Source organism: Callionymus lyra, chromosome 18 (genome assembly GCF_982586985.1).
Source record: "Callionymus lyra chromosome 18, fCalLyr1.hap1.1, whole genome shotgun sequence".
Classification (NCBI taxonomy): domain Eukaryota; kingdom Metazoa; phylum Chordata; class Actinopteri; order Syngnathiformes; family Callionymidae; genus Callionymus; species Callionymus lyra.
The window spans coordinates 14,311,031-14,416,781 of record NC_141835.1 but is presented as its reverse complement, the minus strand read 5'-3'; the positions used below and the strand labels follow the sequence as shown (position 1 = coordinate 14,416,781).

General features: G+C 41.5%; 2 protein-coding genes across 4 annotated transcripts; one reads left to right on the top strand and one right to left on the bottom strand.

Annotated features, from left to right (window-relative positions):
- Positions 1 to 7,284: 7,284 nt before the first annotated feature.
- Positions 7,285 to 71,253, top strand: LOC148060597 (cysteine-rich motor neuron 1 protein). 2 transcript variants are annotated; one of them, XM_087779885.1, is made up of 15 exons: positions 7,285 to 7,301; positions 39,356 to 39,517; positions 40,425 to 40,598; positions 50,633 to 50,875; positions 52,679 to 52,858; positions 55,617 to 55,820; positions 57,036 to 57,164; positions 58,233 to 58,386; positions 63,312 to 63,433; positions 65,949 to 66,167; positions 66,756 to 66,971; positions 67,652 to 67,873; positions 68,225 to 68,338; positions 69,098 to 69,276; positions 69,374 to 71,253. In XM_087779885.1, exons 2-15 carry the CDS (start codon positions 39,406 to 39,408, stop codon positions 69,560 to 69,562), a joined length of 2,457 nt encoding a protein of 818 aa, XP_087636011.1. In that variant the 5' UTR covers positions 7,285 to 7,301; positions 39,356 to 39,405; the 3' UTR covers positions 69,563 to 71,253. The 2 variants fall into 2 exon arrangements, with proteins under 2 accessions (XP_087636011.1, XP_087636010.1); XM_087779884.1 differs by lacking the exon at positions 7,285 to 7,301 and adding an exon at positions 33,280 to 33,707.
- Positions 71,254 to 73,786: 2,533 nt separating this feature from the next.
- Positions 73,787 to 100,071, bottom strand: eif2ak4 (eukaryotic translation initiation factor 2 alpha kinase 4). 2 transcript variants are annotated; one of them, XM_087779308.1, is made up of 40 exons: positions 100,022 to 100,071; positions 99,751 to 99,953; positions 99,570 to 99,685; positions 98,065 to 98,167; positions 97,831 to 98,004; positions 96,507 to 96,587; positions 96,287 to 96,438; positions 96,132 to 96,232; positions 95,915 to 96,072; positions 94,538 to 95,076; positions 94,346 to 94,461; positions 94,115 to 94,269; positions 93,091 to 93,530; positions 92,951 to 93,023; positions 92,804 to 92,890; positions 92,601 to 92,723; positions 92,429 to 92,533; positions 91,909 to 91,972; positions 91,121 to 91,200; positions 90,953 to 91,054; positions 90,836 to 90,886; positions 90,526 to 90,762; positions 90,292 to 90,367; positions 89,945 to 90,066; positions 89,714 to 89,763; positions 88,214 to 88,382; positions 87,710 to 87,826; positions 86,774 to 86,839; positions 86,531 to 86,701; positions 84,826 to 84,960; positions 84,637 to 84,744; positions 84,374 to 84,502; positions 80,926 to 81,012; positions 79,832 to 79,944; positions 79,709 to 79,767; positions 79,329 to 79,432; positions 78,352 to 78,420; positions 76,814 to 76,858; positions 76,180 to 76,295; positions 73,787 to 74,030 (listed from the first exon to the last, which is right to left on the bottom strand). In XM_087779308.1, the coding sequence occupies exons 2-40, from the start codon at positions 99,877 to 99,879 to the stop codon at positions 73,973 to 73,975; spliced, it is 4,980 nt and encodes a 1,659-aa protein (XP_087635434.1). In that variant the 5' UTR covers positions 99,880 to 99,953; positions 100,022 to 100,071; the 3' UTR covers positions 73,787 to 73,972. The 2 variants fall into 2 exon arrangements, with proteins under 2 accessions (XP_087635434.1, XP_087635433.1); XM_087779307.1 differs by lacking the exons at positions 73,787 to 74,030; positions 76,180 to 76,295 and having other exon boundaries at positions 76,311 to 76,858.
- Between the last annotated feature and the right edge of the window lie 5,680 nt (positions 100,072 to 105,751).

Here is a 105,751-nt window from a genome sequence, read left to right as displayed (position 1 = left end):
CGTTGAAATCCCGAGATTCAAACGCCGGTTCACGGAGGTCATGTGATCGTGTGGAAGCCTACAACATATATCACTCCCTGTCGATCCCGCTCTCCCCTGGCAAGTGCAAGTCTCCTTTTCACTCGCACTGCCTGTTTTTGGAATCGTAACTCGAGGGGGGGAATCTGCCAGCGTTGGAACCCGCAACCCAACATCTGTCTTATTTCTATTGTGAGAAGTGCTTGGCACCGCCGCGCGTTTGGAAAAGCTTTCATTCAAAAACGAAGAGAAAAAAAAAGTGTCTTCTCAGGATTCATAAACCAGATGCAGGCGCCGACAGCTGTTTCGTGTTGCCCTCCATTTACTCAGAGTCTTATTAATCAGCTCTCGGTTTCCCCCGGTGATTTATGATACGGCAACATTCGTGCGTCGCAGAAGAGTCGGCGTACAAACTGCAGACACAGCTGAGCGGCGCAGGGATGGGAGGAGGGGCGAAGCCTCTGCACTGAGTAATGTTTAACAGGCTGTGATTTAGCTGAAGGCGATGCGTTGCTTCACTAAAAAAAAGTGGCTACTTTCACTGGCGGGATGTCGATTTTAGTTTGTTTCGTCCTCCTCCTTGCGAGGGGGGTGCGATCGTTGCTCCGTTACGACGCCTGCACTTCCAACCTGGTGCTGATTAAAACTTCCCGGCTGTGCTGAAAGTGGACTTCATTAGTGAAAACAACAGACACAGTGGGGTGGAGGTTTGTGTGGGAATGACATTTTTTTTATCCAGAGTTAATTTCCAGAGGAAACGTTAATTCTGCAGGTTTTAAAGTGTTTATTAAGTGAGTCCGACACGGATTTTGTTTATCATTTTTTGACAGTTCAGATCTTAAAGGGGAGGACAAGGTTCCAGGGGTGGGTCCAAAGTTAGTGGAAAGTGAAAATGTCTTTTTCTTAAAGGGAAACTAATGTGAAAAGCCAACTCTCCTGACTCACTCTCAGTCCCTCATCATGACGATGTTTTCAAGTTATTCCCTTGTAAAGTTCTCCCCCGTTTGAAATCTTAGCGAACAAGAGGTTATGAGAGCGAACTCCATTATGTAAAAATGGCGTCACTCCTCCTCCAGTTAGCTGTAATCACACCCTGCTTTGTTTATACAGTGAGTCCTTTGGAGGTGAAGACTTCAGGATTGATGACGTGCGGTGACCAACATCGATGCTTGACCAATCACAGCAGAGTGGGCGTGGTTATGGTAAACTAGTCTTCATCTCCAAAAAAAAAATGTTTTCAGTGGGCGGGGCTAAAGCACATTTTCTTATGTAAATATTTCAATTAAAAGCTAGTTGGGGTGAGAAGCAAGGGACACCCTGGTCAGATGTCCAATGCATCAAAGCGCACTAACACACACAGTGACAATTTCTTGTCATCCTTGAACATCTCCGTGTCGGCTCAAAACCCAGAGTTGCCTCAAGCAATATATAAAGCTATTTAACTGACGCAATTTAGAGTCTAAAAGGGGAAGTCAATCTTCCAGGGGCGGGTCTATAGTTAGTGGAAAGTCATGTCGCTGTTTCAAAGTCAGTCATATCCTTCAGATTATTGATTGATATTATTGAACTTTGGCCTATTCTCTTGCTTGATGGATCAGATTTGTCAATAAAATATCAAAATAAACCACAGTAATGATTTATTTTGATGCATGCATACATCTATGTGAAAGCATCTTTATTTTCAGTTCAGGAAATGTCTAATGTCCTACTGGACATTTAACTTCTCAATTCGCAGCAAGAAAAGTGAAATTTAAAGTCTAGTAGTGAATGTAAGTTGTTGTAAATATGCTGAATTGTTTAAATCCATCTATCAGTTTGAATATTGACGTCTGACGGGAGTTTTTACTTTATAATTAAGATGAAAAATACTTTATTTCAAAATGGTATTTGTCTATCAGAACCTCAAGGCAACACAGAATGTTGGAAAACTGGATGAAATCACTCAGTGGTAGGATATTTGTTGAGAAATATAAGTTAAGATAACATCATTTCTCCTAAAGTGTGGAAAATAACATGTTATAGCAGCATAAGAAAGAAAGACAAACACAAAAATTGAGCTCACGGTGCAGCATTTCGTATTGATCCAACCCACCTGCAGGTAATTGTAGTCTTGGACGGATTAACTGGGGCTTTTTTTGAATCACCTCACATCCAAAATGATCTGCGTCACATCAGCTAAAGATTTCTTCGGAGGGTAAGTCGACACCCCAATGATTTTTCCAAACAGTCAGCCACAACAAACAATCGAATCACGAGGTCCAAGAGGTTAGTCACAACACGGATGATGGACGATCAGCTCCACCATGTTTGACAAAGTAACACACAAAGTAAGCCCCGTAGAAATGTGTAGGGTTTGTTCCGAGTTCAACCCGAAACATATGGGGAGCTATAACTTTTTTTTCGGCACAAAGTGTTTGACCTCTTCCTGTGGTTCTTTTGTTCAAGCGGAGGCTGCAGAGTACCAGGGGATCGCTTATCACTGACACAGGACGCCGGCAGAGGTCGATGGTGCAAGAGGGGAAGTGACTGTGGCACCGACTTGTTTTCATTAGGATCGAGACGCTGTTGTGACACATGACTGTGCACCTCAAAACTTCGCGCTCGATCTCTCTGTGCACGAGACAAACCCGGCGGGGAGTCGCAGACATGGGCGGGCCGACTGTGTTGTACGTGGGTTTGTGGTGGGCGCGACGTGCGACTGGAGCTGATAATGTCACTTTGACGCAGGTGCCTTTTCTGCGTCTGTGGTGTTGACAGAAGAGTCGTACATCTGTGTGGGTTGGTGGTAAAAGTTTTTTTTTTTTTCTTAAGGAGCTGCAGCAGCTGCAAATGTTTTTTTGATAAATAGATGGTTCACCTCAGGTGATGCTTTTGATGACCAAGTCCACGTTTGTGCTTTTAATATTTTCTTTTTATTGTTATAGATTCAATACTTAAGGAATATTTGGGTTTTTTTTTCCATCATATTTTTAATTGTGAGATAATAAATGAATATTGTGTATTTATAAAAAAGATATATATATATATATATATAATAAAAAGGAATTTATTGATTTGTAAATAGAAAAATAAATCATTCAGAAAATGTGTTTTTTAAAGATTGATGATGCAAGTAATCTCATGATTGAGCAATAAAATTATTAAAATAAAAAATAAATAGCTGACTTATTTTTTCAATATCAATCAATTTATTGACACATTTCTTTTGTCACAACTGTTGACCAAAATAACAAATATCATTTAATTTCTTTTACATTTTCTTTACACCTGTTTTTAAGGGGTCTTAAATAAAAAATAAAATAAAACAATGAAAGCTACTAATCTCGCATTGTAGAAGTTAAATTAAATACATGTTTTAGTAAGCTGTCTTTCTACACCCGGCTCCACAATTTGACCTCATAAGGGCCACAAAAATAAATTTAAAGGGCCAAATTTGTCCCTCTTGCCGGACCTAGCTCAAGGCCGCCTGATGTTTTTTCAACCCGGATTCAAACCCTCACGCGTTGAGACTGCAACACACGTTTAAAAACCGAATAAATGAGCGACTTTTTTCACGAACACAAAAGAGGGTTAAAGTCATAAATGTGCATCAGCTCATAAATCATAGTTGAACGTGTTTGTTTTCTGCACAGAGGGGCAAAGGTCAGGGCTGGTCCCCACCCTGCTGACCCGGCGAACCCAGACCACTTCAGGCTTTCGTAGGTCAGAGGTCTCGGGGGGTGGGGGTGGGGGGGGGTCGCTCGCTTTGGCAGAGCGGCCTAATGGTCTGTCGCTGTCGCCGCCTGCCACTGTTTGACAGCGTCATCACAGCGCAGTTGAGAGGGCGGGGGGGCGGATGAATTTGTCAGTGTTCTGCAGCGCGACATAAAGCTGCTGCCTGTTAGCCCGCCATGAAGCCGCGGCTTCTGACGTGAACACTGACATTTTTGTCTCCACAATCGGGGGAAGCATGTAAACAGTGAAAATTAAAAACAAGAGTTGACTCTGGTGGTTACAAGAATGCCAGTGTGTGTGTGTGTGTGTAAGTGTGTGTGTGAGGTCCTATGATTCTCGACAATGGTTCCTCTTCATCTCGTCATGTGCTGCGAGCGTGTGCACGTGTGATTGTGCGAGTCCCTTGCGGTGCAGCTTGGTCACATGAAAATAGTGCTAATGAGTGGCTTCTGTTCACAGCTGGCAGCCCACACACTGATCCAGAGATTAGAAAGTTGCTCAAAAACTGTTGAGGCCTTCAGTCATGTGACGGAGCTCACAGGTTCGTAGTAAGGGATGATTATGGGCCTCGATGAAGGCCAATGCAGAAGTGCAACAACCGGCAGTGGCTGCTTGAGGCTGGCTACAGAAAGACTGGCCAAATAAACAGACTTTTCCAAGGGTTAAAAACGTATTTACAAGTGAGTACTTAACAGTTGCTGTAGCCTCAACTAAAGGGATCAACCATTATTCAGCACGCACTAAGTCTGCATCTTGACCAATGCTGTGTCTCAAATCGCATACTAGCGTACTCAAAGTTAGTATTTTTAGTGCGTAAGTGCGTCTCAATTCTTAGTATGCAAAATTTAGTGTGCCATGCACACTAAATTGGCGTACTAAAATGCCCACAAAACTGAGTATGGTTCGATGGACACTATATACCCTAAACAGCTGCCATCTTAATGACGTTGTAAATGGAAGTTACATCATATATATATGCATATATATTCATATACTTACAGGTTCATTTTTCAGCAGCAGTAGAAGGATGACACGTCTTCGGTGCTGATACCAGCTTAAATATCTCGCGAACATTTGGATTCTCATATTTTTTCTTTATTTCTTTTTCCAAACTTGCAAAACGTGCTGCCAGCAAGTGTCGATAGCGTTCGAATGGCTGTTTGAAATCATCATTAAATAGAAGTAGAAGAAGAAGCTGTCGCGTCATTTCCTGTTAGTGTGTAGCAGCAGTGTTTGATTGAGACATACTATCTGTTGAGAATTTGCGTACTAGTTAGTATGTACACTATCCTGATGTATACTAACTTCTAGTATACCAAGAGAAGTATGCAATTGAAGTCACATCACAAGACTGCCTAAACCAGAAGACTGCATTTTCAAGATGGCGGCGACCTCAGATCAACTAAAAAACTGTTTTCGGTGACAGACATGTCTGAGATACTGCTACCAAAATATATACAGTCAATGGCAGGGGTCACCAACAAAGTATCTGCGGGCACCAAGTGGTCCGCAGACACTAACGAGGTAGCCCTTGGGCCTGTTCAAAAGAATGATTTAACTAACTTTAACTAACAGAACCAACTCACTTGCTAGATTTGTGTTATAAGATATTGGAAAAGTGTGAAACGTATCGCAACCCTCCTGACATGGTGCAATTGAGGTAGCTTGCATTTGCAAAAAGTTTGGTGACCCCTGGTCTATGGTTTGATACAGAAAAGTCTTTGTCTTAACTTCGTCCATCTTGGTCCTGGTCTGGGTCCTGGTCTGAGTCCTGGTCTTAGTCCTGGTCTTAGTCCTGGTCTTGCTCCTGGTCTGGGTCCTGGTCTTAAGCACTCTTGACTTAAAGTCTTGCACGATATAAATATGGGCAAAAGAAAATCATTCTTCTTTTCGTCATACTTGAGAAAAACATAACCACCACAGTAAGTTCGTGTTTTTGGACATCCATCTTAATGCTGTAGACTTCTCCCCAATACAATCTTCACAAAATGTTCAATGTCAAAATCTTTTTTATTTCTTACAAAAAAAACTGTCATGGAGCTCCAGCTGACGTTGCGTAAGGTGTTGTCATTCACGTGTCCAACTTTTCAGCCGGTACTGTTTCTGGGCTCAGTTGTAAAGTTGGTGGTGCGGTGACTCCAGGATTGCATCAGCACTTTTTGAAGATGTGAATGAAATCCATGCTTTTCGATGCACGGTCGGTATCCTTCCCCCGAAGGAGGTGCATAAAAAAAACCTTTTTGTGAATATCTAGCAGACGACTGTTTTCACTGAGGCAGATTGTTCTTTGTCTAGAATTGTTCTTGTCTCTGAGTTCAAAGCGGCAACTGGAGTTCACAAAACCAAAGGCTCCTGCTTACTGAATGTACTAGTCACCCTAAGAAACAAAAGCACTCTAAAGAGGGGTACACGCCAAACGCTTCCCGTTACTGGTTTACATGTAAAAGTAAATGTAGAGGAACGAGAGTTTAGGGAGGCACTAAATGATGCGTTTAAGAGTCCTTGATTCTCTAAGACCCCTGTGTTTGTCTCGGTGGTGTCTTGACCTTTTTAAGTATATATTTTATCGGGTATTGTTTTAATTGTTAAAGCGCTTTGTGACCCTGGTCTAGAAAAGCACTCTACAAATATGACTTACTTACTTGCTCGCGCTAGCCAAAGACGACATGCAGGATATTAAACATGATAGATAAACTCATTATTGCTGGTATCCTAGTGTTTTATAATCCTAAATATCCGTTATATCGGGACAGAAAAGGTGTCGGCGCTGAGAAGTCAGACATTTATATATTGTTTTCCTGGTACATTAGCTCTTACATTGGCTTTTATACTGAATTGTACAATATTTAGCTACAGTGGTGGATCAAAAAAAAGCTTGTGAATACAAAGTACCGCCACAAACAACAAGTGGATGCCACAAGGAAGATCAAAACAAACAAATGAATACTAGGGGCGGCGCGTCTAGACGTAGAACTTTGCACAGTAAGAACATGCTGTTCTGTCGCTAGTCTTTTACATTTCTTCACTATTTCCCAGTTATCAGATCAAACCGTAGACGCCATCAGACAAGGTCTCCAGAAGGAACACTGCCTACTACTTGCTCTGAGCTGAATAGATCTGATCGGAGACCTTTGACTGGTTTTAACCGAGTCCTTCGGCTAATTCGAGTGGCTTCGCGCGTTTCTTGGCAGACTTCACAGGCTTGAGGCGAGCAGCTCAAGAGATCTGATAACTGTGAAGAGCACATGTAGAGCTGCCTCTTCCCGAAAACCAAAACATGCAGCTTGTATCACCCAAGTTCCTAATGAGGTAAAACTGTAGTAGGACTTTTGGAATAAGCGCAGAAACTTTCTTGGACTGCTCCGTGACAATAGGGCAAAAGGCGTGATAACTTTAAAGGCCTGGGCACTGTCGGGCGTCAGACTGAACAGGTGGACCCACCTTTTTTGTCTTTCGACTAGGACGCCGACTCCAGACTGGGGGAGACACACCACCGGGACTTGGGGCGCCGACCACACAGGACTGCCCGACGATGACGGATGTGTCAAGGCCTTAAAAAACATCTCCAGGTATTTAACAAAGGAGTAAAAACATCTTGATTATCCAACTTTAAAGGTTCTTTGCCCGTTGACCAGTCAGTGTCCAGGTGTTTGTAGCCTGCGTGGTTGGCTTGACATTTTTTCTTTTGATGATGGTTTGTGATTTGGCGATGCACTTTCAGTGGTGCCTTACATGGCATCTGACGCCCTGAACTTCGGCATGTTAACCAATCACGGCAGAGTTTCTACATTGATTTGAGAGAGTTGCCTTGATTCCAAATGTCCTTCCTGCTGAGTCAGGGTAGTGAAGTGGCTATCGTACAACCCCACAGCAAAAAATAAGTTGCAAGGTTCAAATCCCCCAATGTTCCACTTCAACATCTGCCAAACCGTTGATAAAACTAAATTGTGTTCGTTTTAATAGTTGTTCATCGATATTTGTACCTAGTTATGTGCTAGCAACCCGTTTAGGGTGACCTTTGCTTTTCGCTAAAAAGAGATGGGATAGGAGCCGGCGATCAGTTTAGCAGAAGAAAATGGATGATTATAAGCTTTTCGTTAAAGGGATAGATCACCCAACTCTTACTGTCTACTGTCTACACTGGGAGCTCTCGTGACATTTACCTGGAATGCTTTCTGTCTGAATAGTACTTTATGTTGGCCTTTAAGAGTTTAAAATATAGACTTGTTGTTTTGTTTTTTTCGGAATAATTTCTAAAGGCTTCAATACAAGATGGACATTACAGAGGAGTAGTATGGAAGCTAAGAAACACACTACGCTAGACGGGTGTTGTGAACCTCGAGTACAAAAAAGAGAGTCGCTGCCAGACCTGCTTCAGACTTGTTAGACTAGTGACAAGAGTTTGTCTCTAGGCCTGATCCCTAGAAAACTTTGACTGGTGATTTCATGGAATACACAATTAGCATGTCGTGCCGAGAGCGAACAGATCAATCTTCCTGTCCGGACCACGAACGGCTTGTTGCGACATCCATTATCGCAACGTTACGACATGTTTGCAACACATCCATCTCAAAAACCCTGGACCTCGATGTCCCCCGCAGGTGTCCAGTTACCAGCGTCCGTCCAAAAGTTTTTCCTGATTTATTTGAATATGAATCAGCGTTCTGGCTCACCGTCGCCAGCTGGAGGCCTGCCAGCTGACTGCAGCTCGCGGCGACTCTGTGTGAGAATCCAGCCAGAGAAACCAAACACGCCGGCAGCGCTGCACTGAGACGAAACTCTCTCTGCCTCTCTTTTTTGGAAAACAGAATCCCTTTTTTTTTCCACCTCAGTTGGTTTTTCGTGCCTAATTACAGAGTTGGATTAAAGCAGCAGGCATGACTCAAGAGCAGCCCCGGCTCCTGGAGATGAAGAGGAGCATAAATGACCCGTCCTTATTGATAATTACTGCAGTCACACGAGGATAAGCTTCTTATAATGATCTAGATGTTTGATCATCAGGCGTCGACTTGATTTCTATGATGGTAAACAAACTGTCAGAGTCAATTAATCATGGAGAGATTTCGGAACATGGAAATTTGCCTGGTGTCCGGAAGGTCCCGGTAAAAAAAAAAACTTGATTATTGATTTATTTTAAACAAAGGTACACTTATTTAGTAAGGTTTTTTTTTGTTCCGGTGATTCTCCACACCTACATGTTTTGGCTATTAATCTTTGCAGGAGCCAAGGTCTTAAGCATGCAATGTTTTATACACACTTTTTGGTAGTAAAACATGGTCCGTCAAGCTTAACATTACCAACTCATAACACATTATTAATACAAGTTGTTTTTTTATACTGTACAGTTAAATAAAGTGGATTTTTAATGGAAAGCTATTCTTGCTAACTTAGCAGTGCTAGCTGCAATATGAGGTAATAAATCTACCAAATAACTTTTTTATGAGGTAGAACTTCAAATGCACAAATATAATTGAAATGTTATAGTAAAAAGTGAAACAATAATTGAGATAATATTGATAAGAATTTAGGTGTAAGTTGGACTTCTTTTTTTTTTTTTCAAATGCTTTTAATGTAAATTTCTTACAGTAACTTATTTATATACAATAGTAGGTTTGAAAGGAGCAGTGGGAAGAACATATATTTAAACTTATTTTAAAAACAAAATACTTTTAAACAATACTTTTCTAAACAATTAACTGATGTTTTTGTAACTATCTTGTTTGATGTGTTTATGTCTTATTATTTAGGCCTTTGTGCTTCTTGTTAGTAATCTTGTTTTCGTCGTCGGGTTCCGAACAACACCTACACCATTAAGTCAGCGTTAAAATCCTACACTTTACCTAATCGCAGTCGTTGCGAAACACGTTCACGATTCGTAAATCAGCGACAAGTTCTCGATCACCGAAGTTTAATCTCCGCATCGACGTGTTTGCTGCTTTTATTGCCGTGTCTTTACAACACCGGCTCCTGCCGTGAAACACATGCGTCCATCCTCACACCAGTGAATACTCAAATATCCAACGAGAGGGATCGTTCCTTGGCAGCCTTTTTTTTCCCCGCTAATGAAAGCCATTCCCTCTCCTTTCTTTTCCGAAAGGGGAAGATGTGCCGTGGAAACACTAGATGAGCCGGAGGCCGCGAGGAGCTCTACATTACCGCCTCAACCTTGGTGGAGCAGAATTGAGCAATCAATGCCACATGCTTTTACACGGCGAACACATGCCGAGCGACGATCTATCACGAGCGACTGACAAGCCTTCGCTCCGTCCGGCAGTACCGGAGTTACTGCGTGTGAAACTGGAAAAGGGCGAAGAAACGAAAACCGGACGATCAAAAGCATGTGCTTGGAGATGTGCCACGCCGCCCGACGGTGCCAGGAAGGCGCGAGAGATGGCAGGGAAGTTTAAGACGAAGGGACGAGGAATTAAGAGTCGTAGGGACGTAAAAGTTTTAACGCCTCCAGCTGTTTTACAGCGTAATTTACTGGGGAGCAGGTGCAAGGCTCTTAAAGTCTCTCCTTACTAGTTAAATCACGGCAGAATGAACGCCCGAACAACGAGGCGCGCAGCAAGGCAGGATGCTTGGCCATCCTTGAATCACGGAGAAGGATGAGCCATCTTTAGTAAGCTGAAGCACAAACCCAGATTGAGTCAGGGCTGCCTGCGAGAGAGGGGTGGAGTGGAACCCCGGGTGTTGGGGGGAGGGTTTCACAGGTGCGGAGGCATAGCCTCGAGGGGATAGAATGGAGGGGGAGGAGGAGAGAGGGAACTGTTGCGCTGCTCAAACAAGTGTCGTGTCAAATAATCTTTCTGCACGCCTGCTGAGATGGTTTTTGTGACCGAATATTCAAATATTGCATCACTCTCACATGCAGAGTATGAGTTGGTGCCTGTAGAAGTAGGGATTTGTACCAACGCTTTTTACCAGACCCTCGGTGTCATTGTAAAGTTCTGAAGGAACTTGGGTAGGAATCCCAGAATGATGAAAAGGTGTCGCTCTTTGTCCCTTACTCTGATTTCCATTAATATTCCACTCACAGTCAGTCACTCGTCCTCCTCTTTGTCACTCCTGTACTTATCTTCATCACTCTTCTTTTTCTCAGTCCCTAATCCTGCCTTCTTTCACTTGCTCGTCTTCTTCTTATTCACCTACTTTTTCTGTTGCTTGTCTTCTCCTCATCTGTAGCCCTTCTCTCAGTTGTTTCTTTCTTTCTGTTGCTCGTCTTATTTTCAGTCACTTGTCCTCCTTTTTGTCGCTTGTCCTCTTCATTGTTTGTCCTTCTTTCAATCGCGTGTCTTTCTTTTTGTAAACTTTCCCTTTTTCCTGTCACTCGTCTTCTCCTCTTCTTACTTGTCCTCCTCTCCGTTGCCGCTCATCTCTTGTCCTTCTTTCCGTTCATACTTGTCCTTCTTTTTGTCGCTTGTCCTCTTCATTTCTTGTCCTTCTTTCCAATGCTTGTTTTTCTTTCTCTAGTGAACTGTCCTCCCTTCTTTCGCCTGTCTCCTTTCCTGTAACTTGTCCTCCTTTTTGTCGCTTGTCCTTCTTTCCGTTCATTCTTTTTATTTTTTCAGTAAACTGTCCTCCTTCTGTCGCCTGTCTCCTTTTCTGTAACTTATCCTCCTTTTTGTCGCTTGTCCTCTTCCTTTCTTGTCCTTTTATTCCAATCCTTATTTTTCTTTCTTCAGTAAACCGTCCTCCCTTCTGTCGCCTGTCTCCTTTCCTGTAAATTGTCCTCCTTTTGTCGCATGTCCTCTTCATATCTTATCATTCTTTCCAATGCTTGTTTTTCTTTCTTCAGTAAACTGTCCTCCCTTCTGTCGCTTATCTCCTTTCCTGTAAATTGTCCTCCTTCTGTCGCCTGTCTCTTTTCCTGTAAATTTCTTGTCCTTCTTTCAATCGCCTTTCTTTCTTTAGTCCACTGTCCTCTTCTTCTCAGTTACTTGTCGTCCTCTCTCTCACCCCTCATCTCTTGTCCTTCTTTCCGTTCTTTTTTCTGTAAACTGTCCTCCTTCTGTCGCCTGTCTCCTTTTTTGTAACTTTTCCTTCTTTTTGTCTCTTGTCCCCTTCATTTCTTGTCCTTTTTTTTTCCAATCCTTGTTTTTCTTTCTCTAGTGAACTGTCCTCCCTTCTGTCGCCTGTCCCCTTTTCCTTGAACTTGTCCTCCTTTTTGTCGCTTGTCCCCTTCATTTCTTGTCCTTTTTTTTCCAATCCTTGTTTTTCTTTCTCTAGTGAACTGTCCTCCCTTCTGTCGCCTGTCTCATTTCCTTGAACTTGTCCTCCTTTTTGTCGCTTGTCCTCTTCATTTCTTGTCCTTCTTTGTATCTCCTTTCTTTCTCAGTCCACTCACCTCTTCTTCTCAGTTACTTGTCCTCCTCTCCGTCACGATTCCTTCTCTCTGTTGCTCGTCAATCATCCAAGTCGTCTCCATCACTTGCTCCTCCTCACTCACTTCTCCAGCAAATCCCTGCCGAGGTTCTGATCAAGCAAATCCTCCGACTGTCCACCTGGCTTCACTCAGAGGTTCCTCTCGTAGGTGCGGAGAAGAAATGGACTGCAAGCAAGTAATTGAGATGAGAAAAGGTTGTGGTTATGGATATTTGTTCTACAGGTTAAATCTCTTGATATATGTGGCAGGACGTTTGGATGAAATATACCATCATAAATTCTTCTTTTTTTTTGCATCAACCGAGTCTGCCAAGACCCATAACAAAATACAATCTCGACGTTTCAACAAAAGCGAGGGACGGGCTCTCTCTCCGACTGCCCTCCTCCCTCCTCCAATCACGTCGGCCCCCTCGAGCACACATGTTAAATTAGCTCCTTTCAAAAGAAGAGAGAAGAAAACACGTCGGGGATATTGTATTTGCTCAGCAGAATTTAATATGAGTGAGCTGGAGGTGCTTTTCTTCGGGGCCGATTCCCTGGAGACGCATCCATCTCTGGTTGGGAGGACAAAAGAGGACACCCCCTCTCTCCGAAAAGTTCAGCCCATGTGTGCTTAAACACACAACCACGCACACACACACACCATCATGCACGCACATATCAACAGTTGCAAACACTCACACAGATGCACATATTCACACAAGAGCAATCCTCAGACAGAGACCGCCTTGTCTGACAACCAAAACAGACCTAGTCAAACAGAAGAAGGAGGCAGGGGAAGGGGGCTCGGGGGGTGGGGTGGTGTATTGAGAGGGACACTAAGAGGTGGAGATGGAGAGTAAATGGATTGTCTAAAGGAGAAGGGTGTTTTTTTGAAAGTAACAGGTTGGATAAACGGGTTCGAAAGGAGAGTGAGGAGCGGCGTCAACAACGTGACGAGTTTAGTCGCGAGATCGTCCTGTCAATCATCCGCGATCTAAGGGCTCCTTCAGCTCGACGACTCCAGCCTGTTAAACAAGTGTAGGAAGCGGTTCAGGGAATTGGGTAATTGCGTGTTGGTATAAAAACCCCGGCGTAATCGCTGAAGCAAAGCCCCTTTTTTTCGAGAGTCGCTGCCCGGCCCCGATGAGTTCATTTCCTCTTCCTGGTTGAAGGCAATGAGGGATAATAAGCTCTCGGCTCACTGGTCTCTGTGATGTGGTCGCAGCGACTAATATGGCGAATGGAAGGAGCGTCAACGAGACAGAGACCTGTCTGGCACCATCCTGATGGAGAAGAAGTGCATTGGAAACACGTGTCATGGTTGAAGGGGCCTCAAGACAGGACTCAATCCGGACCAAGAGAAGTGATTTATTTGGAACACGATCAGCCCTTGTTTGACCTCTCCTGCCTCCCGAATTAAATCATAAACAGATCCCCAGATATTCCTTCGAATGGTGCCGCTGCCCGGGTCACACTCTCCCCAGCCGGGGCGGCAGATACCCGTGACCAACCCGATTATACACTTACCCAATTACCCGCTGAGTCGGGGCAGGTGGGGCAAAGGACACAAACATGTACAGTAGATATTTTCGGGGGTCGTGGAGTGCACTTCGGGGAGAGTGAATGGATATTGGCAAGTTCAGACTTTCCAGCTGGCCCGGGCCCACGATTACAGGTGCCACTGTGGATCGGATCCCACCCCCACGTATCACTCCCTGGCTCCATGAGGCTTCACAACAGGTGCAGTAGGTTAGGCTGCAGGCCTGGACATGCGAGGAAACAGACTGTTATTGTGGGCCTTCCTTTCCATCATCTCCTCTCTTTTTCTTTTTTTTTCTTCAGCCCCAGGGAGCAATCGAGAGGTCCAACCTGAACGTGTAACCCGAGCGCAAACTCTGCTGTATTGTGCAAGCATGTCGTGGCGAGGGGGGGAGAAGTGGGGGGGGGGATATGTTGCACACAGAAATTATTAGAGTGTGGAAGCATGTGTGTGCGCATGGGCTTAATGTTGACAGTCGGGTTCTCGCTTGCACACACTTGATAGTTGTTCTGACTCACACTAATTCAGATATTTAAGGACACAATTAATGTGTCATGAACTAGAACTGGATAATTTATGGGGTTGTCTTCACTGATGTCCTAGATAAGTGTCAGTATTGATATTTAATGACATTGAAATCGAAAAAAAACAAAAAACTTTGTTCCGGGTCCAATTCCGATATTGCAGATTTTTTGGCCAATACGAATTCTTTGTGGCCAGAATATTAAACCCAAATGCAAATCCATTTTTTAATAAGTTGGGGGAAATGGACAGATGAGGCTTTTTTTAAAATATAAAATCTATCGGTATAATCGGGCTATTTGTCCACAGCTGATCTGAGGTTGCGTCGCCTGGGCAGCAGTTAAAGTAAAGAGGCCCAGACTTCTCTCTTCCCTTAAACATTCTGAAGTATTTCCAGGGCAACTATCGCGAGCATTGGGGTCTGTCTAGGCAAGTTCTTCTTGAGAAATCCTCAAGTACTATCGCGCTCATTGGGGTCTTCCCATAGGCTAACTCCTGATCGGACATTACCTCACCAGGAGGGGGCGTCCATGAGACATCCTGACAAGATCCCTCTTATACTGACCAGTGTCTCTTGATAGCAAGAGATGAGGTTTATTAGGTATAAACGGATATTAATCTTAGAAGAATCTGTAGTTTCCACCTCTATTGTGTTCATGAACTGGTCCACCTCTTGTGTTTCAATTTAAAGAGCAACCGGTCTCTCTCTCCACCGCTTTTTTTTTCTTCTTCTTCTTCTTCACGAAACTGTGCTTTTTTTTTTGGTTTTTTTTTTTCACAATGACAAATCCAGATGTGAGTCTTGGCCCAAACTTGAACGTCTTCAGCTGACACTGTTTTGGTCTCGGACCGAAACGCTGCCTCGGGGCGAGAGTTTTTTTTTTTCCCTCCCCCCCTTCTCTTCACCCGTTTACTCATCCCTCTTTTTTTTCTTTTGTGACTCTTGATACCGACTCGCTGCACCGTGTCACACCTCTCATCCGTGCTGAGATCTGGCCCCGGACCAGCTCTCGCTCTCCACCGTCCGGTCTCTCTGGCTTTTTTTTTTTTGGAACAAAACTTTTATTGGCCTGGTCTTAAATGTTCAGAGGGCATGTGGGAACTGGCTCCAGAGAGTCTGCCCCTATACCTACTTAGACTCTGGCTTTGGTGCTAATTCATCTTCTGTCTCTCACACGCAGCACCAGTCTGGGTAGAGTCACGAGACTCCTGTTTGGAGTTAGACGCCCCGAGTCGGAGCCAATAAAAGCACCCTTAGGTACAAGTGCTAATTTAGTGTTGTATAACCACACGACAGGATGGTCTGCAACGTATCACAACCTGAGTTGTACCTGCAGCTCACATCCTCGTCGTGATTCTTACATCATCTGCTTGAGAGGAAGTTTGTTCGGAGCGCCCCCTACAGCAGGGTTGTCCAGGGTGAAACACAGGGTTAGGGATGAAATAGCATTGATATGTAATGAATGGTCAAAAGCTTAAAATATGGCTTTCTTTCCTTGAGGTTAAACTAGCATTCGTATCTCCATACTTGATGTGTAAATAAAAGCTCTACGACTTCACTTCTCCTAAACACATAAAGTTGTTCTCCCATTTTTCATCCAATTGCCTTCCTGTCAATTTTCTCTACTGGGACATTTTGAGATAATTGTTGCCATCTAGTGGTAAGTTGTCATCGTTTAGCATCAAACGTGACCTATCAAAGCTAGTTGTGGTCAATTTACGATTTAAATTCAGTCACGACTTTAGGCAAGGGGACACCCTGGAAAGGTCTGCAATCTTGTCACACATCCAGAACACAAAGTCCCCACAGGAAAGATCCCGGATGAATCAAACTGTTATCCTCACAAATATGGTTGGAACGAGCAACAAAAGATGCGTTTACACCAAATGTTACATGTGGCATTTAAAGCGACTGGAAAGTAGGACTTCCATATTGTAGCACAGGGGCTGCCACTTTTTTGCAACTGCGAGCTACTCCAAGGGTTGCCATCAGTTTGGTACACATTTGTGAAATGACTTAATGTATATTATTATGGCTCATAAATTATATTTCTATGATAGTCATAGTATTGGTCATCCAATAAATACCAATGGGGCGACAAGAAAAGGAACAAAGAAAAAAAGGGCCCAAGGGCTACCCAGTGCCCGCCACCACTTTGGTGACCCCTGTTGAAACACAACTAGATTGTTTCTAGCAACATGATTCAGGAAGCATCTTGAGTGTCAAACACAAGTTGAAATATCTGAAATTTGATAACAAGTTGTACATTTTTAAAGTGATAGTTCTAAAATTTAGGGTTTGGGATCATTTTCAAAGTATTCTGTTCATTTTTCTGTTATAGGCAAAAATGTATGTCTTTGCTAATGTATCGACTAGCACTCATTTGTTGTCCAAAATGACACTTAAAAAGTTAAAATCATCCCTCCACACTGCACGTCTGTAACGCCCCTTTTGTTTTGAAGACTTAACATGTGAAATTGTTCTGCAAATCTTTCAACAAGTCTGTATATTTTAAGTTTTTTTTTTAACTATCGAAGCCCAGATTTTATGGCCCAATTCATCATTGAGATAAATTGAACTAAATATAAGTTAATAAAGTTCAAGTTCAAGTTAATCTGTTTGACACAGTTACTGCAGTTTAAATTTTGTATTTTTTTTTTCTCCATACTTTCACAATTGATGAAAATACAAGTCTGACCCAATGGTTTGCCATTTTTACTTCAGATAAACAACTGTTCTACCTGAGAGACCACAGTAACTCGTTTTATTGCAGGAAACAAAACACTTTTTAGTGGGTAACTTCAGTAGTTGGTTGATTCCAAACCCATAACACCCTTCTGTTTGATTTTTTTTTTCATGAATTGTGTCTAAATATTTAAGAAATAAAGTCAATATCCTTCTTTTTATCAATGTTGGGGAAAGAAGAAAAGTTGGCTACATGTAACATTTCATCATCAACTCCTTCACACCTCTCACCCATTGTTTGGAAGAGGTGTCATGTGACTCGATTCTAGTTAAATCTTGTTATCAAAAAAAAACCTCCGTAGAGCAGTAAATTAAGTGAAAACATCTTCTAAAGGAGTGAAACAGTAACTGTGTTTTCATGTCAAGTTTCATTATATCCAGTAACTTGAGGCTCGGCCCGTTGTTGCAGAGGGAGGTGAAGGTAAAGACGTTATATATCGGGTGTCAGACGATAAAAAAAAAACGACTTCTATTGCACTCGCATGATGAAAATCATTTCACTTAGGAGGCTTGAGTTTCACCTCAAGTAGGTTGTGACCTGAAAGAAACCCTGCTTCAGCTTCTCACAACTGTGCACTTCCTCCCTCTATCGGCGGAAGGTGTCATTGCAACCTGAAGCTTTTTAAAAGTATTTATTATTTAAGGTTAAAGTGAGATGGGGCTCGCAGGTGAGATGATGAAGACACGTCTGGAGGAGAACCTCATGTGACCCCGCTTCACGGAAAGGTCACCTGGTGTGTCGCATGTGTCCAGTCCTGTCTAGACTGAGAGCGAACCCCTTCCTCCTATTGTTTGTCAGGGGCTTGTGGTGAGAGAAAAACAGGAAGAGGAAGGAAAGCTGCGGAAGGAGAAACAATGTGTTTACCTCTCCAGCGCGTTTGTCTTCTCCCCCCATCTGATCTGGATCTCTATTGAGCTGCAGTTGTAATGCAAGTTTATTACTCACCGCCTGCAGTACCTGGTGGCTAACGCATGATGGCAGCAGCACATTGACGCAGACTCAAGACTGGTGGGAAACTTAACCCGAGTTCGAGCCAGATTTAGACTTTAGACTTTTTATTTGGAACTATTTAAAATAATAAAACAATAAAATCAATAGATATTAAAGCAGAGCTGAGGAGAAGCAAGACAAACCCACATGGAGTTAACATAAGAATTGAGTACAAACGAAAACTAAATAAAATAACAGAAAATACAAGTGTATTACTATGTCATGAGATAAAAGAAGAATGATGACAATGTAAAGCAATACAAATGCTTACATTGATAATACATGAAAATATCAGCAGTTAAATTATCTTTTAAGTTGTTGTTTTTTTACGTTTAAAAAAAGAATAACACTTTGCTAAATTTGAGAAACTGTTCCACAACTTGGTACCTCTAAATCTTATTTAGAATTCACTGTCAGGATTATTAATGTTGTTTAATTAAATTGAATGTATTAATTTTAATAATTGTATTATATTTCATTCATCTCTTTGTAGGTCATTAATATTGTTTCAGTTGTTATATTCTGTACTGCCACCACAACAAGTTCCTGAGCTGTGTTTACAACACTTTAACTGCTAATTCTGAGACAAATAATATTAAATGTACAAAAATAATGAAGAAAAAACCCCTGATATAAATGAACAGAAAATACAGAAAAATGTGACTGTATCTCATGAGCAATAAGGAAATAATGGGAATAAAAAGCAAGACAAATGCTTACATAGACAATCATTTCAGAGCAGCAAATAAATGATGTTTTAAGCTTTAAAAATAAAATTTCAAAGAAGTTTATGGAGATTAATGGTTTATAATAATTCCACATAACTGCAAATCTTAAGTGGTCTTATCTTTTAATGAAAAACACATATTAATGTCATAAAAACTTAGCCGGAGAATGGCTGTCTTCGTGGTAGTTCTGTTTTCTAGTGCTTATTCTGTGTGTTATCTTATTTGAACTAATGATTCTGTACTGACACCAGAAAAAAATATTATGTTGTGTTAACAACACTGGCAGTAAGTACAAAGCGGTTCTGGAGGACCAAACGTTAGTAAAGAGTGGAAGGTTCAGTCCAAGTGCAGATGTTAAGGGGCCCCTAAAAATCACACATTTTCCAGTCCTCACTCTGCCCAGATGGGGGCAGGACATTTAGGATCATTGTCTGTTGTCCACTTTTGCACATCGTAGACTTTCTCTGGTCTAATTTTGGGTTAAAGAGACAATAGACGGATTAAAATCGTTTGTCACGTGCAAGATTTCTCATTTTTATAGAGAGTCCTGGAGCAAAACCCTTTCATATGTTGTCAAATGAGTCCTTGGTCTTCCCCGTGGCCTCCTTCCCGTTGAATCCCTTATCTCTAAAGCATCCTGAGAAGGTGCACAGATAGTGGAAGACCTTCAATCAACCTTGACTGAAGCACTCCTCGCCTCACTCTTTCCAAAACACTTCAACTTTCTCACACTTTGTCTTACACAGAGAAAACGGCTAATAGCCCGACTGAAGTATTTTTACAGACAATACCCAGCACTCCCCTTCCACATTTGACCTCGGCCTACTCTCCGCCTGCCCGTGTGGAGGCGAGTAGGTACACGCCAGCGATGGTGATGATGTCAGCTCCTCGCTCACCTTCGCGAAGGTCAGAACGCTGGAGCATTTCTGGCATTCCAGCCTCCGACGCCCCGTCCTTCCTCCGGCAAAGACAGGGCCAAATCTCCGTCCCAGACATAACATTAAGCAGTGATCATTTTCCTCCGGCAAGGTGGTTGTTTCACCTCCGAGTTTGAGTAAGTGGCACTGTAATTATGTCAGAATTTACTGCTGAAACACCGGTTGTGACATTCCTCCGCCAGCTGGAGGTCTGCCTGTAAATCTGGCCACTTTACCTGGAGATCCAGAAGACGATGGCGGCGACGGCGGCGGCTGCACGCGGCCAAGTTTGCGAGGAGGAAGGGTGCAAGGTCTCATTAAGGTATTAGGAGTTGATGTGTTTTTATCTTGGGGTGTAATTTAGGCTAAAAGCGGCAACAACAAGCTAGAGAAGAGTTGAGCGTCAATTTCAGATGAACGACGAGCTGCTCGCAACTCTACGACCACTGAGGAAATGGTTCCCAACTGTACATGACAGTCGATCCCAGAGGGTTCCAAAAGAGAAAGTGCAGGACCCCCGTTTGAGGTAACCCAGGCGTTCCCCAATGATAGCATTGTCCTTAACATCTCTGTGAATCCACTTCACTGCTGTAGCCTTCAATTTAAAGGTTACTTACAGTGTTGGCAAGAACCTTACATTTATCGTAAACTGAGGAGCAATGTTGGAAAAAAGACCTACCAAAACATGCTTTCGGAATCTGAAGCTGCTTGGCTCGTTCATAATTGGGGCAAAGGATCATGGGTAGGCGATGAGATAACCTTGATAAATAGGCTACCGTATTTGCCGCACTATTAGGCGCACCTTCAATGAATGGCCTATTTAAGGAACTGTTTTCATAGATAGGACGCACCAGATTATAAGGCGCATAGAATAAAAGATACAGTCAAATGTTTGACTAGGGTTGCGTTATGCATCCACTAGCCAAAGCTGTGCTAAAGGGAATGTCAACAAAACAGTCAGATAAGGTCAAACTTCATTAAGCGTTCTGAAACTCTGTTCACTCCCAAGGTAACAATGTTAATAATAATAATGTCTATTTATATAGCGCCCTTCTAGACCAGGGTCACAAAGCGCTTTGACAGCCATTCACACATACTGATGGGAGTAGACCAAGTCTGCCATCAAGAGAAATCAGGGACACAATGACACAAGCTTGTCTGGAGCTGGGATTGAACCTGCAACCTTTTGGATTGCAGGCAACCTTCTGAGCTATGACGCCCCATGTTCAATTGACTGAGTGCGCAGCAGAGAAGTTGAGCGCGTGTATGACAGCTAGAGCGTGTGTATGACATGTTGAACGCACGTTTATGACTGGTTGAGCGCGCAGCAGAGTGATTTTGCCCCAACATTTTTGTGGGGTGTACAACAAGACACACTCGCTCAAAACGGTGGCAGTAATCTTACTCTGCATAGGCGTTCGCCATGAAGTGACGTGCGTCGTTAATCCCATCCCGTGATGACGCAATGACGTAATCCCGCCCAAGGCTTGTCGGCTCAGTCGGCGCAGAGTCATGAAAGTTTTTGTAAACAAGTCACCCACCAGGTAATGTTCATATTTAAGGCGCACTGACGTTTTAGAGAAATTTAAAGGCCTTATAGTGCGGAAAATACAGTATATGGAAAAATATCTCAACTGAATTTAGGTTTTTGTGCACATTCAGCCAATTTTGTAGACATTATCTCAAGGCTGTTCTACCTACTATTTTCAGTCAGGCCGACGTATTTGTACTTTTTAAATAAATGTAAAAACATTGTTAATTGGATGCCAAGATTCGCGTGTGAGATTCCCTCCCAACATTTAAAATTGGTTATTAGAGCTTCAAAGATTATCATTAATGACACCTTATAGAAAACACCAAATACTTTGTGGGTCACCCGTCCATCCCGCATGGATGAGTCCGATGGTAGGAACTCGTAATTGCTGCTGGCATCATCCATGGAAGCTGAGGATTAACAGCATGAACTTTAATTAAAATCTAATAAACCTGACCCACAGCAGGACCACTCAGGGAATCTCGACACAACCCCGGCCGGCTTCCCTGGTGAGTGTGAGGGAGGATTACAGCGAGCAGGTGTTGTGGAAATGAGAGGCTTCTTTATGGCTCCAATCCCCACTGAGGAATTTGTCATCATGGCGTAGATCTGCAGATTAAAAACTTCTGAGAGGTCCACTTAAGGTCCCGCCGGGGCTCGACGTGGGGTGAGCGGGTGTGCCACTTATGGTTGTCAAACAGGCTGGTGGCTGCTCGTCCTCTGGCCGGCGTGGAGAGCAGCCACCGGGTGGATGTTTTAGTGGTGACTGTTGCGAGGGTCTGTTCGCTGAGTCACGATGACTCAAAGTCAGTCACCAAATTAAAACAAGTGTTTGTTTCCTACATCTGAAAGAAGGCGGTTAGAGAAAGTGACCAAAAAAAGCAGAAAAAAACATAATTTGATTTTATTAACTTTATGAAACCAATGTCAAGTTTTGTAATATGTTGATAGTTAAGTATTCTGTACATCAGTCAATCAATCTTCAGTTATTATACTGATTCGTGGTCGGGGAGTATAGAGTATATATCCCTGAAGTTTCCTGGGTCTGCCTCAGGGCTTCCTCCCAGTAGAGACATTTCCCTGGTGAGCCATCTAAGCAGGCATAACTTGATCTAAAGGTCTCAGAGATGACCGAGCCCCCCCTTCATTTTCAGCTGCCCCTTGGTAAAACAAATTCCACCCGCTTTTATCCTAAAATCGAATTATTTAGATTTAGCTTTATAAAAAGTTTATTTTTCTTAGTTTTTAATGCAAAAATATCGTGTTTATTCTTTGTTGTATTTTAAAGTGGTGCTCCTCAACCATCATGGTGGGTCCCAGTACTGGTCCATAATTTTGGAAAAAAGCATTAGCATTAGCTTGGGATTTTGTCAAGTTAAAATTGACCTGTAATCTTGTGAAATTGTGCAAAAGACAAACTCTGTATCGAATCTTATTGCGATTAGTGACTCAGCGTACCAGTGAAATGTTTTTTTTCCCGATCACGCTATTTCATTTGACATATTTTGATCTGAAGGTTGGTCCGTGATATTTATGTTGACATTAAACCAGTGTATAGTGCAAAAAGCATTTGGGGACCCCTGAAGGTTGGATCTTTAAATGATCTTCCATCTTGTGATTTACTATTGATCCGTCGGCAAGTTATCTTACTACACTACAAAAAAAATCAATGATTGCCTTGAGTTTCGCTCCACTGGGAGTCTTTTTACAATACAATATTTGATACGAAGTTTAAAACACGACTCAAAGATGATCCAATCTAGCCATCAAGCTATGTTTCTCTTTTGTGTTAGCATGTTGGCTATAATTGGTGTATAAAGGTGATTTTAAGCAAACAATTCTCTACAATTAAGAGCCACAATTTGTACATTTTATGACAGAGGCTGTGGGCTGTTTGACATTCAATCAGGGGCTGGAAGCTGTTTTTTTTAGAAGACTCTGAGTTGAAGATACTTAGTACCACGAATGTGACATGAAGACGTGTGAGAGGAGATGATAGCACTTTGACAGGAAACGGAGAAGATATATAGCTAAAGTGCCTCAAAGAAAGAAGTAACAAACCGCCTTCCTTCATGTGGGTCACAGAAGCAGACCCCAGCTGTCATCGTAACAGCTGTATCTGCCATGATCTAAAGTCTTCTAACCAGGATCGTCCCTCTCAATCCTCTCAAATTCACCATAAACACAATAGTTGGCTTTTTTTTAACCCCGATCTTTTCGTGTCGTGTTTCGTTGTAAAAACGTCAGAATAAAAGACATCTGTCCTACTGCGTGAACGACAAACACTTCCACATTGAGGACTGGGAGGTCGTTCAAGGTCATTCGAATGCCTCACGCGATCATCTTTCTCCGGTTGTGACTCAAGACAACACGCACGGTTTCGCTCGCCCATTATTTATGACTCAGCCGTGACCGTGTCGTTTGATTTACGCGCCGACAAAGACGCGCCTCCCTCGGGCCCGGTTAAACCCACTGAACCCTGGTCCGGCTTCGACACTTCACTTGTGCGCCGCGATGTTGCTACTGCGGAGCCGGCCGAGGCCCCCCGAGCATGTCAAAACACATTATTACAGCCCCCGTGAGGAGAACGGCAACAGGTCTGGACCTCACAGAGTGAAAGAGAAAACAAAGAGTCGAGGGGAGGAGCCGAAGCTCGTACCTGTCACAGGATGTTGTTTACCGAAAACAGACCAGATTCAGATGCACATGTTTCAATAGTCATGTAAACAATAATATATCCCAGATTATGGTTGCGATTCATACTATTCCAGCAGTTTCTGAAAACAGATGACGGTCAACATTCGCTAAATGGAAGCAGCTGCTGTGCTGAGTTCACTCTGGGGGAGTGAGTTTAAGACAAGGACCTTTTGAGCAAGCTGTGAAGTTGCTTATAGAGTTATAAAGTGAGTCAAAAAACAATTATATTCTTTTAAGAATGCTGGGTAAATCATTCAGTTCAGGAATGTTTCTAGTCCTACTACTGCAGCTTAAAAAAAACACCAATGCTGTGTCTCAAATCACATACTAGCATACTAAAAGTTAGTATTTTTAGTGCGTAAGTGCGTCTCAATTCTTAGTATGCCGCCATCTTAGTGACGTTTTAAACGGATACCAGCTTAAATATCTCGCGATTATTTAGATTATCATATTTTTTCTTTATTTCTTTTTCCAAAGTTGCAATACGTGCTGCCAGCAGGTGTCGGCGTTCAAAAAGCTGGTTGAAACATCGTTAAATAGAAGTAGAAGAAGAAGCTGACATGTGATTTCCGGGTAGTGTGTAGCAGCAGTGTTTGATTTGAGACATACTATCTGTGGAGAATTTGCGTACTAGTTAGTACGTACACTAAACTGATGCATACTAACTTCTAGCATACTAAGAGTAGTATGCGATTTGAGACACAGCACAGGACAAATATGTCGAATAATTCAAATTAATCATATTTCAGACTGAAGTACTCTGGGTCCATATGGCGAATACTGCCAGGAAAGTAGTGGAGAAAGTAGTGGAAGTACTTGTGATATTTACCCAGAGTATTTCCTGTTTGTGTAGCATGTTAGCCTCTAAAATGGATTTTACAGAAGAGCACCACGGAGGTATTTGACAAATATGTGGAATAGTTCAAATTAATCATATTTCAGACTGAAGTACTCTGGGTAAATATGGCGAACGCTTCCAGTAAATTAGTGGAGAAAGTAGTGGAAGTGCTTGTGATATTTACCCGGAGTATTTCCTGTTTGTGTAGCATGTTAGCCCTTAAGATGTTTGTTACAGAAGAGCACCACGGAGGTATTTGGATGTTTTTAAATGTGTAATTTTGGAAGGAAACTTAGCGCCAGTCGCAACATTTTTACCTATAACTTTAAAAACATTATAATCCCAACCCTTAGTCGACATAAGGGTGAGTAGAAAGTGAGTGAAGTTGGGTGAACTTTCCTTTTTAAACTTGACTCTGAAGAGTGTCAACAGGTCCAAGCTACATGACCGACACGTGCCGATGCTTGAGGATCACATCTTGAGCACGTTCTTAAGATTGTTAATCAGGTGTTTTACTCCCTGTCCACTCGACAGACCCTCCGTCGTCGCACGCGACACTCCACATGTAGCCGAGCCACTCGTGCTGCCGCCTTCCAGCCGTCACTCATCGCGAGAGACACCTTCTCCACTGCGTTCTGACACCTCCACACCAGCCGGGTGTAAATTATCTCCACGGTCGCGGCGACATTGAACGACGGGTTCGTGCATTTCACGTTAAGGTCGTACCGCGTTCATCGCTTGAGTCAGTCCGACTGAATCTCACACCGTTTATTGACCGAGGAGCGGCTCATCATTACCGTGCACACGCTAGAATTGTCCAGGCCCTGCGAATGACCTTCAGTGCCCGACCTCTTACCTTTTCGTGTTCTGGTCTTAAAAACTCCCATGCTGAGGCAGAGCACCCACCAGTGGAGAACAATGACGTCGAACTTCGTTGTGTGGTGACATTTGCTGCGGACACAGACACTTTTATAAAGCTTCTGTAGAGTGAAAAAACGGCAACTCTCTGAGTCCGACTCTTGTGGTTGTGGGACACAATTTGCTCCCCTTGTCACGCATAAATAAAGCTTTAGGACTCAATGTGTTTTCCTGATTCCACATGGTAAGTATGTAAGTAATTTATATTTTTAGAGCGCTTTTCCAGACCAGGGTCACAAAGCGCTAAAACAATCAAAACAATACTCAAAGAAAATATGCTAAAAGGTCAAGATAACACCGAGACAAACGCAGGAGTCTCAGAAAATCAAGTAAAATCCTGCATGAAAGTGTCTCAAGATGTTTCTTGAAGGAGTCAGTAGATCCATCAAGAGGAAAATTGTTCCAAATCTTAGGAGCAACAGCCTGGAAGGATTTCTCTCCTCTGGTCCTGAACCGTGTGCGAGGAACCATCAGTAGATTCTGATCCACAGACCTCAGAGCCCGAGCTGGGGTGTAAGGCTGGATCAGATCACTGATGTAAGGAGGAGCCTGGCCATGATTAGCTCTGAAAGTAAGAACCAGAATTTTAAAGTTGATCCTGAAAGAAACTGGAAGCCAGTGAAGAGTTTTAAGGATCGGAAAAATGTGAGTTCTTCTACTTGAGCGGGTCAGAATTCTCGCTGCAGAGTTCTGAATCAACTACAGTAGTCAATAGTCCAAACAAGAAGACACAAACGCAAGGATTAGAAGCTCCAGATGCTGTGACAACATTTTCCTAATGGTCAAAGACCTTCGTTATCAGAGGGGACCGGCTTACTCTCGGCATAAATATTCACAGGCCGACTTTAAGATTAAAAACAGTTTAAAAGAAATGTTAAGGAGTTTTTTTTTACTTATTTCCAGTAGTAAACAGGTTTCTTTTTTTAGTTAACTTGACCGTAACAAGCGTCCTGATGGCTCAACAGTAACAAGGGTACTTCAGAGAAAATACCATCTTCCAGAGAGAGTAATAATCCATGGAACATAAATTATATGAGTTATAGTTAAAACTTCAAACTTCACTCATTTTCTACTCACCCTCATGTTGACTAAGGGTTGGGATTATTTTCAGAGTATTCTGTTCCTTTGTAGAGTCATAGAAAAAAAAAGTATTTTAATTTTAACGTAGCGACCGGAGCTCAGTGTTATTCATTCTTATCTTCGTCCAAAAACACATTTAAAAACATCCAAATATATCTCTGGTGCTCGTCTGTAACGTCCCTTTTGAATTGAAACCTCGACATAAGGAAGTTTTGTTGGCACCACAATGCCTTTAAAAAAAGGCTGGAAACAGTCTAATTTTGGTTACAATGGAAAAGGTTAATTTGTCTTCCGCTCCACCTGGGAATGTTTTGGTGTCGTCCCAGTAGACAAAGAAGACATCTCTAGAAAAACGTCTGGTCCTCTTTGCTCCGGCTGCATATGTGAATCTACTATTTTTGGTCTTTCTTGCTAGTTAAACAGCTGTTTGTGTGAACCTCTGAAGCGACTCAGAAGGGGAACTTTCCAAACTTCTGGTTAACAAATGCTAATAAAAAATGTTGTTTACTCAAATGCTTAATTGGGTCTGTTTACTAGCACATAAATTCTGTTGATTGATCTGTTGACGCTGTTTTGGGCCACACACAGCATAATTGGCACATCTAAAAGTCCATCGAAGTACTGTTCAGCGACTGAAACTGTCATCACACACATCCACAAACCCACAGCTAATGTTTCACAATCATTTTCCACCTCGTCATTGGTCTGTTGTTGTGGAGATGGGGAGCTTTATTTATTTGCTCATTTTTAATATAGAACAGGTCACGACATTAAAAGGAGACTTTTTTACTATGGCATTCTGGTAAATGTCAGGCAACAGGAAAGAGGGAGGGTGTCAACAGGGCATCAAAGAAAAGAAAGGAAAACCATGACGTTGACGAGCGTCACTGACATTTAGATCTGGTCCGTCTTCAGCCAGAAACTATGAATGAATACAAACAAATCCAAAAATCCTGTTGCAAATCCAACATATCTTTTGTTAGCGAAAGTGACTCCAATATTAGCAACCTCTGGGTCAACTTGAATACGCCTTGTCTGCATGAAAACGCATAATTTCCCCTGCCATTTTCCAAAAAGTAATTACGTCGTGATTTTGGTAGAAAATCTGAGCTCAGACTATGACATCAATGTAGTACTCATGCCGACGTGTGCTCACAAAAACATAGTAGAAGACACATATGCTAAGAAGGTGGCGGACTGTTTACAAACCACAGATGACAAAAGAAAAAACTCTAATTTCGTGACTTCATAATACACTAAACAACCAGTTCAATAAAGTCAAGTGTTAGCATTATGGTCACACATGAAGTTGTTGTTGGCTCATGGCAAAGTCGAACCCAAGCTGCGGTGGTATGGAATTCTATATAGCTAAGGATTTAGGAAGATCCAGGTTACCTAGTTCTGAGGGCTATAGTACTAGCAAAAACAACGTGAAATTGTACCAAAAATTGATCATCCGTTCATTGGTCCGTTATCAGCATTTTGGGAAAATATGTTTTGCTAACAGACCAACTGAAAAAATGTGACCACTTTTTTTAACGGAGGTAAACCACGCAAAGGTAGACGAAAAATCGACATTTGAGATTTGGAATCATGTCAGTGAAAATACTCCGATATTGGAGAGGCCATTTTTCAAATATATCCTCTCTTCAGTTATTGTAAAAACCCACGACAGTGTCTTGGTCTGACCCACAAATAGTAGTCCTAGGTAATGAAACTGCATGAAAACAAGGACAAGAAACGAGAAAACGCACTTCTTTAGTTGTGACCAAATGCCTTCTCAACGTCTGTTGATCTTCATGCTGACAAGTAGGTCAATCTCCAGGGGGTTCTAAAGGTAGTGAAAAAGTCAAAGGGTCAGAGGAAGCACCTTAATCTTATAGGAGTATAAAATAGTTTGGGCGTCTCTTGTTTTCCTTCAGACCTTTCAGAGTATCTTCTTTTTTCTTCTCCCTCTTTGCAGGATTCTTCAAATGATCTTTGTCGGCCCCTTTAATTTACATGTCACGACCAAAGATTAACACGTTTTCACCTCCTCCACGTGTGGAACGTTACGAGCCGTACATGCATTAGCAGAACTAACTGCCGAGCAACACCTTCTATGGAAAAAAAAACGTACGACCTGATTGAGTCCCGTGTCCAGGTAAATAGGTCAGCGCTGTCGTAGTTCATGACAGCTGAGGCCCTTTTTTTTTTTTTTAAGGCCCTGGCCTGATGTGTCGAGGGCCGGCGGTTGCCAGCGAAGGGGAGGGCTCGGGTCGGACCGGAGCACAATCGGCGAGTTGTGTTCGGAGCTTTGATTATGCGAGCAGTGGGCCTGATGTTGTGTTTGTGTTGGAGCGCGGGGATCCTGGCAGATGGTGCAAATGAAGGAGATTGTGTTGTTGACATTGAAACTAAAGGCGTCCAGAAAAGACATCTGAGCGTTGTTTTCACCGGGAAAACAGCGAGTTCCTCGGGAGCAGGTGGAGAAGAAGTCCTGGAGAAGATGAGGCGTGTAATTTTAAGGACAGACGTGCAAACAAAGAGTCTAAACACGGCCACATCTGAAGCAGATGGGTGTAAATGGATATCTCTGCGTGTCTGGCAAAACTAACAAAAATCAAAGCGCTCCAGTAGAAACCATCAATTAGACAAAGGTAAACAGGAAAGATGAGTAACGCCGCACCTTTACTTTTGGTTTGAAGCTGAAATAGCCTTCATATAAACCAGTGTTATATTACTATCTTAGTTTGATATCACCACGACAGCATCCTGAAAAGATTCACAGTACACTGAGAAAACAGTGAGATGAACAAGGGTGTATGAAGCGAAAACTCAATCTGTAATCTTCTTTTGATTTCCACTTGTGATCACAAGATCACAGATCTGCTGAATAGAGTGACTAAACTAGACGTAGGTAAAGTGCAGAACAAGGGCCACATGTGGCCATTTATTTTGTGGGGTATGGCGTCGAAAGTAAAGCGACAACACTGGTGAGGTAACATTTTTTTTTGGAAAAGTATTACAGCCATTTTAAAATAAATATATATATATTGTTTTTACATGAAATATGTTTAAATTTTGCTACCTTTGGTCACTCTAAATGAAAAATAAAAATAAATGACATTTGTGTCTTTTCCACTCATTTTCCCTGTAGTTATTTAAAATATTGAGATTAATAATCTGTCAATTAAACTCATGAAATGAGATATGTTAATAAACTACTTTATTAAAATTGTATTTATAATGTCAGGATTACATTTCCTGTTTAATTTTTGCCAAGTTACTTGACAATGTAGGATGGAAGAATTATTTTCCTCCCAGAATTCCCCTTTATTACACTGCTGGGAAAACTCTGTCAATGAGTTACAAAAGATTGTTTCAAACTTTTAAAAAAAATGTATAATCTGAAACAGATTTACAAACTCCTGAAAGTTCATGAAAGTGATTCACACAGTTTCGAAACAAATTTCTAAACGTACAAAAAGATTTGTAGAAACTTTCATTTTTTTATTTTATTTTTCCATTTTTTTCTCCATGGGTTTATATTTGATTCCCAAACCACTGTAGCAAAGAGTTTGAACAACTTCTTCTTCTCTGTGTTTTGTGAAAGAAGTTCATCACTTCTTAAAGGAATGATATATTTCAGTGACTCATTTGGAGGCAGATTTCCTTTAAAACGACTTAAAACGCCGCTTTTAAAACGGCTTAAAAAGGGTGGAATAGGAAAAGATGAGTGTGGGAAAAATAAGAGAGCATTGTTGTCTAGGAGGGACTGGAGTTGAACCCATGGTCCTCCATATAGTGAGAAACCAGTGACTGGAGAAGTTTGTCTCCTGATGACCTCAATGTGACAGAAAACAATGATAGCTTACTGATGTGAAACAGAAGTCAAAAGAAAAGTTTAGTTTCGCTTGTTCTCTCTCTGCCTCCCGGGTGTGTGTGTGCGCGAGTGTGAGACCACACACAAACACACACACATAAACACACCATCAATCCATCCACCGACCAACAACATAAGCATATAAACACGGCGTCGAACAAACATCAGGTGACCTTTCACCGTGCCAGCGCCACCTGCGCACACAATCCCACGCCTACGAACACAAGCTCGCAGGGCTGGTCGGATGTGATTGCGAGACCCCCGCAGCTGTTGTTGTTGTTGTTTACTCTGCGGCGAAAAACAATGCTCTTGTTGAGACAATAATTCAGTGAAATGAAGACAACTTCTGGCAGCAGCTGTGGTGATGCATCTTCTTGCAATTAGTTTGTTTTCTTGCTCCGTTTTTTGATTTGAGACGTTTGGGAATCAGCCAGTGTTGCAACTGTGGCTGTTTTTGTTGATGTGACTCCGACAGAGCAGGTTAAAACGCAGATGATGTTTTTCGACCGAAACGATCCTGTCTTTCTTTTCCGAGGAAGTGAAAGTGAAGGTGAGTGCGAGCGGCAACAACAACATGTTTAATCAAATGTTTTGACCCCACGAGTCACACTTGAGAGGGTTTGGATGGATGGATTAATAGATGGCCTAAGGGAGGTAAGGAGGGAATGATGGATGGGTTGAAGGTACGTATGGATTGATGTTCTTAAAGGAAGGAAGAAGCTACCAAGACATGACGTGCAGGGGTTGCACGTGCCGGCCAGATGTCCGAGAGTTTTGAGGCGAGGACAGGAGTGCGACAGGGGTGTCGACGTTTCTGTTCCTCCTGTTCATCGACCGGATCATGAAGACCACCACAACAGGCAGGGACGACGGGATACAGTGGACCCGGCTCCTCTCAGAACAACCACAGCCAGATGCAGAACAAGACCTCACTCTGCAGGTGCAGGACTCAAGATCAACCTGAAGAAGACAGATTTGATGACGGTAAACACCACTGCCCAAACTCCAGTCACAGTTGGTGGAGAGTCCATCAGAGAAGTCGAGTATCTTCATCTACATGGGAAGTAGTGATGGACAGGCAGGGGGGCATGGACCAAGACGACAAGTCAAGGACTGGCAAACCATATCTGCATGGTCACTAAGCTGCAGATCTCCAACTCAAACGTCAAGTCTGTGTTGCTGTACGGAGCCGAGAAGGTCCAGAAGTTCCTAAACACCCGCCTCAGGCGTATCTTCAACATCAGATGGCCTTGAGAAGATCAGCGATGAAAAGCTGTGGAGGAAAGCGGGACAGGAGCCAGTCGACCAACGGATCCGACGGAGGTAGTGCTGCTGGATCGGACACACCCTCAGAAGAACCAGCATCACACGCCAGGAACCTGCAGGGGAACCTAAGAGAGGAACACCAAAGAACAGCTGGAGGTGCGACACGGAGGTAGAACTAAGAGAATGACACCACCGGGCCAGAAGCCACAGTAAGTAAGTAAGAAAGTTAAAGGAGGTAAGGAAGAAAGGGTGGGTGTTTGGGTTAAAGGATTAGAAAGATGGAAAGATGGGTTAAAGGAAAAATGGATGACAGGGTTAAAGAACAATGATTGATGGTTTGAAGGAAAGAAAACAATTATGAATGGATGGGTCAAAGGAGAGAAAATGATGGATGGGTTAAAGTAAAGAATGGAGGACGAGTAGATGGTTTAAGAAAAAAAGATGGATGGGTTAATGGAAAGAAGTGTGGATCGTTGGGTGGATGGAAAGATGGTTTAAGGCAGAGAATGATAGATGGGTTAAAGGAAAACATATATTGTTGGTTGAGGTAAAGGAAGTATAGACGGATTTGTTAATAAGCAAACGGGTTGAATAAGGAACGATAGATCGTTGAAAGTAAAGGATAGTTTGAAGGATGGATGAAAGGATTGTCAGCTTAAAGAGAGCAAAGGAAGATTGATAGATGGTAAGATTGAAGAAAGGTGGATGGATAGATGGGTTAAAAGAAAAAAGAATTATAGATGGATGGAAGGAGGGATGGATAAATAAATAGATGGATGGATGAAGGGATGTGTGGCTTAAAAGAGAGGAAGGTGGAGAGATGGAAAGAACAAAGAAGGTGGATGATAGATCGGATGGAAGGAGGGATGGATAAATAAATAAATGGATTAAATAAGGATGGATGAAGGGATGTGTGGCTTAAAATAGAGGAAGGAAGATGGATAGATGGAAAGAACAAAGATGGGTGGATGATAGATGGGTTAAAGGAAAGAAGAATAATAGATGGATGGGTTGAAGGATGGAAGGAGGGATGGATAAATAAATAGATGGATGAATGAAAGGATGTGTGGCTTGAAAGAGAGGAAGGAAGATGGAGAGATGGAAAGAACTTATTAGAAGGGATGGATTTAAAGAAAAGAAAAAGGGATGCATGGATCGAATGATTTATTGGAAGAAAGGATGGATGGATGGATAGTTAAATAAAAAGATTGCTTAAAGGAAGAAGAATGTATATAAATTGATGGATGGACGTTTGGCTTCAACGAAGAAAGGATGGAGAGATGTTTTGTAAAATGAAAAGATGGACAAACAAAAGTCTTAATGAAAGAATGAAGACAATAATAACAAGATTCATCAACAATAATCATTTAAAAATGACTGTATTTACTCTTCATTGCGCAACACATGGAGCTGCTGCGGGTTGAACCCGCCCTTCCTCTCCTCGCCCTGTGATTGGTCAGCCGTCTGCAGGGGTGTGGGGGGGCGACGCTACTTTCTATATGACTGCGAGTCAATGTGGTCCTTCAGTGAGTCGCTGACAGCAGCGCAGCTGGACCTCAACCCCCCTGTCACTCAAAAACCCCTTTTGGATCTAAAAACCCGGGACAGAAGTTCTGATCAACTTTCTAACGGATCCATGAGGCTCGTGCGCTGACAGGAAACATGTTCTCCAAGTGTTCCTTGATCCTGCTCGGCGTCTGGTTCCTGCTCAGGACCCTCTCCGCCCACGACTGCTCGCCCTGCGCCCAGAGGACCTGCCCGGGCGAGACCCCGCTCGGACGACCCTGCGAGGGCGGCCGGACTCTGGCCCGCGACCCGTGCGGGTGCTGCCCCCGGTGCACGCGGCTGGAGTGGGAGACGTGCGGGGGGCGGCAGTGGACGCACGGGTACTGCGCCCTGGGGCTCACCTGCGCGGCCGTCAACGCGACCGCGGCCGCGATCGTGCCCGAGATCGGGGTGTGTAAAGGTGGGTCACATGCTGGAGACTTTGACCGAGAGTTTTGTTTTGAGAACACGTGTCTCCAGGAGATGCTCTGCTCCGAGTCTCACTAGAGATGTCATCACTTTGATTGAATTTATTATCTGAAAAGCAATTTTCATTTAAAATGTTATTAAATGAGTATTTATTAAGCATTTGATGCTCCAACCAATATTTGTGCTTCAATGATCATAACATTTATTATGAATTTAATTAAAAACCAGTACATTTATGTTAAAAAATAGAAGAGTTGACAACATTAAATACATTCTGAAGGGTTTCAAACTCCAGGCTTGAGGTGCCAGATGTGGCCAGAAGTTCAAACTTGATGCTGTTTTTAAACCACTCAAAAAAAAATTTAAACTTATATAAATATAAGTGCGGCCCTTCCATCGAGCAAATATTTCGAAATTTCAATTAGTCTGGAAATAAAGTTATTATATGTACGTGTGTACGCTCTTCTTCTGTTAATTCAACCAGGGAAATACATTTTTTTTTTAATATAAAATGACCTTCAACATTACCTTAAAGGTCCAAAAGAATTCCAGTGATAGACTTGCTTGATGAATGTACAGTTTGTTCAGCAATGGATTATGATTTTGTTTAAAAAAAAAAAATGGTGGCCCCTGCAAGTTATCATTGAAATAACTGTTGTGAAACATAATGCGAATGAATGACGTAATTCATCTTACAAGTGGTTCTGAGACGCTGTTTGCATTCATTTCTATATGGTTAAATTAATGGGCTTTCCAAGGTTTGATAAGAAGATGAAATTGGAAAACCGAGCCAACAAGATCACTTTTCTTGTTTGTTAACATGTGGTGGTTTTTGATGTTTTCACGTCATTGCAGTTACACTGTTCCATCTATAGGTGGGAGCCAGAAACGAGTAGAAATTGGGGTTAATGGTGTTAAACTGTATTCTATCTATCAAGTAGTCAAGGCCAAACAAGTTATTATGAAATGTAAAAAAAAGCTCTAGTTTGATCAAGAACGCTATAGAAAACGTCTTTATCGACTCCTAAATGACGCTGTTATTTGTTCTTCTTATCTTATGTAATGTCAATTGTCGGTCCATCTTGTTCCCGCCTCTATTCTATCTGCCAGATGATTACAGCACCTGAACACCTGTTCCCCCAAAACACATGAGACTTGTGAAGTATCTGACTTTTACATTTTTATCTCTTAGATTCATGAGGCTTCAATTTTCTCCCACATTAGACCCCCTACTGACCGTAATCATATTGGACCATCGCTACTTTTTTCTGACAACTGAAGAGCGATCTGAATTCTCTTGGCAGGGGGCGACACTTCCTCAGTCAGTATCGGTATCTCTGGCATTTGTCAGGTCGTCGGAGTCGTTTCCTGTTAAAGGTGGTTCTGGCCTGTATTCATCTCGTCCTCTAGAGGTGTCTCGTGGATTTGTAAAACCAGGTGTTGAGTTTGCGTCTTAATTCTGGCCTGTCAGGGCGGCCATTAGTCAGGGAAAGCAAAAAGAAAACCAGCAAATGATGGGGATGAGTCAGGAGAGTTTAGGGATGAGGGTGTACACTGATGGACCCTGTGTGGCCAGTTTCTTTGTCTCCCTGGCTCTGGACTACCAGCAGAGGAGTCATGCTTAAGTCCTCTTTCTCCTCCTTAGAAGCTTCTTTCAGCTGCGAAGCATGACAAAAACCTTTTGGCTCTTGGTCACACTTTGGTCCCGATTGGGTCCAACAACGCTCGGCCCCTTCCCAGTGACAATCGGGGGGACGATATGACAAAAACAATACGGGATGACGAAACGGTTATGATTGGAATAAGCTGTCTTTTAATAAATGGATGTCTCTCCCTGGTCTGGATTGTTTACACCAGCAGCTCCACTGTGGGTCTCATGAGCTGTAATGATTTGGCGGCACGATTGCAGAACTCCCCGGCAGATTTCCATCCACAATGCTGCACTGTTCCTCTGCCAAGTGGAGCGGGACTGTTTTTTAAAAAAAAGTGGATGTGCTCATTTTACGCACTATTTAAGTCGCCTTCTGAGCTTTAAAAGACATGTGGCAAGTGTCGGGTTCCTCACGCCGGCCCTGGATGTAGGTAGCAAAAGGTTCAATTCCCAGAAGGAGGACCACCTCTAAACCTGTCGACCTGGGTTGTTTAGGGATTATTGAAGGTGACTGACCCTGCCCTCTCATCATCTCTTTTAGGGGGTCCGAGTCAAGCCCCGTCGGCCATCCCTGGAGAGGTGATTGTGTTTTACGTCCAGGTTTATTCTGGTGTCTGGCGCACATCTCCTCTCTTAACAGCTTAGCAGTCCAGCGAGGGCTCCTTCTGATTGGATCCTCGCTCCAGGGTCTTGAGCCTCGGAGCAGACTTTCTGACCTTTTTAGATCTCACACACACTCAAGATCCCCGAGGGTTCAGTCAGGGGGGTAAATCAACACCTCCCGGTGTGTTTTCAGGGGCCACAGTAGGCAGCCTGTCGATGACTGATCCCGTATTTCCCCCTTGAACCTGCGAGGGGTCTTAGCGTGATTAGACTGGCAATCAGTAAGGAAAAATGTTTCCGCTTTCTGATCTCCTGCTTCTGTGTTTTATGGGGGGCCAAGGTCTTGCCCAACGTCGTGCTGAGGAGGAAATCCAGTGTAGTCCGGAATTAGAATCTATCAAAACATGATTCAAATGTAAATGGCTGTAAGTCTGAGGTTTCAGTTGAGATTGTTCTTTTTTTTGGCAATTGTTTTTATTAAAACACCCTCCAAAGACTTACAGCTGAGAGAGCACATACCTCGGCTAAGGATCTCCTTTCAAGTGGATGTAGAGCAGGACCATTGGTTGACAGAAATCGTTGACAAATACTTAAGAATATTCCTGAAACCAGATGGTGATCTTGATAATAACCCATTCACAGCAAGAATAAAATATGGCTTAACCACTAAATATCACAATATTTAAGCTAATGTGAGTCCATATTTTAGTTACTTTGATACTCAGTTTTAAATGATAAAACTCCCTTTGCTGTCAATATTTGATATGAAACGTTCCAAGTATTTTAGACCCACTTGGCGTGCTAGTATAGTTGTTTTTTTGTTTGTTTTTTAGCTGCCCTACAGAAGCTGAAACTGTTAAACTAAAACATGTCTTGATAAGCAAATGCGTCATGAAATAATTTGAGTTCAGGAGCAAAATAAAGTTTTATAGGCCTTTAAATCACAGTTTCAGTATTTATAAGAGTGAGTAAACTGTTGAGCTAATGACGCGCCAGTTAAAGTAAGAAAAGGAGTCGTACGTCTGTTTTGCTTTTACTTGACTTTGGAGTCCAGATTACTGTCCACCTCACTCCTTCGGCTTCTCCCTTTCCTCTGCTATTATCGGACATTTCAAAGACTTCCTTTTTAGCCCGCTATCAGCCACCGAGCCTCTAGAGGTCAGGTTCTCCAATCCGCCGCTGGATGCCAAGACAAGCAGTCTGAGTGGCTGACAGAGGACTCCCCCTGGGATCAGGCCACGGACCTGGGCAGGAGTGTGGTGCCAGGGCCCCGTCGTACAACAAGAGGTCAGCTGTCCCAGAGTGACCGGCTATCTCAATGGAATGGGATTTGTCGGAATACTTCTATGGACAGACAGGGCTACAGAAAGTGTGCCAGGGACAGGAAAGCTTCTGGATGGAAAAAATGTGGAAGTCAGGATCACTTTAATGCGAGGGGGGGGAAATCAAGGGGGGAAAGTTATGGTTTTAGAGAATGGACCGCTTCAGTTTTGTCTCGCCAGGAGAGCTATTAATGGCGCGGATAATGTTATGTTAACCGCGAAGAGGTGCAATGTCGGCGATCCTTTATCGCCTACTCGTCAATTAACAAAAAACTCCTTTTGCTTGACTTTTATTCTACGGCATCTTAGCTTGTCCATTATTCTGGCTCGCTTCGCACACGGCTCAGGACCAGAGGAGAGAAATCTTTTCAGGCTGTTGCTCCTAAGCTTTGGAACGATCTTCCTCTCTCTTTGCGCTTGATGGAGTCTACTGACTCCTTTAAGAAACGCCTTAAGACGTTTCTATTTGTTCAGGCTTTTCCTTGAATTTCTCGAACTCCTGTGTTGTTCTCAGTATTATCTTGATCTTTAAAGTATGTACTTTTTTGAGTATTGTTTTGATTGTCTAAGCGCTTTGTGACCCTGGTCTCGAAAAGCGCTATATAAATAAATATTACTTACTTACTTACTTACTTCCCTCAAAAACCATTGCTTCTCTTTTGGACTGTACAACAGTTCTGAGCTAGACGTCGCCAGACAAGGAGTTGGCCCATGTCTGGATAGATACTTTCGTCAACGCTAAAACTGCCACTTTTTGACAAGTGTAACAGTTGTTTGTTTTTGTCTGGGTAAACAAAAAGCAACTTTTGGTTGCCAGAACTATAAAAAAATGAGCGCTGCTGACCAATGTGTGACCGTAATAACCAAAGAACCTTGACCAAGCAAGGTTTTTTTTTGACACAGCATTATAACTAACACACCAAGCCTTCTTCTACGTTCAGTTGCCAGAGCATCAGAAGACCACATACAGGACTCTATGTATACTACATAGTATTCTTGGGTAAGGTGTGGACACCTGAATTAGTTTGATATTTTTCAATTATATTTGTGGAAAATGAACGGAGAGAAACCAGATGGGAGGAAATTAATTTTTGAATGCCGAGTCTTATCTTCCATTTATGGTCCAAACCCACTAAATTGATTCCTAGCAAATGTAGATAAGAGTAAAGACGTATTGCTATTGTGTTCCTTCCCCATGTGGGTTTCCAAGAAATTGATTCCTTTTGAGAACAACAATTGAAATTGAAAAGAAGCCTGAAGTTGAGGCGTGAAAAATGAATTTCCTTCTCATCATTTTTGGATCCCTTTCCCCAGATTATTACCCCCCCCCCCCCCCCACCCTGACTAGGAGTAAATCAGATTCGATGAGGCTTCTGATAGGATTGCTTGGAGAGACGAAGTGCAGACTGTTTTCATAAACTCCAATCACAGTGGTTAACGCAGCCAATCCCGGGAGCCGTCGTCTTGGGAATGGGGTTACCCATGTGTTACAGTTTGTCTTATCCTGTTTACTCTGCTGTCGTGGATCTTGGACCATTGCCGTCATTTTCTATAAGCACTTTTGTTTATTCATGCGTACATGTGAAAGAGACACTGATGGTATGTGGGGGCCCTTTTAATCCCACACTTTTCGGTACACTCACGCTCATGCTTCCTCGTATTCTACGTCTTTTTCTCAAAAATTTCCCTTAAGGGCGGCGACGTCTATGCAACAGTGTGTCTAATGATACAAAGTGGCCCCGGTACAGAAAAAAAAGGCGTTCCAGCCGCCAGTGGAGGTATAAACCCTGGGAGGGCCCCATGCTGGGAAACAAAAGCAAACAAATGAGCCCACTGGGCTGAAGTAGCATGGCACAACGAGGAGGGAGGAAGAATTTGCAGCACACAATCGCACTGGTCACTTGAGCAACAGTCATGCCAGGACAATGTGTTACAGCAGAGCGTGTAAGCTGGCCGGCCTCGCCGCTTTCTCCTGAATAAATCTCACTTTCTGGCAAAGTCTGCGATGAAAATTACCCAACCGTGGGCTCCAACTCTAATGGCTTCTTGTTTTCCAATGCGCAGCGTTCCCGGAGCATCCAGAGGCCGGACTGGAGGACGAGCGCTGTCCTCTGATGACCGGCTGTGAAAAGGTCAAAGGTGAATGCGTGTGCGACGCCCGGCACTCGTGTCTGGGCTCATTCACCTTCCCCGACCAGGAAACCTGCGCTAAGGCCAGTGGCAGCGGTGAGTCATCGTTTCAACTCATTCATTTATTCAACAAGACATTCTTCCATATACGATTCTTCCAGTACTCCGTAGAAAAGGAGTGAAGTTGAAATACATCCCTTGATTACTGTCATTATTTGGTAAAGTGGGTATAAAACTTAAACGTTGATGTTTTTCGCTTTGTTTTTTTAGGGTTAAAGGATTTTATCCCTTTTCATTTTCACTTAAATAACTGAAAATAACAAAAAAACAGTTTAAACTGGAAATGTACCACTTTATAACATGGTAAAACACAATAAGTTACTCTTGGTTTTAGCTACTATGGTGGTAGGAAACATACAATACAAGACACTGAAACACCGCTTTACCTAAAACTCAATAAACGCCCTAAAACTCGTTCCAAAGAAAGCTTCCTTTTAAATCAAATTCCCTCGGTTCTTTGCTCTCAGATACTGTTGACATTTTCTAAACATGATAAACTGAATTCTAATAGTGCATGTCAAAGCTCGAAGCTATCAAGCTGTCATTTTTATTTTTCTCGCTTATTCTCCCAGTGGATGGTTTATTCCATTTCGGCTAATCGGGCTATGAACCATGGTAAAAACCTAGAGAGACACCCATAAAAACACACCTAAGAACAGTTTGCCACAGTTAAAAACTTCAGCCAATATTAAATTGGTCATATAAATATTGTTCATCTTCAATTAAAGTCAAACGAGACGCTACACAATCCACACAAAGAGGGGGAATAAAGATGCTATTGAGGGAGCTAATCCGTAGCAGATGTGTCTCTGAGATGACTAATTCATATTCTGGTGATGACACACCATGTAATAGCTTCGTCCGGTGAGCTGATCTCCCTTCGCGCCGCGGTGCCGTTCGGAGGTGACTCACGAGTGACTGTAAAGTGTGTGGTTTTCCACAGAGGGTCGGAAGCAAGAACACCGGGAGGGGAACGGGGAGAGGTATGTGGGACCCTCCGACCCGGCCTGCATGTTCTCCGGGTGCAACCTCACCGCCGACGGCTGCGTGTGCGAGTCTCGCAGCTGCCACCACCACTTCGCCTACATCAACCGCAGCCAGTGCCAGGACGCCGCAGGTAACTTTCAAATGACCTACAGTTGGTCCAAAAACCTGTTGGCTTGTTCACCGCATAAACAAAGCAACTAAGATGGCCAATTATTTAAAAAAAATTTAAAACCACCTGCATTTTTTTGCTATTTATATGTAGGTGTTCGTGCCACTTCCACTTGCTTCTCTTTATTGATTCTTCAATCTCAACTTTGAGAAAAGGTGGGGAAACTTTTAGACTCATAGGTCACAATGGGTTCTAAAATTATCCTTTTGGATTGGGCCTGTGTACATGTGTAGCAAAGTGTCATTGTACAAATGGACTCGCACAATTGCAGAACTTGGTAAGAGGGACTATTTCTGCCCCAACATGACTTATGGTGCCAACGAAACCGTTAATTCCCATGATGCCTTTCTACACACTTTAGTGACGGCTCATTGGACTCAACAATTCTGTAGTGATTGAGATATTGTAATTGGTCAGCTGTCCGGAAAAACATCATGGAAGTTGTTCAGGTTGAGTTTGTCTTCTGATTTCATACCACCAGTCGCCACAATACAACGGTCTGTGATACGAAAATGGAGTATATTGAAAGTATTATATATATTTTCTTCCCTGGGTAAAATGTGATTTATGTCCCCCTCTATTATAAAAGGTTAAAAGTCCCTCATTGTTGGAGAAATGTGGGTATAGGTACAATAAACAAGGTTTACTGGTACCTGTGACCTTAATGTTAAATATCCATATCAATTTGTTCCAACTGTATTTGGCCCACGGGTCGTAGAGGTTAGGGCTCCTGCCTTTGGAATCTGATTTTTATTCATTACCAAGACCCAACTGTAGAAGCCCCACACTTCCCTCACTAGTGAACAAAATTCCTCCATCTAGGTAGGGGCAAACCTTTCAAGTACTGTGGCCGAGGATCAGGTATTACCTTCCCTAGGGAGCGTATGGTATCATCGTGTTTAAAATATGATTGACATGTATGTTGGTAATGTTGACGATCAGACGTGGAACGGGTGAATCATGCAGACCGTGGTAGTTCAACTCAACAATTGAATCTGGGAAGGTTTGATTTGATTTTCGTGTAAAATGAGCTCCTTGGCGAAGACATGCAATATCTCCTTTCTTTTCTTGTGTATTTCTGTTCTAAGTTGATAAATAAAAAATGGTTTTAATCAGTGTGAAGTGAAGGAGGATTAGTTGGTCTGCAGGGAAGAAAAAAAGATGTTTCCTCAGAATTTTGATGGAAATATGAAGTGCTAGTCGCTCTTAGTGTATGTAGTGAGATCATCGGCATCACTAAGTCTTACCAGCCTGGTTATCATCTCTGAAGTTTAATTTCATAATCATTGTTGCTGGCGAAGGGAGCCGGTAATTTGGAGGCTGAACTCGTTGATCTTCCTCTTGCTCAACGACTCAAAGTCTTGCTCAGGAAACCTGGAAGAAAAACTGCAGCTCGAAGATTATGCCTGAAGCATGTGACTGTGACCTGTGATGTTTTTGACCCTGCAGTAATAGTCAGCCGAGCCGAGGGTGCGAACCACAAACTCGCTTTTCCTTTTTGTTTTTGACTCGCAGAGCAACATCCATCTGAGACGGTTGTGACTCGAGTGAGGGTCAACACAAGAGCATTGTCCTGGAATAGCGACACAACAGAAGCTATTGTGAAGTTTGTTTGTTTTTTGAACTCAGATCTTTTTCAGTTCTAAATACATGTTTTTTAATTTTAAAATAATCTATTAAATCTACATAGTTGAAAATGATTTGTTTTGTAAAATGTAGCTATATATATAAAAAATGAGTATATAATTGTTATTTCAATTGACCAATTGCGATGACAACATTTTTATATACTGTAAGTACAGTAAGTTTTTATAAACACTCCAATGTTGTGTTGAACCATCGACCGTCTTGGTTTAACTCTTACTATGCTAACCAGCACTAGTTTACTCTCGATGGCTTTGATGACGGAGTACACGTTAAGACTAGTACAATTACAACAGTGGGGTCTTTGGAGGCTAAAGAGGCCGTTACTTCCAACCCAGAATTATTTTCCAGAAAATTCCATTCCAGACCAAAAAAAACAACACACATTCCTGTTGTTTATTTGTGTTTTAGTTGATTTTCATTTAATGATGTATTTTTCAGTACATTTTTTCCCACGGTATTGAATGCACTATAGCTCTATATTATTGATAATTTATTATTTTCAATATCCAACATTATCTTTAACGTTGTATCCTAAGAATGGCTTTTTGACAAAACTATTTCATCAAATCTTTCAAAAATTGGACCATGGCGAACTTTTGAATGGTCCAAAAAGTCCTGTCAACTTTTGCAATTCTTATAATGTCACAAAAGTATTTTTTGTTCTGTTAACTTATATTCTTTGAGTTGAAAGCATCGGCACAAACTGTTGCGAAAAAATGACATTAAACGTTGTTGTTGGTTCGAGTCCCACCTTAATGAGGCTAAAGTGGTCCATGCTTTGTTCAATATTATTATGGTAACGAAAGAACAATATTCCGACTATGAAATCACACGGCAACTGTCTCGAATCCGTTTACGTGATTCAATATTGAGCTGTTGTGCGGTAAGTTTTATTCCTCAACTCTTTGTAATCACAGCAACTAGCGCACCAAGCTAACGTCTGTTGGCGCTCGCCTTGTTGTGAGTTTCATAACTCCCTCATCTCCAGCTTAGCAGATGATAGTCTAAACTTACACAAGTGAAAACCGTAAACAACATTTCTCAGCAGCTTATGACTTATCAACACACACAGTCTCTCTCTCGCTCTGCCACAGACACACACACACACAACCTTTTATTAAGATCGAGGCTGGCCTTTTTGTGTGTGTTTCTGGTGTGTAGTGACGCCGGCGTTTAGGTTTTAAAGCGAGCCCTCATCTCTACACATCTGTGTTTGTGTCAGCGTGCGATCATTATCTCGCTCGGGTGGATGTCCCGGCAGACATTTTCCATTGTCTGTCTTCGGAAGTAGCTTCCTCTGCAGCCGGACTCGGTGGCCGGACCACGTTCTCTGCGTTTTTTTGTTCTGAATACAATACCGTCAGAAGTCGGGGATGCCACTTTACGAGCCACATCGTGATCTATAACGTGGGTACTGATGGAAACTAAAAATGGCCGAAAAACGGGAGACTTGAACCACTTTAAATGAGGTAGCATTAAAGCTACTGATAATAATTAATACTTCTATAAGATCAGGGCAACCGTCAGTCTGGTGGTCCTGCTTTGGATGATCCTCATTCTCAGTAGGAAGAAAGGAACGTATTTCATTAAAGACCAGACGGTCTATTCCTCTATGTAAGCAAGTGGTAGAAACCACACAACCTTATATTTTCAGGGCTACTGTTGCAACACTTAACCTTTTGCCACCATAAGTTGTAGCCTTAAACAAGGGACCTTCACCAGGGCTGTGGCTAACCCCTCTCTTAGCGCTGCTTCACAGTACACTGTAAGACAGTTCACTTACTTGCGCAGTGCACACATTTTGACAGGGTATTACTGTTTCAACTCAAGTGCTGATGTCACGCCCTTCCCCGAAATGACTCGACTACTTTTTCTTCTACTTTTTAACGCAGATTGCAACCAGCCGTTGGAACACTATTGACGACACTTGACAGTGATTTTTGCCAATTGAAACAAGTTATCAAGTTATGTATTGTTCTTTTTTTACTTTTATTGTGTTGTTTTGTGGTAAAATTAGGGTTTTCATGAGACATTTACGCCTGGATCTGCTCCAAATACGCGTCGCCAGTGACAGTGAGCTTCCCTTAAGCTAACTAAGATGGTGGCGGTTAAGGGTGTAAAGTGTCCATCGCAACATTTTTGCACACTGCTCATCGGGACGAACTTCTGCACCCAAAATATTAAGAGTAAGTGCAGAAGTGCAGGATTTTGGACATACCCCAGGTGTCTTCTCATACGGGCACCACTGTCCCTGGCGTTAAGATTGACGTTGTAAAAGTTTTGACCTCATCATTGGCCAAGATTGTGGCGGCACCGTGTCTTCTTAAAATGCCTTGGGAAGAGCTGGCGGTAGCTTATGGGGTACTTTTTTTGGAAACGGCTGGTAAAAGAATTGGGGGGAAAATGTACTTTTCAGTGCAGAGATCTTGGCTACATCATGTATTATTATTCTTTTTTAATAGTAAAGGCAAAAATAGCTCCTGTCACGCAAAGTTCCTACGAAAAAAGTTCTCTTTTTACTCTGGGAAAACATGATAGATTAGAGGCTTAAAAAACGACCTCATTCAGTGGTGGTCACGATGTATTTGACTGACTTCGGATGCGTTTCGTTGACCTCTCCCCGATGGTTCCTGGCATTGTGTTCCTTTTGTTGTGGTCTCTTCTTCCTCGGCTCATGTTTCCTCCCAATCTTCCTGTCATATCTGTGTGTGCGGTCATTAGAGAGTGATGTAATCCGGCTAAAAGCATCCCAGACCTAACCAGAAGAGCCAGACAGAGTGCCCTCATGTCAGAGCAGGGAGGATGTGATAATCGCTCGAGGAATGAAGCCAGATGAAAGGAAGATGGTTTGGCTTCTTCTCCAAACACAGGCGTCACGGCTTCTGACTGGTGTTTGTCACTTCCACTCCGGGACGGTTTACATTTTTTCCCTCCACGATAAGACTGAAGGAATTCCCCTCGTGGCGATCGCTGATATGAACGTTGTTTAGGTGAGTCATGCGGCGGGCATCACGTAGAACTAACAAACGCGATGTGACGCGGCGATAAAACTCGGAATGAGCCGTTTAGTCGTGTAATAACACTCGCTTCATCGGCGTTCGCGGCGTTGCTGTTGTGCGTCTCCCGTCGTCCACCGTGTGAAGCTTAAGTTGGCTTCAGTCTTCTTGTGGCAAGACCATCGAGGGTTGAGCCAAACCACTGCTGGCTGGGCTGAGGTGTACGACGTCTCCCTGGAGTTTTTTTTTTTGTGGTGTCAGAGGAAACTGTGGCCTCTCTTGGACCCATTTAGGTGCTTGTTTCCTTCTGTGTGTCTTTATGATTCCAGCTATATTGGTAGCTTTTTAAAATTCCTTCACTTTACACTCTATTTAAACAGTTCCGCGGTGGTAACAAGAGAACAAAGCACCAAAAAATGTCTGAGACCTTGGCTCCTGCAGGGTTTTGAATGATCAAGAAAGTCTTTAATAAAAGCCAGAAGTATGAGTAACATCGTTGGTATGTAAAAATACGAGACAGATGACGTAACTCATACTTTTTCTTTAAAAATGATTGGTTACCGTTGGATTTTTAAAGATACTGTTGTATTTCAAGCACAGAATTATTTTTAGAAAGAAAGGTTGTGAATTTTTTTTATATGATAAAAGACTTCAGTGTATACAATTACAAAGTAACTGCATTTTCCTTACATTCTTTGCTGACCATTTATTCCCCTCATTAAAATATGCCATTTCTTTTGGTATTGTCTTGTATTTCATTTGAATTTATTGCATTTTATTTTATTCATTATTATTATTATTTATTATTTGTTTTATATCTCTTTATTTACTTCATATTATTTAATTTATATATTCCAAACTGTCACCACAACAAATTCCTGTGTTGCATTTACGACACCGGCAATAAAAGTTTTCTGATTCTGATACTTTAAAATCTGAACCGTTGATATCAAATTAGGAAGATGTCATTTTATTTTCATTCTGCCCTTTCATTCTTTTCATTCAGATGATGAGTTAACAATTTGGTTGTGTAAAAGTCAACTAGTACAAGTAAAATAAATAGAAAGTAGAAATTAAAGGGTCTAATTTATTTATTTTTTTGCATTTTGAGGAGGTAATAAAAGCAATTTTTTGGTCCCTTAACCTTCAGTTTGACTAAATTTCTGTAGCAATCGGTGTATTTTCTTCTTCTAACTTGTTTCCTCGTCAAACATCTAAAGGTGCGATGCCGCTCTGGATCCATGAGGTGCTGAGACCGTGCACGAATGTTTAGGCTAGAATCCCAGTGTTCACGTGCAGCTCGCCGTAACTCCCGATGACATGTTCCCGACTCTCACCCGGCGAGGAAAGGGTGTGTGTCCTCAGGAATGTGTACACACACACTTCTATAGCGAACTGCTGGACGTCCAGCCAACACGTGGACCTCCTCATTACCTCATGCAAACATGCTCTTTCACAGCTGCCGAGCTTTTGTTCCCGACATCGGATCACGTTTTCATCGGCAAATATTCAGTCCAAGCATGTAAGCAGATGGGGGTCAGGGGGGGGGGTCTTCCCAGAAGAAGTTTTTCCTTCCACAGTGCGCCAGGTAAATGAAGTGGACTAGCGGTGCCGCCGTGACGTGTCGCTTTGTGGAGCAACTTTGTAAGACCTGAGGACAGAGCAGAAAAGCGTGGAGGGCAGCTGGACTGAGAAAGCTTTGTTCTCTGCTGACTTGCTTCCAAAGTCAGTCGTTGGGACAGAACTCGCATTGTGCACTTTTTTCCATGAGTAAACTCGGCCTGTCAACACGGCCTCCTCTGCCTGGCCGAGGCCACTCCGGTTTGGAGAAAGACTGCGCTCCTTGTTGCCCCCTCGACTCTCGGCGAAGAAAAACTCATTTACAACCGAGGTGTTTTTCTTTCTTAGGTGAGGGGGAATTGTTTACCGAAGACATTATTCTGGGGTGATGAAGCCGCTTCACTTATTCACAATCAACCCTTCAAGAGTTTTAACGCCAGGCTTTTTTTTGGCAGATAAAAAAAGGAATTTCGTAAGAGTGTTTTATTCATAGATTAAAAAAAATAACAGTTTCTACAAAACGAAAGTGTAATTCGTCATGAAATGGTTTATAAGGAGTTGAAAAATGTTGTTTATCTCTGTGTATAATATGTTTGAACGGGACAAAATGGGGAAAGAAGGTAAAAATATTGCATGTATAAATTATTATCCAGGTTAGATTTAAAAAAAACTTTTTTGAGAGGAACAAAATTAATTAATATGACCAACAAATAAAGAATTACATTTTTGGGCAAATAACAATTAAATAACAAAAAAAAAAGTGCAAGAAATGTATTCACAATATAAAATAGTATATTTATTAAATGAAGGAAATCAAATAAAATTTTATTGGCAAAAATGTATCTACATCTATTTTGTCTAGTTGAATAACATTTTTTTTAATAAAAAATAAAATCTATAATATACCTTTTTGACAAAATAAAGTATAATTCTGCGACACCATCATCAATAAAGGACTAAAAAAATAGTCTTTTATAATTTATTTTTCATTGTTTTAGTATAAAAGAAAACGAAAAGGCACTGAAACGGCACATACCTCTGCCAAGGAATGTTTTTCCGATGTATTAAAAAAACAACATCATACAGTTAAATCAATAAAATGATTGATTTAAAGAACAATGTTAGCCCACCGGTCACTCCGCTTTCAAGAAAGCTTTTTTTTTGTGGTGTTTTTGTGTGTTATGGCTAGACTGGAGAGGGAGCTAGCTGTGTTTCCAGTAGCAATACAACTAGATCATGAAACTCTATAAGGAGATACAATTGTTTTTAAATGAAACTTTGAGTTCTTTTGCTACCAGGCAGACAGTAAAAACACGCTGTTCAAATCTCTGAAAACAATAATGAATTCCCTCCTCCTGCTCAAACATCTAAAGTCAGAAGTTGTGTCTTTGTGTGAGCTGTTGTGATGTGGGGGTTGGTTTTGTGAGTCGGTAATTACAGTTCCTCAGCGATGGCGCTCCGACTGTACATAATTGATTTGCTTCTGACTTCTCCTTGTTTATTGTGCTCCCAGCTGAGAACGCCGGCAAGAATCGGAGCGTTTAGCAAATGGAAAAATACAATTTTGCCTCATTTGAATAACAATGGTGTGTCTGCCAGCTGCTTTTCCCAGCGTGCTCGCGCCCGAGCCATTAGCGCCAGTGAAAGGGTAATCAGCCTTTGTCGGACCACGTACAATGCATCTTGAGTGTTTTTCAGTGCAGAACGTTGTGCACGATCGTCCCACGGCTTTCTTGAGGAGCGCGATGTTTTTCATATGCAAAGCCGGTTCTCGAACTGAGCATCAAGACCCGGTGGCCAATCAAAAGCCTGGAGTATGCCTAACGCCGCCGTCGAAAAACGGAGCCAAAAACCGTTAAATCGTTGTAGTTTCACAAACACTTCTCAGTTCTATGACTTCATTCAGGGACAAAGTTTATCAATGGAAAGCTTTGTGGCAGGCGCCACTGTTCCCAGGTTTCTTGAGTCAACAGTACAAGCGCACTTTGCTCGCCTGGTCTAGTCATTAGCGGAATCCTGAATGTTTCGTTACACCTTCATCTGTCAGAAAAGGCCCTCTTAGGTTTGACACCAGGTCTCATCTTAAGCTATCCTTGGCACCTACTGTGTCGCGGACCTCATTATCGCCTTGTCCAAGTGTATTAAAATGACCTTGGCGATTCAAAAAATCCTTTTCTTAATTAGTCAAGTGCTTTTTCAGTGCCTCTTTTGCTTGTGGTGAAACGGAATCGTCGGTTGAACCTTGGTTGACAGGACTTTGGCAGCCGGTCTTCTTCTGGACATAAAGCCAGTTCAAACACAGAGTAAAGTCAGCATTCATGTGCCCCTGAGACGGACACGCTCTTTATGATGTGGCTTCTCTGACTAGACTGTGTTCATGGACCCTTGAATAACATTTTTATAGCTCTTATTTAGCATTAGCTTTTCCTCTCACTTCAGAAATTGCTGTTTAAATGGCTAGCTGTGGGCACTAAAGAGGTGGCACCAGGCAAGGGGCCCTGAGGCAGGCTCTCGTTGCATGATCCTTTATAAACATCTGAGTACACTGTGGCAAACTGACTGACTTTGAGGGCTGGTTTTGGCCTGAAAAAAATATACGTTGAACGATTGGTTATCTCTGATGTAAAAAGGCAAATGGAATGCACCACAAAGGTCCTTAAATGATCATACTTTTCCCATCTGTTGGCAACTTTCAGATGGCTTCACTTTGTAGATCTTTAAATGTCAGCGATTAGCTACATTATCCCAAAGACTCCAAATGGATGTGCCATCTGTAACGTTTGTTCTACCAAAGTTTCCAAAAACCCTGAACAAAACTGACTTTCGAATACTTTATCTTAATCCGGCTTCTTTAAAACGTTGACACGTTTCCCCGAGTGAGGATTCAAATTGGACGTGCAATTATGGGATTTTCATCATCCATCATCTGCGCAAAGGCTTCACTCCCTCGCAACAGTTTAACAAAGTGTGCACGGCTTTTCGGGGGGTCTGGAAACGACCGTGTGAGACCGATTCCTCGCTACGCTGTGTACATTACAGTGACACTAAAGACCCAAAATAAACACGTCCCTTTGCTTTTGTAATCCAATATTTCTAAGGTAGCTACTGTTCTCATAGAATGGTGCTGCAGAGGGGCTTTCCACTTTTCCTTTCCTGAACACGCTCCAAAATACACCCCTAAGCCCCTCTTGCACAGATTTCCAGTACCCCTGCACGCTGCAATTTCCCCCCCTAACAAGAGCTATTATGGTGGCTCTGGTGAATGTATGGACAAGTGACGGGAGTGATGTGAAGGAAACCTCTGTTTTCTGGTTTTCCTGAGACAGACCTGGGTGGGATGGGACAACAAAAACCTGTTGGGTGACGGGGGACCATGGTTTAGTAATTACCGTATTTTCCGCAATATTAGGCGCACCGGATTATAAGGCGCACCTTCAATGAATGCCCTATTTTAGAACTATTTTCATAAATAGGGCGTACCGGATTATAAGGCGCATAGAATAAAAAATACAGTCAAACGTTCGTACCGCACACTTGCTCAAACTGGGAGCAGTAATATCACTCAATAGACGTGAGTCGTAAATCCCACCCCGTGATGATGCAATGATGTAATCCCGCCCATTTTTGAGAAAATTAGAGACTTTTAAGTGCGCCTTATAGTTCGGAAAATACGATAGTGATTTAAAATGTTCTCCTGTTGGCAGTCGCTTTTCATACTCCACAAACCTCGGGGTTTATCCACATATTGTTCTCAATATATTAAAAGTTGTACTTTTTCTTTCTGTCTTCCAGAGGAACTGAAGTGTGCTGGGGTGAAATGTCCAGCTCTGCAGGTGCCATCCTGTCCGAAAGGATCAGTCTTGACTCACGCTTACACACCCCCTGCTGGCTGCTGCCCTTCAGTGCTACCCCAGTGCACTTGTGATCTACGCGCTTGCCAAAAGCCCAAATGCCCAAGTGGACAGCGGTCACTGCCGGTCAGCCAGGCTAGCGGTCATCCAGGCGACTGCTGTGATATCTTTGAGTGCCAGAAAGGTAATTGCACACTACACAATCTGTGTCGATTGCCCTCCTGCTGAGGGTGGGTTGAAATTGCACGGTAGGTGCGAGACTCGGCACCTCCGAAACAATTTATCTCACAGTTGCGGTTTTCCTCCCCTGCTGCCTGTCCACACATCAAAATGAGTTTTACTGAATTGGACCACACTGTTTGAGCCTACTTTTCCCCAATCGGAATTACACCTCCTGTTGTTTAATGACGCTCTCCCAGAGTGTTTCTTTCCCCTGATTCGTCCTTGAATACAGCCATATTAGAGTCAAGCAGATCTCTCAGTTCAGACGACACCATGAGAGGATCGTCGGTGTCGTTTACTCTGCCCTCTTAAACAAATCTTTACTGTTTTACCAACAGAACAAATTCCCATTCTGGCCTCTCTACATGTATAAATGAGGGCCCTGTCCTGGAATTAATGGACTTAACAAGCCCAGTGACCAGAAAAGTGCTTAGGCTATGAATTTGCTCAACAGAAGTGCAGTGTCAAAGGGTTTCTGTCTGGTCACACGTCCAAAGGGAAAAGGTTCAGCAGTTCATTGATGGGAATGCTTTTTATGTCCTCCATTCTGCCAGTAGGGAGGGTAATCGAGTCCGGCAGGTCCGGCGGGGGCTGAATGGCAGCCGTGGGGGCCATGGGATCAGTGTTTTGATAACAAGTGTCTGCTGCCCTTTGGGCCTAAAGCTTGATGCCTTTTGTGGAGCCTCTACCGTCCGTTAGGCCTGCATGACTGCTCATACAGAAAGCGGTGCAGAAAGGGGACATGGACATGCACCCGGACCCCCATCCCTCCCCTACAGTCCCTGATCTTGTTCCAGTACACGGCTCTTGAATTGTTGCAACAAACATTGTAACCAACGTTGGCTAATTTGTGCTAAAAATAGCAAAGTTGTCACAAATAAATCAAGCCACTGAAAAGGAAAGTTTTAGATTAAATTCCTATTGAAACCTCACAAGCTGAGAACTAATGTTCAACTCTGCTGCAGAGGAAGGTAACTCTGTTGGATAACTGTGATTTTACATTTTGCAAAATTTTCTCATCTGAAGTTTTCCCAGCACAAGCTATAATCATAAAGATGGCTTTTTATACCGTTGGTCACTTGCTGTTTTAAAGGATTACCTCAGACAATGACTCCGGAAATCATATCCCAGCCGTCACTTCCTAGAGCTCAAACCTTCAATTTCATCAAGCTTTAGATCTTCTCCCTGCTTCACTGGACACGTGCATGGGGGAAAAAAAGTGAGAATGTCAAAAAAGTATAGCGGACAAGCGATCAACAAAAGCTGCTTTCAACTTTGGTCTGCACATCTGCTTCGTGTTAGGATCGTCAGAGGTATGGGGTCATGATGGGAGAGACTTCTTGAGTCTTATGGTATGGAGAACAGATCTTCATTTATAGAAAAAAGAACCCACAGGGCCCACATCTGTTTGTAGCTGTGGAATACATTTACTGACCACACTCGCTCGGCGGATGCTCTTACATAATCGCGCATAGTCTCGCGTCCTTCGGGCCGACTGTGATCTCTCATTGTCGAAAGAACCAAAACCGCCGAGCACTTAAATGTGTTCTGCAGAATCACTGTCAAGATGAAATATGCCATTTTTTGTCTTTCCTCTTCCGAGTGTGGTTAATGAGCTCCGAGCAGGTCAAGCTCTTCCTGAAGAGAAGGACAAAGATGATGCAACGCATTAGAAAGTTATTTTGATTCAACCCACCTGTCGCATTTGCACTCAGGGCAACATTCCTTCCCTGCACTTTCCAAACCATTTTGTTTAATTTCCCAGTTTCCCCAAAGTGTGTCCACGATGGGAAGGAGTTTTCGGAAGGGGAGGTTTACCGCATGGACCCCTGTTGGCTGTGTCAGTGTCGCGGAGGGATTTCCTTCTGCTCCAAGGCCGAGTGCGCCGAACTGGACTGTGAAAACTTCTACATTCCCGAGGGAGAGTGCTGTCCTGTCTGCATAGGTAAGAGATGTTGTGTTGTCCGAGTGTGTCACTACTTGAACATGTTTGCATTTTTTACATGTTATTCATTTCACATCCATCTTTCCCGATTCATTGTTACCGTTTAACAGCAAAATGTTATGGATCGCATTAGATACCGTATTTTCCGCACTATAAGGAGCACTTAAAAGCCAACAGAAAAACGACAGTGTGCCTTATAACCCAGAGCGCCTTATATATGAAGAATACCTGGTGCGTGTCTTGTTTACAAACACTTTCATGACTCGCCGTGGGCGGGATTACTTCATTGCTTCATCAGGGGATGGGATTTACGACGCACGTCACATCATGGATGACGTCTATGGAGTGATAGTAATGCCACCGGTTTGAGCGAGTGTGTCTTGGTTGTTGTACACTCAAAATCACTCTGCTGCGCGCTCAACCAGTCATGCACATGTGTTCAACATGTCATACACGTGCTCAACATTTGTCTGCTCACAACACCAGTCTCATGCGCTGCTGCTTGAATCATTTTAAACATCATTTGAACATCGTTGCCATGGGAGTGTAAAAAAAAAGTAGAATTAAATCACATTTTTACAGTTCAGTTTACGTGCTTACGCCTGCTTAAAATAACTTGGCAGGCAGATATTTGACACAAGTGAACGTGAAGGGAAGAGAACTGAATACATTTTACTTCACACCCCAAAGAAATGATAAAACAAGAGGTTCTTTGGCGAGTAAATGAAGAGAAACTGAAATTGGATGCACAGGGATCAGAGCCTGGAATATAGATCATGATTCACCCGCTCAGTCAAACAAACTTAAGATCTCGTTTGTGGCTGTTTTTTCATCCAGAACCGAAAACGTTCTGTCCAAATCCTGGGAAAACATGTAGTGTGAGAAACCTGTGAAGGTCGTTGAGTAGCTGTTAGGGAGCGGACAAGGTTGGCCAGCGAACGTCATCTCAACCTGAAGGGAGCGTTTCGTCACAGGCTTCTTGTATAACCACCTATAGCGGCGAATGTCATGCTGCGTTCAGGGACTCATTTCCACCACGGCTTAGGAGCGTAAACCCTCTTTCTTCCAGAGACTACTGGTCAGCTTAAACGTGGCTCTGGGCCGTTTTTTTTGGGGGGGGGGGTTCAAAGAAGGGGATGAGATCAACGTCCCCCCGAGGGTTGTTAAAAGGGAACCGGGGTTGTTGCGGCGCATATGGCGACCACATCACAGTAGCAACGGTTGGTTGGTTGTTGGAGGTTCTATCACAAAAGGGGGGGACGAAGACGGCGTAAGGGATCACGTTGGGTCAGAAATCGGAGGTACATCTGGAATGTGTAGGCGTCTGCTAGGGAATGCTTTCATCTTTTTGCTTCTGGACAGCAGTCACTGACCACATGACCATCAGGAGATCAGACTGTATTCTTACGGCAGGAAGCAGCGTTGAACCTTCACTATGAAGCAGGTTTATGATGAATTCAAGAGCGTAATCACTCCATTCACCTTTTTCATTTGATAGTCAACTTGGAGAAAACCTTTAAATCAGCAAGAAATGATTGAGTTAAACTCGTTTTTTGTAAACGCAGTTCTAGGCGCAGACAAGAAAAAACTTTTGGTCGACAGTTTTTTGGCCCTCAGGCCTTGATTGACATGTGATACTGATGAAAAATAAACATGTTATCTGAAATCGATGGAGACAAAAAGGATTGTCTTGCATGCAGTTGATTCAGAACTCTGTAGCAGGAATTCTGACCCGCTCAAGTAGAAGAACTCACATTTCCCGATCCTTAAAACTCTTCACTGGCTTCCAGTTTCTTTCAGGATCAACTTTAAAATTCTGGTTCTTACTTTTCTTATCTATTCATGGTCATCTTTCTTATTCGTGCAGGCGTTTCCCTGATTTTCTGGGACACCTGTGTTTGTCTTAGTGTTATCTTGACCTTTTAAGTATATCTTTTTCGAGTTGTTTTTTTTATTGTTTAAGCGCTTTGTGACCCTGGTCTAGAAAAGCAATATATAAATATAAATTAGTTACTTTCTTAATAAAGACTGGAGCTAAAAAAAAATCCAACTTGGCACTTTGGTGTTTTGACACAAACATTATTTGGATCAATACCAATTTTAAATGGATGGATGGATGGACTTTATTAATCCCTTTGGAGATCTTCTTCTGGAAATTTAGATTTCCAGTTCACAGCAGACAACAGAAGGTACAGAAGTTTCATGAAAGCAAGAACAAAGTGCAAATATAAAGAGCATAGATCAAAGGAGGAAAAGCGCAAATATCTTAAAAAGATTAAGATCTCTTTTCTCTGCTCCTGCCTCCAAACTCAGAGTAGAAATGTATACATTACTTTTTAATAATGAAATATATATTTTTAATATTTGTTCATTAATTGTTTCCTAGATTCAAACATGTCAATGGTTTTCTGGTTTTAAAAAAAAAAGCTTCTTTCTAAAACGATGAAGGGAAGACGGGGTCTCAAGTTTTCAATCAAATAAAATGAACCTCCCATCCCCCAGGAAATAGAAGATGTTATTTTGCGAGTTAACGAAGAGGAAATGAAACAAAAAATAAAAAGAAGTTTAAATCAAGTTAATCATGATTCTTGTGGTCACTTTTATAAACATAAGATTTAAGAGAAACGGTTCGTTTTCGGGTTTGACACTTGATGCAAAAATCGATGGAGCAAAATAAAAACCCGAGCTTTTAATTAAATCCTCTCAAAAAATACAACTTGGAATCGGAGTTTTTGACCCAGAATTTCTTTCCGTCCAGACGTGGAGCTGCTGTCGGTGGACAGCACCAAGGCCAGCTGCTGGATCAACAACAAGCTGCGAGGCCACGAGGAGCAGTGGAAGGAGGACGACTGCACCTTCTGCCAGTGCGTGGACGGCGACCCTCACTGCACGGCAATGGCCTGCAAACAGAGCTGCCAGAATCCCGTCAAGATCCCCGGAGAGTGCTGCCCCTTCTGCGAAGGTACCAGCGCCGCTTTAATTGGGTCTCGTTTACGGCTCGGTTCGACACATGCGAGGCGGGGTCGGCTCATTAAAGAAGGAGCCACCGACGCTCCTGGAGCTCCAGGGTTCTTTGTGTTCCTTCAGCCCAAATGAGACCCACCTGTGTGTGGCGCAGTTAAAGCCGGAGGGAGTTGAAGTGGATTCTCTTTTTTTTTATTTCTCCTCCGTAATTGGTCACAGCTCGTTGGGTTGGCTCCGCCCCCGAACGTGGCGAGAGTGACGGGAATCGTTGCGGTCGAAGTAACGATGGAGACGAGTCTGAGGCTCGAGTCGCTGCTGCACGTTTACTGCAGATGCTGTTTGGAAGGAAGCCTGAACCAATGTTTGAAACCTAGGGTTGGAGAATGTAAAAATCTACATGTTTTTGGATTTTAAAAAGTTTTGAATCAGCAACAGGAGTTAGAAAAACTAAAAGATAATGAAGCTGAAATAAAAGTTTAGAATTAGGAGGAAAAAAAAATGGTTTTAAAAAGGGTTTCAAATGAAAAAAATTGAAAAATATTCAAATCAACACATTTTTGGATAAAAAAAAAAAGGGTTGAAACCAAGAAGGGTTTAAAAAACAACAAGCTGAAATAAAAAATGTGGCAAAAGTTGCAAAAACGAACAACTTTTTGGGTTAAAAAAAGTTTTGAATAAGCATAAATATTTAAAAATCTAAAACTATGAAGCTGAAAGTGAAGTTGAGAATTCAATAATCTACAGATTAAAGGATTTAAAAAAAATGTTTTGAGATAAAAAAGATAAAGTACAAAAATCAACATAGATTTGGATGAAAAAAAAAAGTTTGAAAACAAAAAAGGTAACCGTATATATTATATATATTACCGAAAAAACAGATTTTCAAAAATATCTTAATAAGAAAAAAGTGGGGAAACAAAGAAGTAGTGAAATTATTAAATAAAAGATTTTTGTATAAAACACACAAAAAAAGTTCTTTATCAGTACAAAAGCAGCCCTGTACTCCTGTAATAGATTTTTAAATACAATAAGAACATAAAGAAAAAACGGCATTGAATTACAATAAAAGTATCAATTTTGGAATATAAAAACAAAAGGGTTGAATATATTTAGAAAGAATTGAGCTGACGGTTTGAAGGTGTAAAATCTCACATGAAAAACCTAAAATGATGTGTCGTCAAGACTGTAATCTTTAAATGTTTTTGTTCCACAGAACCTTCGTACGAAACGGTCAGTCCTCTGCTCTGCCCGCCGCTGGAGAACTGCTCGCTGTCGGTGGTCGACTGTCCTTACGGCTTCCATCAGGACGAGAACGGGTGTCTTCTCTGCCAGTGCCTCAGCAGTAAGAGACCTTTTTACTGTAGATGAAGATCTTTGAATGTCCTGCTTTTTATTATGACGGCTGAGAAGGTCAGAGGTTCAAATCCCAGCGAGGAGTTCTTTTCACAAATTGTCTATTTTCAGTTGCTCTTGTGAAAAAGAGGCTCAAAGGTTCTTACTTTTTTTTAAACCTCTGATTTGGCCCATAAAGGAGACTGAAGTCTTTGTGTGGATTGAGAAGAGCAAAGAAAATCAAAAGTAAAATAGTTTTGAATCAGATAAAAACCCTTAATATGGAAATAAAAATGGTGAACCTAAAGAAAAGTTGTGAATCTGAATAAAAAAAGCTGTTTTGATTATATAGTTTTACTGCTAATCCCCCACAAAAATGCCTTTGAAAACAAAAACCCTAATAAAAATTGTGAATCTGAGTAAAACATTTTTTTTAATTAAATAGAAAAGGCTTTTATTTCTAATACTACCTTTCGAAAACAAATAATTTGAACCTAAATAAAAATGGTTAATCTAAATTTTCTTTCCTTTTTCTTTTTTTTTCTTTCTTTTTTACGAAAAACTAAAATAAAGTTTTCATTCTTGTACCCCCACAAAAAAAATAAAAGTTTTTTATTGTTTTTGAGACTAAGAAAATAATGGGGGAAAAAATGAAGTGAATTGTAAAGAGTTTAAAATCGAATAGTTTGAAAGAAAGGTGGAATAATTTAATGAAGGAAAGAAAAATGTAATCAGAAAAAAAGGTTTTGAATCCAAAACATTAAATAGTTTCAAACATAAAGTTTTGAATTCAAAGTAAAATGTTAAGTCATAAAATAAAAAGTTTGGCATCAAAGAAAAATAGCTATTAGTCAGCAAAAGTTAAAAATAGTTCTTCAAGGTTGTTAAAAACTATTTGAAAGGACAAACGTATTTCTCCAGAAATGTTCGCCAAAGATCCAGAGATTCGTGTCGATGTCGGCATTTTTCCTTCGGCCACATTCCTGGCGAGCTTCCTGGCAGCAGGAATGCTGTGATGAGCGACATCTTGACGGATGCTCGTCGCTGCTTCTGATGAACTCTTCCTCAACCCTTGCAGACGACTCCTGCCCCGACCTGGCGAAACATTGTTCCCTGCACTGCCCGACGGGGTACGAGCGAGACGACTTCGGCTGCGAGGTGTGCGAGTGCAGCGTCCCCGTGCTCAAGTGTCGACCTTTGACTTGCACCAAGACCTGCCCCTATGGATACGTGTGAGTAAGAGCGACACACCAGAGGTTCTCACTGGGGTTCCTGCGGTTCTGAGGGTCACTGATGTCTTTCTGCTTACGTCTCTGATGGTTGAGAGCGTTGTGTGAAGTTTAGCTACAGCGCTGAGTTCATTAAGAGGGAGTGAGTCCTTATTTTTAAGTCCTACCACAAGAAAAAAAAAAAATCAACTTTTTAAAAGGAGAAATGGTTTTGAACCTTAATGATTTGAGTTGAAATCCAAGTATAGTTTGAACATTTTGAACATTATTTCTCTTATTTGTTATCAGTTTGTTGAGCGTTTAATACCTTTTTTAGGAATCAATATGATTATTTTTTTAATCTCAATTATATAACGCTAGGTGTTCCACAGTTTTGAGTAGTACAGTAGTATTATTTAAAAAAAAAAACCAACAACAAGTAACATTAGTTTGGTTCAGTAAAAGCAGAGGAATACAAAAAAGAGCATGTGTTGTGCAACTGAAGAACTTGTTGCATGAGTCACGTCCAATAAAGATAAATATTTAGTTAAAAAACTAAGAAAAAAAAGAATATAAATGCCACTAAAAAGAAGTATTTTAACATTTTCAGGAAACATTAATAATAGGGTGAAGAACAGGTGATTCAAATAATGGTTTTGTTCTAGTGAGTCACTCTAAGGTAAAATAAAAGCATTGCATTTTAGGGAAACAAGAAATTAAACTAGCTTAGCTAGTGTTAGCTATAGTCATTCTAAGGTAAAATAAAAAATGCAATGTTAAATAAACAATACATTAAACTACATCGGACACTTGTTAGCTTAGCTAGTGTTAGCTACAGCTATTGTAAGTGAAAATAAAAGCTGCAATTTTAAATAAACAATACATCAGACATTTGTTAGTTTAGCTAGTGTTAGCTGTAGTCATTCTAAGGTTTAAAAAAATGAAATGTTAAATAAATGGGAAATTAAACTACATCAGACACTTGATAGCTTAGCTAGTGTTAGCTACAGCTATTGTAAATGAAAATAAAAGCTGCAATGTTAAATAAACAATACATCAGACACTTGATAGCTTAGCTAGTGTTAGCTACAGCTATTGTAAGTGAAAATAAAAGCTGCAATGTTAAATAAACAATACATCAGACACTTGATAGCTTAGCTAGTGTTAGCTACAGCTATTGTAAGTGAAAATAAAAGCTGCAATGTTAAATAAACAATACATCAGACACTTGATAGCTTAGCTAGTGTTAGCTACAGCTATTGTAAGTGAAAATAAAAGCTGCAATGTTAAATAAACAATACATCAGACACTTGATAGCTTAGCTAGTGTTAGCTACAGCTATTGTAAGTGAAAATAAAAGCTGCAATGTTAAATAAACAATACATCAGACACTTGATAGCTTAGCTAGTGTTAGCTACAGCTATTGTAAGTGAAAATAAAAGCTGCAATGTTAAATAAACAATACATCAGACACTTGATAGCTTAGCTAGTGTTAGCTACTGCTATTGTAAGTGAAATTAAAAGCTGCAATGTTAAATAAACAATACATCAGACACTTGATAGCTTAGCTAGTGTTAGCTACTGCTATTGTAAGTGAAAATAAAAGCTGCAATGTTAAATAAACAATACATCAGACACTTGATAGCTTAGCTAGTGTTAGCTACAGCTATTGTAAGTGAAAATAAAAGCTGCAATGTTAAATAAACAATGCATCAGACACTTGATAGCTTAGCTAGTGTTAGCTACTGCTATTGTAAGTGAAAATAAAAGCTGCAATGTTAAATAAACAATACATCAGACACTTGATAGCTTAGCTAGTGTTAGCTACAGCTATTGTAAGTGAAAATAAAAGCTGCAATGTTAAATAAACAATACATCGGACACGTGATAGCTTAGCTAGTGTTAGCTACTGCTATTGTAAGTGAAAATAAAAGCTGCAATGTTAAATAAACAATACATCAGACACTTGATAGCTTAGCTAGTGTTAGCTACAGCTATTGTAAGTGAAAATAAAAGCTGCAATGTTAAATAAACAATACATCAGACACTTGATAGCTTAGCTAGTGTTAGCTACTGCTATTGTAAGTGAAAATAAAAGCTGCAATGTTAAATAAACAATACATCAGACACTTGATAGCTTAGCTAGTGTTAGCTACTGCTATTGTAAGTGAAAATAAAAGCTGCAATGCTAAATAAACAATACATCAGACACTTGTTAGCTTAGCTAGTGTTAGCTACAGCTATTGTAAGTGAAAATAAAAGCTGCAATGTTAAATAAACAATACATCAGACACTTGTTAGCTTAGCTAGTGTTAGCTACAGCTATTGTAAGTGAAAATAAAAGCTGCAATGTTAAATAAACAATACATCAGACACTTGATAGCTTAGCTAGTGTTAGCTACTGCTATTGTAAGTGAAAATAAAAGCTGCAATGTTAAATAAACAATACATCAGACACTTGATAGCTTAGCTATTGTTAGCTACAGCTATTGTAAGTGAAAATAAAAGCTGCAATGTTAAATAAACAATACATCAGACACTTGTTAGCTTAGCTCGTTTTAGCTACAGTCATTCTAAGTGAAAATAAAAACTGTAACGTTAAAAATAACAAATGAAACTCCATCAGACGCATGTTAGCCTAGCTAGTGTTAGCTACAGTCATTCAAAGTGAAAATAATCCATACATTTTTTCCGAAATTAACTGTGAATAAAGGGTCAAAAACTCGCTTGTGTTAAGGAGCTGCTAAAGCAAATAACCTGCGTCTGTGGTTCAGTAACACAAACAATAACGTTTCACCTCAATGTTTCACCGTGACCTCGTCCATCATCGGGTCACATTCCCGAAAAGCTCAGACTCTCACTTTTGACTTCGTTGTTTTTAAAAGTCGCCTCATCAGGACTTGGTAGTCCGGGTCCTTCAACCGTGCAGATCTAGTGAAGAGTCCAGAAGCACTGAGCTGGAAAAAGAGGAGCAGGAAGTCTCGACTTGATCCTCCGCGAGCAGCTGCTCAGGATAAAACCCTTCAGAGAATATGTTCGTCTCACAAAGCCGACTTGTCTTCTCGCTCGCATCGTCACGGAGACACAAGAGGTTTCTGTGAGCGACTCTTATACTCTTTGACATGTACGTCCTGAGCAAAGATGTCGGCCCCACAGATGGACGAATGGGTGGATGACCCGGTGCACAGGCGCGTCTTCTGTCGGGCCGTGACTTCAAAGTTAAAGTGGAAGTTGAAGTCATGAATTCTTGATGCTTTACCGCTGACTTTGAATACGAAGACTGCTTTGTGTGTCCTGCGACAGCCTGGCGTCCTGTCCAGGGTGTCCCCTGCCTCTCACTCAATGAAACTGGAATAGAATCCAGTCTCCCCTCGACCCCGATAAGGGGTAGAAAAAAGTAATGAATGAATATAAAAAAAAGTTCTTACAGATACATTTTTAACACAAAAGCAAAAGTTGAATTCAAAGCTCAATAATGTTTAGAAATGTCTTTATTTAAAACTTTGATTCTGATAAAATTCCATAAATTTTGGTTTTGATTTTTGGGATTCTGAATTATTTTTGGCTTTACGAACATTCTTTTTGAATATTTTTTCTGAGAATCTAAACTTTTCTTTTTTTAATTTCTTGTCCATATATTCTGAAACAAAACTTTAGAATTTTCATTCACTTTGATTTGAGATAAATCAGAATAATTGGTCGGTTTGAACGATTGACGAGAAAGTAGCGTTAGTGAGGATTTGATGGTTTTTTTAAGCTTAAAAGTTTTTTTAAATCGTGGGTGTTTACTTTGTAGTTTTGCTTTTCCGGCATCATTTAAACTTTTCTTTTGGTCAACACAGTTTTCAGCATTTTTATTTCAATCTTCAGACTTAAAAACTAGTTTGATCTAAAACCCCTTTTCCATTCTAAACTTCTTTTTAAGATACAAAAAATTGACTGAACTATTTAATTTGGAATAAAAGTTTTGGATTTCCAGTTCAAAAAAAGTTTAAAAGAAAGTCAGTAAATCTAGAGAATGAATGAGTAACAATTGTGGGTTCTATGGGTTCTTAAAGCTGATTATTGTGTTGGTTTTTCATAGTAGTTTTGTTTTTCTGGTATTATTAAAACTTTATTTTTCGGTTTTAACAAATTTCTCCATTTCCATTTGAATCGTCAGACTTAAAAACTGTTTGATTAATCAAACAGATGTTTTTTTTCAAATTCTGAACTGTTATATTGTTTATTAAGTTTTAAAAATGCATTTTATAAAATATTTTTCATTAAAAACATTATTTTTTAAATTGTTTTTCATCAACAAAACTTTACTGAGAATAAAAACGTAAAAAAAAAAGGACTTCACGGATCCTGAACCCTCTATTGTGGATTAAAGTTTTGGATTTTCAGTAAAAAAAAAAAAAAAACAGTAAAGAAAAACAGGAAGTCGTTTGGTTGAAATGTTGACTTTGATTTGCTTCTCTAGTGACAGTTATCGTGTCAGTGAATCAGAATCATCTGCGAGATGAATGGAAAGTAACAACTGTGGATTCTATGGCTTCTAAAGCCCTTAATTGCATGTTTATGAAGTCGTTTTGCTTCATCAGATAAAGAAGTTGTTACTCAATCAAAAAAAAAAAACCTGCTGATATCCAAAACTATCTAAATGAAAGCGTAGGAACGAGCTCTTATCTGACTCCCGAGACTCCAAATTGAAAGCATCTGACGCGGCTTCAGATGGTTCCTCTGGTTCGGTATGATGCGTGAACCGCGGGGATCTCACATGTTGGCCTTTTATTTGCGCCGCTTCAAAGCCGGCTAATAAAGTCGAGGTAAAGCAGGTCCAGATGCGGATGGGATCGGATTCCTGCATCTGGACTCCGCTTTCGCCCACGACGTGTCGTTTTTTAAAAAATGTTTTCGACCACGAGTGTGTTATCGTGTCATGACTCCTGGTGTCTCACCTGCAGGCGCAACAAGCACGGATGCGAGATGTGTCGCTGCATCAAGTGTCCGCCGCTCACCTGCGACAAACACTGCGGCGACGGATACAAGCAGAACAAGAAGGGCTGCTTCACCTGCACCTGCAAAGGTACGAAAACTGTTTTTGTGGCGATTTATATTCAGCCTTAGAACAACAGTTATGACTGGATTGAGTTTTGTCAATTTTCGGTCTAAACCATGGGTTTCTAAACTTGATTCTCGCGAGGAGGGCCACGTTTGATGAAAGGAAAACAAACATGGGGCCCCGATGTGAACTTTGACCCAGGGTTTTCGTATTCGAAAATTCAAAATTATAATATCTTTAACCAGCCAAATTTTTCAAAAACAAAAAAGGGTTTTAAAAGGTATTTAAACATTTTTAAAATGTTATTTTACAATCTCTGTCGCATTAAAACTGGTGGAAATACAACCATATTAGTGGTACAGTAGGATTGTAGCTCACTCTAGCGCCCTCTTGTTAGCACTTGCCTCTTTCTAGTGTGGGAGTTAGAACAGTGGTTCCAAACCCATGGTCCTGGGACTGGTACTGGTCCGCGACGCATTTCTTAGCGGGCCGCACTGAAAGATTTTTAAAATGATCAAATTTCTGTTCTATTGATTATTACTGTGTTAAAGGTGTTTTGTTTTGAAAAAAGATTGTAACATTTAGTCTGTGACTCTTGTCAAGTCAGGACGCTCGTTTTAATCAAGTTTACTCAAAAAAGAAACATGTTAAATAGTTAAAATGAGTTAAAACAACTCTATATCGCATGTATTTGCATTTTTTTATCTGAAGGTCGGTCTAAATTTTATGCAGAGATAAAAGCGGTCCTGTTGGAAACCGCTGATCGAGAACTCCGACACTGTAGCTTAAATACTACCGTAATTAGCGCTAACAAAAACACAGCAGTTGATTGTGCGTGTGCTTGAACGCTAACTTAGCTTAAATTTGAATTATCATGAATTCACAGGTTGGATCTACGCACTAACCTTTGAAATCTTGTCAGAAAGGTGACAAGATTTCAAACTTGTATGTCCAAGTAAAATGTTAGCTTATGCTAGTTAGCGGATTTGGCTAGTCAGCTGTTAGTCAAGTTGCTAGCCTCCGCTATAAAATTGCAACAGTAGTTTGGATTCAGAATTCATATTGACAAGATCTCCTGATAAATATTTTCAAGGGTTAGGGTGGGTTTCAAACTACAGCTATTTGTCCGGGGTCAAATAAAGTTTTGCTAAAAAAAAGTCGTACTTGTCCACAAACCCGCTGCAAAAGCCTAGCATAAAACTGTTTAAAAAAAGCAAAAAATACCAGACTTTATGTCTTCTTTAAATTCACCCAATAAACAAAATCCCAGCGACAAGGCTGCCTTGTGCCCACGAGCACACAGAGACTTTCAAAATCAGGTAAGCAGCTTATTTGCAGTAGGAGGCGGTCACTTCCTGTTTGTGGAGGTATTTGCGCCGATCGTCTTACCGCAGCAACATTTCGAGGGCCGAAATATTTACACTGCCGTTAAAACGGGCAAAAAGGTAAACACCTCTCATAAATGCAACATCTGCTCTGGGGGGACGCGGGGGTCCGAGGGAGTTCTAATGAGAGGAGCACACACGGCTCAGGGATGAGGCTAAATACCAAGAAAACAAGCAAACATGAAAGTCTCGGCGGCGGAGCAGCCAAAGGTCACAGGAAATCAACGCTGCAGTTCGGTGGCACGAACCCAACTCTGCAAACAGAGCTTATCTGCTCCGTCCTCTGCCCCTCGGGGTTATCGGAGAGCAAATAAATAGACGCTCGGCACACAATTAATTCCCATAATAGGCTTGAATCTGCCCAAATGTTTCGAAGGGAATGTTGAGGGTTGATGATATGAAGGGAATCGGGGGGAAGTCAAGCGTGCGGATAAACTAAATAAACGACAAATAAAGTCGTTCAAAGTCTCATAAAACCTCCAAAATGTATTTTTTTTAAATGAAGTATTGCATTAATCCCATGGCTATGAGCCGTTATAACTAAAAGACGCTTCTCTTTTTGTTCTTACTTTTGGAACAACGACTACATTAAACCCAGACAAATACGATGTTTGGAAAACACAGATGCTTTTATGTTTGTTTACACGAAAAAACACAGTTTTGTTTTTTTTTAACTTGGGCCAAAGCCTCATGAAAAAACTTTTGGTGTTTCCGTGTGAAATTGGTTTGTTAAGCTTGAGCTTGTCAAACATTATAGTTTGAATTTAAGGAGTAGAAAACAAAGGAGTGCCGCAGCTTTTGCTACTAAGAAGGTTGCCAGAGTTGAATGATGGTTTCCAGACCAAACAAAGCGAGTGGAATGAAAACCCCAAAGCACAAACTACATTGAGCTAGAAAGTTAGCAATAAGACACAAAGCTCCTTTTTTTTTCAAGACAAAACATGTTTTAAAGAAACCTAATTGAGTCAAAACCTAACCAACCTTGCAAGACGTCGCCTCAAGATGTGCTTGACGGTCATTCTTGGGGGGGATAACGGTATAGAAGGGATAGTCCAAATGTGTTTGGAAACTGAGAAGCTACTTACCTGACGCTACACCACGACTTCTAACTATCAGACAAGCTCACACTGTTTCCTCCCGACGATTCCTTCCAGAGGGCGTCCAGTTCCCGAGCACCACCGCTCCGCTCCCCGCCCCGAGTGTTTGCCTCACCGCCAACGGGCGTCGCTACGAGGAGGGCGACGGCTGGCACGACGGCTGCCGCGACTGCTACTGTCACTCGGGCCGGGAGATGTGCGTCCTCATATCCTGTCCGGTGCCCAGCTGCCCCAGTCCAGTCGTGAGGCCGGAACAGTGCTGTCCCACTTGTGAGGGTGAGACGCTAACTTATTCCTGCAATTGTTGACATGGTCAAAACTAAATTAAAGTACTGTACCATTTTGTAGCATAATCATGGGTAGTATAAGTATTATTGGCCTATAAGTAAGTAAGTTAGTAAGTCATTTGTATTTATAGAGCGCTTTTCCAGACCAGGGTCACAAAGCGCTTAAACAATCAAAAAAATACTCAATAAAGTATATACTTTAAAGGTCAAGAAAACACTGAGAACAACACAGGAGTTCCAGAAAATCAAGGAAAAGCCTGAACAAATAAAAATGTCTTAAGATGTTTCTTCGGCGAGAATTCTGACCCGCTCTAGTAGAAGAACTCACATTTCTCCAATCTCTTAACTGGCCTCCAGTTTCATTCAGGATCAACTTTAAATAATGGCGATTAAAAGCAGCAGCTTTTCTATTTCCAGACACACTAGACAGGTGTTTTTGTAAGGAGCTACCCACTCGGCTCCTCAAATATTCAGAAGAATGCAATGTTTAGATGCTACATATAGCCGCGACAGGGTCATTGTATTGGATATACGTCATGAACATGACTGATGGGGACATTTTTTCCTTCTCCTTCAGATGAGTCTGGCAGCGGACAGCCAGAGGGGATGGACATGGTGGTGTGCAGGGCCCCCGGCGGGGAGTTCTACGTGGAAGGCGAGACCTGGAACCTGGACGAGTGCACGCGCTGCACCTGCAGGAAGGGACGGGTTCTTTGCGACACGGAAGTTTGTCCCCCCGCCGTCTGCCAGGCGCCCGTCAGGAACAAGAACACGTGCTGCCACGTTTGTCCTGGTGAGCCTTTTGTTGTCGTCTATGACTATGTTGTGTAGCAGCTGACAAAGTGTGTCCCGTGGGCCCACGTGCGGCCCCATTCAAGATGTGAACCAGGTCCTTCACGAGGCATGCGTTGATTGATCTCTGATGCAACAGGGTTTACGAGGGAGGGGGCCCCGCTCCAAGTCGCAACATTTTCAAAAAGCGTTAACTGTCGGCTTCCAACCAGCTCGCGTGTCGTGTTTCTTCAGACACTTTTACGTCCGACCCACAGACTTGTAAAGAAACGAGCACCGACTGCTTGGGTTTACACAGCGCGACAGCGGGGGGGCCCATCGACCCCTCTCTCGCTTCTGTTAAATCCAGAATGATTTTTTCGACGCAGCTGCACACACGGACTGAAAGACAACATCCTGAAAGCAGGAGGCCCGCGAATCACCGACGCATGACTGCGCCCGTGAGCTGCTCCTTGAGAACGCCGGGCCTTATCGCAGCATCTGCCTCTTCACAAAAGCAGATTGTCAGAGCCGGCCTTTGATAAATGTATGGCTCTGGTCACCAGGAATGTGGGAATAACACGCACTGCTCTGACGATGAGGCTCCGTACGGCGGAGCGCTAATGAGACGGAGATAAAACTCCCATGTGGGATGATTTGTGCCTCACTTATTCCAACGCTTTGTGGTTTGTGCCACCGCAGACGAGTCCCAGAGCCCACTGCTGCCGGAGAGCAGCAGCCAGCAGGAATACTGCATCACCAACGACGGCGACGTGCTGCTGGCCGGAGACTCCTGGAGGGCCAACGCTTGCACCAGCTGTACCTGCAACAACGGCACCATTCAGTGCTTCTCTCAGCGCTGCCCCGCCGCCAGCTGCAGGGTCCCGGTGCTGCGCAAGGGCCAGTGCTGCCCGTACTGCCTGGGTAAGTGCTCGACGATGTTTTTGGCGTAATCAAAGTAATGCGATTCGAGGGAAGCACGATATAAATCAGAAGCCGAGAAATTAACAATGTGGTCGTGGAAGGTTTAGCTGCTGCAAAAACAATCGCTGGCAGAGAGCGTTCCATGCGACACACGAAACATTCCAGGAACATCCGCACATTCACACGTGTATCCTGCAACGCTCGCCGCCACTACACAGGAAGCTCCATGTCAGCTTTTCCCTTTCTGGGGAGAACCTCGCGCATAGGATCCTTTTGTTCGCCGCGGACGCCGAATTGAAGACTTTTTTTTACATAACAAGCCTGACACTTTTCCCTCGACGTCACTCGCAGAAACGACCACGTCGCTGCCCGTCCTGGTGTCCACCGGCCGGCCCCGAACCACCACCGTGGCGTCTGCGACCTGGATCACGATGGCCACCGCACCACCAGTACTTGTGAACACAGGTAATACTAACCGTTAAATAAATAAATAAATTCTGCTCAATTACTTAAGGGTAACATTTTGTGTCTTGAACCTCTGATGTCGCATTTTCCCAGCGCATACTTCCTGTAGTAGACTGCAGAGTAGGGAAGTAAGCTAGCATGAACTTATACGGTCAACGTTTAGATGCGACAACCTCCTGATATAGGAGCAAAGATGCATCTCTTTACACATTAGATAAAGGTACTTTCTGCCTTCTGAATCCGCTATTTTGACTCGCCACTAATTTTAGATTGGTTAAAAATATTTACTTGTAAATTGAAGTAAAAGCACAATGACATGGAGGGGACCCTGAGGGACCCCCATCATCAGTGCCTAAGGTTTTAAAAGAAGGACAGTCAGGCCGATCTGTCAAGCCCCATGTAAAATTCCGAGCTTGAGTGTCAGGGATTTTCTCCTGGACAATCGGAATGAAAACAGAGACAAATGTTAGGTTTCTGACTTTGTTGTTATTCTTTCAGTAGCAGCAAGAAGTGGAGGCGCTTCTTACGGCTCGTCCCAAACCACTGATGTTCTCCGCTTCTTGCTGCCTTTTTATTCGAAAGCTCAGAGCATGACACACTTACATACAAACAGTTTGTTCATTTGTTGCTGGACACAGCTTCCTTCCAGCTCATTGTGAGCCGCAGCAAGCATGACTACATGTTTATTGTGATAAAACTATAAAAGCAACATCAATTATTTAACATCATGTTTAACAACCTGATGGATCTGTGTCCCAGACGACACCCGCCTGGGTGAGAGTCACCCCAACCGGGCGGAGATGGCGCTGATCTACCAGTCGGCCGCTTGGATCCTTGCCGGGCTCCTCATGGCCATCATCATCTTCCTGGCCGTGGCGCTGCTGGTCAACAAGAAGAAGAAGTGGGTGCAGATGTCATGCTACAGCGCCCCAAAGAAGGTAAGACTTTCGCTCGCCGGGGTTTCAAGTTTCCTCCCTTTTTTTTCTCCTGGAAATCAACCCACGGAAATGAGCGGCTTCTCCTCCCTCTGCTCAGACGGTGATCCTGAAGAAGCACGTGAACAAGAACTCTGTGGTTTACATGGAACCCTCGAAGGAGAACAAGTTCCAGAACGTGAAGAACGACTGCGGGATCATCCACTTCTCTCCGGAGATGAGCTCCTCCTGCGTGGACAAGATGAGCATCCCCCGAGCCAAGCTGTGCAATGATTGGACGCCGCGCTAAAGGACCTTTTTTGACCGCGCAAGGACGCATTTTTATTTCCTTCTCCAGCTGGAACGGACAAATTTTTTTTTGCCCGACCGGCAGTTCTGTGTATCGCCACCTCTCTTGGACTTTGGAGGCAGTGGAACAGATTTATGACAGGATGCTGCTCCTGTGGAAGTGCTGTCATCCTCATCATCTCCATCAGCTGGGACCAAATAGACTGACACTCCAGCTGACTCCAGATCAGCCGCCAAATCATATGCAGCTTTATAGACTCCTGTGTGACTGAGTTTTCGTCTTTTATCTCCCGTTTTTTTTTTTATGTCGCTTTGGGACCAACCGTCAAACACGCTAGAAAACAGGAACCCCTTGTTCCCAAAACAATCCAGAGTTTGGGAACACTTTGTTTAGACTCGATTTTGTCTTTTATACGATTGACCGTCAGGTGAAACGGATTTTTATGACCACCATGTTTTTGTGGTTTTTTCCGAAGAGTTACGAAGCTCCTAAAGCTAGTCGTATAAACCGGTTGCAGTTTGAGTTACGGTTTTCAACCTTTGACCACTGCAAGGATCGCATTTTCGGCTGTGGATCACTTCTTGAATGTGAAACAAATATCGTCATCTAGTTTTTTTTAAGTGATTGACATTTACAGCGTTTGCGAAAAAATGGTCAAATACTTTGACTTTTCAAGTTTTGGTTTAGGTGGTGGATGCTGCATTTAAAGTGACAGAACTTTATTTGTGACATAAAAAACGACGTAAAATTAATCGCAAATTAATGTCCGTGTTTAATAGCGACCAAATCATTGTTTTAAAATTGTGTTCGTTTAAACGTTTTGGGTCTTTAATGTCCTTTTAATTGCCAAGTTCGTAAGAAAAATATGCTGTAAAAGTAACATTATAGAGAAAAACTAAAATGTAAAACTTAATCCGCTAACCTGATTAAAAATTTGACTCAACTAGCTGGAAAAACTTGGACGTACCAATCGATTGTAGCAACTACAAAATAATTAAATGAAGAACTACGCAAATTTGTGGCAGGAATAAATCAATCTTTATATTTCGTATTTATTATGATATAATAATAACTTATTCACTTCCTGTCGCCTCAAACATGCAGCAGAAATCACACAAAAATCGTTACAAAGGATTTTTTAAAATGTCGGAAGTTCTGGTGTTTTTTTTCCTCTAATCCGACGGCACAGACTTACTTTCACTCACATTTTGGGGATCCAACCTCCGGATTCTTGGAGAGATTAAAAGCTCTGATTAAAACGTGGAGATGTGGAACCACTCGAACGAACTGACGTCACATCCCATCATCTAGGAACACGAGAAGACTTTTCCTTTTTTTTTTTCTTTTTTTTAAGTGGACCTCAAATCCAGTGCCAAATCCTCCCGAGAAAAGATCCGAACTGAAGTGTTGTAGTTTTAGAAGAGTTGTGTCGGTGGGAGTGAACTAAAAAAGCTTTCTTTTCGTGTAAGAATAAAGACGTAGTTTAAATTAGTAGAACTTATTTATTTTTTCACATAGATTTATTTATTAATACGATAGTTTAACGTTTCTTTTGGAAGTTGTTAGCCAAAGCTGCTGTATGTTTGTAGAACATTTAGCGATATTCACGACAGCCTTATTTATTGTGAATCGTGTAAATATGTTGTAGATGAAACATTTACACCTGTTTGGAAATAAATGTCTGAAACCAGCTCGAGTGTCTTGGAATCAAACGCCATGTTGACGGATCAGTATGATTGGATTCAACTTTAAGCTTATTTAGTTACTTCGGCTTCAGGGATCGTGTGACGTTCCCCAGTCAGTGGACTTGACATTTGTCTGTTGGCAAAAATGGGACAAATACCTTTTTGGTTACGTTCACTAATGCATGTTAGATTTTTATCGTTGGGACTTGAAACTATAATATGTACGTAAATGGACAAACATGTGGTAATGTGTACAAACCTCCATGTGCAACATGTATGAAAACAACGGTCGGCTACACGCACACTGAACATTTACAAATGCACACATAGTAATGTCTACAAACATTTCCGAAATCGCCACGCGATAAATATGTACGAACATTTTCGAAATCGCCAAGCCATATGTACGAACATTTTTCGAAATCGCCACGCGATAAATATGTACGAACATTTTCGAAATCGCCAAGCGATATGTACGAACATTTTTCGAAATCGCCACGCGATAAATATGTACGAACATTTTTCGAAAATCGCCACGCGATAAATATGTTTGAACATTTTCAAAATCGCCACGCAATTATATGTAGGATCATTTTCGAAATTGCCAAACAGAAATATGTACAAACATATTTAAAAACGTCACAAAGTAATGTGTACGAACATTTCCGAAACCGCCACACAGTTATATATACGAACATATCGGAAATCGCCACGCAGTTATGTGTAAGTAAGTAAGTCATTTGTATTTAAATAGCGCTTTTCCAGACCATTGTACGAACATTTCCAATAACGCCACGCAGTAATATGCACGAACATTTCTGATATCGCAATGCAGATATATGTACAAACATATACAAAATCACCACGCAATAATATGTACGAACATTTTTCGAAATCGCCACGCGATAAATATGTACGAACATTTTCGAAATCGCCAAGCGATATGTACGAACATTTTTCGAAATCGCCACGCGATAAATATGTACGAACATTTTCGAAAATCGCCACGCGATAAATATGTACGAACATTTTCAAAATCGCCACGCAATTACATGTAGGATCATTTTCGAAATTGCCAAACAGAAATATGTACAAACATATTTAAAAACGTCACAAAGTTATATGTAAGAACATTTATGAAATCACCACGCAATAATATGTATGAACATTTCTGAAATCGTCACGCAGTAATGTGTACGAATATTTCCGAAATTGAAATGCAGTAATATGTACGAACATTTCTTTAATCGCCACGCAGTAATGTGTAAGTAAGTAAGTAATTTGTATTTATATAGCGCTTTTCCAGACCAGTGTATGAACATTTCCAATATCGCCACACGGTAATATGCACGAACATTTCCAATATTGCAATGCAGTAATATGTACGAACATTTACGAAATCACCACGCAATAATATGAATTAACATTTCTGAAATCGCAATGCAGCAATATGTACGAACATTTCCGTAATCGGCACGCAATAATATGTACGAAACATTTATGAAATCGCAATGCAGTAATATGTACATTATAGGAACATTTTCTAAATCACAACGCAGTAATATGTATACATTTTTAAGAAAAGGTAACAGTGCTCTGTACAAACATTTATAATCGGGCATTAATATTCATGAACATTTACGAACACGTAATGTGTACAGACTTAACGAACACACTGACGCAGTAATTTGTAGGAATGTTTACGTTCAACATGTTGAATGTTTAACATTCAAACGCAGTTATACCTACAACTTTACATTGTAAATGTGTAAACACTCACTTGTACGTAGACTTTACGTGAAATATCAATGAGTTAAGAACTTGAAATACTATGAGCTACTATATAAATGTTATGTTACAATTTTGTTTTATCCAAAAAATAGACCAAGAAAGGAGCAGCTCTACCTTGAGTAGCTGACAGACGACATTGCTCCACCACCTGCTGTGCATCTACTGAAAGAAGGTAAAACTTTCAAGTCAATTGTCATAGAAAATATATTTTTCTTAATCATTACCATGTTATTATCAAGACAATAATAATCAAACTGGCACTGACCGGGTTAAACCCTTTAATCTCGAGGGCATCAGTTGTTTAAGATAGACTCGGACCAGCTCTCACTCTAGTAGACAATTTAGGGCCACCATAAACCTGAGCCATGCTTTGGGTCCGGGGGTTGGGGGGGGACTTAAGTGCCCGAAGGAAGCTCACTCAAGTACTGCAGAGAACATTAAATCTCCACAGAGAGCTCCGGCTTGAGCCAGGAAGGCTGAGGAATGAGCTCCAGGGTTTCTACACGGGCAGGGAGTAGCGGCAGCTTCTCATCTTTCCAGCGGCCTGAGATCCCAAAGAGTATTAAGGAGTTAAAGACAAGACCTAGGAACCCTGGATCAGTGCGGGGCCGCTGTTTTGTTCCGACTTGTCCGTCAAAGCCGGCTCATAAACTTCAAGGAGGACTCTTCTCCGGAAGGATCCATAAAACAAACATCGGGGTCCGGTTCCCACCGGAGAGACGTGTTAGCAAACATCACAGGAGATCAGTTTTTGGCGAAAAGTGATTTATTTCTACTTTCATTTCAGATGTACAAACATACAAAAAAAAGCCTTTCACATCATAGGGTCCATCAGTCACCGAAACAAGGTGCCTTTTCGAAATTTCTTTGGGGCTCAGATTTTCCAAAAATATACCTGATTCGTTTTTATAAAAACTCCAGAGAGGCTCCTCCCTCAGAAGAGGATCTTGTAGTAGTCGTCCTTGATGCTGTACAAGACCACCACCGCCACCCTGGAACACAAAAGTGCCACTTGAATCAGAGGAGTGCCTCAGGGGTCATGTCTGGTCCCACTTAAGTTTCATGAATTCGTTATGGTAGATGGCGCTTCGAGGAAGAAGATGCTAATTGTCGTGGTTACGCCTAGCTTCCCACCGTTACTCCCGCTGGAAGAGTATTTATTTGTCCATTCCCTGGCTGGATTCACTCAATCAGGGAAGGTTTGCTACGTCACACGATGCCCCTGCGTCTTCCTGGATTCCGACCTCCTGCCTTAAAAAGCTGCTCTACGCTACAAGGTTTCCAATGGTTTACCTCAAGAGTACAGTGGGCGTGTCTTAAGTTTTCACTTTGTTAATTCGACCAAGACGTTATTGGCTTTACCAAGCAGTAAAATATAGAATTTCCCGATGGTCTACGTTTCTACCTCTTTTGTGCAAACTCTTTTTTCAGTGACAAAAAGAGGTTCTGGTTCTGGATGCAATAGTGACGGCCGGAGGTGTATGGAAGCGCTCCAATGACTGGTCCTCGTTTCTTTTGGTTCCCGAGCCGGTGACCGGTTCTTCTGGGCAACGGTCGCAACAACAGGAACAAAAACATCCGAGGGCCACGTTCAGAGTCGCATCTGTGCAGGTCTGCTAATCAAACCCCCTACATGGGCGAATCGAAAGCAGAGGCAGGAAATTAAAAGCAAGTGCAGGAGCACACGGGAACCGCAGATGGACCCGAGTTCGACTTTTTGGATTCATCATGAATCATGAAAGAGAAAAGCCTCGAACATCCGGAGCTGATCTCTGTGGGTATTTCTGCCGGTGTCACATCAGGGGAAGCTCAAACCGGGGCCGATTTAACCTCTCGAAGGAAACGGTTCCGCCGAGGAAGATAAACTTCCCGTAACCCTCCGGTAATGGCTGACAAGGACACGCCCTCCGCTGCAATCCTACCGTCAATCAAACGCCAGACATCAGAAGACCAAACAAGCCAAATCCTTCCCCGCATTTCACCTCAGGAAACGAGATCAGCCGAGGATTTGAAGTCCTCCGAGGCTGTAGTTATCTGAGGGAGTCTTCTCTTTGAAGGCTGCCACCGCTCCACCTGGAGACTCCTGGCTCGGTAACTAGTCCCTGTTGGCAGCCGACTACCGAGAGATTTGACTTTTAATGACGGATTAGACTCTCAGAACCGAGTGTAGGATCGTGGGTATTTGAACGAGCAGACTTGTCTCAACTAAACTAATCTAAGCGTTTGAGGCGAGGACGGAATGAAGACGCGTCACTCAAGGTGGAATGTACGCGAATGCTCTTAGTCTTTGATGATTTTTCTTTCTTTTGAAGGTAAAACGATTAAATTAAAAATAATGTGACAGACCGCTAGTGTAGCTAGCGAGCTAGTTTGGCTATGTGAAGCTAACACCACAAACATTTTCTTGACATTTTTGATTTCAAGAAAAAATTATAGTGAGCACAATTCGGACAAGACACGCACCAAGATCAAAAAACCTTTAACACAACAAGCTCTCGGAACCATGTTAGCGTTTGTGACTTATAGGAGGAAAGACTTGCTAACATCTGATTCTTATGAGAGAATGCTAACTTTGTGATGTAGCATTGCTACGGGTGGTCTTTTATTTTGAAATTTAGCCTACTGAAGTAATGGAATTCACTGCAAAAAATGTGGTTTTGTTGTTGTTTTTAGAAGTTGAGTGCTTGTGTTTTTAAACAAAAAATATTTGTGTAGTTAAGCTTTACATTAACACAACACCATGTGTCGTTATGGTAAAACTTTTTTGAAAATACGGCAACATTTGTGGCCCACGAGATGCTATTCTCGGGCCCTCTACTGAAGTTTGCGGGCGTAGTTAGGGACTCACGTTAAGGAATAAAGATCAACGTAATTAATGTTAGCATTTATACAACTTTGATTATATTGTTTAGATGCAGTCGATTAAAAATAAATAACACAAAGAGAAGTTAATCGACCAAATTCACATAGAATAAACCAAGAAATAATAATAAAGTTTTGCTTAAAGAAGTGTAGATTAAAAAGGTCCCCCCAGTCTGAGGCCCAGTCTCAATAATCACTGACCTCTGGTGGCCCTCGGGCCAGTCAAGTTTGAGACCCCTGCTCTACAAAAAAACCTCAGCACTCTTGGCAACAGTTTACCTTTTCATCATTTTGAAGTCGTGGATGGCCTCGCAGATGGACTTGAGGTACCTCTGCTTGGGCAGCCGGGACAGAAGCGTCTTCACGCTGCTGTTGAACTGCTCCTCGCTGTCGAACTGTAATAAAAGACAAGGAGTTACAGGATCCGCTCGAGCGACTTCGGAATATCTAAAACAGACGATGTTTCCAGCGGGTCTGGCTCACACGTCCTCGTGCCTTCTATACACTGAACGTCTTGTCTCGCCGACACATGTGCGGCCCTGTATAGGGTGGCCTTTTGTTTACACAGGACCGGAGCGTTTTTGGACTTTTACTCTCCGAGTCTCTTTGAAAACAGGCTCTGGGTTATTATAAGTGTCGGTCAGAAGTTTGGAATGTGAATATTAACACCTCTTAACAGTGCGTGTCTGGGAGTGAGGTCTGGCGCTGGAAAAAGAAAGAAAAAAAAGAAAAAAAAAGGTGTTCCCCTGCGCTGCTCATCAGGCGAGGAAGGAGCCGGGATCCCCTTTTCCTGTCTGGGACTTTGACGTGTAACGGCCATTCTTTCCAGCGCTCCGCCCGCGCCATTCTCACCGACAGGAAGTGGCCTTTTATTAACTCGACAAGGTTCTTGATGCAACCAGTAGGAACTAACCTCCAGGGACAGGAAGTTGATCAAGGTTTCCTTCTGCAGGTCCACCTGAGGAATTTAAAAACACATTCACAGTTACATAAACACGCAAAGGCTCGATGGAACGTGACCTCTCGCCCGGTTCAGCCACAATAACAAGCGGGTATTAGCTTCATGCTACTCTTTTAATAGACGCTTTTCAAATGACTTTAACCCTTGTGTTATCTCAGGGTCAAGGTGACCCGTAGGCTCAAACACAAATGTGTTAACATGGGGTTAAACAGGTTTATGAGCCAAAAAAGTAATTTCCAATAATGTTATTTAATGGATTTATCTTATTACTATGATTACACTCAAATAACAATTTAAACTTATTTTACTTGATCATTTTACATTTGATTAAAAGAACTTTGTATTTATTTAAACAGCTATTGAATCTTTTGGACTATGACAAGAACCATTTACAATTCAATGTTATTTAAATGTATTTTTCTTCTGTTTTACTATATCAGGAACATCAACATTGACATTTTAAATCTTCAAAAGTGCTTCACTTTTATAGGGAACATCCTCATAAAATAAACTTTCTTTTTTTTTAAAATAAATAATCAATGTCAATTTTCACAATTTATTTAAGTAAATTTAAATACTTTACGTCACCTTTAAAAATGTGTTAAAATCGTCTCAAAATTAATTATTTTTTCCCCTCATCTCTTGCTAACAAAAACATTGATACAAGTCTGAATTCTTTTTTTCGACAGGAAATCATGTCCTATTTTTATTCTCTGTGGAATCTTGTCGTTTGATTATGTCTCGCCGGATCACGCAAGGGCCCAAAAAAAGGAATTCAGAAGATGGGACTTGTTATGACGCGATATTAGAGACTAATTCACTTCTGACATCTGAAAAAAATGTTTTTGGATCGTGTCAAATTCAATTGATGTTCGACGTGAAACACTCGGATTGATGCGTTATACTCTTGTGGGGCCTGAAGGAAAGGCTAAGCATGCTGGGAAACCATCTGTCAGACGTCGCTGAACTCAATAACTTAAGCTTGTTTGTCGTGTTCGACCCGAACATGCGACGTTTCCTTCACTGCTCGGCAGCTTCAGCAACACGTTCCTTTCGGAAAGTGACACTTTCCCTCTTGAAAAGCAGAACTCTCTGCAGGAAAGAACTAATTGGCTTCGCGGGTCTCTGGCCGGAGAAAAACGGGCGCCTCTGTGTTCCAGTCTCGGATGATGGACACGAGTGCTGCGATGACGCCGGCTCGCCACAGTGGAGGCGTTTATGTCCGTCACCTCTCAACCGCGGCTATTTACCACTGTGCCGCTGCTACGATCCAGACCCAAAAGCTTGACAAACATGAGGCTCACGAGGCCAGCGATCGACTCGAGGTATTTATCTTTCGGCGCGACCGCATCGACGCTGACACGGAGCTTGTTTGACGCCCATTGTTCTGAAGCGGGCGACCGTACGGAGTCCTGCCGAAAGCGATAAGGTCACAGAGACGGAACCAGAACAGGAGTTTGGGAGAGCGGTAAACAAACAAAACCACTCACTGCCAGGACTTCGATGTCGCTGCTCTTGTTCTGCAGGATCACGCCCAGATTCTGCAGCCGACTCTGGACCTGCGAGCGAGAGACGAGAGTTCAGTCACGGCACGCCAGACTAAACAAAAATCCATATTTGTATGTTTGATAAGGACAAGTTCTGGGACAGTGAACATCTCTTTGATGGCTAATGGCTCCTTCTGAACTCTGATCCATGTGAGAGGACTCTTGAAGCATGAAGGCCGCACACCAGATTACATCTAAGAAAAATATCACACGCCAAGATGAACTTTGACGTCAGACCAGAAACTTGTGTCTGAGAAAGTCCGGTCCAACTCCTCCAAAAATTTGCCCCCATTAGGCCTCGTTTTTTATATCTATATATTATTAAAAAAAGCAGAAAGTAGTGACTTTAATGAATAATAACTGCTCCAAGTGGCTTCATCCTCGCAAACCCTTAGACGATGGTGATAGAGGTGTTCCGAATAACCATCTGGATCCTGAAGTCTTTAAGTATTTGTCAATCTCTGTAGCGAGAGAGCTTCACTTCTTACTTATTGAAGGTGTGTGTCGTGTTAACGGAGTTTTCAAATGCTACTGCCACTTGCTGACAAGAATATATATACAGTATATATTTATTTTAATTTTTGTAAAAGTTTGCTGAAGGTTTGCACTCTCTGAGTACTTTTCTAGCTTTTATACAAGATGTGGTAGTTTTCCTTGTTCTTCAGGCAAATGTTTGGATGATTTTTGTTTGTTTTTGATCTCTATGAACCCCGCTTGCATCCCACTGAACACAGCAATTGTCCTTGTAGACATACTTTATATAGGTTTTTCTATCACCTTTGAAACTCTTGACACATGTCATAAGTCCAGGAACACGTTTATATCTTGTGTCTTGTATAAAAAACCATTTTAGAACACACTCCACATCTGTTATTTCTGCAAGAGACAAAAGTAAAAAAAAGTTTGAGGGACTTCATCACCTGAGTCTCATGTCGTCGCCTGACGCTGGACGAAACCTTCTCTATGCTGATGACGTTCACGTTCATGTTGCAGGTGCTGCTGCTACTGTGCTGCTCTGATGAGCCTGCGGAGCAGAACAAAAAAAAAAAAAACGACATAAGCCGAAATCTCCAAAATCTGCTTCTGCTTAAACTCTTGATTCTCTCTCGACAGAGATGCTGTGAAATCCAACCCCGAGACGTGTTTTCTTGGGCCGAACATCGTCGGTCACAGAACTCGGAGCTCCATGTAGTGAAAACAAAAGCGTCAGTGTCGAGAGCAGGAGTGAGAAGATCGGGATCAAAGATAAGCCGCGTCGGTAAATAGTAACGCGAGGGCCGGATCTGGCCGAGAACAGTACCTGTGGTGTTGAGCAGCGATCCTTTGGGGTTCTGGAGGGACAAGCTCTCAGGTATTTCCCTGCACAGCCAGAAGGAGACGCTGAGTATCACGGAGAGGAATCTGAGACTCAAAATCTCTTTACCTGATGTTCCTCTCTTCGAAGAATTTGGTCCGGCACTTCTGAATGATGTGGTCCACCAAGTCCACCTCGGGAATCCTCTTCTCAGACTGGCGGTCTTTCTCAAAGGACTTGACCTGAAAAGAGAAAATCACTTAAGCATTCACAGTCTTAAAACATCCAGTGCAAGGGTTTTCTTGTCGAGATATAAAACATGAATTCCAAAGAAGATTCCACAGCAGATCCTCCTGACGACTCAATGAAGCCTTTTGAATCTGCACAGATGAAACTGGGCTCCAGAAACAAAACGACCTCCCACAAGCTCTAAACTTGCATCTGCCAAGGGGTCTAAAGTCATAGGAAAGTCAAGACGGCATATAGGAGGAAAGGAATTACCCTTTATCTAATCTGGAAATAAGAAGAAAAAAAAAACTTTTTGAATCTCACGAAAGCTGTGGATAAAAAACAAAGTTTAAAACCTAAAAAGAAACTTTTGAAAAATAGAAAAAAAAAAAGCTACAGTTGTGAATCAAAGAGCAAAGTTTTAGGTAATTAAAGTAGGGTTTTTTATCTGGAAAAAAAACAAGAAATGTTTTGAATCGAAGTAAAATCCAGAAAAAAAAAGCTAATATTGAGGTCAATCAGATCCATCTGTACATATTCTTTGCACGGGGAAGTTTAATGTTTATTTTGGCAAACTGATCTTCAGATAAAATAGACAAAAATAAAATTAAAGCGAACATTAAGCGCACGAACCGCGACCAAAGCTAGTGTCTTGAGTTACATTGGCGAAAACCCAGTCTTTTTTCAAAATAAACCCATTTTCAGACAGAAATAATCAATATTTTGCTTCTGTGTAGCCTGGTAACAATTGTCTCACAGATTAGTGCTGAGCCCCAGGCATGTGGTCGGCTACCACTTCTTCAGAGGATCAGTTTTCTTCTTCTACTTCTGGATTAACCATCTCTCTACAGCATTAAATCTGGGCTCTGATGGGTCGGATTTTCAACGTTTTAAAGGGAAGATATCGCTTCAAACGCATTGAAGTTGAAGCCCTAGCGCCTCTAACTGGTCGCATCCCTCAATCCCCAAATTGTACAGCAACAGTCAGTACTAACCTTCACGTAGCTTCCTTCCTTGTCAGACACCAGCGCCATGCAGGTGATGCCAGCCAGTCGACAGTGATCCAACAACGTCTCTTGGGACTGAACAAAGCACAAGAAAAGTCCATGAAAAGAGAGATTGAGAAACGAGAACTTCCACAGGGTTTTAAAGTAGCAGCAGCTTCTGACCACAGAGCTCAGTGGACGGTTTATGTCTCTGTGGTGAAGGTTAACCCGCGAGAACGTTACGACACTTCTCCGCTCAAGTGGGTTTTTCTGGTTTTGTTCAACAATACCACTCCGGAGCCGTGGAATCACAAGGACTCATTACCTCAAACATTCCACGGGCGTCCTAGGATGGCAGTGGGTCACACTGAGGAAAGTTTGGGTTGGATCAGGAGAGCACGCGCCGTGTCGAAAAAAGAAAACCCACAACCCGAACCCGAGCGAATCCAGGTGATGGATCCAACAAAGACGGCGCGTGTTTGCGTTGGAACATGATTGTGCGACACAAGACAAACCCAGGGTTGTGCACAGAGTCGTCACCCGGATTTGGACGGACAGCTCCGGGATATAAATGTAACTTAGATGATGGATTACAAAAGAGAGCTGCCAAATTTTAATTTTGTGCCGCTGGAAGCTGAAGTGCTGAACTTTCTGGATTATTCCAAGATGAATGTTCAGAACCAGCGTTGTTAGGATGGATCTCTGATTGGACCTGGAGTCGTTTTCTTCTGCCTCATTCCAGCTGCCAATGAAACTTCGTCCTCTCTTAGACAGTTAGAACTGTTAGTAAGGAGCCAAGGCAGGATAGATTTTGAAATAAATAAATTAATAATAGGTTAAAAAAATGAAAATAAGTTTAGAATCCAAAACAATGGCTTATTTAAATGAGCTTTTAATTCAAACTTCTTTTGATTAAAAAAAAGGAACATTAAATATTTGAAACCACAAAAGAATTCAAACTTAAAAAAAAGAGTTAAATTCCTAAATAGTTTTTTGAAAAGAATTTGATACAAACTTTTCAAGATCATTTCAAGAAAAGGTTCAAATTTAAAACAGACTTTTGAATCTATAGAACAGGTTAAAAAAATAAAATGTTAATAAATCAATCAATTTCTGATTGAAGAAAATATGTTTTGAGTCAAAAAAAGTGAAACAAAAAAGTGAAAGAAATAATGCATTTTAATTATTTAGAAAATCTAAATCGGGAAAAAAGTTATATTTAAAAAGAAAAGGGTTTTTTTTTAATGCAAATATGTCAAAGGGTTTTCAATAAGAAAATTACTGAAAAATATTTTAAAAAAATAAATAAAGAGGGAAAAAAGGTTTTGACACATTGGCTTCAAAAATAAGTTAATAAAAGTATTTAGTGTTGGACTTTAAACATTTTTGAATTTGCACAAAAGGTTTGTAAAACCAATGAAGTTCTGTTCATTACAAATTATTATACTCTAAATGTTTTTTTCATGCTCAAAAAATACATATTTTTTCCCAAATATCCATTTATAGAAGCAACAGTTTTACCTTTCTAACAGGACTGTACAGAAACTGTCGATGTAAAACCAGCTATTTAAGAGTTTCTAAGGTCATGCAGATGGTGTTTTACAACCTGAAATACATGCTCAATATACATCATCAGGTCAGGCTGGCGGGAATCGAGCCAATCGCTTATAGAAGCACAGTTGTCTTTCTTGGCCACACACCAAACCTCACACTTTGTCCTGCACCATATGTACAAATTCTTATAGAATCATAGACGCCGGTGATGAGGTGTGGGGACGACGTCATTCAGATTACTGTGGGAGCAGAACATCGACGTATCCGAGACCACCACAGAACTTTAGGCTACAGTCGCTGACGCTCAGGAAAACTTTGATTTCTCCAGCACGTGTCCTCAAAAAAACCCAGTCATGCAAGAGTAACGAAAACCATCAAAACAAATAGACAAACACTGATTGAGAGCAGCTCGTGTAAATATTGAAGACGGAAACTATTTGGAAAGTCGACCCACACAACCTTTGCCTTATCGCTGCAGAGGAAGTAAAGGTTGCCAATCACTGAGGTCAGCGGCAAACGTGGAGGTCACGGAAGCAACAGCGACACAACAATAGGTCATAAAGAGGATGGAACGACGAAAACAAACCACAGGGATCTTTAAGTCGCGATTGACAACTGAGTTGTGTATTTATATAATCAGCAGCAGCCATTTCTGCCTGAAGAAAGTCTTGTTTTTGCCAAACCTTTTGTTTGTTTCTCAGAATGATCACACACAAATTTACCCAGAAACCACTGGGGGCGGCGGTGCGAGAGTCTAGTATGACCTGAATTGCACAAGACTATGTTTTTCAAACCTTTCGCTGAGGCTTCAAGACTTGACTCAGTATTTAAAATCTGGATGTTCACAGCTCAGTGGATGTCAAACAGAGAATAATTCAAATTGACATCCTTTGACAAACATCCAGAACCTTTTCAATCCCGCTCCATGTATTTTATATTTCACAACACGAACACAAATCCAATTACACAAACAGTTCCACAAATGTGTTATTATTAACACATTTAAATATAAAAAAATATTTTTCCAACCCCCTTTTTTTTCATATATACATTAAGTTTTCAGATTCAAACGTTTTTCTTTGGGTTCAAAACTTTTTGTTTCGGTTTTAAGGAATAGTTTTTAGATTCAAAACTCTTCTTCAATATGAAATAAAGTTTTGAATCTAAAAAAAAGTCCCAAACCTTTTGCTACACAATTTTTTTCTTTGAATCTGAATTCTTTTTTTTAAAACACATTTTCTTTTCATTTTCTATCAAACGTTTTCCAATTTGTTTTGACATACTTTCACGTTACAAACGATTCCCAGCTTGAAAACCCTTTTTCTTTTCAGATTATAAAAAAAGGTTTTCAATACTTCTTTGGATCCAAAACTATTTTAAAGTTATAACTAATTTTCTTACCAAAATTTTCTTTGGCTCCAACACTTTTCCGATTACAAGTTTAAATTTAAGAGATTTTTTTCAGTAAAAAGATTTTACACGGTTTTAAACTTTTTCTTAGGATCAGAAGAAAAAGCTTTTAATATAAAAAGACAATGTATTAAACGAAAGAAATGTGTCCAAATTAATGAACCTTATAGTCTCAAAAAAACGTTGTTTTAAAAACAAACTTGGAAGCCTTTTTCCTCACGGTGCACTTTTAATAATCTAGAATAGTATTCTGAGCACCAACAGTACAGGTTTGAAACACTCATGTAAACCTTTATTACCATTATTTTAACACATTTTCTCCCAAGTTTGTTCTCTTTCGCAGTTTTCTTGCATCATGCTTACTGGGAATATGACCGCAAAGAGAAATATCCAGGATTTTTAAAGCCAATACTTTGAGGTTTTTAATGAGAAGCCAAGTTGTGAAGTGTTTTTGACTGCTTCCATGAACAAATTGATCAGAAACTTCCCAAACCTGTGAGACGTCGTACGTAATGTCTGCTGGCACGCCGGCGCTCCAGAGCTTCTGGACCACATTGATGGCCCTGGAGATTGATGAATGACCCACCGGGACCACCAGCACGTCGCAGGAGCTCACTGACGGCTGTAGACGGGGGGAACATTTTTTAATCAGAGCGGTTGCCAGGTAGAAAACCCGTCTGGCTAGCGTCAAAGTCATTTGTTTGTACTTTGTCATTTTGTCAGGCTGATTCATGTCGATCCTATTTAAAGACTCACCGGCTCCTCCATGTTGGCGACGGCGGCGCAGACTTTGTCCATAGCGACACTGGCACCGACGGCGGAAGGAACCGGGACCGTGGAAGCCGGACTTCGGAATTCCAGAATCTTTTGACGGTAATATATATAACCAATCGTCGAGCGAAGGCAGTTTTAAATGATTTACTGTATTTTTTTTCATGCTTTTACCAAGTGGTCGTAGCGACCTCCTGCAGCCACGATGTCTGGAACAGTCCGCTTGCGCTTCTTGATGAAGGCCACGAACTGGAAAATGACCCCCGAGTGATGCTGCACTTTGTAGACCAGACCCAGGTTGACCACGACCTGAAGACAAGGAGACAAAGAATCCCGTAATCATCATCAGCATGATTCAAACTTGAAGACTTGCAGAGCGATAATCAGCGAGAAACTATGAAAGAAACAAGATAATTAACGAGTTAGAAATCAGACAATTCTGTTCTTGGACTCGGAGTAAAACACAAGCAACAGGATGGATGGAACTCTGTGACTCATGCGGTGACAGCAAAGTTGCCTAAGTTTCCCGCGTGTTGAGTAAAGCCAGAGACAAAAAACAAACAATGAAAGAAACCAGAGCATGGAAAGCAAGGGGTGACGAGGACATGCATGTAGAAGTTCAGGATAACTCTGATGAGAGGCGGGAAGTACCAACTACTTCCCACAGTTTGACTTTTAGTTTAATCCCCAAAATATCACAGCAAGAGGCTGAACACAGAGATGGACCTGAGACAGCACAAGCCAAGATTTTTTTTTTTTTTCTATTTTTGCTTACTATTTATATTTTGTTATTGTCACGTTGGCCCTTTAAGAAGTTGACGCTGTGACGTCAGAGTGGAGCCGATGTTGAGTTACGTCCCAGCATCTGATTGGTTAAAAGGATTTTGGTCAAGTCTTCTGTTGGCTGATTGGTTGAAGGCAGGACCTGAAGGTGTGTATTTTTGGAGCAGGTGTAAGAAATTAGGGATGAGTGAGAGCAGGGTCGAGTAAACAGTCACAACAAGAAGAAGAGGTTTTGTCCAGCTCGGATATTTCAAGTTGTGGAGAGATTTTTCACCAAATGTTTGGGAGCAAAGTTTGGACAGTTGGCCTGATACTCATGGTGAGTACCTCATTTTTAAACGTTATCACTGAGGCTGTAAACATTTTTACTGGCTGGCGTGTGAGCCCACAGGTTAGATAGAAGCAGCCTGGTTGTGTTTTTGTGCAGGTCGTTTATTCAAACGTGAATTCCTCTATTTTGCATCCGAACGTTGTCATTATCTATCTCTAAATTGTTAAAGTCAAGTTGTGATTCCTTGAATGATATTTATGGATAAATAAATGGTGTTGTTTATTTGAACCAAATTAAATTACCACCTTAAATGGAAACTAATGTGATTAAACTCTCTTATAAATGGATGTTTGACTTCTATTGTACTCATCAGTATGTATCCGTTTGCACAAAACTCTTTTCATTGAATTATTTACATTAGAAGATTATCTTAAGCCCCGCCCACTGAAAACATTTTCTGGAGACGTAGTGTGTTTATGGTAAACTAGACTCTGTGTGGTTAAGTCTCCACCTATAAGAGACTCGTTGCATAAACAAAGCGGGGCGTGATTACAGCTGGCTGGAGCCATTATTATGCGATAATGGACTCTGCTCTCGTAACCTCTCATTCGCTGAGATTTCAGATGGGGAAGAACTTTATAAAGTAAAAAATGGTCATGATGAGGGACTTCCTGCATCTTGAAGAGGAAGACTTTAACATTTGAATGATGTGAGTGAGTCAGGAAAGTTGGAGTTTCACATTAGAATTCAACTTCAAGAACCTAGGGCGCTCCCTAGTGGATGATTAAATAGAGAGCGCTACATTAACATCTCGATTTTCCTCACCGGCATCTTGACGCCTAGTTGTCGGAGCAACAACGTGACCTCCTCCAGGTCCTTGAGGCCCTGCTTGGCCAGCTGGGTGACGGCAGTTTTCTGTTTGGTGAGCGACGTCAGTAGCGGGGCGAGCTCCAGCAGCGTCCCCTTTTGATCGATGTACTTGTACAGCGTCTGCAACTGCAACAACACAGAGATCAGCCGAGTTCGTTCTGCTTCTTGTGTCTCATTCTGAGGATCAACGACACCTACGCTGTTGGTTGACAGTGAAAAGTTGCAGAATTTTGCCTCCACCTCTCGTTTGGTCAGCTTCTCGCTCTGTAGAAAATACACATCATCATTTCTACTAGTCTTCAATAACCTATTACACTTGACTATGAAGTTTTAACCGCAGTTTTAACTATTTACAATTTTAACAACTATAGTTATCTAGGCTGCTACAAATCCTTTACCAAAGTGCTAAATAATCTTCTTTTTATTCTAATGATCTTTTCAAGTCATTATGTTTTAATATTGTTTCATATGTTAATACAACAGTCAAGAGAGTTGATGACATTGAAATGAATAATAAAAAAGTAATTCATATTACAGAGTTAGCTTTAGCACCTACTGTACATAAAAAAATGTCATGATGTAAAAATGATGCAATTACATTTATGATTTATTTTGATGCTGTAATTACACTATGATTAATAATTATTTGGACACTTGCAGCATAAATATCTTAACAATTAATCATTTAAACTTATATTTATTTTTTTAAAACCTGACCTTAAAATGTATTTAATTTCTCCATTCTTAAGACTATTAATGAAGCTCTCCAGACCCGCCTTGGTCTTTCAACCACTTATTTGTTGTCTTTGTCTAATATGATCATCATCCTTGTTTAAGATGTGAAACATTTTTGCGTTTTTAAATAATGCTCATATTTCATAATGTTTTAGTGGTTATATTTCTTTGGAATTACATTTTATTACACAAATTCCATGAAAAATGAAGTACTACAGTTTGTTCAGCACAGATATTTCTCAGTTATAACATTATTTTAAATACTCTAATTACATTTTTTAGTACAACTGTATTATGGATTTCAATATTTGAGAGTCAGCGTGTTCTTTTCCAGAATTATAGTGATTAAAATGTGTTCAAGAAGTTGTCTCGTTGATGAAATGTCGTTGGTTGACTGACCATAGCGTCACACAGTACGTTGGATGCCTGGTTGAGTTTGTCTTCAGGGACTCCACTGTGCAGCAGGATGGCCTTCAACAAGCTGGTGTGGTTCAGGTAGATGTTGTAGTTTCGCTCCTGCGCTCAAAAGAACACAAGTTTACACCGATTAAACTCTGATTGTTTGACCCTCGACTCGTGCGTTCACACAAAGACGTGGAAAGGTTTGAAAAACAGGAAGTGTTTGGGACCGAAGCCAGAATCCGGGCCGGAGAAGTTCACGTCAGGAAAGCTGGAAATGGACTCCGAGAGGTGTGGACAGGAAATGGAAGGGAGAAAAGGGAAGTGGCAAACACAGATCTGGCTGTGCAAAACGACAAACAGTGTAAATCACACACACTGGCATGCTGGGAATGTGTGCGAGAATTGATGAGGACGAAAACAACACGAGTATTGGAAAGATGGCATCCTCAGGAAATTGAATTTGCTTGATGCTTCAAGGACACGGAGTACAAGCAGTCGAACCTGCAAGGCCGGGAATTCCTGGACTATTTCGGAGACTGTGTAGATGGTCTCGGCATCTGGGAGCAGGCTGTTGGTGACGGGCGTGATGATGTCGAACGCACACTCCAGGAGCTCCCGCGGGTGTGCACGTTCCAGCTTCCTCGGTCGGAACACTCGCTCGATGCTGTACCTGCGAAGGGATGCAAGATTAATAATTATCTTTCAACTAAACCTTGAGTGAGACTGAAAATGACGACTTTGAAACTGACATATTTTAAGTAAGAAAAAAATCCCATTATTCCTCCCGTGTCCCAGTATGCAAGGGTAACAGGTACTGGAACTCATCCCAACTAGATTGGCTGACGGATGTTTTCAGCCTGAATAGTCTACAGTACTAATACCAACAACAATACTTCATAGTGGTACTTTTGAATCGGCTTCTCACGATACCCTTTCTACCACTGATAATTCTGCAAGGGTTAATATATATTAGTAATACTAGTTAAACGAATAACGCAAATACTAATACTTTTTTATTCATTTATATAAACCATCATTTATTACTACTAGCTGTATAGTACTACCGGCTATAAGTATGTTACTACATTCACTACTACTTGTGATGCAAATAAAATACAATAAATTGTTTCTAATAGTGACGAAAATTGCTGGTACTTAAAATAATATCTGTACCCATACTTGTATATTATTACATATATATTATATAATATTGTATATAAATATAATAAATATCTACAAATGTAAAAAAATTCTGAACTAATAAATAACTAAAAATCTTCATAGGGCTAAGAAGAAAATGTGCGACGTTATAGATCAAGTATCAAAACATACAAATAAGATGCAAAAACTGTAAAAACCAATAAAGTTGAGTTCAAAATAACATTAAAGCTGTTAGATTTAAAAAGTATTAGTGTGGAAGACCATATACATAGTTCGGAACTGGTGTGGTAGATATGGATCAATTCTTTCTGTAAAAATGTGTAGACAAGATATCACATGGCTTCAAATGATTAATATTTAATTAATTAACAGTCAATATAGTGCAAATCTGTCTATATTGTAGCAACTTTAAATGAAAACTTATGTGTTGATTTAAGTGACTCTTAATTAGATGTTGGCCTCTATTGTACTCGGTCAGTTTGTACAAAATTCTCTTCATTAAAATATTTACATTAGAAAATGTGCTTAAGCCCCACCCACTAAAAAAACACTTCTGGAGATGAAATCTTGTTTGACCAATCACAGCAGAGTGGGCGTAGTTATGGTAAACATCAAGGTTTGTCACCATGCTATATCAAACCCATAAGTCTCAAACATCAAGGTACTCTTTATATAAACAAAGCGGGGGGGAGTGAAGGTATTATTAAGTCATAACTAATGCCAAAGTTGAGCCTCAGATCTAAGTTATTTATGCAAGCTTGTAATTTCACAGCACATTGTTGAACCGCAAAAAAAGATGTCTGCGGTGATGTTGAAAAGGAGGATGTTTAAAATCATTACCTCTTCATTTGGGTGATATTATTTCGGGCCACAAATCTTGCGAACGCCATCTAGAGAGGAGAGAGGAGTCGAGTCACAACGTAAAGATGTAATCAGTCACCGAGTGGAAACAACCATTTAGGGTTTCCTGAGGTGATTGTTGCCTCTCACTATACACTACACAGTTGTGTAATTAAGACTCGCGTGTGGAGACGTGAGTGGCTGCTGTGCATGTGTGTGTGTTGGGCTTACACGAAGGTCATAAGGCAAAGTCACCAGCATGCCGCTGTGGTCCATGAAGCAGGCCGGCTCGCAGCCTTCGTACAGCTTCCTGTTCCGTGGCAGCAGCAGCGGCGTCTGCAGGCGCACCGCACCTGATGTGACAAGCAGAAGACATCATCAGAGCAGAGACAAAGTGAGCGTAAACAAATAACTACAGCTGGACATCATCAGGGGTTTGCACAGAATCGACAGCAGCACCTGCACAGAACAGTGCACCCTTTGTTTCGCCGCCACCCAGAGGAGCAGATGTTGGGGTCTGACGGCTTTACAGTGGGGTCAGGAGAGCAGAAGAGGGGCTGCTTGTGTGGTGTACTCACTGTGCTTCTTGAAGATCCTGGTGATTGTCTCATGCACATACTGCTGCAATTTGGCACTGTTGAAGCTGAAGGTGCCCTGGAGGGGGAGCAAACAAATAGCCTCTGTTAGGATCAGACGCCACAAGAAAAGCACTAACAGACCTTCTGCTGACATTTTTCTGTCACTAACATGCGGGCAGCGACACCTAGAGGTGAGGAATGGCAATCGACAACCCTCGCATGTTTGACTCCTACCTTGTGGAGGTCGATGTCGTAGGTGAAGTCCATCACGGGCGACGTGTTCTGAGCGAACAGCTGGCCCACCATGCTGCGGTAGGCTTTGCTCATGACGTTGGCCATGGTGTGCTGCAGCACCTCGTGCAGCTCCGACTCCTCCATCTGAGGCGGCGGCAGCAGCTCGCTCTTCAGCAGCTCCTGGGCGGTGGGCCGCAGCGCCGGGTCGTGTTTCAGCAGCCACTCGATCAACTTCTTCTACAGTATGCAGAAGCAAGATGGATGATGGTCTTCAGGTGATTTCAAGAAGACTTTAGGAAAAAATGCTCACCTGGGTTCCTTGCTCGTACTCTGAGTAGTCATTAGGGAAGCCGATTGGTTCCTGGTGGAGGTAAAAAGTTAATATAAACCTCAGCCTTCTGTAAGAAGACATTTATATGAGACTTACAGCTCGCAGCTGACTCAAAACCGTTATCCGCTCCGACCCAGTCGTCATCGGCCTGTAGGACATCTCAAACAGGATGATGCCGAGACTGAACAGATCAACTTTCTGTGAAGAGTCCGCATAAGGTTACCACTTAGAACATTTTAAACTTCAGATTATGAGAACTATTACCTGATTGTACGTCGCTTTTGTATTTCCTTGAACTTCCGGACTAACGTAGAGGGCAGTGCCAACCATCCCTGTCATGTTACCTGAAGAAAAAAACGACTACTTAGTTGGTTTCCTACAGCAGAATGCAAGTTAGATTTAATAATAAACCAAAGTTGGGGAAAAATCGCCACATGATTGAAAAAGGTTAAGGGACAATTTTACCCAAATGTTTACTTTAAAGGTAAAACTATTGTGAAACTCAAACTGTCCTGACTCACTCACATGCCTCGAATGTTGAAATCTTCCTCTCCAAGATCAAGTAAGTCCCTCATCATGATATGTTTTTACTGTATAAAGTTCTCCCCCGTCTGAAATTTGGAAAGGTTGCGAGAGCAGAGTCCATTATGACGTAATAATGGCTTCACTCCTCGTCTAGCCAGCTGTTATCACGCCCCACTTTGTTTATACAACAAGTCCCTTGGAGGTGAAGACTTCCGGGATTGATGACACGCAGTTACAAACCTCGATTCTTGATTCACTAGAGTGGGGCCTACGAACATTTTCTGATGTAAATATTTAAATTAAAATAGTTTTGTACAAACAGACACATACTGATGAGGAAAATAGAGGCCCAAGATCCATTTAAATCAACACATTAGTTTCCCTTTAAAATAAAATAGACATGACCTGACAGATATGTTGGTTTTACAGCCAATTCTCTAAGGTCTTGTTTTTAGAAACAATGAATTAAACGATGTTCTAAGGATCAGTGGGAACCTCTAGTTGAAACGGTAAATTAATTATTATACCAGTAGGATCCGGTTTGGGTATCAACCCAGAGCCTGACTCCTCCACTTCAAATTTACCAGCAGCCTGTAAAAGATGAATGTTGTAAGTGTTTGTTGACATCAGGAGAAATGATCAACCCCTCAGTTGTATCACATTTTTGAGTCTCACCCAAAAGCATTCATTTCTGTACTAGTTCAGGAATGTTTTAGCTCCTACCACGATAGATAAAACAACAATTTGGACAAGTAAACAATTGAATTCCAGGAGGGAAGTTTGTTGTTGTAAATATGTCAAATTGTAAATTGAATCATCTCAGGTTGATAATTCAAGTTCTTAGTATTATAAAGTTGTACTTTTTGTTAATTCCTTGATAATATATTTTGAAAAAAACATTTTTTTACTTTTGCACCCTCTGTTATTGAAACACCGTTTTGATAAGACATCTCCTCTAGAGAAAAGTCCTTAGAACAGACTGGTCTTTTTCCAGATGAAAAACTTAAGTTACTTGGTGGTGAACCTAGGAATAGAAATGCAGCTCACCACGTTAGCCGGGTGGTCAGTCGCCAAACCAAAATCTCCAATCTTCACGTGGTCTTGGGAGTCGAGGAAAATGTTGACGGGCTTCAAGTCCCTGTGAATCATCCCCTAGAAACAATGACATTTTAACATTGAAAACTCTTGCCATTGTGCGTTTTTAGAAATGAAAGTTCACCTGTGCATGGATGTAAGCAAGACCATCTAAGATTTCCCTGAAGAGCCGCCATAGTCGATTCTGGTCTTCAAACAGACCTTGATCTATTGTGTCTCTTAAAGTGCTCTTTTCACAGTATTCCATCTGTTCGTGGAGAAGAGAAGTTATTGCATGTGCGGTACTGACACCTGGTGGCAGCGTCGAGTAACTACACTGAAACTCACTTGTATGTACAGGTAGTGCGCTATGACCGACTGATCCAAGTCTGTGCTCTCGGTTGTGTCTGTAACAGGCTTTTTGTTCGACTCCACCTGCACGGAAACAACTTTAGTAATATGAATTGAACCGTTGATCCCGTCGTGACCTCTGACCTGGGACATCTGGTTGACGCTTTCGTCGTCGTTTTCAAAAATGATGTCGCTGAGCGAGTCACTATCTGAAGGCCTGGATGACAAAAACAACATGGTGGTTTGAGTTTAGTTGTTTTTCTTCTCCAAATTGAATTGCTCACATGAAGGAGGCTCCGAAAACATCATCGTCATCATCTTCGTCATCTTCTTCTTCATCACTCGATTCATTCCTGGTACATTTAGCACTGTTGGATCGTTCTATGGAGGTGGACCACTCCACGGAGCTGGACAGCGCCGGAGGGGGAGCCACATCCTCCACGTCATCGGTGAGTCCCAGTTCATTGAATCGCGGTGGAGGTTTTCTGACCTGAGGCAACTTGTCCGCCGCGCTCTGCTGCTCGGAGCTGTCGTTGCTGCTCAGCACCCCCGAGGAGGGGATCTCACTGCGCTCGATCCAGGCGTTGTAGTAACGCACGATATTCTCATGATTCAAGCGCGAGAGCAGCGTCACTTCGCCTTTGATGCGTCTGAACTGCTTACTGGCCGGGTTGACCTGGATGCGCTTCGCCGCATAATAGCAGCCGTCGAGTTTGTTCTGGACCTACAAACAATGGGAGACATGTTGGATCACTTTTACTCGTACGTGAATATCACAATAGAAAATGGCTAAAACGGTGTTTACCCCTGATTTACAATTTTATTTTAATTGTCTCTGTGAATTATTTTTTTCAATCAAATGGGAGAGGTTAGCTTTAGAGATTAGTTCTCGGGAAGGGAGTGAGTCGGAGGGTTTTCCTCAAAGGTTTGAAGAGTCAGAGAGTAATTACATAATCGATTTTATTTAAAGGCTAGTAGGGCAGTTGTTTTTAGGCGTAGTACTCACTAAAATGTTTAGTTCAGGAAGATTTTCAAGTCCTGTAAAACAAGCTAAAAAAAAAGTGACATGGAATTTTCAACAAGTAGAAAAAGTCCAGGAGTAACAGTTTATCATTTTTAAAATAAAAAAGTTTACATTATAATTGTATCAAGTTTGAATTTAGAATAAATGTAAATTAAGGTTAATAATTGCTAAAATCTAAAATGTAATTCATCTATGAAAAGGGCACAACAGACTCACTATTGGTGTGAAGAAAATATTTTTACAGCCATGAATGCACAATTAATAAGTTATAAAATTATAATGACCTTAATAACGGCGCCGAAAGCTCCTTTTCCTAAAAGCTGAAGCTCCTCAAACTCGTTGAAGTAACGGGAAAACTGCCTGTGGACCCCAGAGATAAACGGAGCGTTTAGGATTTGACTGCGAGGGATGACGGAGGAGGCGAAGTCGACCCCAAGATCTGCGGGTAGAGTAAAAACATGAATGCGTTTCAGCGATAATCTCAACGACATAACACGTGTACACTGTTGTTGTACCCTCTGGGCTGCTATCTCGAGACTGAGGCAGGTTCTTTGGTGACGGAGGCTTGAGGAAGGAATGTTCCAGAAGCTGCTGGGGTGTCCAGCGCTCAGCATCGATAAGACAAAGACACCTGGGAACCACAGAGAGAGAGGGATCTTAGCTATGATCACATTAGAAAATGGGTGACCAGAGTTTTTGAAACGCACTTGTGGAGGAAGTCATGGAAGTCCGCCGGCAGGTTTGAAGGCACTACCACGGGATACTCTTTCACCTCTTTCCCCTGACTCAGAGCCAGCAGCATCAACCCCAAGTTCCACACGTCCCCCTTTTTTCCGATTTTCACGGGCATGACTATCCCCTCGGAAAAACGCACATGTGGCTGCTCAAAGATGTCTTCTTTGCAGATGTCATAGAAGCGTTTTGACAGGCTGTAGTCGGTCAGTCGCACGTTTCCCTCGGTGTCCAGCAGCACGCTAGAGGCCCCGAGCTGCTTGTGGACGACGGAGTTGGAGTGCAGGTAGTCGAGGGCGGCCAGCAGCTGCGAGGCGTAGAGGCAGAGTTTGTCGAGGGGGATCGGCGTCTGGCTGTGGAGGCTCTGGTTCAGGTTGGTCCCGGCGACGTGCTCCACCATCAGGTTGACCGAGATGGAGTCTTCTTGTTCGGTGGTCAGCAGAGCCATGTATTGGATCAGGTTCGGGTGTTCCAACTTCAGCAGGGAGTTCAGCTCATTTTCTGCCGCGTGGATCTAAACAAAAAATGTTTCTTTTGTCAAAGAGCTGATGTTACAAAAACAACTGCAGACACAACTAAAGAACACAAACAAACTGCTGGTTAAAAAGGAAATTAACATGCTAACCACAATGCTAGCCAGACGAAAAAACAAGCTATTCTTGCGTCTTAAATGCTACTGAAGTCTTGGACATTAATAAAGCCATTTTTAAATCATTTTTACAGCACAAACAAAAAGGTAGTTCAACATTTTTATGTAAAGATGCCAGCTTAGCTTGTGCCGGGAAAGGGTAGTGTTGTCAAGATACAAACATTTTCAATTCGATACAGATACTGAGGGAAATATTTAATACTTGATACCATTTATGATATCATAAGGATACAAAGACTCCCAAATTTCAAATAAATATTTTTTATTTACAAAAGAAAAAAAGAAAAACAAGAACCCCCATTACAGCATGCAACTATTAGCCAAAACCACATGTTCAATATTTATATTAAAAAAAAGAATCTGCTACAAGTTTCAGGTCTGAGGTTGAGGAAAAAAAGGATAACAATTATGCAAATATGTTAATGTTAAATTTTTGAGGTTCATTGGCTGTGCATTACATACAAAAAAAAGAGGTTGCGGTATCAATACTTTGAAAATGAATATCATATCCAGATACATTTTAGTTGTTTTAGTATTGATAGTTTTTTTGAGTTTTCGACCCCAGTTGAGGGTAAATACAGAATTTAGCATTCGCTCACTCATTCTTCATGTTCATGAATTACATTTTTATTTGTAACATTTAATTTTTCTCAAAGGTTATCTTGCCTGCATTTGAAGGCGAATTATCAAAGCAGTTCCTCACCTGCTTCCGGCAGTTTTCCAGCTTTTCTTGCTCCTGGCTTGTGAAGAACTTGCTCTTTTTTTGGTTCCAGCAAAGCGACCACTCGTAAACCACGGCGAAGTCTCCCGTGTTGGACTCAAATCCATAGTAAACGTGACGCCCGAGTCGTTCACTTGTCCCTGTTGGTAAACGAAATGTTACTTGAGAGGTTGTTGGCCTTTAAATATGTGTAACTTACCTAAACTCTTCCCCCTGTGGACCGCAAGCTCTCCAAAAGTGCTGCTGTGGAAGTGTAGAAGTTTCTGTGGACGCTGGTTGTCTTCATTTACTGTGTCACGTCTGAAATGAACAACAAATTAGAGAAAAAATGTACCTTCAACTTGATATTTTCACCTGTGACGGGTGCTGGAGGTAGTTCTTCGTCGGCTGCTGATGCCCTTCTTGGCTTCTGACTGGTCCAGAATCGAGATCCCAGGACTCGGAGGACTCTTTCCCACAATGCAGTTGACAGGCGACGAGGACTGTTCAATGCTTTCAAGTCTCTCCTTCGGTTCATGCGAAAAAAATAAGACATTTAAACTCACACTTGCTTTTGAACGAGGAACTTTCTCACCTGTTTAGCAATTTCCTTTCTCCGCTTTTCTTCTCGTTTCTCCTCCTCGCGTCTTTGGATTTCAGCCATGATTTCTTTTTCCTGCGCAAATGACATTCAGTATTGTTTGTCATCGTTGTTTAAACAAGACAAAACCCAAACAAGATGAATGCCTTCAAGGACGCTGGATTATATCATAAACAATCTGGCTAAAGTGATCAAATTTCTTCTTATACTTTTAATAGAAATGAGGGAGGAAATGGCTATAATGCGAATAAAATTAAAAAGGTATTTGTGTAGCCATATTGCTTATGATGTTATTAGATGGTTTGACAGAACTTTTAGGTTATTACCGAACCATTGTATTTATATAGCAAAAATGCTAGTTGCTAACTAAACTGAAGATGTGATCTTAAAGCTAACAATTTTATAAAATGTTATACCAGATGTTTATAGAGTTTACTAGTAAACTAAAAAGTGTTTGTACAGCAAAAATATATTCGTTATGTCATGAATAAAACTGAATTAACGTAGCCATGACCCTTTTTAAAGAGCTAACAATATTATAATATTTTTTAAAAGAACTTGGGCATTAATACAGCTAAACTGCTAGTCACCTAAACATAATAAATATACCAAGAATCTTTTTGAATCCGGACAGCAGAAAGAAAATGCTAGTTGTATTGCTAATAATGCTAAAGAATAAATAAAGCCATAATTTCATCTCTTTAGAACAATGTTATTGGACATTACAGCTGGTTGCTACAATGCTAGTTACCGATAGCATTTTATTGATACAGCAGAAATGCTAGATGCTAATAAAACTGAAAAGCACATGTTGCCATAATGCTACGCTAAAAAAAAGCTAACAATATTGTTAAATTCTATCCCAGATGTTTATACTGTAAAGCTACAATCAAATGATTGTGTTATTATAGCAAGAAAAGCTAGTTATGTTGCAAATGTGAGAAATTGATGTAGCCATGATGCTATCTGAAGAGCTAACAATGTTATTAAACATTATGTCAGATGTTATTACTGTAAAGCTACAATGCTAGTTAATGAGAAATTGTGTTAATATAGCAAAAACGCTAGTTATTTTGCAAATACAAACAAAGAATCAATGTAGCCAAGATGCCAACATTATGTTATATGTTATTACTACATTGTTAGCGCATTAAAAATAGCTAAAAATGAATTTACTGTAAATGTTCACAGAGGTTGTAATTGATGTTGAACGAGACCAAGAACACAAATAAATGGTCCTGAGATGTCGTATCTACGAAGGAAAAAACAACAACTTGGAAATTGGAAAGACGGGACAACATCTGTCGCGATTTCTCACCATGTCCTTTTCCTGTTGCCTTCGCTGGTCCATCCTCTTCTGCTCCTCCAGGTCTCTCTTCTCCTGCTGCCTCTGCTGGTTCTTCAGCATCTCCTCGTGGAAGGAGCGAGGCGGGGGTTTGTTGTGTTCGCTCAGGAAGCCCTGGATGTGGACGGCCAGCTCGTAAATCATGACCTGGAGAACGAGAGAGAGTCAATATCCAAAAAGTTTTGTATTCCGTTTATGTCGACTCACCTCGCCACATCTTGCTTCTGCCAGCTTTGCGAGTTCACTCTGAAGGGTCAGGAGGTTTTCGTTGGAGAGGCCCTTGCTGTTCTTCAGCTCCAGCTCTGGAGGTCTGGTGGGGGAAGTTACAGTTTTGAAAATGGACTTTGCAGGACTTTGCAGAAATCATGTTCAGATTGTCTGGTTCTCCAGGTTGCCAAGATTACTTCCTTAAAAAATATCAGCACTCGTATACGCAGATTTTTGTTCACGATATTCAACAGTATTTTTCATCTTTTCCTACTTTTTTTATTTTCAAATAAGTGATTGGAAAACATTTGTATTTTAAATTTGCAATGAACATTCGAATATTCTTGCATTCTGCTAGATGGCATCAGTCATAACGTCCTCCGCAGCTAAACAAACAATTAAATCCCTGTGATGACTGAGGACGAGAGGATACAGCCGCTTTTAGAGCCGATGTTTGGACATGTTTTGGTTTCAAAACAAACAAAAGCCTTAACGACTTCATCAAGAGTCATGTGGTTTGTAAAATCAGTAACGCCAGAGTCAAGTACTCGACAATACTATAAATGTATCCTTGTTTGTACTAGGGCTGGGTATCGATGGATCTTTTTCAATACCAGTACTACTACTAGCCTTTAAATTTCCCTTCAATTTTAAACCCTTTTTTTTCGATACACATTTCACTACATTGATTCTAACAATAATTAAATTGAATACCGTAGTACAAGTCTTTAATTTAATAATTGTTCCAAATTTTTTAAAGAAAAAATAAATAAATAATTTTCGGTGCAAAAGAACATTCACAAGTGAAAAATGAATCTCTCACTTGTTAGTTTTCAATCAAGCATGCAAGAGCACTGAAACTTGGCATTAAATTACATATTAACTTATTTAATTATATTCTGTTTAGTTTTAGTTAATCATTTAAGTATGGTTGATTATTAATTTCATTTTGTTGGTTATTTATTTTCTTGAATGTCTTAATGTCCTTTCAACCGTATTCATGTGTTGCATCGTGGCTCAGAGGACCACAATTTCATTTACTCTGTAATGTATGTCTCGATACGTGCATATTTCACGATAAAAGAACTTGAACTTGATTAAAGTTTCAGTGTTCAGTACTACCAAAGCACTTCAGATGTTGACTTAAGTTCGACACCCAGCCCAGTATCACAATATGTATCTTGATGTGTATCGCCAGATTGTAGCCAGTACACACCCCTAAAATATACTTATTTCTATGCTTATGCCAAAAAAAAGGGACTTGAACCAGACGAGGAGGTCTAGTGTGACTATTAACGGTTATAAAAGTCGACATTGCATCATTTAGGCAGTTGGATCAAGCAAGATTTCATCATCCTGTTTGTACTTTGTGTTTCTTATGATGCATCTAATGGGGTTTTTAGTTGAGTTTATGGGGTTCTGGTGTCACCCGGTGAGGTGGGTCGTCGGGTCTGACAGGAGGAAGAGTTTCAGGCACAGTTGGGGGGGGGGGTCACTACACTCACAAGTCTGGATACGTAGGTGGACATTTGACCTGCAGGTCCACGGTAACGTAGCACCCCTGGCCCGGGTTCAGCCCGTTGGGCCGCAGACACAGATGCACCTCCGGGTGTCTCTTGACCTGGAAGGAGGAGGAACTCGTGAGGAGCTGCAGGGACACATGTCACCTTCAACACGCCCACGAACCTTCCACGGGTCCTTGCTGCGCAGGTCCAGGAAGTCATCCCCGAATATGGACGAGAGCGCCTCGAGTTCGTTCTCCTGCTGGGCCCAGTAGTCTTCTGACCCATGAGTGTGGAGCTGCTGACGGGACATTCTTCAGACCTACATGGCAGCTCCGGGTCTGTCGAGCGCGGCGGGAAGGAGGAGGAGACTCCGCTGCTGCTCCTCTGTCCACACAAGAGCGTTTGAATGTTGGTGCGAGAAAGTTCCGAAAATGGAAACTAGTGTAACTCACGGATGCGTGGTGTCGTCGGTGCGCGATCCAGTAGTGGCGCGCCAAACACGCATGCGCCGTGGCCCTGACGCGTCTGGCCATGTTTATATGGCAACCCTACAGGGACAATCGGCTACACGAGTCAAAATCGCGTTTGGTTTTCAACAGGGCTTTCTTTATAGAAAACAAACAAACATATAAAACACATAAAAGTACACGTTATTTTAATCAATTAAAGATATGTTCTCTGTTCACTGATAAGGACCACTCGCAAAAGTAAATGGAATTTAATATAGAATGTTTTTATTGTAAAAGAACAACATAATGCAATGAAATTCTGGTTTGCGTATTATAAAATACACACTAAAACATTTCTTTAACAAAAAAAAGGGTAATAAAATGAATAAATTGGTGATAAATCAATATATGTGTTAAATATATATTCTATGGTCACTGATAAGGACCACTGAACATCCGCTGTCATTTTAGATCGCAAAAGTAAATAGTTTGATATAGAATAATATATCTTTATTGTCAATGAACAACATTTTTGACAGTGTTTGCAAAGAGACGCAAACCAGAAGTGTTTCCATGTCTATTGCAGCAAATTATAAAATAGACACTTGTTTATAAAAAAAATGAAATAAAAATGAAAATGGGTAAATAAATTACCATATACAAATATACGAGTAGGTGAGCAGGTAAATACGACGGGAATGAAAATTAATTACAACCAAAATACCATTCATTCACAGTGAAAATTGGGGGGTTATATTTTATACAATATACAAAAAATACGAGTACAGTATACGAACACAACAATCAGGTTAAGGAACATGCAAAGTTTCCCTTTGTTTATATATATATATATATAACGGCAGGGAAATAAAATATCATAACCCTCTGTTTCATCCATTTTCATCCATTTTATTTATCAAATGAAAACTTCCATCATACAATGTTTAAATCTTTTCAGGATGTTTTGCATTTGTGTAGAAAATACTTGGCAAACGTAATTTAATCATTATTTTTAATTGGCGTGGATTTTAAGAATTTTCTTTTGATATTTTTTGTCTCTTGACAAAAAAGGCATCTATAAAGAAATCATTTCGTCACATTACTAGTTTGGAAATGTCTGGATCATCAAAGTTCGACCTAAATACTGACATCTAGTGGCGTATTTGAATGTGCTGTGCACATTTGTTTTCCTCTCAATCGTTACAGATGTACACAGATGAGAAATTAACTACTTATTTGATTCACAAAAAAAGCATTGGCATTGAGAAATAAACAAACCAATTAAAATAAACGACATCCTAAAAATAATGATGATATTGATAAAAATCTACAGTGCGTGTGTATAGCCACAAGGTGGCGGACGTGCAAAGGATTTCGGGTAACTGTAGAAGTCAAACATGTGCATGCACACACACACACACACACACACACACACACACACACACACACACACACGACGCCAAATTATTGTAATTAATGCTGTGACATTTATTTGCCCGGGTTTATTTAAAACTCCCAAACCTTCATTTTTAACTTCCTTGTCTTTCATCTGTATTGTATTAGTCTTAAAAATGGCCTTAGCGGTAGATAAGCTTCTAAATCTTTTTCAAGTCAAAACCTCATTCTTGGAAAACGTGCAGAATGAAAATCCTGACTCCAGGACATTTGGTCACACGTACCACAGATAGTTTGCAAAGCGCCCCCTAAAATATTAACATATTGAGAAGCATTGAAGGCCAAACTTTTATTGATCTGAAGCAGCGCAAGAGCATTTGTGGCAGTTTTGTAATTTACTTGATACAAAATATTTTCTCCATTTCACTGTTGTCATTTGACCCTGTTTGATGTACTACACATTCTTGTCGTTCATGCAACAAAAAAACAAGCAATTTCAGATTTCTATTGAAAGTTGCATGTTTGGTGGGAGTGATAAAACAGTTTCTTTGTTAAAGCCAGGACATGTAATTAAATTCAAAATGGGCATAAATCATTATTGTATAATTCATTTTGATTTGATTTGATCAATAAGGTTTATATCAGAGGCAAACCTTTATTGCATTAGTTTTTCAAAAATATGGTTGGAAAAGCTTATTTTTGTTGAGACTTTCAGGGTGTGAGGACATTGTCTATGTTCTTGTTAATAATGACCAAAACCTGTAGATATTTATTTCCCATTGATACTCAATTATGCTGTATGTAAGTAAGTAATTGATATTTATAGAGCGATTTTTCCAGACCAGGGTCACAAAGCGCTTTAACAATCAAAACAATACTCAATAAAATATATACTTTAAAGGTCGAGATAGAGCATATTTGAATGTGCTTCATGAGTTAAAATGAGATATTCCGACACATTTTTACACCTCTTCGAGCTCCGGAACTGGACAACATGTACTGGTTTCATAGATTGAACAAAATAAATGTATATTAGTTTTGAGTCCAGTTTTGGTGCGTTTCAGACCATGTGGTCATCTTCGGAGGAAGTGGAAATACTAGTCTGTTCCGTTGCTGATAACGTCCGCCGCTAATCCTGCCGAGTGGTGACACGTAGATGTTCCTTCCCCACTTCCTCTGAGCAATACCAGAAGTCATCTTGAAGTACTTGGCAAGTCAGGTCTTTGGTCTTTGGTCCTGGCACACACCTGTGGATTTGCATAATGATCTTTCTCAAGTTTCTCCTCGGGAGGTTTTTTAAGACATTAGGAGGACGAATGAGGAAGTCATCCTTGAGCACTTACTTTGAGTCATGTCGGAGTTAACCGTTCCCTGGGAGAACCTGCGAGAGATCACTCAACAAACAGACATTTTTTGCGTGCACATCCGATGATCTTTAATTCCTGGGAAAACATTTCTCATTGGCAAATCATCCCTAAACATGTCCGGGCCCACCCGCTCGTGCTCTGGTGGTACCGGAGTTGCCAAGCTGTGTGAGGGAGTCAATTTATCTGGTGGTTCAAGTCTCTGTGATCAAAAATGCCGCGCTTCATTTCCCCGTCTTTGAGTCGGACGCCGCCTCGGAGGAGACGTCCGTCACTGCGACGGTTTCTTCTGATCACGAATAATTGTGGGCAGACGTGGGTCCTCGCAGAAAGTGTGGCAGAATCTTTCAAACATGAAAGCTCTTCCTCTTTCCGGCTGCACGGCCAAGGGGATGTCTGCCTCCCATTCTAGCATGCAGGTTCTCATTACCTGATTGGACGCCGCTGATTAACTGCCAACTGGATTGGCTGCAGGTATTTATCGTTTTTTTTTTTGGGCCTGATTGAGCTTATTTAGAGGTCCAGTCCAATCACGGGCAAAAAGAAGGACTGGAGCTCCAGCAGGAAAGTCTGGACAGCTTTCTGACTTGATGCTACTTCTAATACGCCAGACAGTGAGTGCAGCTCTTCATCTAAACAAGATGCATGATTTCTTTCTTTCCATGGTTTCTTTCATGATCCCGAGACTCTGAAGCGGCCATTGTTGTGGATTATGATGGTAAACTTATGCCGGACGTGAGCGTCAGTGTGACGACAAGCGTCTGGCAGCGACTTTTAACGTTTGATGGATACGATCCTTCTGTTGATTAAAAAGACTTTGTTCCTATTTTGCAGATTCTCAGTTGTAGGCGACCCTTGTGGTTCTCACACAAGCCCGGGATGAAGACATGACCACATAAAGATAAAAACATGTACACTGTCGCTTTCGAGAATTAACTTTGAGTCACACATGGCCTTCTTTAAAAACTAGTGCCATTTCCACTTTTCATAAAAAAAACCTTAGGGAAATACAACCGTTTTCGTAGAATGACCCGCGAGCTGAGGTCAGGGATGAGCAAAAGCATGCCGCCTCAAGACAAAAAAGATGAAGTGTCCCCCTGTTGTTGATTCACAAGGGTTTGTGGTCCTCCTGAGAGCCGGAGCTCAATTCTATTCAATCTATATGTTACGGAACGTTTGTCTTACAAAACAGCTCTCTCTCTGATGTTGGGTCTTGCCGCGGCCCACCCTGTTGTCAGACATCGCTCAGGAAAAAGTCCCTCTCCAAGGAACCGACTCCAAAGAAAACAATCAAGAGAAACACAAAGAAGAAACCAGGAAAAGTCTGAACAGGTTTAGGAAAACATTACCAAGAACAGGCTCGCGTGCGCCCAAGACACACACATTTGGAAAGGAAATCTTCCCGTAATTTGAGACACAAGATTATAGATCCAGGAGTTCCATACACCCCATCTTCAGATGATCCTGAAATTAAGAGCTAAGATAAACCAATTCTTATTACTTATTCAGATGGGAAGTCGATCATGATCAAAGTTCATTCTTTGCAAACTGTTGGATGAGTTCTTCATTCAGAAAATCCCAATCTGATGTAGTTTAACCAGGTAATGCGTGAACATTGTGGCGTTTTAAGGCATGGCGCAAAGCAAGGTTTTTTGGGGGCAGCATGGTCCACTCAGGAAAATAAAGGTAAGTTCTGGAGCAGACCATAACAGTAAACTCACCATCCATCTTTAAATTACCCCTTATGACAAGAGTCATCAGACTGCATAGCTCAACCATTATACACCACGTTTAATTACGAGATTTGATCGCCAAATTGGACATTCAGGGTTCTTATATTGCCCTTATTGTGTTGCACCTATATGTGTGTATATATATATATATTCAGTGTCACTGATGATAAGACTGGAGAAATGTGAAGGGGTGTGCACCACTTTTGCCCGAGGAGTAATTCTGTGTAGAGCCCCAACTGTATGTACACCATACCAGGTCTGTCGGAAGTGACAATGTGGTCCTGTTGAAAACTAGAAAAGACGCTACTATGCAATAATAGAATTATCAGCTATGCCACAATGTTATCAGTTTTCTGGAGCTGGCAGGAAAAGTACATGGACCAAAGCTTTTGGTTCAAAGAAACCTTCCTGTGTTAACAAGCATGAGGAACCTTGCATGTAGGCTAGGAGTGTCCAAAGGAAAGAGTGTCTACAGTGTTGTCAAAGGTGGTCTTGCGGAATAGCCAAAAAAAACGTCTTTTGTTGGCAGCATTAGCAACTCACAGTACTAATGAGAAAGGCTTGCCTAAGAAGTCCATCCTCAATTTGTAAGGACCACTCAGTGTAGAGGAGATTCTGCAGAAGACTTCAGGAAATGATTACTGGAGAAAATTGTCTTTAATAGTGATCATTGTAGACTTGATTAGTAAGGAATACATCTTTACAAATATAGGGTGTCCTAAACCCCCAATCCAAAGGAGCCGGTGTACATGTTGGTTCCAACGACCTGTGCAGGGAACTGACCATCTAAGATCTGTTGTGTTATATAACCCTCCACTATTTCTATAAGGAAATGGAGATTTGCACGAAGGAATTTAAGCATTAGCAGAAGGCGTACCCTTTAAAAATTCCCCAGCTCCCTGTAAGAGCTGAACTTGAAGGAATCTTTGACAGTGCCAACCTCATTCAATTCATTCCTGTGCAAGCGTTTATGGTTAACATCAAGCACGGCACGCTGCAACGTGTCAAATTGTCTTTCAAAAAGCGATTGAAAAAAGATGTCGTTGGTCAGTTCTTGGCGTGGAGCGGTACCGCAAGCCTGACGGCTGAATGCTCTGGGGTTTATCCTCCAGTTACGGGACTCACGACATTCTCATCTAGTAGTGAATTAGCACCAGTCGGGCGCAAAAACGCGTCTCTCTGTTTGTCTTTAGCTCACAATTGTGTTTATTAACAGACCTGATGTGTTAACATCCTTCTGT

Bases quoted from the DNA above. Each gene is read 5' to 3' on its own strand.
- LOC148060597 (XM_087779884.1), top strand. From the start codon at position 33,404: ATGTTCTCCAAGTGTTCCTTGATCCTGCTCGGCGTCTGGTTCCTGCTC. The intron at 50,876-52,678 runs GTAATTGCACAC...TTAATTTCCCAG, and splicing joins TATCTTTGAGTGCCAGAAAG to TTTCCCCAAAGTGTGTCCAC. The intron at 67,874-68,224 runs GTAAGTGCTCGA...CGTCACTCGCAG, and splicing joins GTGCTGCCCGTACTGCCTGG to AAACGACCACGTCGCTGCCC.
- eif2ak4 (XM_087779307.1), bottom strand. From the start codon at position 99,879: ATGTCCCGTCAGCAGCTCCACACTCATGGGTCAGAAGACTACTGGGCC. The intron at 91,201-91,908 runs GTATAATAATTA...TTTTTTCTTCAG, and splicing joins ACCCAAACCGGATCCTACTG to GTAACATGACAGGGATGGTT. The intron at 90,368-90,525 runs GTAGGAGTCAAA...CTCCCCCTCCAG, and splicing joins ACGACATCGACCTCCACAAG to GGCACCTTCAGCTTCAACAG.